Raw genomic sequence first — 144,179 nt, 5'->3', positions numbered from 1 at the left:
AATATGGGGAACAGTAATCACAGTTTGATCATGTCACGATTTTACAGTAATAAGATACGTTTAATTGTGTTTTTACTGTCCTTTTTTGGTCAACTGACTGAATAAAGTTGCCGAACTGAACTGAATACAACAACATACTTCAGGGAACTAGGGGTGAGCGCACTCCAGCCACTGTTCATTCATTATTGCACTCGCATGCAGTTGAGCCGATTTTAGGCAGGAGACAACCTAGCCATATAAGAGTACGACAGGGACAGAAACCAGGCCCGGACAACTCAATAAAAGAGTCCTTCATTAGCAAACTAGATTGCTAAACAACCATTTGCAAAGCTAATAGGTCTTGCATTGGCTGACAGCCTTTTGGCTTTGTCAGTCCCTGTTTTGTTTTGTAATGGCTTTTGTGAAATGTTATTGTTAGGGGATCTGCCAAGCCATTGCCAGTATAAAAGCATTACTTGGAAGCAAAAAAATATCTTTGGTCTCAGAAGTACACATTACCATAGTAGCCCCTGGAACTGGAACTTTGTGTGGAGGTGTTGCTTGTAAAAAGTCAGAATGCCATCACTCATAGTTAACCATTGGCTGGATTGGCCTGATCCTTTGGCCCATGCTGTATGATGTGGGTGGAAGAAATGTTGTGAATGGCAACAACAGACCAAAGAATGAAGAGGGCTGGCTGCATAATTTTAGTATATGTAGAAAGTCATTGCTAACACCAGACCTAAAATATAGCCAACGTTCGCACATTGGGCCAGTTTTGAACTTGCAAAGATACGCTGTATATGTGTTTTCCATGGTAAGGAAGCCTGCAAGCATTTGTGCTAATATCAAGGAAATCATCGATAAACCAGCCCATCATACTATAAAACAAGCCCACAAGCCTCTTGATGGTCCAGTGGATTTGGCCATTTGATTTTCCCCGGGGTGCGATCGTGAACTGCTTGGGGGCCCAATCGCACCCCCTGTGGAAAACAAACACTATTTCTTAATAAAATTATGACCCCCCTCCCCCGGGCGATCACTTGGTTTGGAAGATGGGCAGACCCCACAAAATGTGCCTGCCATTTTGTTTTCCCCTGGTCACCCTTCTTGGGGGCCTGATTACCCCCACCAGGGGAAAACAAATATTGTAGAAAGATAATCATGCCTCCCGGGCCAACCACCTCAAATTTTGACCACCATTTTGCTTTCCCCTGGGGTGAGGGGACAATCGGGCCTCCCTTAGGAGAAAACAAATATTCTTAAGGAAAATGCACCCCGGGTTGGCACATGTGCCAGAGAGTCTGACCCCCCCACCCCAAATTTTACAATTGCTGGTGTCATGTGGATTTCTGCTTGTGGACCGTGGTGCATTTGCGATCCATTGGCAGGAATTTGTTTTGAGAAAGGCATCATTGGAAAGGAGAGATGTTCTCTTTTCCTGCAATGCCTCCCTCAAATGTGGGGAAGTTCCCTAGGTGATATATTCCTTACTGGACACACATGGGAGCAGCTTACTGTCTCCTTTCTTGCCGCTCCGGTGGGTTTTTGATGTTAGCACAACTCGTGGAATACTGACATCACAGATGGGCTGGTGAAATGGTAGAGGCCAAAACAGAAGGGATTCTGCTTCAGCCCCATCTTTTGGGAGAGAAACCTTATAACACTTAATAAGTGATAAATTCAGTTTGGGAGCAGATAGAGAAATACTTCTTCCACTCACATGAATTGTAATTTTAAATCCTCTTTAGCTGTAAAATCATATTTAAAGTTACTATTCTGAAAATTCCACTTTAAGAAAGTTGGCATTTTCCTGCATCAACTAAATGCACCTTTCTGCCAGTGTCCAGGGTCACATGGCTATTAATGGCTCTCCTATGTGATGTGTATTCCTTCCAGGCAGGGGACAAAAGGACCTTTGGTGCAGGGTAGGGCATATCTTTCCTGAGCCGGATGGCCTGGGAGTTGTATTCAACCCTTTCTGCGCTTCAAGGCTGTCCTACTCCCTTTCTGACTTCTGAAGCAGTCTGCCCTGTCCCTGGCAAATGCAGCCCACACCTGGACCTGCTGCCCTCTTACCTAAGACAGTTTTGAGTTAAATCCAGGGGATGGTGGTGAACTTACCAGAACCTGTCATGGTTTGACATAGGGGGCGAACCGCCCCACACACACATACATACACACACATGCTGGCCCTGGTATAAAAGTCTCCAAAATTAGAGAGTCTCTCAGGGACCAGAAAGGACTGGGTAATAAGAACTATATCAAAATATTTCCTTTCTGTGTATTGATCTTTCAGTTGGTGACCATACGGCCTACACACTTAAATTGTTGTCACATTATATTTACCATCTTATGATTACCAATAGAACGCCACACATCAATATTATTCTTTATAACTCTCAAAGTTTTATTTATATATTTTTTTGTGAAAAGATTTTTTTTAAAATCAAGAACATATTACATTGGTACACCTTATGGATACAGCTATATTTATAAAAAGTGTGCTCTGTTACAATTTTATCCACTATCTAACAAATCCAAATTACGGTATCTACTGCAGAGTCACACCACAATTTAAGAATCCTGGTGTAATCAAATTAAATGCATTATACAAACAAGTTATACACAGTAAAAAGTCCCATTGTCGACGCGTTTCGGTGCATAGATATACATTTGTGGCACCTTCCTCAGGACAGACGTAATGTTAAAACCAATGATTTAAACTTCTTTTTGAATTTTTGATTTTGGAGTCCTTATGTTAATCTTTCAGGACTTCTTCGCTTTTCATGAAGCGTTCACATAAGTTCGTTCTCACCATCTACATTCCCTTTCAATGGCCTTTTCTTGGGGTTTCTAGATGGCCCCTTAGAGACAACGTTCTCTCTAAGGGGCCATCTAGAAACCCCAAGAAAAGGCCATTGAAAGGGAATGTAGATGGTGAGAACGAACTTATGTGAACGCTTCATGAAAAGCGAAGAAGTCCTGAAAGATTAACATAAGGACTCCAAAATCTAAAATTCAAAAAGAAGTTTAAATCATTGGTTTTAACATTACGTCTGTCCTGAGGAAGGTGCCACAAATGTATATCTACGCACCGAAACGCGTCGACAATGGGACTTTTTACTGTGTATAACTTGTTTGTATAATGCATTTAATTTGATTACACCAGGATTCTTAAATTGTGGTGTGACTCTGCAGTAGATACCGTAATTTGGATTTGTTAGATAGTGGATAAAATTGTAACAGAGCACACTTTTTATAAATATAGCTGTATCCATAAGGTGTACCAATGTAATATGTTCTTGATTTTAAAAAAAATCTTTTCACAAAAAAATATATAAATAAAACTTTGAGAGTTATAAAGAATAATATTGATGTGTGGCGTTCTATTGGTAATCATAAGATGGTAAATATAATGTGACAACAATTTAAGTGTGTAGGCCGTATGGTCACCAACTGAAAGATCAATACACAGAAAGGAAATATTTTGATATAGACCTGGTATAAAAGTGGCACACTCAGAAACTCTCATCAGAACACCCCTAGATCTGAGAAGATTCAGAAGAAGTAATGTCATGTTGTCTAAAGACGGAAGACTGGACCTGCTTGTCTTGAACCCAGCTCACCAGAAGTGACTCCAAGAGTCAGTTGATTGACCTCCTGTGTGAGTTACAGGTACACAACGTTCTTCCAGAGACCTCAAATGCAACTGTCCTGCTGACCAGCACCAACTGGACCTGCTTGGGCCCTGTTACGGACCTCTGCTGTAGTGAAATCTGACCCTCAAGACGTGCCTCCTCAGGTCCTGGCTTGTGTCATAGAGTATTTCTCCAACCTGCAAACTGTAATAACTAGACTCCAGTGAATATCCACAAGTTCTGGGCTCTTCACATTGAAAAAAAACTGCCCCTGATCTACTTGCAAACACGAGCAGACTTCACCTAGACCAACACATGACCTGCATCCAACTGCTGATGCAACCTTCCTGACTGAAGATTCCGGTAATCACCCGTACAGTGCTCTTCACTTTAGGAACAACAACCCAGCACTTTCCGCCAACATGAACCTCCAACCTGCTCCCAGCCGCATTGATGACACAAAGCTCTGACTGAAGCTCCTCAAGTGGAATTGGACTTAGTTAAAATATAAACTTTCCAACAGAATGAACCTGATCTCTGTATCTGAATCGTGCTCCATTGCGGCTGGTCTGAACTTTTGCCTTTTACCCAATCCAGTGCGACCAGATAACCGCAATTGGCGTTTTGTGCTTCTTGGCACTATTTTTTTATTTTTTTTAATTCTTTTTTATTGTAAATATAATCAAGGCACATGACAATCAGGCAGTAAATACAAGCATTATATCCAGACAATAATAGGTTCTTGGCGATCGGCATATTGATATCATATAGTTCATTCCATGTGGCAGTATTCCAGCAATTAAATTCACAGTTCCCCATCACTTCCATCATTAGAATCCCTCCCCACCTGTACCTGTGGAGGATCACAGCTATAGCCTCTGAACTTATTCCATGCCCCCAGATCCTCCCCTACTTTTGAGGACATCCCTGGTTAATAAACACTTTCTTCTCGGTTATCATAGCAGTATCCAAATCCCCACACCATGCTGTGAGTGTTGATGGCTCTACCGCTCCCCATTTCTGTGCAATATTGCGCTTCGCTACCATTATCCCTAGTGTGACCCACACTTGTGCCTGGCGAGTGAGATCATTCAGCTCCCACACATTTAGTAAGCATCTTCTGGGCTCTGGTGTTAACGATACCTCAACCGCTTGCGATATGGTCCTCATGACTTTTACCCAACATTCCATGATCTTTGGACATTGCCACACAGTGTGATAGAACGTGCCCTCTTCCCCACATCGTCTCAGGCAGTATGGGTGCAATATTGTCCCTATTTTATGGAGGGTGTGCCTAGTGTAGTTTATTCTGTGTAGAATTTTGAGCTGTACAAGTTTGAGTCTCGAGTGTATTCCCACTTCCGGCAGAGATGCCAGCGATTCCTGCGATTCGGAATCCTCAAATTCTTCCATGCCCCGAGACCACCAGTCTCTGAGTGTCACATGTGGGTCAGGTAGATTGTTTACCAATTTTCGGTAGGTAAGGGAAGTCGCCCACTTATGCATGCAGTCCGTCAGCAGCCTATCCTCTAGGGGGGTAGCCTCCGGAACCTCTGTGCCGGATGGTAGGACCGCCTGCAGCGCATGCTTTATCTGCATATATCGAAAGATTTCAGAGGGCACCATGTCATACTGCGTTTGGAGACACTCAAATGTAATCACATCCCCCTTGGCACTATTTTTACTTAAAACGTAAAAAATTCATAACTTTGTTGTTACGTATTGGATTTCTGTTGTTTTGGGGTCATTTTTTTATTGACTATATTTTTTAATAGTTTTACATTTTAATGGATGTGTTTTCACTTGGTACCTGCTTGAGTGCTGCATACATACTTTATACATTGATTCTAAGTTACGGCTGGATGCTTTTGTGCCACGCTACCAGAGGGTTAAGCTTAGGGTTATTTAGTGAGTTTTTGTATTTCATACTGACAAGGATTGTGTTTATTATTTGAGTGGGGCTCTCACTCCAACTACCCCATTTATTTACATATCCACAGCCAGTCAGACCCCAATCAAAGTGGGTCTATTTTGACATTATCATGTCACTGCCTGTTTCACAAGTGTGCTGGGGTTACAAACAACATTTGGGGTGCACTTCAAAGGAAGGAAAAATAATGCCAAAACAAAGTGTGTGTATCCACTGTCTGGTTGCTGAAAGCTCACATTTCTTATATCCGACATCTGTCTCTGAGGTTGTGGTGGGAACATGGGCTGCCTAAAACAAGATTTTAGTGTTAGATATGGGAGGACACTGTGAATACCATAGTATACTCCCCACACAAACACACACACACACAACCCTCAGAGCCCAAGTTTAATGTGACCGAATACTTTGGTCAACTTGAAAATACCCAAAGTGGGTAGGGTTAGCCTAGGGAACTTTTACCCTATTGATTAGGGCATCGCCGAAGGTCCACCCACTAGTTAGTGCAAATCATAAATGTGGCACCTCCAGGCACCCACTTCAGAACACTCTTGATCAGAAGAGGACTGAACCTCCTGTCTGAGACCTAAGAAGAGCTTTGAAGACTGGTTGGTCTCTTGTACCCAGGAAAAAGAAGTGGACTCCAAGTGGCATATGTTTGACCTTCTGTTAAAGCTACAGTCTCTCAACAAGCTACAAGAGGACTTTTCCTGCAACTTCTGCCTAATGAGTAGCAACACACTACTCACTTGTTTTGTGCTCACTCTTGTGCATGCAATATTTGTAGGTTATGCTCATGTCATCATATATATGGTGGATGTGAAATACTGGATCAGACAAATCAGTCATATGGCAATGCAGTTTTTATGTATGTCTTTTGGAGTACCTATTTATATTATTTGTATGTCTTCTGGGTATTCCTGACTTTTTTAACACTTAGATTTCCTGACTAAGGGTCTCATTTGATTGTGCTTGCACATACACAGAGACATAGTAAATTGGTTAATTGGTAAATTGCTTATTAAATGAATAGCTACATATGAATAGAGTAGGGTTCTCTTCACAGGTTCTGGAGAAATGCCGTTGACCCATCCGGGCAGTAAGGTGTGAGACATGTTGATCACTAATTCTCCCAATGAATAACTTGTGTTCAATTGATCAAAGCCAGTTTTTAATCTTGCTACAGTTAAAGTCCTAAAAATCAAACTTGTTTTTGAAGGCAATTTTAGAATCACACACACTACTCTTTATTGGCATCTTCACTCTCATCTTTAAAAGACAGGGCATGAAATGAAATCCATTAAAGAGCCCCCCGCTCCCCTTCTTGAGGGCCCATTGGGTAATTTAGGCAACTCTCAAATGCTTTTTAAGTGATTAATTTATGTGTGTTGTTGTCTACAAAGGGAAAAAATACCAGATTTACTGGCACGGACATAAAAAGCTGGCTAGTAAAATAACAACCTGGTGGCTATCCTACGCACACTTCCCTGGCAAATATGTTTTAGTTTGTGATGTTTATATACTGTCTCTGCTGTGCTTGGCCCAAAAGTAATACAACTATGCCACCTTAGATAGGGAATGGCTCATTCTCCAAACCAGCAGAGACACCATGATGGAACAGAAATGACACCAACATTCTTGTATGAAAGGTGTCAGTACAGTTTCCAACATTGGATAGGATTCTGTATACTCCAGGTTTTTGAGTAGAGTATAGTGTATCCCAATCTTGTATGCTTCTTGTGCCAAGTGAGGTAATTCATTCTTAGAGAGCTGCGAGTGTGGTCAACAGAAGAGTAAATGTGGTGAGACTACATGTCAACCCTGACAATTATCAGAATAGGAGTAAGAAATCAGGTGATACTTACCCATGAGACCCATTAGAGATTTCGTGCAGATAATGAATTTGCATGGTCATGGGAGAATCTTGCGGAACCCCATAGGAGACATCAAAGAAGGGGGAAGGTAAAAGTTCCTTTGTGACCCTTTGACTCCGCTTGCCTGGAAATTAGGAAAACCAAATGTGAATATTTCCTTAATTCCCACAACCTCTTCGAGAAGGCAACCAGTAGAATGGGCTTCGTTATTCATTATATTCAGACACACAGAGGTCCTGAAGGACTAAAAGCCACACCTCTGCTTCATTAATACTTTCCAGGAGGTTGTCTAATACTTTCATTAGGGCAGTCTCTGTGTCACACAAAGTGTGAAAGCCACAGCATATTTTTCTAGGACTGGATTCAATGCAACACTTCTGCGTGCAGCAGAACTGACGCATCACCTCATGGCGGACTCAAAAATCAACGCATACCTGTGTTTTGCTGCACCTCGCTCCTCTGCGGCTGTTTTTGTTGGTGAATTTTGACACATCCTAAGGTACTTTGTGAAAAATTCCCACATCCATAGTTTTCTATGGTTAGAATTGCTAAAACCGTTTAAACGTGATAATTTGTCAAGTGTATGTTGGATTTTTTGTCGTTTTGTTTTTGTTTGGTTTAGATAAAATTATTTTATTTTTCTAAACTGGTGTGGTGTTCATTTGTAGTGGTTTTACTGTGTTACTGTGTAAGTTATGTACAAAGGTTTTAACATTGCCTCTGAGATAAACTGTGCCGGTCGTGCCAAGCTAACAAGGGAGTGAGCAGGGATTATCTAGTTGTATAACTCCATTATCCTGACTAGAAGGAGGGGCCCCTACTTGGATAGGATGCATACCTGTCCCAACTAGAGACCCCCATTTCTAACACATACATAGATAATATTGGTATGGTACAACCTTTATATAGCTAGACATTTCTGAAATCTGTTGTGTGTAAGACCCTCAAGTTAAGAAATATTGCATTTTGTAGAAAATGTTTTCCTCAGCAATAAACAATGTGTGTATTTCCAGTCTTGTCTTCTGTATAGGTTTGCTTCACTGAACCTCCCCCTTTCCACGAGTTTTGTTCAGCTATACTACGCCTGGATAATCTCTCCAGAGGGTCAATATTTTGAAATGCTCGGGCAACCCCTGTTGGGTCGAACTGGACTTTTTATGCAGGAGACGGCTCACTACATCTATTAAGAACAGGGCAACCACATTCTCAATGAAGAAGAATTAATAAATGTAGCAACACCGTGTAGGAATGGGATCACACTAGACCGATATATATCATCAGTTCGTAGATTTTTTTTTCTTTCAATCTTTTTATTATGGTTTTACTTTACAGATTCCCATGTGGGACATCAGACAGATCACAGGTCAATCATCACATATGTAATTGTTACACATCAGCTACAGTTATAGCACATCATTATCATTCAGGTTCTGTACCTCCAAGTATGGTCACTCATCATCTCTCATGTATTTGTTACTAGGTCGTCTCGTTACATGATGCTGTGTCTTGCTGTGTCTGGTCCCTTGGGATATATGATGGTGAGGACTGGTGTAACTTCCTCCCCTCTATCTGTGTATGATTACCCTTTACTTTGTGTCCAATCATTAGTACTCTGTGAATAAGTCGGCTTCCGAACCGCCGCCTGGAACTTAACTGGAAACCGTGGGAAGAAACGTCTCCCAAAAGAGAGGGGAGGGTGTACGAGGGGCCGGCGAGGACAAGTGGCTGTGGTGGGCGGCGTGTGAGCCGGTTACTGGCCTGAGGGGCGGGGTCGCGTGCAACCCGGGAGGGGGAAGGAGCGATCTGTGATGGGGTAGACGATAGTCTCAGTGGTACTAACTGCCTGTCCTATTCTATCCTCTCACCAGGAATCATCAGTTCATAGATAACGCAAAAACATATACCTCTCCACCCGGTCACATATTAGTAGATCTACCCAGGCGCCTTAGTTTAAATGACCCAAACTGGACAATTACTCGTATCATTTTAAGGTTTGAGAAATGGTTCAAGGCTTGGCATGGAAGGGCCAACCATTTTTAAAATAAAGAGGTGTTCACAAATACAACTGCCAAAAGTTGTGGAACCTGTTTTCTTTTACAGCAATAATCAAAACAGGTGTCAAAATTTCCACAAATCAGTGGACTCTGTTTAATTCCTCCAATATCCTCAAACGATGACCCGAAACACTTATATTGGACACATATTTCTCTGAAAAGGGCATGATAGTGACTGATCTCATCTTCTACACCAACAGAAAAGCCCAGTGTCGAATGGCCTTCACCTGCATGCTGCGTTCCAAACAGACCAAAACTCTGCATGGCTTTCGTTTAACCACGCTTCCATCCCTGGCCCTTATGACTGAGCTAACCATCTCCCTTTACAATAATGGTAATGTCCTTATTCAAGCCTCGGACCTGAACTGCAAGCGATTTAACTATGCCTTCTTGAGGATCAAGAACACACTAACTCCAACACTTCCTCTTGCAGTCAGAATGTGCCACTCCCTTGCTCTGATCCCGAGGTGATTGAAGGCCCCTCCTCCCCATTTCCCGCACTCCTTTCTGTTACCATGCACCCCACAGCACTACCCAAGGTAAGAGAGGTTATTTCTACTCCCCATACCACAAACCCGGAAAACCCACGTCTGCCTCATGCAGGTAAAGGTTTAACTGACCTGAGTACCACCCATCTTGTTGCTGTCTGCACCACTGTTCCTCCCTTACATTGACTCCCTCCTATCCTCAATCCCCTATGTCACACACTACTTGCTCCAATAACGGGAGTGATGATCACCCCACCAATCCTAACAGTCAGGTAGGATTGGATACCCTTCCCTTAGGCCCTGAATCTTCCAATTGCAGGGCCCGGAACCTAGTTGATGTTTCCTATACGCTGGCCAATAACAGACACACACCCACACTCTCACTACGGGCTTCACCACCCTCCACTCCTCCAAATTCCACACTGCCTTGCCCTATTCCCACTCCAGGCTCTGATTCCTGTCTCAAGTATGGCTCTATCTCCCTCTGTAACTGAGCCAACGGTCCTGCGTGACCCTCTACTACCCCTCTCACAGCTGAACCTGTCCTACGTGATTTCAGATCTCATCATTGAGCATAACCTGGACCTTCTGATTATCACTGAAACCTAGCTCAACGATTCCTCCTCCCCAATTCTTGACATCTTAATCCCCCCTGACTACTCCATAATCAGAAGTGATCGACTTAGTAAAACAGGAGGGGGCATTGCTTGCATTCCACAGTAAAACAATCATCATGTGCTGTTTTATCTTCCTGTGAACAGCTAATCACTGAAATCTGGAACAAAGGCAAGAAGATTTGTGTGCTGCACTCTAGTCTTCATAGAGCAAATCATGAAGTTCATTAGCTCGAGCTCTAATCAACTTTGTCACATATTCCTTGGAGACTTCAACCTTAATTGGAATGACACAAATGATTCCATTGTCTGTTCCTTTAAAACTTTCCTCTCTGACCTCAACATCTCACAGCTCTGTAAATGCCCTACTCACAATAAAGGCGCCACTCTCGACCTCATCATTACCAAAGACAACATCATAAAAATAGGAGACATTCTACCCTGTGACTGGTCTGATCATTTTCAAATTCCCTGCCTCATCTTAGACAAGGGTTTGGGTCGTCAGGGTCAACCCCTTAAAGCGAGAGCAAACAACTGATTCGCAATGAGAGACCTCAACATCAACATGATAACTTCAATCACCAAAAATAAACTGCATCCCCCCCTAATTTGACCAACCTTGACGATCTTTCTGAGCATTACATTAACACTGTGTCTAATATTCTTGACTCTATTGCTCCGTAACAGCTCAAAAGGATTCCAGTCAAACGTTCTACACCATGGTTTAATGGTTCCCTAAATGATGAACGGCGCAATCTTAGACTCTCTGAGAGATTGTGGAGAAATTCGCCTTCCACCACAAATCTCTCTCAATTGAGAAAAGTGAAAAGCGCCTACAACAAGCACATTCGCGGGGCAAAAACCAAACACTTCAGAATTCAACTGGATGGAGCCAAAAATAGACCAAAAAAACTCTTCGAAATCATTAAAGAACAATCTAACCAGTCTTCTAACCAGAACTCTACTCCGTTATCCCTGCTCCCTAGTAGTGAGGAGTTTACAGCTCACTTCTCTGAAAAAAACAAGGAAAATAGAGTTAGAGTTATTACCTGCCACCCATAACTTTGTTATCTAGGAAACCTCCCGCAGGATCAGGGTATGTGGCAGAATCCACAACAATATACTCGCCTTTAGGCGGCTCTCCCAAAAACAACACCTCTTGGAGCAGTTTTCTCCTACCAGACAGCACTGAGTTACTTCACAACATGGCATCCATCAAACCCTCCAACCATTTTGGAGATCCTTTACCCGCCAAGCTCGATAATGATTTAATCTCAGCCTTTCTCCCTCTTTGGTCCAGGATCATTCATGAATCTCTCTTACAGGGAAAGATTCCAGACTGCCTAAAAGTTGGGCAAGTTACTCCCATTCCTAAGAAGCCCAACGCAGACCTATCAGATCCAAACAACTTTCAACCTATTACCAACAGTATGACACTAGCTAAATTGCTGGAAAAAATTTGTTCATTCGCAACTCTGCAAACACAATGAGAAATATCAACTCCTGGACCCTCACCAGTCTGGATTCAGATCAGGGCACAGTACTGAAACAGCACTAACGCACATTGTTGATGACTCTGTGAAAGCCCTTGACCAAAATGTCCCTTGTCTCCTGATCCTTCTTGACCGGTCATCGTCCTTCGATACCATCAAACATGAAAACCTGATTGATCTTCTGCAACATAGGATGGGATTCTCGGGCCCTGTCCTAAACTGGTTTGCCTCCTGCCTGGGCAACCGCACACAAAGGATCAAAATCAATCATGCCCTCACTTCCAGTACCCCTGTCTTGATTGGATTCCTGCGCTCTGGCCCACTCTCTTCAACCTCTTTATGGAGCCTCTTGCAGTCATTCTGAACCTGCGAACATTCAATACCACATGTATGTGGATGTCACGCAATTGTACCTGAAAATCTCCTCGCAAGAGGACATAAAAACATTAAATGCTGCACTTACCCAAACTCAACAATGCTTAGCTCAGAACCATCTCCTACTAAATACTCTCAAAACTAAATTTCTTTTGATTGCCCCACCTAATCACTCGGCTCCTACCCATGATTGGAATAAACACCTAACTGCTCTGAACTGCACACCTCATGTGGTAGACTTAGCCAAATCTTTAGGTATCACCCTGGATAAACACTTAAACATACAAGCACACATCAGTGCTACTACTAGAGGAGCCACTTTACAACTCAACACATTGAAGAAAATCAAACCTTTCCTCCTCCCCGAAGACCTCAGGCCTTGGGTGCATTCCCTGATCATCCCTAGATTAGAATATGGGCTGGTGACCCTCGCGGGACTTCCCAAAGATAGCTTGGCTCCACTCAAAGCTACCTTGAATGCATCGACTAGAATTATAACGGGCTTGAGAAAATATGATCACATTTTCCCTAACCTGCTGCAACTAAACTGGTTATCTATTGAAGTTAGAATCTGACTCAAGATAGCTGGTCTGACTCATAAGGTCTTACACTACAATACCCCGTACAACCTAGCAAATAAACTTGAGCTATCGGGCTCCAGCCGTAACCTCAGAAGTACGTCCACCCATGAACATTAACTCCCTATTCCTGTGATCATGCTCTTGTGTTTGTTAATAACCTAAATCTTGAAGTATTACACTGATGCCTTATTGTATTTTTGTTTTGTGATCTAGCCCTCGATGGCTTCTTAACTGCATTAACTGTTGATCTAGCTCTTGTTTTTTTTTTGGGTTAAAATTCCGTGATTCACATTGCACCTATTGATTCTCTCTTTTTTATGATGTTTTACTCTGCGTGCTCCAAGGCACCGCTGATACCCCCTACTCTGTAACTTTGAATGTTTCCCCACAGGTTGTAACTTCACTTACTTTTATTATGTTTTGTAAACTTGCTGGTGCCATCTTTGTACAGCGCTCTGATACCCCTGTGGGTCTTGTTCGCGCTTTATAAAACTTTGCAAATAAAAATAAATAAATAAATGAATTCAATATTCCCATACTTTTCTGCTCTGTCCCACAGGTGTGGTTTAGTACATCTTGCTCACTGGGAATGTCGGCCTCAATCGTTTGTATCATTTCACATAATTGTGCATTTGTAAGACTGAATGATGATCTATCAAGTATGCTAAGGTCTACTGGGGCTCATAGGCACTTGCCAGATAACTAAACTTCCACCAACCCTTTAAAAGCGTGGGGACTTCAAACATTATACCCATATAATGTCAAGCTCCCTTGACCCTGTTGTCAGGCAGGTCGCTCCCCACGCAGGTCGCTCCCCACGCCAAGCAGCTCCACCTGACTGTGCCTGTGTTTCTGGTCCCAGCTGCTGCTGTAAGTTCGAGGCTTGCTTGTCTGTATTTGTTTTTTCTCCGTTTTTCACAACTGTATCACTGTGCTTGTATTACTGTGATTGTTTCTCCCCTCGTTTGTATTTTTTCTGCCTGCTTCCCCCTTGCTCTAATTTCCCCCTGCCTGTTGTGCCCATTCTGCCTCTCTCCGTTGCCGGTCCCGCTTTCCCCACTGCTGCCTCCCCTGCGGCCCCGCCCCCCGCTCGCTCATTCGCCGTCCCCCTCCCAGCTGCTCCTCCCTCCCACCTCCCATTCTTATGGCGGCCGCTGCACGGCAGTGAGAGCGACCCTTGACCCTGTTGTCAGGCAAGGCGCTCCCCACGCCGCGTAGCTCCACCTGACTGTGCCCGTGTCTCTGGTCCCAACTGCTGCTATAAGTTCGAGGCTTGCTTGTCTGTATTAGTTTTTTTTTCCCGTTTTTCACAACTGCATCACTGTGCTTGTATTACTGTGATTGTTTCTCCCCTCGTTTGTATTTTTTCTGCCTGCTTCCCCTTGCTCTAATTTCCCCCTGCCTATTGTGCCCATTCTGCCTCTGTCCCTCCCCGGTCCTGCTTTCCCCGCCGCTGCCTCCTCTGCGGCCCCGCCCCCTGCTCGCTCATTCGCCGCCCCTTCCCAGCTGATCCTCCCTCCCACCTCCCCTTCTAATGGCGGCCAAAGGCGCGCCTAAGGCAAGCCCATCTGCGCCCGTCCACGCCTGGACCGCGACCAGCGCCAGAACCCCTGGCCCTCGCGAACGCCACAACGCCCGACTGCGCTACGATGCCAACACCCTCCACGCACTCAACCCCGGACGAGAATACACTTGCTACCGGGCCACCCTGAAGCGCACTCAAGGACCCTTCACCTGCCGGAACTGCAGCTTCACCAGCATCCGCCCCACCAAACCTCCGCCCAGGAAAGAACCCAACTACCTCGGATGCATCCTCCTCAACACCCGCTCCGCCCGCAAACACACCATTGAACTCTGGGACCTTCTCGACTCAACCTCCCCAGATGTCGCCTTCCTGACGGAGACCTGGCCGAACCCCGCCTTAGCCCCCGACATCACCATAGCCATCCCGGAAGGCTACAAGATCACCCGCAGGGATCGCACCAACGGAGTAGGAGGAGTAATCGCCATCGTCCAAAAGAACACCCTCAAAGTCTCGACCAGCACCGACGACACCCTCAGCACTGCCGATCACCTGCACTCCCAGATCCACACTGATCCCAACACCACCCTCAGAGGAACCCTGGTCTACAGACCCCCCGGACCCTGACCACAGTTCTGCGACTCCATCGCCGACCTCACCAGCACACACGTCCTCGCCTACATGGACTACATCCTCTTCGGGGACCTGAACTTCCACCTCGAGAACAACAACTACACCAACTCCACCACCCTGTTCGACAACCTCGGACTCAAACAGATCATCACAACTCCCACCCTGGCCGCCGGCCCCACGCTTGACCCCATCTTCTCCGCAAGCTCCCACATCTCCTTCAACCACACCACCAAACTCCACTGGACTGACCATCAATGCATCCACTTCACCTTTAGGAAGCCTACCACGCACCACCGCACCCAACAGATGCCTCGCCGGTGCTGGAGCAAAGTCACCAAAGACCAGCTAACCACCACCCTAGCCCAGTGCCCCCCCGACCCCGACATTCAGACCTCACCGACCCCGACACCGCCGCCATCAAATTCACACAATGGATCAACAACTGCGCTAACACCCTCGCCCCGCTCAAGAAACCCTCTAACAGCCACACCAGCAAGAAAGCCACCTGGTTCACCGAAGACCTCAAGGCCTCCAAACGAACATGCCGAAAACTGGAGAAGAACTGGCTCCGTAAACTAACACCGGACAGCTCGCAGCCAACAAGAACACCACCTGCAGACACCATCACCTCATCAGATCCGCCAAAAGGGCCTCATTCAAAGACCGCCTAGATAACAACGCACACAACAGCAAAGAACTCTTCAACATCGTGAAGGAACTCTCCAACCCCAGTTCCAACACCAACGACATCCCACCTTCTCAAGACCTGTGCGACTCGCTGGCCACCTTCTTCCACCGCAAGATTGCTGACATCCACGACAGCTTCAACATCACGACCGCCCCAACCACTACTGAGACCTCCCCCATCAACCGCCTTCTCGCCTGGACCACCACCAATGACGAAGACACCAGCAAGATCATGAACACCATCCACTCCGGATCACCGATAGACCCATGCCCACACCACATCTTCAACAAAGCCAGCACAGCCATTGCACCCCATCTCAGGAAAGTCATCAACATCTCCTTCGATACAGCAACCTTCCTGGAGAGTTGGAAGCCCGCCGAGATCAACGCCTTACTCAAGAAACCCAAAGCGGACCCCAAGGACCTCAAGAACTTCCGGCCCAACTCCCTGCTCCCGTTCCCGGCAAAGGTCACCGAGAAAACAGTCAACAAACAACTGACCCGCTACCTCGAGGAGAACTTATTTACAACAAGGGGTGGTGAGGGACAGAGTCTCTGAATTAAGCAGAATACTCTCACCCAGTCAAGAGATCAGGGCTAGATCCAACACCGTTTTTTAGCTCACTGCCCCATCCCAGTTTCAGAACCTGGCTGTATGCAAATTAGTCTGTTCCTGTCCCAGTGCATGATGGGAACAGGGCAAACCAAACTACAAAAGCCAATTCTTACACTGGGAAGGAAACAAGCTTCCGGGGACCGGTTTCTGGCATTACAGCCGTCATCGGCCCGGCTTGCTTGAATCCTGATGGTGCAATGAGCAAGGGACTCATGTCTGAGTATACCCTTCCACGCTTAGGGTGGACAAAATTATTTACAACAAGGGGTGGTGAGGGACAGAGTCTCTGAATTAAGCAGAATACTCTCACCCAGTCAAGAGATCAGGGCTAGATCCCCCACATCCAAAGAACGACTTCCGGTGGCAGATCCTTCTCCCACCTCGCCGCCAAGACCTGGAACACCCTCCCCACCCACCTACGGTAGACCCAGGACCTGCTGACCTTCAGAAGACTCCTCAAGACCTGGCTCTTCGAGCAGTAGCAGCACCCCCTCACCCCCAGCGCCTTAAGACCCTTGCGGGTAAGTGGTGCGCTTTACAAATGCTATGATTGATTGATTGATGGAGCTCAGAAGTGTCCATATTCTGTTGCACCAAGTGCATAGGCGTTCATCAGATATTGACTATCTCCCATAATTGATGATCACTCGTTCATTTCGTGTTTTAGTAGATACACTGGTGCCTTTGTTAGGTTGTGCCACGAAAAATGTATATAAATAAGGGTTATGATACTGTACCAAAACTGATTATGAAAGCATTGGCTCCTCTACATTCACAAACCCTTTCATTAATTCAAACATTCATTATTGGAAGCGTAGTGCAATGCAGTTGCTATATTGAAATCAACCCTTTATGTGACTAGGCCAGAAACACCAATCAAATACACTGTTGATCAGTTTTACAATATGTGTACTTTACAATAAGGAACATTCATTTAAATCAGAAATGGTGCCACAGTCGCCCCCTTTGTACACTAACATTCTTGTTAAGTCTGAGCCACAGATAGCACCTGGGTTTCATTAATCACTGAGGAATATGTATTTTCGGACTAGACAGACGGAAGTATGGCATACGGCGTGAACATGTTGCTTGAAGATGCGCAAACAGATTAAGACAGCTAGGCCCACAAATGCTAGGTATGTGTCTACTGTAGCGTAAGCTGAATGGAGGCAGTTTGCTGCACGGACTTTTTTGACAACGTTGTTTATTAATACAAAATAATACCGACAAGAAATTGGGTAAATCGAGGCAATATTTTGTAAACACCTCTATTCCTCATTTCCCTACTTTGGATAACAGCTGGGGCTTTTATGGTAGCAACGTAGCTTCCACATCATGAGTTTGGACATTCCCAAATAACCTGTCCTCCATCTTAGATTTTTAACTTTGACTTTACAATGTCAAAACATGTTGGAAATACTGACTGTATTAATGTATTTGCTGAGCAAGTTTTAACCAATGCTGCAGAAAAGTTATATCAAATGGGACGTGTGTCCTTATTGCCAAAAGGTCAAAGAAAGCTAGTGTTTATGAAAAAGGTTGGGTAGTGAGACACTATGGAGCACATGTATCGAGCCAATTCGCAGAATCTGGCCCTTTGCGACCTTGCTATCACAAGACCCTCCACCACCAGAACTAACTTCCACAGATGTATGATGAACGTCGCTGACTAGATGAAGGACAACGGTCTCAAGCTCAACTCGGCAAGATGGAAGCCCTCATCTTTGGGAACAACATTGCACCATGGAATGACACTTGGTGGGTCGCTGAATTCGGCCCTTCCCCTGCCCTGATAGACCACGCTTGCAACCTCGGAAACATCTTGGATAGCACATTATCTATGCAGAAACAGGTAAACACAGTCGCAACTGCCTGATTCCACACCCTACGCAGGCTCTGTAAGATCTTTGGGTGGCTTCTAATTAACACCGGAAGAAATGTCACTCAAGCCCTCGTCACCAGCAGGCTGGACTGCGGTAACACGCTACGTAGGAATCACTGAACACCTCCTCAAGAGACTTCAGACAATACAATACGCAGCACAAGACTCATCTCTGAGCTCCCCAGACGGACTCACATTACCTCGCAACTCAAATAGCTACACTGGCTCCCGATCCAGAAGAGATGCCAGTTCAAGATGCTGACCCACACATACAAGCCCTGCACAGCGAAGGACCACCATACATCAACAAACGTATAACCTTCCACCAACCAACTAGACACCTGCAATCCACCTTTTTTTCCCCTTGCAGACACTCCCCTGGTCGGCCGATCCAACAGCAGAGGACGCTTCTTCTCTCATCTGGCGGCCAAACCCTGAAACGACCTTCCCCTGCACCTCAGGAACACCACATTGTTCCGGAATTCAGAAAAGGACTCAAGACATGGTTGTTTGAATGAACAGAGCACCGCAAAGCAGCTAGCAACTCCATCGCCTTGAGACCCTCATGGGTGATTTGCTGTGCTTTATAAATCCTGATTGATCAATTGATTGAGAGTACGAGCCTTCCTCTGATGCCGGTTCCTGTTTAAGCGATATATATTGGAGAAAATCATGACAGAATAATGCTTCACAACGCATGTGTTCCCTATTTTTCTTCACGTTCATCACCCACTTGTTTTAATCCTGAACCTTGATGATGGATTTTGTTTGGATTCATCTCCTGAACTGTTTGGCTGGGCTTTTCTTCTTTCCGATGTCAGTGGGAGTTTTGGTGCCTGGCTTATTTACTGCAACATAAATCTTTATTTGTCAGTCAACCATTATCAGCTTTTAAGGAGGTTTTTTACCTTTGTATTTTTTTCTCTTAACTAGGACCCTCTTAAGGAGACACCTAGGGCTTTAAGTGGGATGAACAAACTGGGATCTCTTAAACAGGCGTGGTCAATGTAATTAAGGGCATGGCTTAAAAACACTCAAGCTAAAAATCTGTGCTTAGCCTAGGGTGCCACCCGCCTGACATCCAGATATATAATACAAGTAACATCATACCTACAACAAGTCAGGACTTTTGACTTTGTCAGTTGTTGTTAGTTGCGTAAGATAAATAAGCAGCTACTATGGCTTGTATATAATATTGAAAAAGCTTCCACTTAAAGCCCTGGTGACACCCCGACTATGTTGCTGCTCCTGAGTTTCAAAAAGAGAAGGGAAATCCAAAGAGAAAATGACTCTCCTTAAAGGATTTCCCTTCCCCTACAACGCTTACCTGGCATGACGTTATGCCGTAACTTGTCCACTAGTGAGAAGTGAGCAGTGTGAGCATGTGCACATCGATGTGCCTGCAGTCTGGGAAAAAAAGGACCACCTGTGCCAGGGCACGAAATAAAGCCAGCTAGAGACCTGTTACGAGGCCCCCTTTAAAAAACTGCCGGTGCTCAGCACCGGTGAGACCCGGCCCACTTAAAGCCCTGGAATCAACTCAAATGTTTTGTGTTTGTTACACTGTGAAGGGTGACACCGTGACTACTAAAAGGACTTGCCCTTTCCTCAGGTAATAAAGACAGACAGTGAAGAGATCATCACCACTTCCAGTTCTTGACAAAAATGCAGCTCGCTCAAGTGAACAAATATTGGGCGATGTCAAGAAAAAAACATCTTCAGGGTATTGAGACACCTGAATCTCCTCCAAACTTTAAATACTACTACGAAATAGTCTGAAAGATGAGCATTTCCCAATATTCTTCATTACGTCAGAGAACAAAAAGGAGCTTTTTTGGATCTTGGTCATGAATTCATACAAGTTCTAATTGGAGCTATTGGTTTTGCTCAGTAAATTTGACCCTGGTTGGAGCTGATGAGATGAAGGAGATAGACCGCCCAGGCTCGTCATCACTGTGGTTTGCAGGGCTAAACTAGACTTTTGTCAATACCATGTTTATGCTTCCTGCCCCGATGTGTTTCTGTTCAGGTTTGGATTGCGACAGAGAATATGCCCAGTCACCAAAATAAAAGCAGCACCCATTAGCAAATAAGATAGCTAAATAAAATGTGGTTTACAAAGTGGGTCCGTTAGGAACTTTCAACGGCACTCTGTATAAGTATTTTGCAAAGTATGGAAGATTGCATTGATTTGAGCTTGCAGCAGGCAATGTTTGTTTTAATGTCAGTGAGATCAACAGTAACAACCGCCCTGTAAACCGTTCAACAGGCCCACAAGGAGCCAAAACACGGGCCCACGCACTGTGCGGTCAGTCCAGCCGTATGGCACTTCCTAAAAGGCGTTCGGTTACCTGATTTAGACTCGAGAAAAATGAGGTCTGTATATAGCATCGTAGAGCCCTGGGGGGTACAGGTGCTGCCAACGTAGATGTTTTGGGTCAAATGTTAACCTTTGAAGTGTAGCAAAATGCGTCAGTCAAGAGGCAGCCAGCCACAACTGGAGAAATGAGAGCAATAAATAAGTAATGGTTTCAGCAGGACTGCATAGACTAGTACAAGAGAAGCCACTAATTCTCGCCACCTCATTCTCAGCCGCGAGATTTTCCCTTCCCTCACTAATAGCACGCAATGAGGGGCGGGGCTTCCGTCTCAGTGCACGCGCTCCTGCGACACGTTGACGCACGCGCCTCCTAGGTGAACTCTCCACTCATTCTAGGCCCTCTGTCGAGCGCTAAAAAGATAATGTTACAACCACTTTATCACGGCGCGGAAGAGCAATCTCTTCACCTACTAAATAATTCATCGTGCGTGTTTGTTTACATAAAGATATTATTTTTCAACATTTAAACAATATCAGAATGAAATATTCATGCACGCAAAGCGATGAAATATATAATATTAAAATACACTCATGCTTGGAGTCCGGGATAGTTCGGATGCACTATTTTATTAGAAATATTATCATATTATATTGTTGTGTTTGTGATGATGAACCTGGAAAAACACTTTCACACAAAAACCTGCATGACAATACAGAAATAAATTGAGATTTACAGTTACATAAAGAAAAAACACAGCAAGACGTAATAAAATTACATCACCCGATAGTAAAGTCTTTCGTGATGTTTTAAAAAAATGTATTCGTATGAGGCTGCATTTAACAGTGATGGCTCCTCCACTAGGGCGGAGGAGCGTCGCACCACGGCTTTCTTGCTCGCACTGCTAGAAAGCAGAAGGGTTTGGTTGGGGTGGGTTTCTGCTCTAGTGCAGGGGAGGAGTGGTTTGCCCACTGCTGAGTGGGCTGACTGTTTGGTCGGCCCTCTGGGGCCGCCTAAACCTGTCATGCGCACTCTATAGTTCTCCATGCAGGCTGCAATGCAGCGTACATGGAGAACATGGCCTCCCCGTAAGACCCTTCCTGGGCGGCAGGCCGACTAATCACAATGCTCCACTAGAGCATTGTGATTGGCTTAGGAAAGGGTAGGGATGCTGCCTGCTTCCTGAAGACAAGGGGCCCAGCCGGCGAAAAGGTAAGTTCAAATATATTATTTTATTATTAATTAAATTAAAACACCCCGAGCATAACTCCCCCCACACGACAACCCCTCACCCCCACCCGTGATACATGCCAGCAGCGACTGGCTCATAAGGCTAGAATTTAAGAATACTAAGGGCCTGATTAAGATTACGGTGAACCCTCCACCGGCGGGCTGCCGGTGGCGGGTTCACCGCCATCGTAAGGCCATTCCCCGCCTGTCAGATAAGTATGGCGGGCCGTGTGCGGGGGAACTGCCATGGAAAGGCTGGCAGGGATGGACTTTGGGGGCCCTTTGCAGGCCCCCCCTGTGCAGGGGCACTTTCATTTTGCACTTGGGGGGGCACCAATAGTGCCCCCATACATTTCCCTGCACCATGTGCCTGCCACCTAGTGCAGGGAAAAGCAAAACCAGCATTTTCAACATTGCGACGGGTGCTGCAGCCAGCAGCACCCACTGCAATGTTAAAACTGCCTTTTGCAGGCGCCGTGGTGGCGGCTGTATTGTAATTTGATGTGCAGGACCGCTGCCATATAGGCGGGCGTCCCAATCTCCGGGACGATGGCAGACAGACTTAAGTCCGTCCACCCTCGTAATCACCCCCTAAGATACACCCACCAGCTACACGTTCAACAATTTTATTTTCTTGAGGGGTTGCCATGCATGGGTCTAGGCATTGTTTTAAATAGTTTTTCAATACTGTTAAAGTCCGTCTTTTGTGTGAGGGGTGGCGTTCAGTGGTGCTGGAACGACATTCAGCAGGGGATACAGGCCAGTGAGTCATTTCCCTGTCCAGCTGCCTCTACTAACCTTAACATCATTAGGGTATGAAAATCAGTGAAGTTACTGAATGAGTAAGTCTAGAAAAAGCCAAGCCGCACTGCAGGAGAATAGTGGCCTGCTTGTTGCCACCCCATCACCATTACCTCCCGTCCCTCTCTAGCCTTCCTTCTTAACATATGAACCTGGTGACAGAGGCATTTTCCTTTGGGCGCAGGACTGGGTTCTGGGGCTGACTGCACCTTACATTTAGGGGGTGGAAAATGTCCAAGCAGATCTGTTGAACAGGGACATTCCCTAGTCCAAGGATATCTCCCTGCTTTCCAGTTTGTTCTGCCAGTTGGTGGTTCAAGGTGGTGGACCTGTTTGCGGGTCCAGGGAATGCCCAGGTTGGGCAATTTTGTTCTCTGGGTGAGTGTCCACGGGCTTTGGGGATAGACGGCTTGACATGTCCTTGGCCTCAGGGCCTGCACTATGCTTTTCCTCCGTTCCAGCTGGTCCGGGCTTTTCTGGTTCAATCCAGAGGGAGTGGGCGCAGGTGGTGTTGATGGAGCCCAGGTGGCCTTGTGCGAATTGGTTTCCTCTCCTACACTCTGGCCACCAAGTTTATTAGTTAAGCTGGGAGGCGAGGGGATAGTACTAAGAGTAATGCCATTATCAGTAAGTAATTGACGCTTTTTCAAATAAGTAGGAGGCATTCTTGGTGCAGTTTAAAAATTATTTTACCAAAATTGTATATACCACGTAGGTTGGAATTTTTATTTATAGAGAGAAATTTAAAGGGGAGAAGACGCTGGGAATTCAATGGAAATGAATACTGGCAATCCAATTTAAAAACGTACTGTTTAAGGATCAGATCTTCATCGCTTATCTAAGCGTACAGATTAAATTTAGAATCAACACACTGTGTGTCGAGGTGCATGCCTGCACATTTACTCAGAGCACTGCTCCTGATATGTAAATTTACCAAAACCTCTCATAAAATTGCAGACTCCCCGGACTTACCGGGATCAGACTTCCAAAAACAGACTCTAGCAAGAGGTAAATTCTCTATAATACTTAATATATAGTCCTGTTAATATACATTCAGAGATTCTGCTAATCTCTTGATACTACACAAACCTTACTCTGGTAATAACCAAAATAAAATAAGACCTCCAGAAGAAGAGCACCTACAACAGACACTTGCTCCATATTCTGGATCAGAATACAATCCTACCCAAATAGTAATGAAATTATCTAATATTTCCCACTTTGCACAGCGCAGGAGATGCCGCTCTTGATAGCAAATGATTTAACCCTCAGTTGCTCCTGATGAAAACCCAAAAATTCCACTAAGATCTGCTCTACTCATGATAATGGACAATCAAATTGACCCAGTGCTCTGTTTTAGTTAATACCCAAAATAATCCTGAGCCCTACTCTTGATGAAGGGCAGGCTACTCGTGCATATTCACTTGCTAATGATCAAAGTCACGAGCTCTGTTTATGACAACATATTGACTAATTCTGTACTTGGCTTGATTGACAGCACTATTAAATTAAATTGCTGCTCTGTGCTTTTTAGTCTACGATCTGATCACTGTGTGATCGTTTGGGCTCATGTTTCAGGTTATTCTCCAGCAAGTTTTTTTATTTTAGTTTATTGTGAATTTTTGTAAAGCTCCACATGCAGATGAGAATAGCACCAGAGTTCTTTGTTGAAGAGGCAAGCGTGCAAGGGAGGGAATCATACAGGTTCACTCACTGCTGAGACCGAGTAGGTGATGACTCACATGAAACCTTGATAGGGCACAGTCATCCGAGAAAATTAGTCATTGGCATATTTCATTTAGGTGCCTGAATGTCTAGGAATGAGGTCCACTAAAGAGAACTACAAATACCGGTGAGGTTGAGTTGGGGAGAACTTGTGTGGAGTCGTAATAGACTGTTTGGAAATATGAGTGCGGAGTACTTTGTGGGACCTGAGGAACACCACCTCCCCTTCTCAAAAGCCCAGGAAGTACATTTCAAAGAGCTGAATGGTGGGTGTGAAATACTATACCACTAAGGGGCATATTACCAAGGGTGGCGATAGGTAATTATCGCCAGTTTAGCGGCCGTTTTCGGCCGCTAAGCGGCAGTAATTCTATCGCTCTATTAGCAAGCGGTCGCTAACTGATGTTAGCGACAGCTTTTAGGCGATAGCGAGCGGTTTGGGGCCCGCTTTGCATGTCAGCGATATTTATCGCTAATAACATGCAAAGTGGGCGTACCCAACCTGTTAGCGACTGAAAGCAGTCGCTAACGTCGCTATCGCCTATTAGCAAGGCAGGCGTAGCAATGGAAATATTCCCGCTATCGCCAAAAACTAACGCCTGCTCAGACTAGTTCTTAGCCATGTTATCCAATGGGAGGTGGATAACATGGCTAAGAGCATTTTGTCGCTAATGCGTGAATATCGCTGTATTCTCAGCAATATTCACGCATTTCGCCGCTATCGCTGGATATTTTAGCACAATGGAGAAAAACTTTGCTAATAGCATGTTTTCTCCGCTAACGTATCCAGCGATAGGCAGCGATAAAAAAAATCGTTGCTAAGCCTATTTAGCGATAATTATCGCTACTTGTTGGATACCACTCTACACAATACCTCTCTAGAATGTAGGCACTGTCAGGCATCCATTCCCCTTATAAATGAACCTGTGGAAAGTTATAATCAAAAACAAATTAAACAAAAAACCATAATAGCCCTCATTAACGTTCGCTCTCTGGCAAAACACAGGCAAGAAATAGCTGACCTACTTCTAGATAGGAACATTGATATAATGTTCCTGACTGAGACCTGGATGGATAAATCATCAGATCCAGATCTTGTGATAGCCGTCCCTAATGGATTCAGCGCTTATAGACAGGATAGACAAGGCAAAAGAGGAGGTGGGATAGCCATAATTGCCAGAGATACGTATAATATCCGGACCTCACCTATACCCACAGTAACATGTGAGGCGTTACAATTTGATATTTACCTGTCCCCCTCATACAATTTTAGAGGCATGCTATTGTATAGACGACCGGGAGTCCGTTCTGGATTCCTTACTGAGGTTGTCACCATTTTGGAATCCTTAGCAACAGAGAAGTCTATAACAGTGTTGGGAGACTTTAACTTCCATCTAGACAGTAATGAGGATAAAGACACCTTGACCCTTCTGTCAGAGATGGAGGTTTTCGGGCTCTCACAACTGGTGAATGGATCCACCCATGCTGCAGGGCATACTCTGGATGGTATCTTCACCAGTTTGGAAGATCTGCAAATTATCGACGTCCTCCCTATGACCTGGACCGATCATTACTTGGTCTTAGGTACAATAATGTCTAAGGAAACACTTATTTCAAGAGTATCCACCTTTAGACGTGAACCTTTTAAAGTCTGGAAAGACATTAACATTCCGAACCTCAAGGTATCACTGGACAATTCTAAACCAACGCTGTCTACTGACCCAGAAATGGCAACAAAGCAATATCACGATTGGCTGGATCATGCCACTAATCACTTAGTACCGGTCAAACTCATATACAGAAACAGGAACCCCCCCCCCTCAGCGCCTTGGTATTCTGAGGAACTAAGAAACCATAAACAGCTCTGTAGAAACAGAGAAAGGCACTGGAGGAAAAACTACGATGATGAAAGCAAAAATAATTATAAGGAGCTCTTAACCCAATACAAATCTTTGATCATGGAGGCCAAAAAAAAGTACTTTAGTGAGCAAATTGAGAGTGCAAAAAACTCCAACAAACGGCTTTATGAGATAACCAAGCAGTTGGCAGGAAATACCCCTGACCTTAACCCCCCAACTTCACAAATTTTTTGTGATTCTTTAGCATCTTTCTTTTTCACTAAAGTGAATGATATTTATTCCGCATTCACCTCTTCTACTACTGATAGCACTAACAAAATAAATATGCCACTTATTAGTAACACACTCCCACAGTTTGTAGAAATCTCAGAGACTCAAGTTAAAGACATTATTAGCTCAATTAAATCAGGTTCAGCACTGGACCCATGCCCCTTGAAAACCCTACGCCCAATTATGGACACTTTGATTCCAGTTATAACTCGAATCTGTAACCTGATGTTCAGTACTGGAACTTACCCGACCCCATTAAAAAAAACCCTACTGAAACCCCTGCTGAAAAAATCTGGCCTAGACAAATCAGAGCTAAAAAATTATAGACCGATCGCCAACCTCCCTTTTCTGGCCAAAGTGGCAGAAAAGGCCATGAATATCCAACTGGCAGATTTTCTCGAGCAATACCATCTTCTCGATGAAACCCAATTTGGGTTTCGAAAGTTTCACGGAACGGAAACAGCTCTAATCAAGGCTGCGGATGACATTAGAGTCATCCGAGACCAAGGAGGCTCAGCACTGTTGGTGCTCTTAGACCTATCGGCAGCTTTCAACACGGTCGACCATCAGATCTTGGTCGACCGTGTTGAAAAGAGGGGCGTGCAGGGCCTAGCCAAAGATCTACTGGCATCATTCTTGATAGATAGATCACAAGTAGTGACGCTGGGACCGTTCGAATCAGCAGAGTTATCCTTGCCATGTGGGGTACCTCAAGGTTCATCCCTAAGTCCGACACTATTCAACATCTATGTGTCGGACCTTGCTAAAACCATCAAAGCCCATGGGATGAACCTTACCTCATATGCGGATGACACTCAGCTGATTCTAACCATCAAGAATGATGGAGAAACAGTAGCGGAGAGTTTTAAAACAGGTATGCTAGCCATCGGACAATGGATGTCGGCAAACTGTTTAAAACTGAACTCCGAAAAAACAGAGGTGGTAACTTTTGGACATCTTAGCCCCAACTGGTCCCCTGTTTGGTGGCCATCATCCTTTGGAGTTCCGCCTAAACCAACTTCCAAGGTGAGGAATTTAGGGGTTATTTTTGATAGAAAACTGAACTTCATGGCGCACGCTAATCAGACGGCTGCCACGGCCTTCTACAAACTACGACTGGTAAAAAAGATCCTCCCTTTCCTTCCAAAGAATGTAGGTAAGACTCTGGTAAGCGCGCTAGTCCTGTCTGCGCTAGATTACTGCAATGGCTTGTTAGCCAATGCCCAAATTAGGGTCATCAAGAAAATGCAGACAGTGCAGAACGCAGCTGCCAGACTTCTCTCGGGAACTCCCAGATTCAAACCCATAGCCAAAACCCTAAGAAGCTATCACTGGCTCACCATCAGGAATAGAGTCAAATTTAAGACCCTGTGCATAGTTTATAAATCGCTGCACCAACAAGCTCCTCAATTTCTGAGAGACCATCTCACCCTATACAAGCCTTCTCGACCTCTCCGTTCAGCCAAATTGAACGATTTGGTGGTACCCCGCACTAAATTGGTCACTTGGGGAGACCGACGTTTTCTGGTTACTGCTCCAAAATTATGGAATACACTCCCCCAATCCATCAGATCTAGCCCAAACTTGCTGTCATTCAGAAGGCAACTGAAAACCTGGTTGTTCAACCTATAATAATATGAAGCCTAGTATAGGAGAAGTCTGCAATAGTAACAGCGCCGAGACGCCTCCGGGCATTCGTTCGCGCTTTATTAAATGTCAAAAATAAAATAAAATAAATAAATATGCCCCGAAATGCTTTATATATTTCTGACAACAAAGATTTCTAACTGCTGACCCTTGGCGCTAGCATGCCTAGCCTCCACTTCATTTGCTGCCCTTCCTGCTCATTTTCAGTCTGTGTTGTAGGCACGGCAGACTCCTCTGGCACCTCTCAAAGGAGAGCTCTGAAAAGTGGCGGTAGTGAAGCTCATGTAGTTCATAGCAGCCTGTGCCAGGAAGAATGTATAGGCCAGCGGCAGAACCCCTATACTGGGAACAAGGGATGGAAGAGTGAGCCTATAGGTACAAATCACAATGAGTAATGAGAAATTAATGTTAACCTGCTTGCAATACAATTATTGACTTATAGCTTGTGTGTTTGAGCTATCTGCTGAAGAATATAAGCTTAAAAAAGTTTCTCAAATTTTCCCTAACAAATATCAGACTAGGTCTAATCATTTTTTTATTTGGGGCACCTCAAGGTCTGTTGAGTGTGATAAACTCTCTATTTGTAACACAATAGTAGAGTGCCTGCATTAGCTACATCTAGAATTGAAGGAACAGAAGGGCTTTGCTAACAAGCAGTGAAAACCAGATAATATTTTAAATGGCATGCATAATGGTTCATTGACTTCATGCACCTGCTGAGCAGCCCCCACAATAGTCTAAACACTGAGAAAATACCAGTAGCTCACCTGAATGTTTATTAAAGTATTATGACAGAATAGAATAGATCTACTTGGTAAAATTGGCAAAAACCTGATAGGAACCTTTCATTTGATTATAAGCAGCTAGTATATTGTATGGCATGTACCCGGGCCTGTAAGTTAAATGCTACAAGTGGGCTGCAGAACTCATTGTGTGACTCACTAAAGTAGCCTATAAAACATGTCTCAGGACTGCCACTGCAGCCTGTAGTCCAGTTTTAACCATTTCAACCTGGCAAAACAACCCTTTTGCCAGGCCTAACCCTTCCTTTTTAATACTTATAATTCACCCGTAAGGTAGGACCTAAAGGTTTATGCGACCGGGTGCATGGTATTTAAAAAACGATATATGTATACATACGTTTTATCCTGGCAGTGAATAGCTCCCGAATTCATTTTTCACTTTAGTAAGACTATCTCACCCATATCCTAACTCTGTGTTACCTTACTACACTTAATAAGTGATAACTTCAGTTTGGAAACAGATACATAAATACTTCTTCCACTCATTTGAATTGTAATTTTAAATTCCTTTTAATTGTAAAACAATTCCCTTTAATTGTAAAACAATTCTGAAACTGTCAATTTTAGAAAGCTGGCATTTTTTTGCCTAAACCACACGTGCCTTTTTGCCAGTGTCCAGGGTCACATACCTGTAATGGCTCTCCTGTGGTGTGATATGCATTCCCTCCAGACAGGAAACAAATTGGGTGTGGGGAAGGTTGTTCATCTCCTGAGCAAGGTAGCCTAGAGTGTTGTACTCAGCCCTTCTTGAGCTTCAAAAAGTAGCCTGAGGGCTGTGCCCACCCCCTTCCTGACTTCTGAAGCTGCCTGCTCTGTCACTGGAAAAGGCAGATGATACCTTGTTGTCCTAGACAGTTTGGAACCAAACCCAGGGGAAGGGGCAGAACAACCCAGAACCAGTTCAAAATTAGACAAAGAGCGTGAACCCCACACACAGTCTGGCACTTAGTATAAAAGTGGCACCCTCAGAACCTCTCATTAGAATACTCCTGGATCTGTTGAAGATGCAGAAGGAGGACTAAACTGCTGTCTGAAGAAGGATGACTGAACTTGCTTGCCTTGAACCTAGGATCTCAGAAAGGATTACAAGTGTCAGTTGGCTGACCTCCTGTTTGAGCTAAATGGGCCCTATAAGCTTCCAGAGGCCGCCCCTGCTGTGTTCACCAGCACCAACTGGATCAGCCTGAGCCCTGCTCCTGGCCTCTGCTGGAGTAAATCCTGACCCTCAAGAGGTGCCTACAAGGCCCTGGACCCTCGGCTGGTGTCAGAGTGTACTCCACCACCCTGCAATCTGCAAGGATGGGACTCCAGGTGACAATCCAGTAGTTTTGGGGCCCTTCTGACGATGAATGACCACCTGTGTTTCCCACCAATGTGAAGATCCAACATGACCTACTCTTTGCATCAGCAATGACCGATAGTATCTCCTGCTAACACGAAGCTCTGACAGTGACCTACTTTTCGTGCCGACAATGGTCTGTTTGAGGCACCCGCCAATGCGAAGCTCCAGATGAGGCTCCTTATGTGAAACTGAACTGTGTGAGAAGGTAAACTCTCCACCTGGATGAACCTGGTCCCTGTAGCTGACCCATGCTCCATCGCAGTCGGGCCTAAAATTGTGCCTTTTACTCGGTCCAGGGTAATCAGATAACCATGAGTGGCACTTTGTTCTTCCTGGTGCTATTTTTACCTGAAACTTACAAAATTCATAATTCTGGTTCTACTTATTGAATGTTTGTTGACATTTAATTTATTAAAATATACTTTATATTTGCTAAATTGATTTGGTATTTTTCTTTTGTTGTGTTTTATTGTATTAACTGGTTCATTGCTGCATACATACTTAACTAGCATAAACGTGATTCCAGTGGGTCACTGGGACCATCCCTTTGGGAACACTCTTTCTCCTCTTGTGGCATCAGAGGATTTCACACAATTTAGTCCATAGTTTTAATTGATTTGTTTATAGATTTTTTCAAAAACAAGAAGATTCATTTGAAAGTTTCAAATTTATTTGCATGATTTCATTCTTAGTTATTCATCAATAAGGCATCATCATTATAAATTGAATCCAATGCATTTCGGGCTAACTTCGAGCCCTTCATCAGGGAATAACACTGTTAAGAAAAAGTAAATACTACTTATTTGTGAGTGTAAATCATGCGAACATCTTCCACAAAGTAACACAATCTACTCGCAATAAACAAAACATGTATGTCTGTTTGCCATATCAAATATCATATTAAGGCTGTCAAGGTGCAGAGATAAGGATAAAAATACATGAATGCACTTAATGAAAATAAAAATGCAAATAAAAATGCATAGAACCATAAATTCGCTGAAACAACTTACATGCCTGTCTTTGTTTGTTTCTACGTTGAAACGCTAAACATAAGTGAAAATAGAAGAATTAGTCTTTGCTATCTTTGGGTTAAACCGTCAAATAATAGGCTGCGATAAACTATCTATATTGTACTCACTGACCTGCGGTCTTACGGTCACGGATCTGAAGAACCGCAACGCGGGTCCCTTCAATTTCGGAACGCCTACGGCAGCGGTGTTGCCGTTCTGTTTAAATTCTTGTTACCGATTGCGATCACGTGATCGACAGTAACTGAGGAAAGACTAGTACCAGACCGGCTAGGTTGAGTATGTTCTGAGATATCAGGTGCTAACTAATATATATGGTTATGAAGAGGAATGTAAACAATGATAAACATAGAAAACATAATATTTTGAAAATAATAAATAATAAAAATTGACGAAAAGATAATAGTAGCCTTGAACCTTGACTGAGAGAAAAATGTGTGACTTAGTGCGATGAGCTATACCGTGATCACATAGTATATTCTGGTAGATATATATATAACAGTGTAAATGTTCACAGTTGTACCAAGTAGCAGTGCTGGAGCATGTTCACAGGTAACATGAAAATTCTATCCTTTCGTTAAGTCCGTTCGGTTTCTGAGTACATAATCTGTGTATCCAAGAATTTTCTCTTTGTAGTAAGTATCTGGTATTGTCTCTGCCTTCTATCTTTTTGATACTTTCCAAGATTAGAAACTTTAATTGTGCAATGTTGTGTTTTTCTTCTATAAAATGCATTGCTACTGTAGATTTCACGTTCTTAAGATGGATGTTGGACTTATGCTCTGTGATTCTGACTTTGATACGTCTTTCAGTCTTTCCAATGTATAATTTACCACAAGGGCATTTCAGTGCATATATTACATTGGATGTATCACAAGTTGCATTTACTCTGAGCTTGATTTCCTGACCCTTCATAGGGTGATTGATTTTGTTGCCCCTCACAATGTTGTTACAATGTCCACAGTTGTGGCATGGTTTGGTGCCTTTGAAATTTTCAGTTATTGCCGTTTGTGGTTGAATCATTTCTCCTATGTTCTTGGTTCTGGTAAAGGCAAATAAGGGGGGTTCTTTGAAACAATTATTAAAGTCGGGTTCCAAAGTCAGCATTCGCCAATGTTTGAGCATTGTTTTTTTTGAATTTGCTACTAGATGTTGAAAATTTAGATATAGCAACTATCCTAGTTTGCTCTTTTCTCTTGCTTGGTTGTAGTAATGTTCTTCTGTTAATTTGTGCAAGCTTATGTTTTGATTCCTCCATGATGTGTGACGGGTACCCTCTTTGTCTGAACTTGTTTTCTGTTTCCATTAATCTTTTTTCCATTGTGGTTGGTTCTGATGAGATTCTTTTTATTCTAGCCATTTGGGAAAAAGGTAAAAATCTCTTGAGGTTATGTTCATGAAAACTGCTGTAATGCAGCATGTTGTTCCTGTCTGTACTTTTGACATAGAGGTCAGTTTCAAGTCCTTTGTTCGTGCGATTTACTCTAACATCCAAGAATGTGATGGTTGTGTTTGATATTTCCCACGTTAGTTGGATTCTCTCATCGATTTGATTAAATTCTGTCAAGGCTTTGTGTAGTTCTTCTTTAGAGCTTGACCAAATTATGAAGATGTCATCGGTATATCGGATGAACAGTTTTAAGTTTTCTCGCCATGTGGTTTTGGAAAGTATGTGTTTTTCTTCATAATACTTCATAAAGAGATTAGCGTATACCGGCGCTGCCGAATTGCCCATGGCAGTGCCAACCAGTTGTAAATACCATTTGTCATTGTGTTTAAAATAACTTTGATATAAGGAAAAAAGCATGAGTTCCATTAAAAATGATTGAAAAGCAACATCCAGGTCAGTGTTAACTAAGGCTTTTTCTATAGCCTCAATACCCAAAGAGTGGGGTATGCTAGTATATAGTGAATGTACATCAGCTGTACATAATGTTAGTTGTTCCTCCGGTTCAATCACCCTATGAAGGGTCAGGAAATCAAGCTCAGAGTAAATGCAACTTGCGATACATCCAATGTAATATATGCACTGAAATGCCCTTGTGGTAAATTATACATTGGAAAGACTGAAAGACGTATCAAAGTCAGAATCACAGAGCATAAGTCCAACATCCGTCTTAAGAACGTGAAATCTACAGTAGCAATGCATTTTATAGAAGAAAAACACAACATTGCACAATTAAAGTTTCTAATCTTGGAAAGTATCAAAAAGATAGAAGGCAGAGACAATACCAGATACTTACTACAAAGAGAAAATTCTTGGATACACAGATTATGTACTCAGAAACCAAACGGACTTAACGAAAGGATAGAATTTTCATGTTACCTGTGAACATGCTCCAGCACTGCTACTTGGTACAACTGTGAACATTTACACTGTTATATATATATCTACCAGAATATACTACGTGATCACAGTATAGCTCATCGCACTAAGTCACACATTTTTCTCTCAGTCAAGGTTCGAGGCTACTATTATCTTTTCGTCAATTTTTATTACTTATTATTTTCAAAATATTATGTTTTCTATGTTTATCATTGTTTACATTCCTCTTCATAACCATATATATTAGTTAGCACCTGATATCTCAGAACATACTCAACCTAGCCGGTCTGGTACTAGTCTTTCCTCAGTTACTGTCGATCACGTGATCGCAATCGGTAACAAGAATTTAAACAGAACGGCAACACCGCTGCCGTAGGCGTTCCGAAATTGAAGGGACCCGCGTCGCGGTTCTTCAGATCCGTGACCGTAAGACCGCAGGTCAGTGAGTACAATATAGATAGTTTATCGCAGCCTATTATTTGACGGTTTAACCCAAAGATAGCAAAGACTAATTCTTCTATTTTCACTTATGTTTAGCGTTTCAACGAAGAAACAAACAAAGACAGGCATGTAAGTTGTTTCAGCGAATTTATGGTTCTATGCATTTTTATTTGCATTTTTATTTTCATTAAGTGCATTCATGTATTTTTATCCTTATCTCTGCACCTTGACAGCCTTAATATGATATTTGATATGGCAAACAGACATACATGTTTTGTTCATTTCGAGTAGATTGTGTTACTTTGTGGAAGATGTTCGCATGATTTACACTCACAAATAAGTAGTATTTACTTTTTCTTAACAGTGTTATTCCCTGATGAAGGGCTCGAAGTTAGCCCGAAATGCATTGGATTCAATTTATAATGATGATGCCTTATTGATGAATAACTAAGAATGAAATCATGCAAATAAATTTGAAACTTTCAAATTAATCTTCTTGTTTTTGAAAAAATCTATAAACAAATCAATTAAAACTATGGACTAAATTGTGTGAAATCCTCTGATGCCACAAGAGGAGAAAGAGTGTTCCCAAAGGGATGGTCCCAGTGACCCACTGGAATCACGTTTATGCTAGTTACTAAGAGGCGTTTTTAGGGGTAACAACGCTACCTGCGGTGAACCTAAGTTAAGACAAACCTACATATTCAAACAGCTGTGCATCCACCCAAAATACTTTGTTCGCATACATACTTAACACATTGCCTCTAAGTTTAGCCTGCTTTGTGCCAAGCTACCAGAGGGTTACACACAGGTTGATTTACTGACCTTTGTGGCTCACCCTGACAAGGATTGTGTTGTTTATTATTTGAGTGGGGCTCTAACCCCTCTCAACTAATAACCATCTTTCTTATGATATCACACCTAACATATGGAATTGATTCACACAATGTTTGAAAATTTGAATGTGCATTAGTATGTAGATTTTTAGATTGACAAAAATCAGAAAGAAAATTCTGGAGCAATCTTGGAAAGCTGCAACAGTCACAGCTTTCCAGGAGCTCTCACAATCATAATCAGTCACACATCCGTAATTAAACAGAGAAAATAAAATAAAATGCTTACTAAAAGGGCATGTGCACTTGCTTACCTTTTTTCTCTCCATGTGAAAAGTAGTATTCCCTTTAGAAATTCCTTCCCCAACACCCCTCCTCCACCCCTCCCTCTGCCCTCCGCACCCCCACCACCACCACTTTTAGAAGTGCTATCATCCTATTCCAACCCTAGAAGGAAATGTATTTATTTCAAAGGTTTTATATAGCGCTACTGGACCCAAGAGTATCAGAGCGCTTTACAAGGATGGTGAACATAATGAGATACATTTAACAATTAAGCGAAAAAGAGTTACAGTATGACAATGCATTCAACAGGGCTAAGGGGGCAAAGAAACAGCGAGATAACATTAAGTGGAAAGTGAATATTATAAGTTAGGATAGAGAGGGGGTGAAGAGAGGGGGAGTGAGAAAAAATGAATGGATTGAGAGGGGGTGGGAAGAGGAGCGGACAAGGGAAGAGAGAGGAGTGGACATGTTCAGAGTCAGTAACATTAGATACCCCAGTATTTGTTGAGAAGGAGTACTTTGAGTTCCTTTTTGAAGAGAGGGTAAGAGGGGTTGCAGCGAAGATCCTTAGGGAGAGAGTTCCAAATTGTAGGAGCGTTACCAGAGAACGCACAGGATTGGGTCTTGACATTTGAGTCTGGGTGGGATCAAGACAAGGGAGTTTGTGCTCCTCAGGGACCTGGAGCAACCTGCTCTGTGTAGTTTTGTTGTAAGGTAAGAAGGGGTGTTTTGGTGAAGAGCTTTGTGAGTGATGCAGGCAATCTTGTAGGTGGATCTCGAATGTACTCCGTGGTCATTTATATTACAGGTCAGTAAACAGCTATATGAGTTAAAATTCATGTTTTTTTAATGTAAAATGTGAAGGTGAGATTGGAAATCAACAGCCATTGGCAGGTGCAATTTAAACGTACATGTAAAGACGGCTTTGTGAAGAGAGTCACTCTTCAAAGTATGTGTAAAGCTCTGAAAGAATCACATCTTTATTTACATAACCCCTTGCCTTCAGTAAAACGCGGAGCAGCTTTCAAATTCTGCTTCGTGCATCATTGATGTCGTGCGTGGTTTTACCGTAGGGTAGTGGGGGCAGGGATGTTTGTGAAAGCCCCTTCTGTGTATGGGGAGGAGGGCACTTGTTGTACCCCTTCCGACAGGGCACCTTCAAGGGGTGCACTACCTGCACGACACTCGGCCGTGGCATGTGGCACTTAGTGCATCGCTTTACAATAGGCAGGTACTGACTACCTGCACTTCTTTCGTTTGAAAGGGAGAGAGCCTGCACTTCTCAGTGCGAGTTGAATACTCTTGATTGGAGAGTACCACCACTTCTCAGTAGCAAACAGGTACTCTGCAACAGTGAGTACCTACACTTCTATAATTCCATTTTAACCACTGAGCATCGTCCGGGGAGAAGCCCCTTTACCCATCACCTGCATGCAGGGCTTTAAGTGGGGTGAAAAAACTGGGGGTGTCCCAAAAGGGCGTGGCCAATGTAATTAAGGGTGTGGCTTAAAAACCTTACGCTGGGGGGCGTGGCTTACCAGGCGATGTGAACAGACGTGCTCTGGTGGGGCTCCCGCTGTCACCTGCCTTTCAGTGCCATTTAAGCGTAGGTAGGGGGCCCTGAAATCGCCCCCGGGGCTCACTGAGGATGTCGGAGTAACAGGAGCCAGCGTTGAGTGAAAACTCCCTCGGGAGACGGCAGGCGCACGAAGGTCGGCAGAGTCGGGTGGAGAACCTGGAGTAGCGACCCGCCATCTTGGAAACCTCTGCCGAGGCGGGTCCCGCTCTCGGCGATCAGACCGCAAGCCCTAGGGCGGGAGTGAAGAGTGTGGATCCCGGGGCGCCTTGAGAGGTTCTGGCTGTCGGGTGCTTGCGGACACACCCTAGCCCCCAGAGAGTCGTCGGTGAGACGGTGGAGCCCGGTCGCGGGCTGGAGAAGGAGGGCCCGCCTTTTTCTGAGCCTGGACAGCGGTGGCACGAGACCAGCGGCGGAGGATCAGACGCCTGGGCCCTCTTATAGTGAGTGCGGCGACCCTCCCTGCGACGCAGTATGGCACGGGAGCGACCCCGGAGTGCGAGGCGGGGAGTTACTTGTGGCGCAACCGGAGGAACGACTGTTGCGGTGCCCGAATACCCTGAAACAGACGCAACCCGCCATTTCGAGGGACGCAGGCAAGGGACTCGCGTGGCGAGGGGCCCCTATGGACTGTGCTCTCTGAGGCGTGGAGTGGAAGGTGCGTGGTGCCTGAGTAGTCGCCCCCCCGCCGGTGGGACTTCTTGTGGCCTGCGACGCGGCGGGACCTGGAGGGGCTGAAGGTGCGGCCTACCGGAGCTTTCTTTGGGCGGAGAGGGCCTGGCCTGGCCCTGGGATATAGAAGGCCATCGGCGAGCTGTAGGGCTGAAACTAGACCGCGCAAACGACAACGCGGCCCTCAACGGGACTGGGCCTGACTGGACCTGTGATCTGAGGCGGCGGACACTTGCTGTGGGCGAGGACCGGCTCATTGGCGAGTCACTGAAGGTGGGCACAGTCTTGAGGCAGCTCCAGACGCTAAGGTGAGCGGCACTGGTCCAGCGAGCAGGGCAGCAGTGGAAGGCGCAGCCCGCCATTATCTGTATGACTGTGGGGTCAGCCTTGGGAGGCCTGGCACTGTGCGCAATGGTCCTTTGGGCGGGGGGGGTGTAGACTGCCTTTCACCCTCAATTTGGTCCCCCTGCGCTCTGGACAGTGTGGTGCTTGGCGGGGCATAGGGGCTTGCTGTTGGGGCCTGGAAAGATTAGCAGGACGAGTCCGCTACTCCCGCCATTGACAATTTGCGCACCACTAGTGGTGTTTGGCGTACCGACCTGGGGAAATAGCGGCAAGATCCTCAGTTTGGACGTAGGAGTGCAATAACTGTCGCCTGGGTGCCTATGAAGGAGACATTGTTGGTGAAGCCCTAGGCTGTGTGGTGACCAGCTGGGCCTCTCATTTGGCCCTGCCCCCATTGTGTCGATATCACTTTACGTTGACTTATGCCCCACGGGTGGGGGGTGACCTGTCTGGGCGCTATATAGTAGAGGAGCTTAGGAGTGTTTGTAGGCCCTTGCTTTGTTCTCTGACTAGCCCCCGTGACCTGGCTCACTCCTCAAGATATTGCGGGGTTCATCCGTGCCTTCTGGCTGGGAGGGTGTAACACTGGCAATGACGCGGTCCAACAAAGGAAACAAAGCCGACCCGACTGCGGCCCCCAAGGATAACACTGTCATAGCCATGTGGGGAAAAGCGGGGACGCCTGCTGCTGGCGAAGGCTCATCTCAGACTGCTGGAGACTCCCCGCCCGTTACTCAGGCATTTTTTGTCCACCTTTATGTCGGAGCTGAAAATGGAGATAGGGTCTCTGTGGTCTGAGGTACACACGTGTGTGAAGGAACTACGGAAGGAGGTGACGGACCTTGGAGACCGAGTAGACGGGCTGGAAAGGACGATGGACACGCGCACGGAAGATCAGGAACATCTATAGCAGCGCCTGGCGCCCCTCGAAGTGCAGAACATTGAGCTCCAAGTAAAGCAGGAGGACTTGGAGAACAGAAGCCGTTGCAACAACCTCCGCATCCGGGGGATTCCGCTTGGAGAAGAAGGGGAGGACATCATGGGCTACGTGGCGCAGCTTCTACACGAGATCTGCGGGGACGAGAACGCTTCCCCTCCGGCTCTGGAACGGGCACAGCCCAGTCCATTTCTTCACCGAAAAGAAGGCAATCTGGAAAATTGCGCAAGACATTCCGGACCTGCGATACAAGGGGCACAAGATCCAGATCTTCCAAGATTTGTCGCCCAACACTTTGAAGAGGAGGCGAGCGTTTCGACCTGTGACCGAAAAACTGCGCAGTATGGGCATCGTCTACCAATGGGGCCATCCGTTTGAGCTCATATTTCAGTGGGAATCCAAGCGCAGAATCATACGGTCCTACACGGAAGCGGCGCAGCTCATCCGCCTACCAACGACACCACCGGCGAGTCCGTCTCAGCCTCATAGACAGAAAAGGACACCGGCTGGGCCATCTTGGACCACAGTGCATCGACACCATCGTGTCTCCCCCAACGTTGAGCGCTCACCCTCCCAGGCCAAACAGGACATCATAGCCCACATCCGGTCCCTTGAGGGAGATAAAGAAGAGCCGGACGGGCGCTCCCCAACACCATGAATTGCGGGACGTGTACTTCTTTCCTCCTAGAAGGGAGGTTTCACACCTAAGCCCACATGAACCTGTGGGTGGAGACGCATTGCGGCTCCTCACACACTACCCTGGCTCCCGGTGTGCGTGTTGAGGGGATGGCGGGAGCTCCTCAGTTGTCAGACCTTTAAGACCGCCACAACCCCCTTCGGTCAGCCCCTAAGGGAGTGACATCACAGAGTGCGTCCAAACCTGCGGGTGCAGGATGCCCTATAATGGGGACAGTGTAATAAGGCCCTGTTGGCCGCGATTGTTATGCAAAACTGGGTGGCCCTTTTGGCCGCTCATTATCTCTCTATTCCTTTCCTTCCTCTCTTGCTTCTTGCTATTCTTCTTTCCCTTTTCCTTCTCTTCTCAAGGGGGTGCGGAGAGGGGACGCTGGACAATGATTCGGTATGGGAGTGTGCGAGTGCGGGACTATAGTGTGTGTGGAGTGGGCGGGATGACTGTTGAGGGAGCGTGGATGGCTTATGACAAAAACCTAGCATGGCTGTGAACACACCTAGCCCTTTAAAGGTCCTGACACTCAACGTGAAGGGCCTTAACTCGCCCAACAAGCGTAAGCAGGTATGGCACTATCTCACTCGTCAGTACCCAGACATCATATTCCTGCAAGCGACACACCTTCTGCAAGCTGACACAGCGCGCATGGCACACCCTAGGTACCCTCTTCAGTTCTGGGCTGCAACAGACACGAAGACAGCAGGAATGGCGATATTGTGCAGGGCTGGTATCAGGCGAGGAGGCAACAGGCCCTTTCGAGGAGGTGATGGGCGCTTCCTCAGAGTGGGTGTGGAGGTGGGGCGCCGCCGCTTCACGCTGTGTAATATATATGCCCCTAACCAGGCACAGGACCGCTACCTTCGAGACCTTTTGAGGGAACAAGTGCCGCAGGGCGGGCCCTCGCTCATCATAGGGGGGGACCTTAACCTGGTCTGGAGCCCTGAGATGGATCGGAGTGAGGGTTCCTTCAGTGGTGCGGGGGCAATGTCTTCGGCGCTGCGCAAGCAGATTACGGACTTAGGGCTGTTTGATGCGTGGCGTTACTTCTCCCCAGACAAGAGGGAGTACTCATTCTACTCACATGCACACCGATCCTATTCTCGCATCGATTATGTGTTTATATCTCACGACCTCACCCGCGATTCCCTAGGGGTCAAACTGTCCGATATCTCGCTCTCCGACCACGCCCATGTTGAGTTACTCCTGCTGGACCCGGCCGCTTGTCCTGCCCGGGAACGAAGGTGGTGTCTACCGCCAAGTATCCTTCGGGCTGCGGCGGATGTTGAGGACATCAGGGGGGCAATTGTTTCCTACTTCAAGTGTAATGACCTGCCTGAGATGCCCTTCCCAGTGGTCTGAGACGCCTTCAAGGCTACGATACGGGGACATATCTCATCCCTCTCGATCACGAGGTCACGAGAGGCACGAGCGCTGGAGGACAAACTAACGGGAGATCTAAAGAAGGCGGAGATACAGGACCAGGGCGGTTCTACCCTGCGGTCGAGACGGCAGTTAGCTAATCTTAGAGGCCAGCTCAGGATGTTGCGCACAAATAGGGCGGAGAACTCCCTCTTGGCATTAAAACAGAGATATTTTGAGGGCGGGGAGAAGGTGGGGAGGCTACTGGCGAGGAGACTGAGAGCCCGAGCCGCTAAAGCGCATATAGCGAACGTTCAACTGCCGAATGGGACCAGGGTCGCGGCGGCGAAGGATAAATGTCAGGCTTTCAGGGACTATTACGCGGCACTGTATACGGAAGAGAAACCGCCTCCAGAGCTGGTGGAGGAAGTACTGGGGCAGTATGGGGGGCGACACTACACCCCCACTATGAGAAGTTCCTGGAGGAGTCGATCATGCAAGAGGAGATAGCTTCAGCCATCCGAGAGCTACCCCTGGGGAAAACTACGGGGCCTGATGGGCTCCCTCTATCCTTCTATCGCATGTTCCAGGCTCTCCGGTTGTATAACTCCTTTACTGATGAGCAGGGGCCATCCCCTGACATGGGACTTGCGGAAATCGCCTTAATCCTGAAACCTGGGAAAGATTCTACAATGTGCGCGTCATACCGTCCGATTGCTTTACTAAACACCGACTTTAAAATGTACACCAAGTTGCTAGCGAGGCGATTGGACCCCCATATGCCGGGCCTGATAGACCCTGACCAGGTGGGCTTCATCCGCAACCGACATGGGGCTGACAACGTGCGCAGGGTAGCACACCTTGTGGGGAAGGCCCATCACTGGCAGATCCCAGCCTGTCTTCTCTTGCTAGATGCGGAAAAGGCTTTTGACCGGGTGAACTGGTCCTTCCTCAGGGCGGTACTACACAAGATAGGGCTCGGCCAGAAGATGGTTACTAGGATCATGGCACCGTACCTTGCACCACGGGCCAGGATTCGTGTGAACGGGCAGCTCACGGAGCCGTTTAACATCGGCAGGGCTGCCCGCTTTCGCCCCTATTATTTGCCTTGGCAATAGAGCCACTAGCGGATATGATTTGTCGGGCTCCTGACATCCATCGCATCCCTCTAGGCGGCCAAAACAACAAAGTAGCGCTCTCCGCGGATGACCTCATCCTTACACTTACTAAGCACCGAGAGTCCTTGCCGGCAGTGCACTCAGCGCTGTGCCTCTTCGAACGTGTTTCTGGCCTGAAAATCAACCACTGCAGGTCCTGGGCGCTCAACCTTACCATCCCGAAGACAGAAATCTCCCATCTGGAACAGATAGCCTCCTATAGATGGACAGCACAGCATACCCGCTATCTTGGCTTACAGTTGACTCCCTCGCTGGATGGTTGGACGCAAGCCAACTGGAGGGAGTGCCGACGATCGGTCCTTGAAGATCTGCAGCGGTGGAAGCTGCTTGTGCTGTCATGGCTGGGCAGAATCAATGCGATTAAGATGTCCATTCTACCCAAAATCTTGTATTTATTTCAGTGTCTCCCCACCCCCATACCGCTGCATAACATAATAAGTTTGCAGAGAGACTTAACCAATTTCATCTGGGGGGAGGAGGCCTCGCTTCTCCCAAGCCCTTCTCTTGGCACCGCGAGATCGGGGGGTCTGGCCTGCCCTAATCTGGTGGAGTACTATTGGGCTGCGCACCTTCGTTTTATAACAGAATGGGCCTTAACTGAGAGCGAGAAGGGGTGGCTGCATATGGACAGAGCCGTGAATGGACGCACCATCTGGGATGTGGCGTGGAAACCTAAGGCGGGGCGGTCCCCTAGTGCATACTTGGCGGTGCCCACGAAAACGGTGCTGGAGATCTGGGACAGGATAGCGGTACGCAGGGGCGTCACGACCTTTCCCTCACCGCACACCCCACTTGAGGGGAACCCGAGCTTCCCCCCGGCCTATCGTACCAGAGCTTTCCATAAGTGGCCTAAGGGCAACTGTAGAGTACTTACGGATCGATTTGATGGGGGCTCTCTTAAGACCTTCTCCCACTGCAGGGAGGAATTCCGAATACCACCCGAGGCTGGGATGCAATATGCTCAACTGAGGCATTGGGTACTGGCAGATGAAACATACCAGGCGGCTACACGCGCTTTCACCCCGTTTGAGCGGCTAGCTCGCTCCTTTACTGAAGTGAGGGGCCTGATCTCAAAAATTTATCAGATTCTGCAGCATCCTCTCACGCCGCTCTCTCATCCGTACCAGCAACGCTGGCAATCTATCTCGGGCACAGACATCGCCCCGGCACAGTGGCTCAGTTTGTGGCGCGACATACCCAAAGTATATCATAGCATATCACAAGAGAATGCATATAAAATGATGACTCACTGGTACTACACGCCACAGCGTTTGCACAAAATGTTCCCGGCCTCTTCCCCTGAGTGCTGGAGGTGTTGGTCAGCGACTGGAGATTTTCTGCACATATGGTGGACCTGCTCTACACTAACCCTCTTCTGGAAGGAGGTCTTGAGCCACATCAGAGGGGTTCTGGGGTTTCCTCTACCTGAAGCCACTAGCACGATACTACTGGGTGTCAAACCGGCAGCCCTGAAGGCCCTAACCCGAAGCGACTGGGCATTGGCGCTTCAAATGCTGGGAGCAGCTAGGCAGCTCATTGCTTTATATTGGAAAAAGACGGAAGCGCCGCCCATTGCTGCATGGTTTGTGCGACTCTGGCATGTCATAACAATGGAACTTCTCACAGCTAGACTGCAGGCTCGCGACACATGCTTTAAGGCGGTGTGGCAACCGCTAGTGAAATATTTATGTACAGTAGAACATGCGGGACACATGCCCCCTAAGCTCCGGGCGCTGCGACTAGTGGAGGACGCTGTGGCCCCCCTGAGCCGGACAGGCTGCTATCATAGAAGCCCCAGGGCGTGAGGCCTAGAACGCTCTAGGCGCTACGGGCAGTCCAACTGTCCGGCGCGACGCTCTTCCCCCCCGCCCTCTCCGATGCCCCCTGGGCCCCTTCTCTTTCCTAGTCTTATCCCTTTACTTATTCCTGCTGTCTTCTATCATCTGCTGTCATCTTTTCTGATATTCTGGTGAAGTTCGGACCTCCTTGGTCTCATAGTTTTAACCGTTCTGGGTTACTGGTTACATTTGGTCCTAGGGACCGGGCTATCTTAGGCAGTGACTGTCCGGTGTACACTGGGTAATATGTGACGCGGCCGGCCCTGCTGGGTTGTAGGCGGAACGCTGTGTACAATGTTGTTAAACTTATTATTATTATTATTCTGAGTTTTGTATAGCGCCTGGTTACCAAATAGGCATCCCAGCGCTCACCAGATAATAACACTACCAAAGAATAATGCAGGGGTTAAGCAGAAAACAGAAAAGTCTTTAAAAGTTTGCGGAACCGAAGAAGACTAGCTTCTGAATGTAGTTGTAGGGGCAGTGAGTTCCACAAGGTGGCCACATTTATCGAAAACCTTCTGCCACCCGTTCTAGCCCTCTTCACCCTCCCGACCTGGAGAAGATGTTGATGGTCGGAGCGAAGAGAGCGAAGAGCCTTGTAAGGCTGGACCATCTCCCCCAAAATAGGTGGGCCTACCCCATGCAGAACTTTATGGGCAATACAGAGTGATTTGAATTTCACCCTGTCCCTAACAGGGAGCCAGTGCAGAGCCCTCAACGCCGGGCGAGCAGACTGACGCCTGGGGAGACCCGTCAAGAGCCTGGCGGCCGCATTCTGCACTTGCTGCCGTTTGTTCAGGGTAGATTCAGGTGCACCCAGGAATAACGCATTGCTGAAATCCAGCCGCGAGATGATCAATCCCTGGATGAGAAGCCTCCTAGTGGACGCTGGAAGCAAAGGTAAAATCTTCCGGGCTGAACGGAGCAGGCCAAAACACACGCCAGCAGTCTTTTTAGCATGAGTTTTAAACGAGAGGCCCTGCTCCAGCCACACTCCCAAACTCTTGATCTCCTGCTTGGGGGTGGGTACAGGTCCCAGACAGTCAGGCCAGCTGCTGGGGGACAGAGATGGAGAAGAGTTCCCCAGCAGCATGAGTTCCGTCTTGGAGCCGTTTAGCTTTAGTGCTGAACTGCACATCCATGTGTAGATCTTCTCCAGACACGAGTGCAGCCGGTCGGGATGATGCGCCGACTGGGGAAGGCCAACCACCAGCTGGGTATCATCAGCATAACTGATGATTTTAATACCCAGCGACAGTACCACACTCTCCAGGGGGGCCATATAAATGTTGAATAAGGTAGGGTTCAATGAAGAGCCCTGTGGCACACCACACTGGAGAGGGATTGAAGATGATTTTTCATGGCCTTCCCACACCTCAAATGTACGACCTTCCAAGAAGGAAGCAAACCATTTGAGAGCCACACCAGTGACCCCCACCCCCGACAGCCGCTGGAGAAGCACCTGATGGTCCACGGTGTCAAAAGCAGCACTGAGGTCCAGGAGGATCACTGCCACTGATCCCCCCGAATCCAAAATGCTCCTTGCATTCTCCACGACCGCCAGCAGGGCAGTGTCAGTCCCCTGACCGGGACGAAAACCCGTTTGGGAATCGCCCAGGAGGGAGTTAACTTCCAAGAAGTCCGACAGGCGACTGTTCACCAGCTTCTCAGCCACCTTACTAATACCTGGCAGCAAGGAGATCGGCCTGAAGTTGGCGAGGTCGGCGGGATCCAGGTTAGGCTTTTTCAAAAGAGCCTTGACCACCGCCCCTTTCCAACTGGGGGGGACTACCCCTTGAGTGAGGGACAAGTTTATAAGGTCCGTCACTGGGCCGCCAATGGTAGAAGCCACCTGTTTAAGATATTTAATAGGTGCTGGGTCTTTCGGGGAGCCACTCTTCATGGACCTCAAGACCGAAAGAGCTTCCTCCATAGTAACCGGACCGAGAGAGGCCAGTTCCACTGATCGCATCCTAAGTTGGAAACTGGAGTTATCATCCAAGGAAGAAGCCTCACCTTGCCGGGGAAGGGAAGCCAGTATGTTGTCAATTTTAGTTTTAAAAAAGGAAGCCAATTCTGTGCATTTTTTGCGTGGGTCCTCAAGAATGACCTGAGGTTCGGGGATGTTCAGTAGTTCCTTAATGACCCTGAACGACTCTTTAGAAGAGTTGGCCGCAGAGCCTATTCTCTCTTCAAAGAATCCCGATTTTGCCACCCGAATAGCCGATTTATACCTGCTCAGAGCCGCACGATATTCTTTCCGGCTCGTTTCACTCCAGTCTCTCCTCCAGGACCGCTCTAGCCTCTTGCATCCCTTCCTCAGGGTTCTCAATTCAGGCGAATACCAGGGTGCCGAACCCACTCTCTTCCCCCTCGTGAGTTGTTTCTTTTTTGGTAGGAGGGTATCCAGTGAGTCCGAAAGCCAGATGTAAAAATTCGCATCAGCGATTATCGGGTTAACTCCCTGAGGGGGTTGCGTAGCCTCCAGGTGTGCCGCCCAGGTATCAACTGGGAGCCTCGACCAGGCTCTTTCCAAGATGTGAACCCTTGGGGCCACCGCCGCTGGACTATCAAATTGCCACACTGCGGACACCAAAAAATGGTCTGTCCAAGGCAGGGCCAGAGCAGGAGATGAATTAAGATAGTCCAGATTTGAGAGTATAGGATCAAGCAAGTGGCACTTCTCATGGGTCGCACCCGAATTAACCAAATTGATTCCAAAAGATTTGAGATCATCGAGTAGATCTACTCCCACGGCATTAGTGGGGTCCTCAAGATGGATATTAAAATCCCCAAGAAGAACAAAGTTGGCAATTGAGGAAGCAAGAAGTGCGGTAGTTTCTAGGAGAGAGTTAGGGAAATTACCCAAGGGTCCAGGAGGGCGATAAATCAACAGGCCTGCCAGGGACACTGTAGGTGAAAGACGAAGGGAAAACTGACAGCTCTCACAATCAGTCACCCCTCCGTTCTGAATCTTACAAGCAATCGTGTCTCTGAAAAGGACAGCAATTCCTCCTCCCCTCCCTATAGGTCTGTCAAGGTGGGATATAAGAAAACCTGGAGGGAGTGCTCTGACCATATCAGGACCGGAGCTGGTTGAGAGCCAGGTCTCGGTAAGAAACAACACATCAAGCTCGTGATCCAAGATGAGTGAATTAATTTCAATGGCGTGACTCGGCAAGGACCGGCAATTCAGTAAAGCCATGGAAAGAGCGGATTTCACAGCCACTGAGTTCTGGCTGTGAGAACTGTCAATGTTATTTATTGCATTTTGCCTTGACGCAGCCGGCCCTGAAGGGGTTGTAGGCTTAACGCTGTGTACCAGTCACTCTCCTGCATACTCCCTGTTTCGGGGGTGAAAAAAAAAAAAATCTTGGAAACAAAAACCTTAAGCTAAAATTCTGTGCTTAGCATAGTGTTCCGCCCTACTTGTATTTTGTTGTTTCTGTCATTGAATTCAGATATATGATACAGGTAACATCATACCTACAACAAGTCAGGACTATGGGCTTTGTCAATGGTTGTTAGTTGCATAAGATAAATAGGCAGCAACTATGGCTTGTATATAATATTTAAAAAGTTTCCACTTAAAGCCCTGATGACACGACAATGTTGCTGCTCCTGAGTTTCAAACCGAGAAGGGAAATCCAGAGAGAAAATGACTCTCTTTAAAGGATTTTCCTTCCCCTACAACGCTCACCTGGCATGATGTCATGCCATAACGTCTCCACTAGTGAGAAGTGAGCAGTGTGAGCACACGCACATGATGTGCCTGCATTCACTGCAGTCCGGAAAAAAATGGACTGCCTGTGCCAGGGCACAAAACAGAGCCCGATAGAGACCCGTTTCGAGGCCTCCTTTAAAAAACTGTGAGACCGGGCCCACTTAAAGCCCTGCCTGCATCTATAGTAGGGCACAAGCTCGCAAGCACAGGGGATCCTTAATTTTAACGGAGGTACGCCCTTTACAATGGGGAACAGATATTTTACAGTGCCAGGGCACAAAATGTAAACCTGCACAATACATACCACCGTAGAGATTGTGCAAGCATACAAGGCCTCTCCTTGAGTATGAGAATGCCCCAGGAGCTGATGTGGTAAGGAGCCGCTGTGCTCACGGACAGACTTTTACTGTATCACAAATGGTGAAGCAGACTTTTTATTTTAAGGACTTCTTTCTTGTGAGATTGGAATATGACATCCTTATACGGTATAAGCCTTGAAAAAGACTTCATAGATGAAACATGTGTCAGCTGCCAGATGTGTTCGCAAGAGTGTTGGCAACAGTTACAAGTGACGGAAATAAATATAGCAAAACTAACAGATATATGGACTTTTTTAACACAGTTATTTTTATAGACTACTAAGGTTTAGAGTGCTCCAGTTTCACATGTATGAATATGTCTGAATTGGATTTGTCCAATCTGTTTGACACCTGAACGGTGGAAGTTATGGTACACTGTTTCGAGCACCTTCAACAGGTTATTTTAGTTGTACAGTTCCAAGGTTTAGAACAGGTGTACCCGTAGTACATGTAGATGTGCGATACTTGACATCACTGCCACCATTAAAATATTTGGATTGCTGAATTACATGCCTGACTAGGTGCGGATTAGTGTGCCAACTCGGCCCTCCACTGTGCAGGCCAGACCTTTGGGTCCAACTCCTTCTCCATATTTTTCTGATGGCGATGCCCAGTTTGCCTGTGGAGGAGAGCAAGTGACCCCCCCTCTCCCACCCACCATCTGGAGCTGGGGTGTACGACCCTCCGTAACCAGAACCAGGGGAGGCGAAGCCGGACCCGTTAGGGGTGCGGGCCAAACGCTGTCCGGAAGCCAGCTCGAAAGGGGGGGACCAGGATTGGTCGCCCCAGGGCCAGACTGAACCCTCCAATTTGGGGGAGAGCTGATTAGGCGAGGGGGGGATAAATAGGGGCCTACAGGCCCAATCAAATGCAAACCACCCCCGCAGTTAGAACAACGAAGGTCGATGGAAGGAGCAGCAGGAAGAAGCAACACGCCGTCGACAATGAGGTTTCGGCGTACCTGAACAACGCGCCGCCGACAACGAGGTTTCGGCGTACCTGAGTTTTCCAGGTTGGAACATCGAGGCAGCCCTGCATTGAGCAGACCCCCCAGGATATAGCGGCATGGATAGGCAAATTTAGCGGCACAAAAATGAAAATTTAGCGGCACAAAAATGGAAATTTAGCGGCATTTAGCGGCATTTTATTTTGTGGTTTTTGCAACACCAAACACAGATATCTTACTGTTTGAGTTATTTGACAACATGGAGCTATGTACATTTTGTTTATTTACAATTCAGCCCATTTGTTTTAATTAAAAGGCATGTTAATCTTGGGCAAGTACGGTAAGTTCTTCCGAGCACTCCAAATCAAGACCAGTATTGTGCTGCTGGTTGTAGTGTACACAGAGCAGATACAGCACAGACAGCAGCAGTGCAAGCTTCCCTCACACACAGAGCAGATACAGCACAGACAGCAGCAGTGCAAGCTTCTCTCACACACAGAGCAGATACAGCACAGACAGCAGCAGTGCAAGCTTCCCTCACACACAGAGCAGATACAGCACAGACAGCAGCAGTGCAAGCTTCCCTCACACACAGAGCAGATACAGCACAGACAGCAGCAGTGCAAGCTTCCCTCACACACAGAGCAGATACAGCACAGACAGCAGCAGTGCAAGCTTCCCTCACACACAGAGCAGATACAGCACAGACAGCAGCAGTGCAAGCTTCCCTCACACACAGAGCAGATACAGCACAGACAGCAGCAGTGCAAGCTTCCCTCACACACAGAGCAGATATAGCACAGACAGCATCAGTGCAAGCATCCCTTGCATAACCGGTACAGCACAGGCAGCAGCAGGGTGCGCGCGCACACACACACACACACACACACACACACACTCCCCCACCCCAACACCATCCCCTGCATAGAGAACAGTTACAACAAATAATGGAATGACATACATCACATTTTGTGATCGGGCCATGATGGTGTTCTTCTGGCAGTGTGCACAGAAGAGCTCAGCCAATAAAGATAAACTTTAAAAAATCCGCAAACATTTTCCCAGGTGCATACAAAATTTCCCACACGTAAAATTAGAGAAATATTCTTGGTATCTTTCCTAGCATGGCAGGGATTGCAAATGCTCAGAGCTTTCCCTGGCAAGAAAATCCCTTTGCAACCCTTATACCCACTGTGACTCATAGCGCGGACTTTACCCGAAGGTGTCAGAGCGCTTCACAAAAGGAACATAAATGGAACACAAATTGTGAGCAACCAAAAATACATGAGGTAGTAAAGGTAATAATGACAATTGTGAGCAAACTGAATACATGAGGTAGTAAAAATGTTGAGCAACCAAAAACACATGAGGTAGTAAACTAAAAGGTAATAGTAACAATTGTGAGCACACAGAATACATGAGGTAGTGAGAATTGTGAGCAGCCAAAAATACATGAGGTAGTAAAAAGTGCACAGGAAGAAAAAAGTGACAAATGTGCAGTTACAAGAACACAGTATCATTTGAGGCGTAATACTGCAAAAGGTGCTAGACACTCAGGCACACGAACAAGCGTTATGTAGGCAAAGTGGCACTTGAGCAAGTATCAAAGATAAAAACATGTGCGAGCGCTTGTGGCACTGTTACTCCCTGCGCCTCCCTGCACTGCCCCCTCCCACCCGGCCAGCGCTCTCACAGAAACATGCAGCCCGGGGCCGGTCGGCCACATCTCCGCAGCCCGGGGCCGGTCGGCCACATCTCCGCAGCCCGGGGCCGGTCGGCCACATCTCCGCAGCCCGGGGCCGGTCGGCCACATCTCCGCTGCCCCCCTCCCACCAGGGCAGCGCTCTCCCCTATGTGTGCGGCGGGGCCCCACCAGCGGACTGACTGGACTTACCTGTCTTCTGTTTGCCGGCCGGCTTTCCTCCTGCTCCGAGCCCCGGTCCTGCTGAGAGTCTTCGTGTCGTCGCTGCAGCTTCGTGCTCTCTCCTCCCCCTCTTGGTGTGGTGCTGGTCTTCTCCCTTCGCCCGGCCGCCGTCTTCTCCTTCTCTCGCCGCAAATGACTCGCCGCAAATGACGGAAACGGGGGCGACGGGCGGAAACGGCAAATTTCGCGGGCTTTAGGGCAAATATCGCGGCATTTGCGGAGATCGCGCGATTTCGCGATTTTTTTGCAAATCGCGAAATCGCGATAAGCTGGAGGGTCTGATTGAGGAACTGCAAAGGAAGAACGCCAACCAGCCATTGGGGCCCCCTCTCGGCTGGCAACAGCATCAGCGGAGGATCCAGGGAGCGGTATCCGGCAAGGCGGGAAGCAGGAGAAAGGAGCGGCGGCCCACCTCTTGCCGGAGCATCGGGGCAGACGGCTGGAGGGAGCAGCAAGAGGAGGACGGTGGTAATTGGCGGGAGCAGCTGCAGGGTTATCTTAAAACCACGGCGCATGAGCACGCAAATGGCAAGGGGGACGCTAGACAGCCTCTACATAATGAGGAGGCAGGACCGGAGGTCACAAATAAGGAAGGGACAGCGGCCCCCGGGGTTTGGGGCACCAGCAGGGCTGGGGAGGGCCTGGACCAGAGCGGGAAGCCAGCCAGCGAGTATCTGTGCCCTTCCTCGAGCGACCCCCCCCCCACAACAACAAAAATGTTAGAGCTGTCCAATATCATCCCACTGAAAGTTAAGGAGAGAATATGGAGAAAGGAGTCCATAGACCTTTTTAGGTCTCGCCCTGGAATTCGCATCCGAAGGATGCGTCCAGGGCTGGAGACTTATAGCGAGCTGACACGGGGGAATGACGGACAAAAAACTGTCACGCGCTTCTCCCCGGCTGGATTCAGCTGCTTGCACGCGCACCAACACTCACGCATGCGCACATACACATCCATACACAGGCACACACACCCCCGTCGCCGCCGCACCTACACACAGAGACCCCCCATCTATGGCCCAGGAAGCGGCGAAGCGCCAGCGTGGCTCTCCCCGGAGCAGCGGGAGAGCCGCTCATTTAATATGCGGCGCAGCCCATAATGCCTTGCAGGCACAGGCATACACACAGACACACACACAGACAGACGCGCAGACACACGCACACACACACGCACACACACACACACAGTCACGCACACACACACACACACCGCCCCCCACTATGCCCCACTTACCGCATCAGCGGCCTCAGCTGCCACCGGTCCTCTGGCCATCCACTCCGTGGGCGCGGGCTTCTCGTAAAGACGGAAGTCCCGCCCCACGACAGCCGTGAGCGTGCACATCCCAAAACCGGAAGTTCGGGAGTGTGCACGCTCACGGCTTCTTGTTGTTCTGTTTTAGCCAAACAACTCCGCCATGTCACCATGTCCATTGGCGCTGCGTTCTCTCAGACGGGATTGTGGCGGAGCGCAGAGACTAGTATTGTGTGTGTTTTGTTGTATTAAAATCCCGAGGCATTTTAAATTCTTGGAAGGGAATGGTCTGTACCGGTAGCAAACCAGTTCTGACCGCCACTGTAACAACCTCTTGGGAAATAATGGATTTTTTTATGGCCCTTTTATTCGTGTAATGTGACTTTGTTGCTGAATTCATTAGCCTTGGACCACGGGGTTTGTACGTTCTGTCTAGTGTGGAAATTGATTCGAATAGCTAACTAAGGTAACATTCCTCCCATGTAGGCATACGCCATACTTGTTCCTCTAATAGTGCAGCTGCTCACCTCCCAGCCCCCCACTCCCCCCACCCCCACCCCCCGTGTGCTTTTCTAACACTGTGGTGTGCAACATGCACTTTGTGATTTCAGTTTTTGTGCTAAAAAAAACGTGAGTCTTAGGTGGTGAAGAGCGCATCATCTGTATCTCCAGGGATTTGGTTGAGTCTGTGCCAGTAACCACGTGCGCAAGCAGGTCAGAGTAAGGCATTTCTGTCAATGTTTCCATCGGCTTTGCTTTCACCTTGCCCCCTCTGCTGCCCAGGTGAGTGAGATCTGGCTGATTTAATTGAACACCTGCCTTTTTCACTCAGTGCTGAAATGAGTCCCGCAATGGAGTTTTGCAACGGCACACCACAAGTCCATGAATTTGTGTTGTTTTAGAAATTATTTTAATGCCCAATTACAATTTTGATTGCGTCGAAAAATGTTCCTTTCAAAGCCGTCTTATTTTTTTAATCGAAATTGACTGGGATTGCTTCGGTGTTTGCTAAATTATCAACTAAAAACAATGGATCAGTTTTAGTATTTTGCCTCTTGGAAACTGTCATGAATTTTCCCATTTACGGATGTTCACTTAAATTATAACTGGCATAGTGTTATTTTTATTGGTATGTTTAATTTAAAAGTTAAGTGTAATGGTTCGAGAAAGCAGTCGTTTTAATCTGACCCGCAAGTGAAGTGGCCATCCCAAACTAACCGATAATACAGGGGTGCATTCCCAGCCCAAATAATAATGCTAATAACTCGAGTTTCCTGCAGGGCTCCATACAACCCTTCTGTCGTCTCCAAGAGCTGTGAACAGCGGGTGCAGGTTTATGGCTGGCTTGCCTGGATGCTCGCCTGTCCTTGCTTGCTCATAATATAGTATCAGTTTCCATACATTTTTGTATATGACTGACCACTTGCGGGTTGCAGGGTGTGATAATCTTTGCTGTGTTTACATCTGGGCCGAGCCTTCGTGCAAACGGTGGGTGGGACAGTCGCTGCATGGTGGCTTGTGGCCTGTTTGCACATAATACTCCTAGTGGTGGAAAAGAGAGTGGGAGGGGCTCAGAAGAGTTATCTTTCATATTTAATATAGCTTTGACAGAGACTGAACGCGAGCCAAGCTCTTCGGACTTCTTTCAGAAATCGGCATAAGTCGTGTGCAAATCTGAAACAATGCTCCTGTCTCACTTTGATGTGAGCATTTATCTGTGCCCTGCTGTCGGCTAGCACACTCTGATCTTGGGCACTTCTTGTCCGAGTTCTCCGTTGGATTAACTTCTCATTTCCTTCCAATTTGTGACCTTTGTTCAGATGGATTATAGCAGGAAAGATGTGTGTCCCGTGTTTGTAATTGTGAACTCTCATTGCTGCTGCTGCTCTCACAAGGACTATGCCAAGGAGGTGAGTAGCTATCACAGAGACTGTGTTGGGTTTTCTGAGTCGGAATTTTTGATAGCAGATTATTTCAAAAATAAAATGGTGACTTGGTTGAAACTCGGCTAGCTTCTTCGGAAACGCAGAGTGATAAAATCCAACTCTCTGGCATCCGAGTAACACAAGTCCTACTCCATTGAAAGTGTTAATACAAACATGACCGTCGCAGATCCTAGACAGTCGGAGCGGTTTTTACCTCGTCATTGTTCATGTAGCACATTTGGTGCTTGCGATGTTTATGCTTACTTTTCACAACTTAAAAAAATCTGCGTGGCGAGACAAACTCCAGTTCTCCAAAACTTGAATGTCAAGTCCTTTTGCTTCTTTTTAGGTCTCGCCCTGGAATGAGCATCCAAAGGATGCATCCAGGGTCGGAGACGTATAGTTAGCTGTCTCGAGGGAAGGAAGGACGAGAAGGTGTACGAGCTTTGCTTGGATTTCTCTGCCTGCACGCGCACCGCCACTCACGCATGCGCACATACACAGCCACACCGCCACTCACGCATGCGCACATACACATCCATACACAGGCACACACACCCCCGTCGCACCTACACGCATACACAGAAACCCCTCCACACACACCAGCCCCTCTCCTCCCGGCTCCACTCACCGGTGTCTGGCAGGCGCTCCCCGGGTCTCCAGGCTCCTTCCCTTCCTCCGCAGCTGCAGGCTCTCCCCACATCACGCGGGACTCTCTCTCCACATGGGAGCCCCGCCTCCTCAGTGCGCCCGCTTCGCCCCGCGGGTCTTCACCCGGTCCCCCATCTCGGGACCGGGACTTTAAGGGAAACAGTATCCAGGGCTCCTTCCTGGTCACGGGAGCCCCGGGGCCGCAATGCTCACGCCACTTCCTGCTGCCGGCTCCTCGTCCTGGTTGCACGTCAGGTCCCGGGCCAGCAGCCAATCAGAGCGCGGCCCGGGAAAGACGTCACAGGTGTCCCGCAGTACCGCCCCCGGCCTGCCTGTAACGAGGATGTTTTGCGGTATGTATTTATGTATTAATCTAATTTGGCATTTTTATATAGCGCAGACTTTACCCGAAGGCGGTATTTATTTATGTATGTATTTATGCATTTTTATATAGCGCAGACTTTCAACACACAGATTAGCGATGTGAGCCACACTTAAGTGTTTTTTGCGGCCCTAAGTCGCAACGCGTTTTTTATGTTTGCGTTTTTAAATATCTTAATCATGTTCCTAAACTGGTATTTTAGTGTGCCCTATATAAATGCTGTAGATAAGCCAAATTAATCTGGTGGTCGCTTTTAGTTGTATTTTGTGTGCATGCTTGCATTGCTAAATCAGTTTCTTTCTCATCTTCTGTGCTTCTTGAGGGTTCCTCTCCTTTAAACCCAATTTCTTTTCAAGCTGAAGGACCAGGTATATCATAAGTGTTAAGCGTTGGTCCATCAGGACTAGATTTACTTTGAATTTGCATGAGAATCACTAGCCACGTGGGGGGGTGGGTGTGTGTAAGTGTCAGAGTGTGAGCAAAAAAAAGCATATACCATTTTAGATAGTTTCTCCAGTTGTGCCCTACTGTCACAAAACATAAGTAAATCCCAATGCTGCTGTGCCGATGTTTGGGGAAAATGTTGTGGTTGGCATATGAAAACCAGACAACGAATAATATACCTGGAATTAAGATGTCGCATGAAGACAAAGTGATCTAGGCAAACCCATTATATACACATGCAGTTCAATACACATGTATGGTTTTTAATGCGTACAAAGTAACATTTGAGGGAAATGTACTCTGCTCCTTGCAGGAGTCCTAGGCATATCCAAAAAATCCAGTAACTTCATCTTAATGCTCCCAAACATGGGCAGTAATTAAACGACAAAACTAAAACAAAATAACTGTAATTTTAGCCCAGCAGCACTGCCGCATTTTTTTTACTCAACCAAACTCCATCAAGGCAGTCTTTGCCGTTTTAAGGAAATGTTGTTTTTCCCAGATAATCATCTTTTTGAAAACTGGTTATTTAATAACACTGATATGCCTAGGACTCCTGCAACTGGAGAAACTATCTAAAATGGTATATGCTTTTTTTTGCTCACACTCTGACACTTACACCCACCCCCCCCACATGTACATGTGTACTGGATTTTTTACTTGGGTGGATGTTACCGCAAATAGTTATGTGTTCAGTTTGCATTTGAACTTAAGGTGCGTCTCAAAAATATTCTTAAAATATACACATCACCTAACTGTACGCTCTAGTGACATTCTTTGTTCGAATTACATCTTATGGCTTCTTCTGGCATATTTGAGTGGGAAAAAAACTGAACATGTATTCAGCATTTCGGAAAAAAGTGACCTACCTTGTATTGGGTTTATATGTCCCTTTTTATAAAAACAAAACGTAACTACTGCAAAAAAAAAATAGCCAATGCCATTTACAATACTAAAAGCTCAAACTTTGCCTAATGCGAGACCTATTGCATTGCAAATGCTTGTTTTCACTGCTAGAAGTACGCCAGGCAGGTTTAGACTTAGCGGCGCAACTCGCAAGAGAAAAAGAACGAGGACAGGAGGGACCGCCGGAAGCCCAGAGTAGAGAGAACAATAAAAAATTGGCTAAAAGCCTTCAGAACATTGGCATGCGTTTTCATTGTGAAATTTCCCGAAAGCGCAGCAGCACTAATGTTATACTAGCAAAAAGTACATGAGGCGCAGCAGTAATATCAGGGCGAGGCATGGATGAGATACGATGAGGGTTTCAGGGAGAAGATGCAGGTTGGGCCGATAATGGGATGGGATTGCCAGGACATGGAAGGGTTCACCATGCACATGGTGGCGGCCAGGGAGGGTGTCAGCAGCAAGGAAAACAATATTCGGCCCTAAAGTAAAGGCCGCAATGAGGGGCAGGGACACGGGTTCAAAGAGAAGAACCAAGGTAATAACAAATCAGGGCAGATATGCTGGAGGTTTGGGTAGAGACAAGTGCAAATGGGGGGCGTCATGCAGATTTCAGCACGCCTGCGGGGAATGTGGGGGGAGCACCCCTCCAACCGTTGTAAGCAGGCCCCAGGGGCAGGGGCCCACAATGAGAGAACAGGGGCAAGGGAATAAGGTACAGGCCGCCCCCCCCCCATGACAGGGGCAGCGGGGGCCGGGGCAGGTGGACCCGGGAGGGAAGGGGGGAGCTCCCTCTAATCGAGGAACCATAGGTAGCGTGGCAGAAGGAACACAAGAAAAGTAGAAAAAAAAGAGAAAATTACTAAAAGGTAGAGGGAAGGCTCACACAGTGTCCCTGGGATGCTGCACGGCAGGGGCACTGAGGGAGCCAAGGTTGGCCTACCGCCAAGGGGAAGAGTGGAAGTGATTCCCGCCGGACACTTGGGATGCCTCACGCCTAAGGTACAGAGGGAGCAAAATGCACGGACTCAGCCTCATAATAGATAGAGTAGATGCTCAAGCACGGTCCTTGGGATGCTACATGGCAGGGAACCCCTGGGGAGCAGGGAAGGCCTACAAAAGGGCAGAGCACGTGGGACGGCACTTGCAGCCAAGGCAGATCTCAGATTGGTAGCAAGTTGAAGCCTTGACCCGGTTAACAGAGGCCCAGACAGGTGGCCCCTCCCGTCCTTGGAATTTGAGGCGGCTGGGTCAGAGCAGCGACAAAAGGGACTGCAAAAAAAAGGAAGTAGATTCCCAGGAGATATTAAGAATAGGATAACCATGATTTTGCAAAACGTATAAACATGTTATGTTGAATAAACTGCTACCTTTTTTGTCACCAAAGCACTGTGTCACTGGTTTGATTTGAGGTACGTGAGGGCCACAGTTGTCAAAGCAAGGGAGGGGGGGGACAACCGAGGCCGGGACGGTGAAGCCGGATCCCTTAGGGGACCGGGCCAAACGCTGGCTGGAGGCGAGAAGCCCTTCCACCGCATATCCAAATAGCCAGCTCGAAAGGATGCGACCAGGATTGGTCGCCATGGGGCCAGCGTGAACCCCCCAATCCGGGGGAGAGCTGATTAGGTGAGGGGGGATAAATAGGGGCCTACAGGCCCAATCAAACTCAAACCACCCACCTCCTTGCAGTTGGAAGAAAGGAGGCCACCGACCCACACCACAAGGAATGGGACTTCGCAGCCGCAAAGGCAGAGGTGAGTTGGAAGGAACACAAGAAAGGTAGAAAAGAAAAGAGAAAATGACTAAAAGGTAGAGGGAAGCTCACACAGTGTCCTTGGGATGCCGCACGGCAGGGGCACTGAGGGAGCCAAGGGCGGCCTACCGCCAAGGGGAAGAGTAGAATTGATGTTCCGCAGGACCCTTGGGATGCCTCACGGCTGGGGTACCAAGGGAGCAAAATAGAAGCACTCAGCCTCATAATAGATAGAGTAGATGCTCAAGTAAGGTCCTTGGGATGCCGGACGGCAGGGACCCCCGGGGTGTAGGGAAGGCCTACGAAAGGACAAAGCAAGCGGGACGTCACTTAAAGCCCAGGCAGATCTAAGATCAGTAGCAAGTTGAAGCATTGACCCGGATAACAGAGGCCCAGACAGATGGCCCCTCCCGTCCCCGGAACTTGAGGAGGCTGGGTATGCGCAGCAGCAAAAAGGACTGCAAAGAAAAGGAAGTAGATTCCCAAGAGAGATTAAGACTAGGATAACCATGATTTTGCAAAAAGTATAAATAAGTTATGTTGAAAAAATTGTGACCTTTTTTGGCACCAAAGCACTGTGTCACTTGTTTGATTTGAGGGACGTGAGGGCCGCAGTTGTCAAAGCAAGGGAGAGGGAGCAACTCGCCTCCTGGAAGGGGTTTAATAGGCGCACAATTAGTGCTTAAACTGAGGGCTTCTTTAACCACAGCTGCAATATGGCAAATGGGATCCCTCATTTCCATGGGACCATGCCTCATTTAACTGAGGGGCGTTCCTTCACATTATGCACGCACAATACTGTGCTAGTGCAATGGATATGACAGAAGGTACGTGCAAGCATCTGCGGCCCTATATGTGTTACAGAAGGGCTCCAGAAGAGGCCCATTGCTCTTCTGAGGCACCATAATCGACATACGGCGTTTCAGTTTGACAGTGGTGTTTTTAATCTGCACCCTGCACTTTAGGGTCTCTGTTGACTTCAGGTCGTCTGCAAGTCATCCATTTAAAACTGGCCATGGATAATTTAAAAGGGCACGGTTGTTAAAAACCTGTACTTTACCACCTCAGATGAGTCAGCCAGTATTCCACCTGACTACCTTTTTCAAATTATTGTCCTGCCACATTATGGTGAGCAAAATATTGATAAATTAGGCATATATGCAGGTAAGTATAGGTATACTTACTTTAACTCCACATCCACACACCTTTCAAATATATTGCTTAAAAAAAATATATATATATATATTACACACACACACATATTTAAGGTACATAGATGTAGAGTTGAGAATAGTAACTTGATATTTAGCACTTACTTTCTCGAGATTTTATTACTCAATATTTTTCCCACGATATTATGGCAGGACAAAATTTTGACATACAACCGCAATTCCGCAAATAACTACAAAAATCGTTATTAATCTCGTTCATGAAAATAAAGATGATTAAAGGCCGGCTTTCATCTCCAGCACGCTCAGAAATATTCAAGGCAAATCAACTAATACACAAGATATTATTTCCTTTGGGTTGAACCTTCTTCAGATTTCTTATTTTTGCTTCCTAATTAGGGTATGTAAAGCATGGCCGGTTTGTTTTGCTGGTTTTACTGGAAGATATGAATGCAATGTTATGAAGTAAACAATTTACTGCACCAGCCTCAGCAGAAAAGAGCAACACGCGCTCAATGCACAAACACTGCGATGCAGCACAGTCTGTAATATTCTGGGACAATTTTATTTTAGTTTCAGTCCTTTGCAGATAAGTATTTTCTGTTGTTCGACATTGTGAGGAGGTGGACACAGAATCCATTAGTAAGTCAGTTATTTTCACACCACAAAAATATTTGTCACTGGATCTTTACAAATCCTGTAATTTTGCACCTTAAGATTCAATTTGATTTATTGTCTCAAGGGCACGGTTTTGTCTTGAAACGAATGCATGGCTTGTGGCCAAGGATATATAGGTAAGTATAGGCTTTCCTTATTTAACTCCACATCCACCTGAGTGGTGTTAAGAATAATACATTTATCCTCTTCTCTCTCCTTTATTCTCTATCCTTTCCCTTTTCATTCATTCTTATTCTCTTAGCAGGACAGTGAATAAGGGGACAGCCAAACATATATACCATGTAACTGTATCCTCAACAACCACAGCCAGTTTGGGCTGCTGCCCTGTAACGATAAAGCGATGTTGACTGTATGTGTAAAAAATCAATAAAAAATACTTTGAAAAAAAAAAAGCAAATGGTAGTCCGACATAAAAGCACCGGTGCTACTGTCTCGACTAAAGGGTCTGTCCTACCCTGACCACAGCCTCCTGCCTCTCCGCAGTTCTTTGCTTCCATTAGTATGATCTTCACACTGATGAAATGTGCTTAGTCAAAACTGAAGATTATAGACAAATGTGCATTGGTTATACAGGCTATCTGAGAAGTTTTGTTGCAAGACATCAACTATTCACAAGGATCTTTCTTTCCCAATGGCCTCAATTACTCCTGAAAACTCTGCATATTAACAACAAATCTGCCATCTCGAGGACTGTGCTGCTCTAAAGGCATGGAAGTATTTTCATGATGGCCTGCAGCCAATATGAATGTTTAACACCACCATTCCCAATATCCATATTTTTCTCTGCATTCAGTTCTCCAGCATCTAAGACGCTAAGTGCCATCAGATGCAATCAGTATGTTATCACATGGGCGGTGTAGGGGGTAGAATTGCCAGGACTGGAGTTCTCAATTTCAGTCGGTAACACCTCCCAGACAATTTCGAGTTATTCCCCCAGAATGGGGAATACCATGTGAGCCCAGTATAAATAGGAAACATCTGCAGACAGATCTCAATTCCATAAGGAATAACAAACGTTTTCTGCTTTGAGGAAGTAGTAAAGGCATCAGGTAGATGCTTCGGATCGTAGGTGGAGGGAAGGAAGGATGTCCTTGGCAGGAGAGGCTGGTGCTGGCATACATGAGCCTTCCATGCTCCCATGTTGTCGGAGGGTAACGGGCAGGAGCAATGCTGCGCTTGTGCCACCAACCCATGCCCGACCTCCACTTTTTTCACCCGCTGGCTTCTCAATCTGGTAAAATCGGACCCAGCGTTCAAAGGCTTTCACCATAAATACTTGTCGTCTGCAGAAGGCTCACAAAAAATGCAATCAAAGCATAGCTTATTAGCCGTCCTTTTGATTGGATGAGAGGTGTCCTTTCACTACTCACATTCAGGGAACGAATGCTTTCTTTTTCAGTTAGCTTTGCATGACAGTGCATGTATGTTCATGCTCTCACGCTCATGTGGTGCTCCCCCCTCAAATACTAACCCTTTGCACCGTCAGTGGTGCTCCCCACCCCTCCCAGCTTTTCCGTAAAGCACAACAAAAGGTATATGTTTGCCAGGGTATGACAAAAGAGCAGACTTTAAGGGATGTTTTTTTCTCTTATTTTCACATAGTGTATGATAGCGCAGGCCTTGGCACACCAAGGGGGAGAGACCAGCTTCTGCACCCACTCAGCTGGCATTGAGGCAGAAGGTGTACTTAGCATGACTGAAAAGGATATATCTTTTCTCCTTGGATGTCCATCAAATTTCTCCCTCAACTATTGCAGAGGAGCAAACGGCTAAACGTTTGTTCAATTCTCAGTCCTGTTGAAGGTAAATTAGGCCTTCATAAGTGTTTCCTTTAAATTAGGATATTTACTTCTTTTTAAATTCTGTTCCGAGTTTCTAGATTGTTAGATTCTAGAGTGACAAGTACTGGAAAAATAAAACATACCATTGATAAAGATTGAAAATATTGAATTCAATGATTAGTTTTGAGAAACCTTTAAATTTGTGTTTTCTCTTCCTGAAGTATTTCAAAATGTTTTTTCTTGTATTTTTTTTAAACATTGCTTTGCAAACATGTGTTGGCAAAGCCAATAGCTTAGCACTCGCTTTTAAAGGTGAGCACTATTGACTTTGCCAATAATTGTTTAAACTGTAGGCTTCTCCACTGTTACCTACCTCAAAAAATAGGCCATGATAATCTGGGAAAAAACGTACTGCAGTCCAATGACAGGGGAAGCTGTATCACAAAAACTATATTTGAGTCTGCTAAAAATTGCATAAGAGCATCGAGTATCGAGCTTATTGCTTCAACTTGTTTTCATTGAACAATTGAAACAAAAAATATTAAACCCCAAATTATATACACCATAGGCTGGATCACAAAATATTTTTCAGTGGTGATAATTCATGTCCCTGGTGGTAAACTGAGGTGGGGCTTGCTTCCCAGCAACTTTTACCAATGTGCTATAAAAACAGGATTCGGAATGTGTTAATGTGTGACTAGAAGGTTTGTGCATATATTGAATGTGACATTTGTTGTGGTGGTGATTTGTTCTGTTGTATTTTGTGCTGTTGTGTTTTTGTGCTGCCTTATTGCAATGTGATTTTGTGTTGTACTGTGATTCTTGTATTGTGTTCTGACTGTTTTTTGTGATGAGGCCTGTCATGTTACACGTGCTTTGTTATGTTGCTTTGTATGTTATTTATTGCATTGTTTTCAGCTCTTTAAATATCTCAGCAAATGTAGCTACAAAGCAAAGTTATTCTGACAAGCAACCATTCATCACCGTCTCAGCTGATAAAATAGTATTGTTTCAGCTCTTCAAATACTTAAGACACTAGTCAGCACAACACTATGACAGAGACTGAGCATGAACTTAGCACTCCCAATGGTCATTTTATTTGATACGGCCACCAATGTATGTATTTATCTAAGTGTATGTATCTGTGTACCTATGTGCTTGGCTGCTTTAGGGAGGTGTGACCAGTGCCACCGCACCGGGGCTCAGTTATAGGGTGCACCATTTGCATGAGGGGATGCGGCCGGAGAGATCTTTGCAGGCCCAGCATTGTTCACGAAGTAGTTGGGTTCAGGCCCTGGCAGGAGTGATACGTTGGGTCTTTCACTTAGCCAAGGGTAAATCGGCTACTTTAAGATTTCTGATTAATAAGGAATTACTGGGTCCCATGAAAGAATATTCTTTACTTATAAAGAATTTCAGAAGGGCGGTTACTTTATTAGATTTGGAGGAATCAACTCTTTTTTCATTATCTCCACATCAGCTAAAGCTGTCATTAAAACGGGCTACTTGGGAGTTAAGTTTTAGGAGGGATAGAGATGTCCTCATTACAAAGAAAGGTGTTACTGAGGTTGTTAGTTCTTACTCATTTAAACATATACAACCTTATGCATCCTGGACTCTCCCTCACGGCTTACGCCGTTTCTGGTTCCTCTTGAGACATGATCTTCTCCCCTTAAATAAATTACTAGCTAGATGGCATGGTTGTTCCGACAAATGTAATTTATGTAGCAATGACAACTCAATTCAGGATATTGCTCATATCCTTTTTATATGCCCTGCCCTAATGGTCCATCGTCGAAAGTGGGTGAGACCAATATGTTTACAGTTAAGCATTTCCACTGCTAAATCTTTACTGGATGCCATCTTCAACCCTCCAAATGAAATGTTCTGTTTCAGAATTTTTAACTTTTTTTTAATGTTTTTTAGAATTATACTAATAGATATGATTCTCACTTTCTGGTCTTTGTATAAATGGAATGTATTTTGTTGATTTTATGTTTTTGTAAATTTCCGTTGTTAATTATGTTTTGTTTATATGTGGATCTCAACTGAGTTCCAAATCATATTGAAATAAATTAAATTAATTATCTGTGTACCTATGTGCTTGGCTGCTTTAGGGAGGTGTGACCAGTGCCACCGCACCGGGGCTCAGTTATAGGGTGCACCATTTGCATGAGGGGATGCGGCCGAAGAGATCTTTGCAGGCCCAGCATTGTTCAGGGGATAATAACAACAGCACGATCACATTGGTGATTAATGCACTTGAGGGACAGATCTGTGATTTACCTAGTCACAGTTTTGTCTCATGATAAATTAGCATTGAGGTTTAATGTTCCTGCTGCAAAGCACAATGTGTAACCGATAGATCACAGATTTGTATTGTATGTGGATGGGTGTGAGTGTTTGATTGGTTCAGATGCTCCGTCCATCACCACCCCCTTTTGTACCGCTTTGGCCGCCATAAGTGTGGCAGGGTATGCTCAGACGTGAGTCCCTTGCTCACTTTGCCACTGGATTCAAGCAAGCCGGGCTGAAGACGGCTGCAATGCCAGAAACCGGTCCTCGGAAGCTTGTTTTCGATCCAGGGAAGGCATGGCTTGGCAGTTCGGGCTGGACTGTTCCCATGAGGCACAGGGTCAGACTGATTTGCATATAGCCATGTCTGAACTGGGGTGGCAGAGTGGGCTAAAGAACGGTGATGGATCAAACCCAGATCTTTTGACTGGGTGTGAGTGTTTGATTGGTTCAGATGCTCCATCCATCACCACCCCCTTTTGTACCGCTTTGGCCGCCATAAGTGTGGCAGGGTATGCTCAGACGTGAGTTCCTTGCTCACTTTGCCACTGGATTCAAGCAAGCCAGGCTGAAGACGGCTGCAATGCCAGAAACCGGTCCTAGAAAGCTTGTTTCCGGTCCAGGGAAGGCATGGCTTGGCAGTTCGGGCTGGACTGTTCCCATGAGGCACAGGGTCAGACTGATTTGCATATAGCCATGTCTGAACTGGGGTGGCAGAGTGGGCTAAAGAACGGTGATGGATCAAACCCAGATCTTTTGACTGGGTGTGAGTGTTTGATTGGTTCAGATGCTCCGTCCATCACCACCCCTTTTGTACCGCTTTGGCCGCCATAAGTGTGGCAGGGTATGCTCAGACGTGAGTCCCTTGCTCACTTTGCCACTGGATTCAAGCAAGCCGAGCTGAAGACGGCTGCAATGCCAGAAACCGGTCCTCGGAAGCTTGTTTCCGGTCCAGGGAAGGCATGGCTTGGCAGTTCGGGCTGGACTGTTCCCATGAGGCACAGGGTCAGGCTGATTTGCATATAGCCATGTCTGAACTGGGGTGGCAGAGTGGGCTAAAGAACGGTGATGGATCAAACCCAAATCTTTTGACTGGGTGTGAGTGTTTGATTGGTTCAGATGCTCCATCCATCACCACCCCCTTTTGTACCGCTTTGGCCGCCATAAGTGTGGCAGGGTATGCTCAGACGTGAGTTCCTTGCTCACTTTGCCACTGGATTCAAGCAAGCCAGGCTGAAGACGGCTGCAATGCCAGAAACCGGTCCTAGAAAGCTTGTTTCCGGTCCAGGGAAGGCATGGCTTGGCAGTTCGGGCTGGACTGTTCCCATGAGGCACAGGGTCAGACTGATTTGCATATAGCCATGTCTGAACTGGGGTGGCAGAGTGGGCTAAAGAACGGTGATGGATCAAACCCAGATCTTTTGACTGGGTGTGAGTGTTTGATTGGTTCAGATGCTCCGTCCATCACCACCCCTTTTGTACCGCTTTGGCCGCCATAAGTGTGGCAGGGTATGCTCAGACGTGAGTCCCTTGCTCACTTTGCCACTGGATTCAAGCAAGCCGAGCTGAAGACGGCTGCAATGCCAGAAACCGGTCCTCGGAAGCTTGTTTCCGGTCCAGGGAAGGCATGGCTTGGCAGTTCGGGCTGGACTGTTCCCATGAGGCACAGGGTCAGACTGATTTGCATATAGCCATGTCTGAACTGGGGTGGCAGAGTGGGCTAAAGAACGGTGATGGATCAAACCCAGATCTTTTGACTGGGTGTGAGTGTTTGATTGGTTCAGATGCTCCGTCCATCACCACCCCCTTTTGTACCGCTTTGGCCGCCATAAGTGTGGCAGAGTATGCTCAGACGTGAGTCCCTTGCTCACTTTGCCACTGGATTCAAGCAAGCCAGGGCTGAAGACGGCTGCAATGCCAGAAACCGGTCCTCGGAAGCTTGTTTCAGGTCCAGGGAAGGCATGGCTTGGCAGTTCGGGCTGGACTGTTCCCATGAGGCACAGGGTCAGACTGATTTGCATATAGCCATGTCTGAACTGGGGTGGCAGAGTGGGCTAAAGAACGGTGATGGATCAAACCCAGATCTTTTGACTGGGTGTGAGTGTTTGATTGTTTCAGATGCTGAGTCCATCACCACCCCCTTTTGTACCGCTTTGGCCGCCATAAGTGTGGCAGGGTATGCTCAGACGTGAGTCCCTTGCTCACTTTGCCACTGTATTCAAGCAAGCGGGGCTGAAGACGGCTGCAATGCCAGAAACCGGTCCTAGAAAGCTTGTTTCCGGTCCAGGGAAGGCATGGCTTGGCAGTTCGGGCTGAACTGTTCCCATGAGGCACAGGGTCAGACTGATTTGCATATAGCCATGTCTGAACTGGGGTGGCAGAGTGGGCTAAAGAACGGTGATGGATCAAACCCAGATCTTTTGACTGGGTGTGAGTGTTTGATTGGTTCAGATTCTCCGTCCATCACCACCCCCTTTTGTACCGCTTTGGCCGCCATAAGTGTGGCAGGGTATGCTCAGACGTGAGTACCTTGCTCACTTTGCCACTGGATTCAAGCAAGCTGGGCTGAAGACGGCTGCAATGCCAGAAACCGGTCCTCGGAAGCTTGTTTCCGGTCCAGGGAAGGCATGGCTTGGCAGTTCGGGCTGGACTGTTCCCATGAGGCACAGGGTCAGACTGATTTGCATATAGCCATGTCTGAACTGGGGTGGCAGAGTGGGCTAAAGAACGGTGATGGATCAAACCCAGATCTTTTGACTGGGTGTGAGTGTTTGATTGGTTCAGATGCTCCGTCCATCACCACCCCCTTTTGTACCGCTTTGGCCGCCATAAGTGTGGCAGGGTATGCTCAGACGTGAGTCCCTTGCTCACTTTGCCACTGGATTCAAGCAAGCCAGGGCTGAAGACGGCTGCAATGCCAGAAACCGGTCCTCGGAAGCTTGTTTCCGGTCCAGGGAAGGCATGGCTTGGCAGTTTGGGCTGGACTGTTCCCATGAGGCACAGGGTCAGACTGATTTGCATATAGCCATGTCTGAACTGGGGTGGCAGAGTGGGCTAAAGAAGGGTGATGGATCAAACCCAGATCTTTTGACTGGGTGTGAGTGTTTGATTGTTTCAGATGCTCCGTCCATCACCACCCCCTTTTGTACCGCTTTGGCCGCCATAAGTGTGGCAGGGTATGCTCAGACATGAGTCCCTTGCTCACTTTGCCACTGGATTCAAGCAAGCCGGGCTGAAGACGGCTGCAATGCCAGAAAACGGTCCTCGGAAGCTTGTTTCCGGTCCAGGGAAGGCATGGCTTGGCAGTTCGGCCTGGACTGTTCCCATGAGGCACAGGGTCAGACTGATTTGCATATAGCCATGTCTGAACTGGGGTGGCAGAGTGGGCTAAAGAACGGTGATGGATTAAACCCAGATCTTTTGACTGGGTGTGAGTGTTTGATTGGTTCGGATGCTCCGTCCATCACCACCCTCTTTTGTACCGCTTTTGGCCGCCATAAGTGTGGCAGGGTATGCTCAGACGTGAGTCCCTTGCTCACTTTGCCACTGGATTCCAGCAAGCCAGGACTGAAGACGGCTGCAATGCCAGAAACCGGTCCTCGGAAGCTTGTTTCTGGTCCAGGGAAGGCATGGCTTGGCAGTTCGGGCTCGACTGTTCCCATGAGGCACAGGGTCAGACTGATTTGCATATAGCCATGTCTGAACTGGGGTGGCAGAGTGGGCTAAAGAACGGTGATGGATCAAACCCAGATCTTTTGACTGGGTGTGAGTGTTTGATTGGTTCAGATGCTCCGTCCATCACCACCCCCTTTTGTACCGCTTTGGCCGCCATAAGTGTGGCAGGGTATGCTCAGACGTGAGTCCCTTGCTCACTTTGCCACTGGATTCAAGCAAGCCGGGCTGAAGACGGCTGCAATGCCAGAAACCGGTCCTCGGAAGCTTGTTTCCGGTCCAGGGAAGGCATGGCTTGGCAGTTCGGGCTGGACTGTTCCCATGAGGCACAGGGTCAGACTGATTTGCATATAGCCATGTCTGAACTGGGGTGGCAGAGTGGGCTAAAGAACGGTGATGGATCAAACCCAGATCTTTTGACTGGGTGTGAGTGTTTGATTGGTTCAGATGCTCCGTCCATCACCACCCCCTTTTGTACCGCTTTGGCCGCCATAAGTGTGGCAGGGTATGCTCAGACGTGAGTCCCTTGCTCACTTTGCCACTGGATTCAAGCAAGCCAGGGCTGAAGACGGCTGCAATGCCAGAAACCGGTCCTCGGAAGCTTGTTTCCGGTCCAGGGAAGGCATGGCTTGGCAGTTTGGGCTGGACTGTTCCCATGAGGCACAGGGTCAGACTGATTTGCATATAGCCATGTCTGAACTGGGGTGGCAGAGTGGGCTAAAGAAGGGTGATGGATCAAACCCAGATCTTTTGACTGGGTGTGAGTGTTTGATTGTTTCAGATGCTCCGTCCATCACCACCCCCTTTTGTACCGCTTTGGCCGCCATAAGTGTGGCAGGGTATGCTCAGACATGAGTCCCTTGCTCACTTTGCCACTGGATTCAAGCAAGCCGGGCTGAAGACGGCTGCAATGCCAGAAAACGGTCCTCGGAAGCTTGTTTCCGGTCCAGGGAAGGCATGGCTTGGCAGTTCGGCCTGGACTGTTCCCATGAGGCACAGGGTCAGACTGATTTGCATATAGCCATGTCTGAACTGGGGTGGCAGAGTGGGCTAAAGAACGGTGATGGATTAAACCCAGATCTTTTGACTGGGTGTGAGTGTTTGATTGGTTCGGATGCTCCGTCCATCACCACCCTCTTTTGTACCGCTTTTGGCCGCCATAAGTGTGGCAGGGTATGCTCAGACGTGAGTCCCTTGCTCACTTTGCCACTGGATTCCAGCAAGCCAGGACTGAAGACGGCTGCAATGCCAGAAACCGGTCCTCGGAAGCTTGTTTCTGGTCCAGGGAAGGCATGGCTTGGCAGTTCGGGCTCGACTGTTCCCATGAGGCACAGGGTCAGACTGATTTGCATATAGCCATGTCTGAACTGGGGTGGCAGAGTGGGCTAAAGAACGGTGATGGATCAAACCCAGATCTTTTGACTGGGTGTGAGTGTTTGATTGGTTCAGATGCTCCGTCCATCACCACCCCCTTTTGTACCGCTTTGGCCGCCATAAGTGTGGCAGGGTATGCTCAGACGTGAGTCCCTTGCTCACTTTGCCACTGGATTCAAGCAAGCCGGGCTGAAGACGGCTGCAATGCCAGAAACCGATCCTCGGAAGCTTGTTTCCGGTCCAGGGAAGGCATGGCTTGGCAGTTCGGGCTGGACTGTTCCCATGAGGCACAGGGTCAGACTGATTTGCATATAGCCATGTCTGAACTGGGGTGGCAGAGTGGGCTAAAGAACGGTGATGGATCAAACCCTGATCTTTTGACTGGGTGTGAGTGTTTGATTGGTTCAGATGCTCCGTCCATCACCACCCCCTTTTGTACCGCTTAGAAAGTGAAAGCGTGCATTGCGTATTGAAAGTTGTGAGGAAGAGTGTTTTTCTGATTAGCATCATCTGTACCGGGACTCCATTGTTTTTTCATTGCCATCTTGTGTCAAACACTTCCACACGACCCACCTGGTCTGTTCTGCTGATGCCCGAGGAAAATCTAAACTGACACGACAAAAACCATCTTGCAGCCTGCATTTCTGCCCAGGAACTGTCGCACACCCAACCCCCTGTTCTTTGCAGTTCAACAGAAAGCCATGAGATACCCACGCCCTGTGTAAACAAACTTGTTTTCCATCTCGTGCTCCCAGCCTGGTAAACATCCTTGACACCTTGATCAGGTTATCTAGACAATGGTCTGACTGTTGGGCCCTGATCAGGGTGATTAAACAATGACTTGAAGGACCGGGCTTTGATCAAGGCAATTGAACAAAGACCTGAAAAACTGAGCCTTGATCAAAGCCGAGTGAACAATGATCTGTGTACCAAGCCTTGACCAGGTCACTAACTACAAACATCTTCTGGATCTGGTTATCAACTGTAAACACTGCCCTGATTAAACAAAGGTCTGACAGCCAAAAGACTGGGATGAAAAATGTATAAAAGGCTTGTAAGCTACAGAGTGAAGTAGTAGCCTCTTGGATTTTGTCTCTGACTAGCTTGGGACTCTGTTCCATAGCCCGGGCTATTGAAATAAATCTGGGTTCCTACAGCAAACGAAGGCTCCTGTTTCTCCTTTTACTAAGTATGGAAGGTATGGAAGATTTGGGCGGTTCCCCCGCTGCCGAGACCCAGTAAGTGGGTTATCGTGGTTCTTCAAATGGCGCCTGAACAGGGACTCAACGAGCACGAAGGTCAGGCCCGGTGGATGTGAGGAGGTGCACGGAGAGACTCCGACGGAGGTGCCCTACCTGAGGGATTCTTGTATTCCGGTAGACCCAACGACTCGCCCGCTGTCCCTCCACACCCGGTCTGGGCCACATGACCGTGTTCTCGCTGGAGTCCCCTAGCAAATAATTTCTGGAGCAGGACACAGCCCTACGTCTGCAGAAGAGAACTACCCCTGTATGGTAAGGGTGGAATGATCATCCACCAAGTCTGTCTGATTCTGTTATTGACTTTCACAAAAGCCAAGTTGTTATTGACTTTTGCCAAAGCCAAGCAAGCGAGGTGAAGTTTTAAAAACCCGCTAGTGTCTGTTCTGTATGATTCTGCTGTTATTGACTTTTGCAAAAGCCAAGCAAGCGAGGTGAGTTTTAAAAAACCCGCTGGTGTCTGTTATCTGTTTTTAAGCATGCCAGTCAGTAGTAAGTTCAAGAGATTATGTTGTTGTATGTGTACGCAGGACTCCCAGCTGGAGGCGGCCTGTCCGCTTCCTCAAGAAGGGACCCCATGCCATACGATGTATGTTAAACATGGCCCTTCTACCATAATGTTTTCCTCATTCTGGGTAAAATATACAAAAAAAGTAACGCGGAATTACAGTGGCCACTTTATGGCTCCTTTAATTCCCAAGTTCTCGCCAACTTAGAGGAACAATTAATGAAAAGAAAAACGCGCTCGTCTATGTTTGAATCTGTCCGATTTTGGAGGAAAGAAATAGAGCAGAGAGCTAGAAAACAGAAGGCTCAAGAAAGAAAACAGGAACGTATGTCAATGGCCGACCTCGCCAGAGAAAATTTACAAAATCAAATGACAAAATCAGTAGAAATAGCCGATAGGGAGCATGGGGCATGGTACAAAAATGTTATGCAGCTCGTGAGGAGAAAGGAAAGGGCCATATGGAAGGGGGAGAAGAAGGTGATTCTTTGCTTGATGCCATGCTAGAAAGCCCTCCTGCATATGCCCCAATGTACCCTGCCCTGACGCCTCACACCCCACATGTCTCCCCGCCACGACCCACTCTTGCCCCCACTGCCCCTCCTACTGTTCTCCCTGTCACACTGACCCTCCCGACTTTTCCTACGACACCAACCATACACGTTAACCCTGTCCTCGCTGCGGGAATGACAACAAGTCTCCATCCGCCCAACCCCTGCGGCCTTACCCCTACCACCCTTTTCCTACTTCCCCGTGGTCTACAGTTAAGCAGGATTTATATAAAATTGTTGAATTCCCCCGACTGGCCTCCATGCGCTCTGCAGTCAGCTTTTTGTCCCTTACAGAAAATGACCTACAGAGGCAACAGTGTGAATGTTGGATAAATAACGGGAATATTTATACCTTTAAAGAAATATGGTCCACCTTTTCTCAGTGGACGATTATGGAACAAACCACCTGGGCTGAATATATGTGTACTTTGGTCATGCAAAGATTTGAGAATGCGCTTAAACAAGTACCCACCGGATTAATGGCCCTTAGGTCACAAATAAAAAGAGGCAATGTTCAGGGAGAGGGGATGTTTGGCGCTATGTCTGCTGTAATGGCTTACCGTGATATGACAGCTTTTCTCAACACCCCTCTGGAAACAGCTATGCCAATGAGAGAGGCGCCCCCTGTCTTTGTTAACGCACTTACAGATGCCCAAAATAATGGCCGAGGTACTGTTGAAGCACACTGGTGCAGGCTTTGGGTTCATGTTCCTCGGAAAAGGTCAGAAGTAATGCAGTTAAAAGGACAATTACCAGATCCCCGGTAGAATCCGGCTTCCTTTTACAGAGAATTAGGTCAGATTATACCTGCAGGTACTCTCGTTCTTGAGGATATAGATTTACTTTTTGGTACGGTTGTCCCCACTGAAATTTGGGACAAGATTCGACATACTGACCATGAAGTGGCATTGGGAGGTAAATGGGCTGACTTAGAGGCTATGGAAGAAGCAAGGGTAGGAGGGACTAAACCAGAAGCTGCCATCCTGACTTGCCCGGTAAAATAATGACGTTTATGAAAACACTTTTACCGGAAACTGTCATTAACTGGGATAAAATAAACGCCTGTCGGCAGCGAAAAGATGAGAATGTGGCTGACTTCTTTACCCATTTTGAGATAGAATACAAGGGACACAGTGGTTTGGATCCCTGGACCCCTGGTTCGGGCCCAGTATTTGTCGATAAGTTTGTCAGCAACTTGCTTCCTGAGATCTCTGCCAGGCTTAAGAAAGTTGAAAGTACGTGGTCTGCCCAAACTATGACTAGTATCTTGGCTATGGCACAATATCACGAGAATAGGGAGAATGAAGATAGAGACAGGGAAAGTAGGAAGGTTAAGGATCTTAAGACTAAGGCACTTCTGCAGCAGGCTTACCCTCCCCGAGGTCCCGATGCCCCCGGGAATTTTAGACCTCAACTCCAACCCCTTCCGAGGGCTCGCCAGTCTACCCCTTCCAGTCCTCAACGCACAGGAGCCCTCGAAACAGATCAGTGTGCAAGGGGTACGGCCATTGGATAGATGAGTGTCTCGTGTTAGCTGAAAACATCGGAACAGGGAGGACTCGTCATCGCGCTCCAAGGGAAGCGCGGCCGACTAGGGACCATGGCCTGCCCCATCCACAGGATAAAGAACGTAGGCCCAGGGATGCGCTCCCGTCCGGCCGCGCCCAGCCAACAGGTTTGATGGGTACGAAGCAACACACACTTATTACAATGATGATTATGACGAAGTTGATGAGACAGGATCCTACCAATCATAGGACAACCAGGAAAGGGGTATTACCAGACAGCAAATTCCAGTGGATCAAAGGGGCACGTATGTTCAAATGTCAGTTGTGGGGAACGATAAGATTTTTCTTTTGGATACTGGGGCCACCAGGTCTTCTATTGCATGTCTGTCAGTCCCGGAGGCACCCCTTTCTGGCAATATGAATGTCTCCGTGGGTTTTGCAGGAACACCTGTGACCAGCCCTGTCTCTGAACCCCTCCCTCTCGATATTGGCCCTGCACATGTTGACGCTCCCTTGGTCCTTACTACAGGTTGCAGTGAAAACTTGTTAGGCATGGATTTACTGAAAGCTCTGTATGAGACCATATCATGTAAACCCCAAGGTGTAGCCCTTAACAAAATAACAATCTCCCAATATCCTGTTGTCCCCGACATTACAGCCCTCTTAACGATGGTCCCTTCTGACGCCACGCACTTCTCTGTCTGCTTTTTTCAGCATTCTTATACATACTGACAGCAGACATTTTTTTGGTTTCTCCCTTGGTGGGCGGAGCTCTAGATTCTGCCATGCCCCTCAAGGTTTCACCGAGAGCCCAGTATCTATAGTCAAGCCCTAAAAAGTCAACTAGATTCCTTGGAACTCCTTGATAATTCCACACTATTACAATATGTAGATGACCTCCTCATTGCTGCAAATTCTGCCCCAGCATGTAAAGAAGCTACTCTCTGTTTGTTACACCACCTTGCCCTCCATAATCACAAAGTCTCTTTGAAAAAGCTTCAATTTTGTCAAGAGAAGGTGACCTATTTAGGTTATCTCCTCTCGAAGGAGGGAAGGCAGCTCACCGCTGATCGTGTAGCCATTATCAATGCTATGACGGCCCCACAAACACAAAAGCAGGTGCGAGCCTTCATAGGCCTAACCTCATACTGTAGACAGTGGATTTCCAATTTTTCTGCCATGGTCAAACCTCTTCTTGCCCTCACCACTGAGGAGATATCAGACAGTTCCTTTCCATGGACTACAGAGCATGCTCAGGCCTTCCAAGATTTGAAGAGGGCCCAGTGTACAGCTCCAGTCCTCGGTACTCCTGACTATAGCAAACAATTTATTTTTTTTGTAAATGAGACAGACGGCTGTGCATGCACTGTCTTGACCCAGATGTTTGGAGGTCACCAACGGCCATGTGCCTATTTTTCAGCCACCTTAGATTCTGTTGCAAGGGCTCTCCCAGGATGCCTACAGGTGACCGCTGCGGCCGCCCTCATGGTCCGTCAGAGTACGGGAATCGTCATGAACTCCCCCCTGACTCTGATTGTCCCCCATTCTGTAAATACCCTCCTTAATAACACCAAGACACAGTACCTCACTAGCGCACGACTCACAGGATATGAACTGACACTCTTTGCCAGCCACATCAACGTCAAAAGATGCACTGTACTGAACCCCGCCACATTACTCCCACTGGATACTCAGGATGCCCGCTTAGACCCACATGACTGCATATTAAGGACAGAGGGGGAGACAAAGGGACGGGTTGACTTACAGGATACCCCGATAGCAGAACCAGAAGGTACACTGTATGTGGACGGATCATGTCTCAGAGGCCAGCTGGTAACACCTCAGCCGCCTACGCCCACACGACATTGGGGCAAGTAGTAGAAACAGCTCAGATTCCACAGTGCTCTACTCAGGCAGCAGAATTAGTGGCCATCACTAGAGCCTGTGAGATAAGCAAGGGAATAACAGTAAATATCTATACTGACAGTCAGTAGGCCTTTGGGGTGGCCCACAACTTCAGGAGATTGTGGAAAGAAAGGAATTTCCTTACTTCTTATGGGACCACGATCCAACATGGCCCCCTAATTCACAGACTGTTAGACTCCCTGACACTCCCCAGAAAGGTGGCCATTATAAAATGTAAGGCCCATAAGAAAGTGACGGATGATGTTGGGAAAGGCAATGCCCTGGCTGACCAGACGGCCAGACAAACAACTCTTAGGAAAAGAGAAGGAATGTATGTAGGAGGTCCCGTTAGGTGGGTGACAGATGAGGGCATGGTTGAAAACACAGTACAAAGCGTGATTGATATTCATTCCCATGTTACTCCTGAGGAACTAAGGGTGTGGAAGGAGCAATTAGCAAAGGAGGGAATTGATGGTTGCTGGGTCCGTACGACTATGGAAAGACAATGGATGTTACCTGACAGTCACGTGCCACCAGTAGTTACGATGGCCCATGGTCCTGCTCACATTAGTGCAAAAGGGATATGCAAGCTGTTGGAACCTACGTGGTACATCTCTAAGATACCAGCATAAGCTGAGAAGCTGGTTAAAACATGCATGATTTGCCTAATGTATAACCCAGGAAAAGGCACAGTTACTCCTAAAGGAGGATTCTCTCCTCCTACCTTCCCTTTTGAAGTCCTCCAAATGGATTACATCCAGATGAACAGATGTAACAATCTATAATATGTCCTGGTGGTGGTCTGTACCTTCAGCCGATGGGTGGAGGCCTACCCCGTCAAAGACTGCACCACTATCACTACCGCCAAAGTGCTATTAAAAGAAAACCTCCCACGATTCGGTTTGCCCCGCTTGGTCTGGAGTGACAACGGGACCAACTTTACAGCCCAAATTATGGAATATGTCTGTACAGCATTGGGTATAAAACAAAAATTTCATGCAGATAACCACCCCCAGTCAGCAGGTCTAGTAGAGGTGTACAATGGCATCCTAAAAACTAAAATGGCCAAAATAGTAGCCGAGACAGGTGTCACTTGGGTTGATGCTCTGCCCCTGTCCCTACTGTCTACAAGAACAACGGCACACACCCGGATAGGGCTATCCGCCCACGAGATCGTGTTCGGGAGCCCTGTCAATGTCTGGGGTGTCCCACGGCCTAAGAAACTGTCTGATGTTGAATACACTGTATTAACTGATTATCTGTATAGTCTAACTAATACATGTTGTACTCTTTATCACCAGGTGCACGAGGCCATACCTGACAAAAGCGAGGGCCCAGGACACGTTCTCCAACCTGGAGAATATGTCCTGATCCGGAACTTTCAACGGACTAAGAGTCTCGAGCCCCGCTGGACTCAGCCCCGTCATTTGTTACTGGCCACCCGCACCGCTTTGAAAGTAGAAGGTCGGAAGAATTGGGTAATTTCGTCTCACTGCCGGCGTGTGCCTCTGCCCCTCCCCTATGATCAGTGGGTGAGGGAAGGACAAGGAGACTCAGAAACAGAAACAGTTCCGACATTTGTCCCATTCAGCGATGCCAGACTGCATTCTACATCTACAGAAGCAGAGAGTGACAACATACTGAAAGGAAGCGTGGAACCTTCCCCTAACTCTGCTCAACACCAAAAATAATTGTTTCCCGACCATACTGTTCCTACTTCCGACCGATATAACTTGCCCCCCCCCCCCCCGAGGGAAGGCTTGCCCTTGACTACGCTAAGTGCCGATAGGATGTAGGGCTGTGATCTTCCCAGATGAGAGTAATGCTGGTGTGTCAGACTAAGGTATGCCATTGGGCTCCTTGGCACCTGCGCCCAGTGAAGCAACCACCAATCACAGACAGCCGCTAGAGGTCCCTGGCTTAGCACAATGGCAGCCATCCAAAACGCCAGAATCCAGAAACAAGATGTCAGTCTCCGACATAGTAAATGCTTCATAGCCACTGTGGTGACGCTATTTGTCTCCCTCATCCTGTCTATCCTTGGTTGGCTATTACTAATCTACCATCCCGTTACCTCACTGTAACGGGGTGTATAGGAGGGACCCTGTGTATGACAGCTCTTCACAGCCTAGGGCTCCCACAACCCCTCGGGACTCCGCACATAGCAGGGAAGGGGTTGACGCTGTGTTGCCTTCACCCCCTACTGTCTCTCTCTCCTCCTCGCAGGACATGGACTGGGATCCTTCGAATACGGCTGAGGAGGACTGGCCCTTTAATTCCTGGACGCTGCAAGGCAGGGAGGAGCCAGCTGACTACGCGTTTCCGACAAAAGGTCGGGCCCCGGACACACAGGGGTGCTTGTACACCTGGAGGTCGGAGGAGACGAGGTCGGAGGAGCGGAACGAGCGGAGCAGTAAGCTGGAGAATACGGAGAGCGAGACAGAGGAAGGAGGAGGCGGGAGAAGACGAAGAGCGGAAGGAACAACACGGGAGACGGAAGGCGACGGAGGACGGCGGACACCATCAGAGGCCGGGGGAGTACAAGTGGAGAAACCACAGAGGGAAGCTGAGTCGGCGCCAGCTGAGGACGGCAGAAAGCCAGGAGGCCACCGTTCCTGTGAGCCGCCCAGCCACTCACCCAGGGGAGGTGCGTGGCTCCTTCAGCTGCGTGATCGCTTGCGGGGCTGGGTTAGTGGTAAAAGTACATTAGGTACCGAAGCGGGGGAGACCTAAGTCCCGGTATACCTATTCCCGTGCACTACCCCTCCTACCACGTCGGACACTGTAAATTGTTGAGCAGCGGTGCATACTCCCTCACACCCTCCCCTTTTTTTTTTGATGCGCACGAGTGCACAGTACTTACACTCGGTTCCTGTTTCTTTTCCATCTCCACCACCTGGGAGGTGTCAGAGCCAGCCGCGACGGACTCCGAAGAAGAGCCTCCCCCCAGAACCCCTGAAGGACACAGGAAGAAGGAGAAGACCCATAGACGTAGGAGGAGCCGCAGCAGATCGCCACGAAGGCCCCCCTCCAGTCGAAAAAGCTGTACTGACCATTTACTTTCTAAAATAAACCCACAAGTAACCAGAACAAAGTTGTTGCCTCTTCCTGCCGCGCCCCCACTCGAGCCCCTTTTTACAGTGGTGGAGAATGCGGGCAGAGTAACTCTCGATACAGAGATGGAGACTATCGTACAGCAGCTAATAAAGGGGCAGGAAAAGCTAGAGTGGGTGGCGGAACAACAGCTTACCTCAGCCCATGTGGACAGAGAAATCTTAAAGAAAGCCCTAGCCGCTAGAGAGGAGCCCTCGGTGCAATGGGTTGAGCCGACCACCTCCACTGGGGTACGTGAAGACCGCCCAATCCCTCATGGCTCCTCCGCAATCTCCCTACAAAAATACCAGCAAGGGGACGATCCGGACGCCTTTATGCTCAATTTCGAGCGAGCTGCCAGGGCCTGTGGGTGGCCCATCGGTAAGTGGCCTTTTTTCTTGGCGCCCCTCTTGTCAGGAGAGGCACAGGCGGCTTACCAAGTTGCCAACCCGAACGGTGACACTCCTTATCACGATGTGAAAAAGATTATACTGGATCATTTAGGGCTTGACAACGAGGCTTATCGGCTACGCTTTCGGAGAGAGGAGCGCCGGGGGAGAACCCCAAGACTCTGTTCGTTCGACTTAAAATGGCGGCCGATAAATGGTTGACCCCGAATACCAGCACAAAGAATGAGATCATGGAAAAGATATACCTTGAGCAATACCTGGAGGCCCTTCCGTTCGCCACTCAGAGGTGGCTTAGACAGCACCACAACCTGACCATCCAGGAAGCAGTAGACATGGCAACAACGTATTCAAGGGCACAGCCACGCTCCATAGGCTGGGAGGCCGACCGGGCCCACAAGCCTCCAGTAAAACCTGAACGGCGGCCACCCCGACCACTGGAAACCGCCCCTAGAGCCAAACCATGGAAACCTGAGAACCCCATCTCCTCGGGACCTCAATGTTTTGACTGCGGCAACTGGGGGCATATAGCCAGGTTCTGCCCCACGAAGAAGACAGGAGAAGAGCCGATGGAGGTGGGATACCTGCCTCGCACCGTTCTATATTCGGCGGAAATGGGAAACGCCTATAGAGTAAGTGTACAGGTGAATGGGTCCTCCCTTCAGGCCCTTCTGGACTCGGGCTGCAGGCAGTCCGTTATACAGTCATCCCATGTGTCCCTGTCCCAATACCTCCCGAATATGGTTGTCAATATACGATGTGTTCACGGAGATGTAAGAGCGTATCCACTTGCCCAGGTACCCATACAACCCCTGAAAGGTCCAAAACAAGACATACGGGTGGGGGTGCTCTCCTCCCTTCCAGAGGATCTGATTATAGGGACTGACAATCCCCGATTCTTACAATGGTTCAAACAAAGTATAGGACACCCGGTGCCAGGAGGGGAAACCACCAAATCGGCTCTGCTTTCCCCAGACCCATGGGTGTTGGACAGAAGTTTCAAATTTGCCCAGAGTAACGACTCCTCGTTGTTCAACGCCTGGGAACAGGCCCACCAGGGTCCCCTCCCATCTAGGGACGGCTATCCCCGCTTTCTCATCCGCAATGAGCTACTGTATAGGCAGGGAGGAAAAGACGACCCGGTACAGTTGCTAGTTCGGCTCTCCTTCAGAGAACAAGTACTGTTCTTTGCACACAGCCATTTGGTTGCAGGACACACAGGGGCTGAAAAGACGATCCAGAACATTCTACGGTTCTTTTATTGGCCAGGAATTTATCGCGATGCCAACAAGTACTGCCAGGAGTGTCACGTGTGCCAGACAAAGAACATGTCTCGTCCTCCAGCGGTGCCCCTGCAACCCCTACCTATCATCGGAAAGCCATTCGAAAGAGTCGGAATGGACATCATAGGACCTCTCCCCAAAACAAGGAAAGGATTCCAATATGTCCTAGTGGTGGTGGACTACGCCACTAGATTCCCGGAAGCATTCCCTCTATCAGCCACTACCACCAAACAGGTCGCAGATAAAATGATAGAACTCTTCAGCAGAGTGGGGTTCCCGAAAGAAATCCTAACAGACCAGGGAACCCCCTTTGTATCACGACTTATGAAAGAGGTGTGCCGATGTCTGGATGTCCATCAAATACGTACCTCCGTCTACCATCCCCAGACGGACGGGTTGGTAGAACGCTACAACCGTACCCTGAAGACCACCCTGAAGAAAATGATGGAGGTCAGCAGTAACGAGTGGGACCAGATCCTTCCCTTAGCCCTATACGTCATACGAGGACAGAGACAAAGTAGCCTGGGCGTGTCATCTTTCGAACTGTTGTACGGGCAACAGCCGCGGTCCTTGATGGAGATGACTAAAGAAGCCTGGGAAAGCGAGACAACAGACGAGACCTCCTCTACCCTGGACTATGCCCATAACCTCAAAACCCGCCTCAGCAAGTTAAGAGACCTGGCATACATGCATTTAGAAACAAGTCAAAAACGGCAGAAAACCGCCTACGACAAAGGGAAGAAGTGGAGACATTTGAAGAGGGGTGACTGGGCTCTGGTATTGCTGCCCTCCTCCACCCAGAAATTCCGCGCCTCCTGGGTTGGACCCTATGAAGTGGTCGGGACTATCGGCCAAACCACATACACCCTACAAACCGGATCCCAAAAGACGCAGGCATATCACATAAACCTCTTAAAAAAATGGCTGGGTCCACCCCCGACGAACGTTCAAATGGCGACACCTTCGAAGGACAACCATACCACCCGACACCAATTGGTCATCAACGACGACCTTACCCACGACCAGACCAACGAATTACACCAAGTCCTTGAACAACATGAGGCGTCTTTCTCGGACCAACCTGGTAGGACCACGATGGCGGAGCACTGCATAAACACCCCTCCAGGAAGAATCATACAGATCAGAGCATACAGAGTGCCGGAAGCCAGAAGAATAGCAATAAAAAACGAGGTACAGGACATGCTAGACCTCGGGGTGATCCGACAATCCAAAAGCCAATGGTCGAGCCCTATCGTTATGGTCCCCAAACCCGATGGGAGTCGGCGTTTTTGCATGGACTTTCGCGCACTCAACGAGATATCCGAATTCGACGCATACCCAATACCTCGAGTCGACGAAATGATAGAACGTCTGGGCGAGGCAAAGTACATCACAACCCTCGACCTGACCAAGGGATATTGGCAGGTGCCCTTGAGAGAAGAGGACTGTAAGAAGACTGCCTTCAGCACTCATGAAGGACACTATGAGTTCACGGTCCTCCCGTTCGGGTTGCACGGGGCGCCTGCAACATTCCAACGGCTCATGAACACCGTGTTGGCACCGGTTTTGTCCATGGCGTCGGCATATCTGGATGATATTGTCATCCACAGCAAAACCTGGGAGGAGCATCTCCAGCACCTGCATCAAGTCCTGCGGGTACTACATCAAGCCGGACTACGAGTAAACGCGAAAAAATCAAGGGTAGCATTCCAAAAGGTCAAATATCTGGGATACCTCCTAGGCCATGGCATGATAGAGCCCCAGATAGAGAAGGTGAGAGCTATTGCTGACACACCCTTTCCATCCACCCGAAAAGAGATGAGGGCTTTTTTAGGACTGGTGGGGTATTACCGGAGGTTTATCCCTGCCTTTGCCGAGATTGCAGCCCCCCTTACGGACTCATTACGTTCGCAAGGGAAGTCCAATGCCCCTATCCCACGAAATGAACGCATGACCAACGCCTTCCGTCATTTGAAACGGATCATCACCTCAGCACCGGTGTTGACTTCCCCGGATTTCACAACACCCTTCATACTGCATACCGACGCCTCGGACTATGGTATCGGTGCAGTGCTCTCACAGAAGGGGGCAGATGGGCACGAACACCCGGTGGTATACGTGAGTCGCAAGCTATTTCCCAGGGAGCTGAAATACGCTACCATAGAGAAGGAGTGTTTGGCAGTACGCTGGGCCGTGGCAAAGCTAGCATATTACCTGGAGGGACACCCATTTGACCTGTACACTGATCACGCCCCCCTACTCTGGATGGCGCGTAACAAATCAAACAATGCCCGGGTGATGCGGTGGTTCCTGGCCCTGCAGCCGTACCGGTTCACAGTGCATCATAGGAAGGGCTCGGAGAACGTGAGTGCGGACTTCCTCTCCCGTCACCCGCTCCCCGATCGGGAGCGTCCTAGGGGGGAGGTGTGTAACGGGGTGTATAGGAGGGACCCTGTGTATGACAGCTCTTCACAGCCTAGGGCTCCCACAACCCCTCGGGACTCCGCACATAGCAGGGAAGGGGTTGACGCTGTGTTGCCTTCACCCCCTACTGTCTCTCTCTCCTCCTCGCAGGACATGGACTGGGATCCTTCGAATACGGCTGAGGAGGACTGGCCCTTTAATTCCTGGACGCTGCAAGGCAGGGAGGAGCCAGCTGACTACGCGTTTCCGACAAAAGGTCGGGCCCCGGACACACAGGGGTGCTTGTACACCTGGAGGTCGGAGGAGACGAGGTCGGAGGAGCGGAACGAGCGGAGCAGTAAGCGGGAGAATACGGAGAGCGAGACAGAGGAAGGAGGAGGCGGGAGAAGACGAAGAGCGGAAGGAACAACACGGGAGACGGAAGGCGACGGAGGACGGCGGACACCATCAGAGGCCGGGGGAGTACAAGTGGAGAAACCTCAGAGGGAAGCTGAGTCGGCGCCAGCTGAGGACGGCAGAAAGCCAGGAGGCCACCGTTCCTGTGAGCCGCCCAGCCACTCACCCAGGGGAGGTGCGTGGCTCCTTCAGCTGCGTGATCGCTTGCGGGGCTGGGTTAGTGGTAAAAGTACATTAGGTACCGAAGCGGGGGAGACCTAAGTCCCAGTATACTTATTCCCGTGCACTACCCCTCCTACCACGTCGGACACTGTAAATTGTTGAGTACCGGTGCATACTCCCTCACACCCTCCCCTTTTTTTTTTGATGCGCACGAGTGCACAGTACTTACACTCGGTTCCTGTTTCTTTTCCATCTCCACCACCTGGGAGGTGTCAGAGCCAGCCGCGACGGACTCCGAAGAAGAGCCTCCCCCCAGAACCCCTGAAGGACACAGGAAGAAGGAGAAGACCCATAGACGTAGGAGGAGCCGCAGCAGATCGCCACGAAGGCCCCCCTCCAGTCGAAAAAGCTGTACTGACCATTTACTTTCTAAAATAAACCCACAAGTAACCAGAACAAAGTTGTTGCCTCTTCCTGCCGCGCCCCCACTCGAGCCCCTTTTTACACTCACCAACTTCTACACCGACTCCTGCAGAACACCAGTATTACACGCTACCGGCCCACGAATTACCCCGCCATGCAGAATTCTTCAACAACACCTTCATCCAAATGTTGCATCATCATCAGCTGATCATGAACACTTCCAACTGCTGGGTTTGTGGACTGATGCCGCATTCCATGATACACCCTGTTCCATTCTTTCCTTACCCCTTCTCCATCACTGGGTCTTGTCTTGCATGGTGGATGCTGATGCAGGAGGCCTACACTGTCAACGGTACTGCCAATTCTATCCTTGGGACATTTCGGGATGACTTCTGGCGGAACAGATCTGGCAATGCCAATGCTCCTTTTTGCCCGACCAGCTTGCCCACATTGCTATTACCACCAGATGAACTCAGTGAAATGGTAGTATTCAACTCAACCAGTCGACGAACATTTTACAGATTCCACACAAGAAGGATACTGCCTGATGAACGAGACACTGTGAATGTCATAAATGTGCAAGGCCGTGTCTGCATCCATGGCCTAGGGACTAAGAAAGTTGGTACCAGTAAGTGTGATATCACAAAAGCTTTGAACTCTACATCTCCTCCGAAGCTGGTGGCATCCCCCAACACCTATTTCATCTGTGGCACTGCCGCCTACACTTGGCTCCCCCGTAACTGGTCTGGTACCTGCTATCTGGCCTTCCTCCTTCCACAAACATACTCTACCCATGGAGTTTACCACCAGTCAATGAAGGGCGCCCTGCGCCGCTCACGTAGAGGCATCGTATCAGCCAAGGATACAGCGGGCCAGGAAGCCGGGAACTTCTTTAAAGGTTTCCTTCCATTCTGGGGCCCCATGGCAAACAGTCGGGCTGTATGAGGACTGACCAGGGTCCTTGAGGCCACCATCACAGTAACAGCTGGTGCCCTCTCCAATATCACTGCAGAGCTACAGGCGGACCGCCTTATGACGCTCCAAAACCGCATGGTCCTCGACGTCATCCTTGCTGATCGTGGTGGTGTATGTAAATTGATCGGCTCCAGCTGCTGGGTGTACATCCCAGACAACGCACGTACAGTGTACGATGCCGACATCTGCATCGCCTTTCTTCCGAAATTCATTTGGATGAAGGCAGCTGGTCCCTCACCAGCTGGATCTGGGGTCTCCTTTCCCAGTGGGGTTGGAGGGTCCTCATCTTCCTTGCCTTGGAAGTAGCTGTCCTGGTCTTCTGCTGTTTGTGCTTTCAGTGCCTGCCAGTGCTCTGTACAATGTGTGTCCAGACGATCAAGCCTCCACCCTCTAACATTCACAACACCAATATGATGATGATGATGCTCCAACAAGAAACTGATGGTCTTATGAACATTGACATTTCTTAAAAGTATTTGCCACTCAATGGCAAAAGGAGGGTCTGAGGAAAAGTGTTTTTCTGATTAGCAGCATCTGTACCGGGACTCCGTTGTTTTTTCATTGCCATCTTGTGTCAAACACTTCCACACGACCCACCTGGTCATTTCTGCTGATGCCTGAGGAAAATATAAACTTTCACGACAAAAACCATCTTGCAGCCTGCATTTCTGCCCAGGAACTTTCGCACACCCAACCCCCGTTCTTTGCAGTTCAACAGAAAGCCATGAGACACCCACACCCTGTGTAAACAAGCTTGTTTTCCATCTCCTGCTCCCAGCCTGGTAAACATCCTTGACACCGTGATCAGGTTATCTAGACAATAGTCTGACTGTTGGGCCCTGATCAGGGTGATTAAACAATGACTTGAAGGACCGGGCTTTGATCAAGGCAATTGAACAAAGACCTGAAGGACCGGGCTTTGATCAAGGCAATTGAACAAAGACCTGAAAAACTGAGCCTTGATCAAGGCCGAGTGAACAATGATCTGTGTACCAAGCCTTGACCAGGCCACTAACTACAAACATCGTCTGGATCTGGTTATCAACTGTAAACACTGCCCTGATTAAACAATGGTCTGACAGCCAAAAGACTGGGATGAAAAATGTATAAAAGGCTTGTAAGCTACAGAGTGAAGTAGCAGCCTCCTGGGTTTTGTCTCTGACTAGCTTGGGACTCTGTTCCATAGCACGGGCTATTGAAATAAATCTGGGTTCCTCCTGCAGATGAAGGCTCCTGTGTCTCTTTTTACTAAGTATGGAAAGTATGGAAGATTTGGGCGGTTCCCCCGCCGCCGAAACCCAGTAAGTGGGTTATCGCGGTTCTTCAGTTGCAGGAAAGTATGAACTCCCTATGATATCATGTGACACCACTTATGCACATCACTTAACCCATGCACATCACCTCACGTCACTCGCATTATGTAGAAACACTCCTCAATTTATTTCACTTTACTTGTAACCCTGTAGGTAATCACATCTCATCTCTTCACTCACACATCATCATATCCGCCCCAGTGATGTGACTGCAGCCCCTGCTTCCTCCTCGATGCCTCGAGGAGCAGGTGTGACTCAGACTCAGCCCTCCCCAGCCTGGAGCCTCGGCATCTGTGAGAGACAGCAGCGGCAGCCCTGGGGAGTGAGGTGAGACTGTCGGTCAGGTGGGAATGTGGGAGAATGGTGTAACAGCGCTGTAAAGCTGAAGATTGCAGCTTTGAAATCTGTAGGCATGACATCGAGGTGGAGCTTTGTGTGATCTTGGGCAAATGGGGAGTTACGTTTCCCCCTCAGCTCCTTTTTAATTTAAAGAAGCAATAAACAGACGGTGGTGCGTGAGGGTGTGTAGACGTGAGAGGGCAGACCTCGGAGGAAATGCCGTCATGGGAGGGGGAAGTTGTGTATCCCACATAGTGGAGACGTCATGTTTACAGCGTTGTCAGAAAAGGCAATCTGTTTTCTGACGATGCCCTCCAAAACAGGCAAAGGTGGTAGGTGGCAAAAAACACCTCGAGGCGACGATCCTGGTTGTTACACTTGCTTGTATCTCCCCCAGGTGTAGCCGTCTGTGCTGGAGGCTTGGAGAGAACAACGCAGCTGTTCACGGAGCTGGAAGCAGGCAGCGCATCCCTGCAATAGACCCGGGGCTTCTCCTGCAGCACACCACCCCGATCACGGGTTTTGACCCTCAGAGGGGGAATCACATGCAGCCGCATGCAGGGGCGCAGTCCGGTGCAGAGGAATAATAAACATATGTGCGCATGGCGGCCCATGAAGTGGGAGCCATGGCATAAAAAAAAAGCAAAGTAGTCCCTACACAAAACAGATACAGCCCGACAGCGCAAACAAACTGTAGTTGGTCGGTGCTGCCTGCGATGAAAAGGAAGTGACGTCTCGGACCGCCAGCCAATTATGAGCCAGAAAAAGAGAGGCAGGCCGGACAGACCGAATCGCAAGCAGCAGGCGGGATGACTCTCGCTATGCTGTTTACTTTAGGTCTTGCGAGCTACCAAGGCTCGACCTAAAAACTAAAGGCAAAAAAAGAGGGACTAAGTAGAGATGAGGGGCACCACTGGAGGCTGGTAATGAGGGAACCGTGAAGAAGGTCATTGTAGTCTCTTTTTTAAGGGCGGGGGGGTGGAGATTTTAATAAATCGTGAACTCTACCCGAAGGTATCAGAGCACTTTGCATGAGCACAAGTTGTGTTACAGATGGACACAGTTATTTTTGTTAGGCACAGAGAGATTAAGTGATTTACCAAGAATCACAAGATGTTGAGCGTCCCTGCCAAGACTTGAACCCGGTTCCCCAGCTTCTAGCTCAACCACACCCTACGGGCACCGCCAGCCCCACACCCTAGCACTATAGCGCTAAGCTGTGTGCGTGGCGCTCGGCAGATGAAATCAGCACAAGAGAAAGGGGAGGAAAGAGCCATATCTCTGAAGATATGGCGCTCTCCTGCTCCCTACCTGTCGCGCAATGCAGCGCAGCCTTGCAGGGGGCTGCACTACGTCGCACTGATCTTTTTTAAATCTTCCCCTTTATGTGATACTAGCAGCCCGTCCCGACGTTGTCCGGGTATGAATTGCTGCCGGCCAGTAGTATATTGTTTTGTAGGATTTCGTTTTGATAGCATTTCTTATCTGTGACAGGCCTGTGAAACGCTCCGATTCACACTGCACAGCTGATGCACTTAAGAGTGCACGTTCAGTAGAGTGTGAACTCGAGTTTCCCTACTTTATTTTTCTTTGCAATATTATATAGCGCAAACTCGACAACATGGCATGAGCACAATTTACATTACAGAAGAACACATTCATTTGTGGTAGGCACGGGGAGACAAAGCGATTTGCCTGGAATCACAGGATGTTGAGCTGATGCCGAGATTCGAACGTAGCTCCCCAGCTCTAAAGTTCGCAATTCTAGAACTTGTGGCGGGAGGTGTGTCTAAAAGTGTATGTCAGTGCTGGCCATCAATGAGAGAGACCTGTGCATTTTTCAAATGGGTGGTGAAAAAATATGAGTATGTTGCTGGAGATGTGGGCCGCCGTGCCACCAATGTACTTACCGTAGGAGGGTAAACACCCATTATTCCGCAACTTTCTTTCCGCATACCATCACTCCGCATACTTTCATTACGAAAGTACCATGACTCCGCAATGCCATTATAACGCATGGCATTACATTTTATATGCTTGTACCACGCATACATTTACAACGAAATTCGTTGTAAATGCATGAATGGTAAAAGCATGTTTTAAAAAAAAAAATGTGGATAAGGTAAGTATGGGTATAGGGGTATATGTTTTGGGGTACTGAGGTATATGTTTTGGGGTGTTTGGGTATTTTAAGGATTCAGATATAGTTTTGGGTTATGGGGTACAGGGGTAGTTTTAGGGTTTAGGGATAGGTATGGGTTTTGGGGTACAGGGGTATTTTTAGGGTTGAGGGCTAGGTTTGGGTTTTGGGGTATAGGGGTATTTTTAGGGTTCAGGGGTAGGTTTGGGTTTTGGGGTACAGGGGTATTTTAAGGGTTCAGGGCTAGGTTTGGGTTTTGGGGTACAGGGGTATTTTTAGGGTTCAGGGCTAGGTTTAGGTTTTGGGGTACAGGGGTATTTTACGGTTCAGGGGTAGGTTTGGGTTTTGGGGTACAAGGTTATTTTTAGGGTTCAGGGCTAGGTTTGGGTTTTGGGGTACAGGGGTATTTTTAAGGTTCAGGGCTTGGTTTTGGGTTTAGGGTACATGGGTATTTTTAGGGTTCAGGGGTAGGTTTGGGTTTTGAGGTACAGGGGTATTTACAGGGTTCAGGGCTAGGTTTGGGTTTTGGGGTACAGGGGTATTTTTAGGGTTTAGGTATAGGTTTGGGTGTTGGGGTACAGGGTATATTTATAGGGTTAAGATGGGTTAGTGTTTAAGGGTGTTGGGGTATTTTAAGGAGTAAGGGTGGGTTACGATTATGGGGTACAGGGGTATTTAAAGGGAGCAGGGTGGGATTAGCACACAATATTGTTATTGTTATTGTTAACTGGAGTTTATATAGCGCCAAATCACAGTCAGGTCTCTAGGCGCTCATGACAGATGACACTAACAACAACTGAGTAAATGAACAGAAAGTACGTATGTGACAGCATTATTTAAATAGGGCCGAAAGCTTCCCTGAACAGGAGTGTTTTCAACGACTTCCTAAAGTGCAGAAGATTTGCTTCTCTACGGAGAGACTTCGGTAGTTTGTTCCACATCTGTGGGACCAGAACAGAGAAAGATCTCCCCCCCTTGGTTGACAGTTTGAATCGAGGACAGGACAACAATTGGGAGTTAGAGGACCTAAGCGTTCGTTTGGGATTATAGAGCCCGAGACGTTCTTTAATATAGGCAGGCGCTTGCCCATAGATTGCCTTATGGGCAGTACATAGACAATATGAGACATGGCATGAAGGACGGAACGTACCACACGCCCCCAGCGTTTGTCACGCCCCCAGCACACGCCCACACCACAACGCAGACACGCCCACAAGGGACTACTTTGCTGGCACGGTTCTTTTACCTTTTAAATGTATATGGTGGGTGTCTGCATAGCCTATGTCCTTCTGCTGCAACTGCCCTTTCCAACGCTGTATTGGGTGTTGTGATTGGTGCTGTGGTTCCTGAGATTACCAGCCTCAAAGGATTGGGCTCTCTCTTTATTATATTAGTACTAGCAGCCCGTCCCGACGTTGTCCTGGTATGAATTGCTGCCGGCCAGTAGTATATTGTTTTGTAGGATTTCGTTTTGATAGCATTTCTTATCTGTGATAGGCCTGTGAAACGCTCCGATTCACAGTGCACTGCTGATGCACTTAAGAGTGCGTGTTCAGTAGTGTGTGAACTCGAGTTTCCCTACTTTATTTTTCCTAGCAATATTATATAGCGCGAACTCACAACATGGCATGAGCACAATTTACATTACAGAAGAACACACTCATTTGTGGTAGGCACGGGGAGACAAAGCGATTTGCCTGGAATCACAGGATGTTGAGCTGATGCTGAGATTTGAACGTAGCTCCCCAGCTCTAAAGTTCGCAATTCTAGAACTTGTTGCAGGAGGTGTGTCTAAAAGTGTATGTCGGTGCTGGCCATCAATGAGAGAGACCTGTGAATTTTTCAAATGGGTGATGAAAAAATATGAGTATGTTGCTGGAGATGTGGGCTGCCGTGCCACCAATGTACTTACCGGGGGAGGGTAAACACCCATTATTCCGCAACTTTTTTTCCGCATACCATCACTCCGCATACTTTCATTACGAAAGTACCATGACTCCGCAATGCCATTATAACGCATGGCATTACATTTTATATGCTTTTACCACGCATACATTTACAACGAAATTCATCGTAAATGCATGAACGGTAAAAGCATGTTTTTTAAAATGTTTGGATCAGGTAAGTATGGGTATAGGGGTATTTGTTTTGGGGTACTGAGGTATATGTTTTGGGATGTTTGGGTATTTTAAGGGTTCAGATATAGTTTTGGGTTATGGGGTACAGGGGTAGTTTTAGGGTTTAGGGATAGGTATGGGTTTTGGGGTACAGGGGTATTTTTAGGGTTCAGGGCTAGGTTTGGGGTTTAGGGGTATTTTTAGGGTTCAGGGGTAGGTTTGGGTTTTGGGGTACAGGGGTAATTTAAGGGTTCAGGGCTAGGTTTGGGTTTTGAGGTACAGGGGTATTTTTAGGGTTCAGGGCTAGGTTTGGGTTTTGGGGTACAGGGGTATTTTAGGGTTAGGTTTGGGTTTTGGGGTACAGGGTTTTTTTAGGGTTCAGGGCTAGGTTTGGGTTTTGGGGTACAGGGGTATTTTTAGGGTTCAGGGGTAGGTTTGGGTGTTGGGGTACAGGGGTATTTTAAGGGTTCAGGGCTAGGTTTGGGTTTTGGGGTACAGGGGTATTTTAGGGTTCAGGGGTGGTTTGGGGGTACAGTGGTATTTTTAGGGTTCAGGGGTAGGTTTTGGTTTTGAGGTACAGGGGTATTTATAGGGTTCAGGGCTAGGTTTGGGTTTTGAGGTACAGGGTTATTTTTAGGGTTTAGGGATAGGTTTGGGTTTTGGGGTACAGGGGTATTTTTAGGGTTGAGGGATAGGTTTGGGTGTTGGGGTACAGGGTATATTTATAGGGTTAAGATGGGTTAGTGTTTAAGGGTGTTGGGGTATTTTAAGGAGTAAGGGTGGGTTATGATTATGGGGTACAGGGGTATTTAAAGGGAGCACGGTGGGGTTAGCACACAATATTGTTATTGTTATTGTTAACTGGAGTTTATATAGCGCCAAATCACCGTCAGGTCTCTAGGCGCTCATGACAGATGACACTAACAACAACTGAGTAAATGAACAGAAAGTACGTATGTGACAGCATTATTTAAATAGGGCCGAAAGCTTCCCTGAACAGGAGTATTTTCAACGACTTCCTAAAATGCAGAAGATTTACTTCTCTACGGAGAGACTCCGGTAGTTTGTTCCACATCTGTGGGACCAGAACAGAGAAAGATCTCCCCCCCTTGGTTGCCAGTTTGAATCGAGGACAGGACAACAATTGGGAGTTAGAGGACCTAAGCATTCGTTTGGGATTATAGACCCCGAGACGTTATTTAATTTAGGCAGGCGCTTGCCCATAGATTGCCTTATGGGCAGTACATAGACAATATGAGACATGGCATGAAGGGCGGAACGTACCACACGCCCCCAGCGTTTGTCACGCCCCCAGCACACGCCCACACCACAACGCAGACACGCCCACAAGGGACTACTTTGCTGGCACGGTTCTTTTACCTTTTAAATGTATATGGTGGGTGTCTGCACAGCCTATGTCCTTCTGCTGCAACTGCCCTTTCCAACGCTGTATTGGGTGTTGTGATTGGTGCTGTGGTTCCTGAGATTACCCGCCTCAAAGGATTGGGCTCTCTCTTTATTATATTAGTACTAGCAGCCCGTCCCGACGTTGTCCAGGTATGAATTGCTGCCGGCCAGTAGTATATTGTTTTGTAGGATTTCGTTTTGATAGCATTTCTTATCTGTGACAGGCCTGTGAAACGCTCCGATTCACAGTGCACTGCTGATGCACTTAAGAGTGCGTGTTCAGTAGTGTGTGAACTCGAGTTTCCCTACTTTATTTTTCCTTGCAATACTATATAGCGCGAACTCACAACATGGCATGAGCACAATTTACATTACAGAAGAACACACTCATTTGTGGTAGGCACGGGGAGACAAAGCGATTTGCCTGGAATCACAGGATGTTGACCTGATGCTGAGATTTGAACGTAGCTCCCCAGCTCTAAAGTTCGCAATTCTAGAACTTGTGGCGGGAGGTGTGTCTAAAAGTGTATGTCGGTGCTGGCCATCAATGAGAGAGACCTGTGAATTTTTCAAATGGGTGGTGAAAAAATATGAGTATGTTGCTGGAGATGTGGGCTGCCGTGCCACCAATGTACTTACCGGGGGAGGGTAAACACCCATTATTCCGCAACTTTCTTTCCGCATACCATCACTCCGCATACTTTCATTACGAAAGTACCATGACTCCGCAATGCCATTATAACGCATGGCATTACATTTTATATGCTTTTACCACGCATACATTTACAACGAAATTCATTGTAAATGCATGAATGGTAAAAGCATGTTTTTTTAAATGTTTGGATAAGGTAAGTATGGGTATAGGGGTATTTGTTTTGGGGTACTGAGGTATATGTTTTGGGATGTTTGGGTATTTTAAGGGTTCAGATATAGGTTTGGGTTATGGAGTACAGGGGTAGTTTTAGGGTTTAGGGATAGGTATGGGTTTTGGGGTACAGGGGTATTTTTAGGGTTCAGGGCTAGGTTTGGGTTTTGGGGTTTAGGGGTATTTTTAGGGTTCAGGGGTAGGTTTGGGTTTTGGGGTACATGGGTAATTTAAGGGTTCAGGGCTAGGTTTGGGTTTTGAGGTACAGGGGTATTTTTAGGGTTCAGGGCTAGGTTTGGGGTACAGGGGTATTTAAGGGTTAGGTTTGGGTTTTGGGGTACAGGTTTTTTTAGGGTTCAGGGCTAGGTTTGGGTTTTGGGGTACAGGGGTATTTTTAGGGTTCAGGGGTAGGTTTGGGTGTTGGGGTACATGGGTATTTTAAGGGTTCAGGGCTAGGTTTGGGTTTTGGGGTACAGGGGTATTTTAGGGTTCAGGGGTGGTTTGGGGGTACAGTGGTATTTTTAGGGTTCAAGGCTAGGTTTGGGTTTTGGGGTACAGGGGTATTTTTACTGTTATGGGGTAGGTTTGGGTTTTGAGGTACAGGGGTATTTATAGGGTTCAGGGTTAGGTTTGGGGGAACAGGGGTATTTTTAGGGTTTAGGGATAGGTTTGGGTTTTGGGGTACAGGGGTATTTTAGGGATCAGGGGTGGTTTTGGGGTACAGTGGTATTTTTAGGGTTCAGGGCTAGGTTTGGGTTTTGGGGTACAGGGGTATTTTTAGGGTTCAGGGCTAGGTTTGGGTTTTGGGGTACAGGGGTATTTTAGGGTTCAGGGGTGGTTTTGGGGTACAGTGGCATTTTTAGGGTTCAGGGCTAGGTTTGGGTTTTGGGGTACAGGGGTATTGTTAGTGTTCAGGGGTAGGTTTGGGTTTTGATGTACAGGGGTATTTATAGGTTTATGGGCTAGGTTTGGGTTTTGGGGTACAGGGGTATTTTTAGGGTTTAGGGATAGGTTTGGGTTTTGGGGTACAGGATATATTTATAGGGTTAAGATGGGTTAGTGTTTAAGGGTGTTGGGGTATTTTAAGGAGTAAGGGTGGGTTTAGCACATGATATGAGACATGGCATGAAGGGCGGAACGTACCACACGCCCCCATCGTTTGTCACCCCCCCAGCACACGCCCACAGAACAACGCAGACACGCCCACAAGGGACTACTTTGCTGGCACAGTTCTTTTACCTTTTAAATGTATTTGGTGGGCGTCTGCATAGCCTATGTCCTGCTGCTGCAACTGCCCTTTCCAACGCTGTATTGAGTGTTGTGATTGGTGCTGTGGTTCCTGAGATTACCCGCCTCAAAGGTTTGGGCTCTCTCTTTATTATATTAGTATAGATAGATGACTCCAATTATACTCGGAGTGAGCTACAACTTTGTGTTCAAACATTTGTAATTGTTGTAACTGTTCTGTGTCCAATGTATCATGATGTATAAGCACAGTGATACTTCTGACACAGTACTTTCCCAACTTCATCCTTGTATTTGTAGTCTTTTAGCAATACTTATATATTCTGAAAACACACTTAATTTTTTGATGAGAATAACCCAACAAAGTTTCCAAGTGATACAGCCACGGGCTCAGTAATAGCAATTAACTAGATCTTGATAGCAGAACAGATTTCCTCAGAGGATTAGGCTTAACTGTACAGTATGTTTTAAAAAACTGACCCACGGGCAGCAGGTTGTCAATGTCAAGCAGCCGCTGAGACAATCTTGTTGAGCTCACTGTAAGATTAACTTGTAAGAATGCTACATGCTTATGTAGTGGAACATGTTGAGCTACTGGGAGGCAGGTGCGTCCGAGTAAAGGAAGGGTGAGAGCTTCATGAGAATAAAACTGCATAGAAATCGTACAGAAGGTTTAATGGATTAAAATGTTGCTACAGTTCAGAAAGGTACTGTGTAACTGATAAGCTACGGCAATGCTCTTTCTGGTGAATAATTTATCAAACCGCAGATTCATCACCTTAGAATGCACCCTAGGTGTCAGACTGGATCTGGAAAGCTTTTACCAGCAATGCTTCTGTGAACCCCAAGGTGACGCTGTGCATCTTTGCGTGGACTGTATACTGCCCGGAGGTGATGGAGTGCAGCCACATATAAGCGCCACCTCTGAGCGCTGATGTCAGTTTCTTGCTTGTCTCTTTCTGTACCCTCAGGCAAGGAACACGCAAAATTAGTAGTACCAATGTGCAGATTTGTAATTCAGGACCTTTTTGGAAAGGAAAAGAAGCCACTCCACAGAGCGAAGAGTTGGGAGGGCAGTGAGGAATCTGCAGTTAGATAGAGTATCCACCTGAAAGAGAATCACCATAGGTAAGTAACTTGTTCTTCTGATGGATACTTTTTTTTTTTCTTCAAAGTATTTTATTAATTTTACAAGCAAAGACATTGGCATTTCTGTTACAGAGTTAGCCAAACGTAGTTTGTAGAGCAGTGTTTACAGGCACTTTGATACTTTTAACCTCCGATTCCGCATCTTAGAATAGATACCAAAGCAGTACCTCTCCAGATTGAGGGTCTATGGAATGGCTCCATGCCAAAGAGACTTGCGGGACTGAGCAGGCGAAATGTGCTTTCCGGCGGACAAGGTTATCAAGGTAGTAGTGCTTCATGAACACATGCACTGACACCCACATTGCAGCCTGGCAGATGTCAAGGGCAGGCACTCCGAGTGCCAATGCAGTGGTCATAGCTTTAGCCATGGTGGAATGGTCCCTCAGACCGTTTGTTGGTTGCACCTTTGCCAGTGTGTAGCATATCTTAATGCAAAGGATCATCCACCTCAATAAAGTTCTTTTCCCTTTTCCTTACCATGGAGAACCTCACAAAAAGCTGACCTTCCACAGGATATTCCTTGGGTCAAGCCAATGAAGCCTTTTCTCTTTTGAAGGATGAGGAGGGATGAAAACGCAGATAGGGTGATGGATTCCTTAATGTAGAAAGGCGTCATGACTTTAGGCAAGATGGCTGCACATGTCCCCAGCACCACTTTGTCCGGAAAAAAGGGTGATGTAGGGCAGTTGCTAGTGCGATGAGCTGAAGTGATTGTACTGAGGAACACAGTTTTTAGAGGTAAAAGATACAATAAGCATCTGTACATTGACTCAAAGGGTGTAACCATGAGAAATGTCAAGACCAAGGACCCACTGTGGTACCGCAAATGATTTGGGAGGGAACATGTGGGTCAAACTTTAATAAACGACATCACAGGTGATTTATACAAGGACATTTGTTCCAGCAAACGTAAAAAGGCCAAAACAATAGAAAAATAGCGTGTTACTGTGCCATATGCAAGGCCTGCTGGGCCAAAAAATAAAATTATCAATAGAACATGTGACAGATTGCTTGCTCATTTCGAAGCATTATTTTCACAGAGGGGCAAAGACCCGAACTTAGATCAATGACCAAAACTTCGACCTTGTTTCACGTAAGGAATTCCCTCTATGCCTATTACACTCATTGCCGTCACTATTCTTTTTGGATACAAGTGACACGCACAGTGGTTTCACCTGCATTATGTGATGACCTCTTCAAGTACTAAGTGGTGTTTAGCTTCACGTTTAGAAGAAATTAGTGACTTTAGTGCCCATGGCAATACATTGGGTTAGATATGACAGAATGTACGTCAGTACACTGCGATCAAAATGATCGCGGTACTTTACGATGCAGCCATTACAACGCAAGTCGTTACTATGACTTGCGTTGGAGGGCGCTGGATTGTGGATTAGTTTAATTTTCTATTCCAACTCCAGCCCACGTAACAGTAGGGAAGGTGTTGGAATAAAAAAACTAACTATTCATTTACCAAGAGCGCCCTCCAGCGCAAGTCGTAGTAATGACTTGCGTTGTAATGGCAGCGTGGTAAAGGACGCACGGTGTAAACACCGCGTTGTAAAGGATGTTTACCGATATGACATTGTTAGACCTGTCTGCTTCTGAGAGTCCCCACACGCTATGATTTATTTTGTTCCCCCGTGCCTCCTAAAATTTGTCGCTTTTTCTTTGTCTACCAGGACCTTTTTGTGTGTTGTCCCATGGGGCTAGATGCTCTTTGATGCCCAGTTGCTCACCAAGTTCCTGGCACCTATGTACAAGGCGCCTGACGGAACCGGTGGCATAACCAACTGGGGTTGTCAACCCTAAAATGGTGGACACCATTGTCCCCTATGAGAGTGACTCCCATTGGAGCCCCTCTGACCTCTGAAGGTTTTGGCGCACTTTGTGTAACCTGCAAACCTGACAGGAATCCCCTCAGGAAGTACAAGTACACAAAATGGTTGCCTTAGGAAGCCCAGTACGGTGGCTCCTAATGACCAAAAAGATACCTTGAAAGGGCCATGTCATTGACATAGCCAGGGAAGGTTCTAGAACCTTCTGGCTCGTGCTGGCATCCTAGGGCACTGGCTATAAAAGGCCCAGTCCCTGGTGGCCATGTTGGAGAAGAATGATCAAAGAACACCAGAAGAAGAGGACTTGACCCCAGATTGACACCTGCCCTGTTAACCCCCTGAGGCAGCTGATAGTTCAGGCAGAAGAGCAGCAGAGGTTGCTGGCGTGGACCCTGACTGGCGTTCCAGTCAGAAGCGTGAGCAGTGTCCTCTAGCCTTCAGCGCCTGGTCAGCGAGTGCCCAATTGCCCCTCAGAGACTTTGGCCATAGTTAGAGCCTCCCTGCCCCCCCAGTGGTGAGATCGCAACCGCAACTCTTAAAGTGCCACCTTCAACTTAAGTGCCTCCTGGCGGGCGTTCGGACGTCTCCGAACCCACCGCCGTCGACGCGCTGTTTGTGGATAGAAGGTGAGGTGCTGCGCTGGGGCGGGGAAAGGCTGGCCTTCATTGGGGCGAGATTACTGTCTCTGCCCTGCCCGAGTGACTTGGGAGCTGGTGTGTGGGCGGGAACCCCCCCGTGAGTGAGCTCGGAGGGAGGATCGCGGAGCCCCTGGAGCCCCCCTTCGCCCTTGGGAGAAGTGCCATACTGACTGGAGCGCTTACCGGCGCCGCCGAAGTGAGGTGGGCCGTCTCTACCCCTGAAGTTGCCGCGTTGTTGTGGAACTGTGATGCGGTCTCATTTTGAACTGTGCGCGCAGGTGTTTTGGCCCCTCCGGCAGCCCGTTCGACGATCCCAAGACTCATGAACTGGAGCTGCCTTCGGAAACCCCGCCTGCGCTGACAGAAGCGCACAGACTCCTCCGGCAGCAGTAGCATTGAACTGGCTGACCGCGGAGTGTAATTGCCGTAGTCATTTTATGCCTTTATCTTCCAGATATACGCGCAATGAGTTGTGAGTGCAACTAAGGGATTATCACGCGTATCTTGTGCCCAGAGAGCCCGAACCCGTGAACACTTCAAAAACTGTAAGAGCACGCATTCCGCATTGAATGACAAACGTAATGTGTTTACCCTGAAAGTGATTAATTGGTGGCAGCGATACCAGAATGACCCTGTGATATTTATGTGAAACGATCAGTATCTAACCTGCTAGGAAACTGTCCAGTCATTGCTGATATTTATTCCAGTCATTGCTGATATTTATTCCAGTCATTGCTGATATTTATTCCAGTCATTGCTGATATTTATTCCAGTCATTGCTGATATTTATTCTAATGTATTGAATCCTGATATTTATCCAGTATATTTATTTATTAGAGTCCAACTATTTATTCCTGAGAAACCAGTACACAGCTAATCAAACCCATGTAAGAAATGTGAATGTGATTACCTAAGTGAACTTCCTTTAAACCCAGAGAACTTTTACATAAACGAAACGTATTTTTCTATAACAGTGTTGTGGTGTCCTTCTTTTTGTGTGGTGTGCAGGGAGTTATTATTGGGTCAGAGCCGGCTTAACACTACAGCCTTCACTTGCCTTGTCACTTGAGCCAAGCTACCCCCTTTGTGCTGGGCTTGCCCATCGCAGGTCCAACATAAAATTGGTGCTCAGCGGGTGGGATTGCGAGCCGTGCTTGTTTTGAACCCCATAATAATTCAGTGTGCACCACAGGTACACACCCGGAGTTTTCTCCTAGCGGCCCTCAAATTCAACGTTTTGCTTTTTCCAAATTCTTTCCTGGAGGTGGGTGGAAGTGACCCTCAAAGTTCTTATCCTGGTCACCTACTTCGGGGTGGTGGTCCACACTTTTCACTGACAAGATGGAATTCGAAATGTCAGAGCTGGAGACCTATACTGTGGCCCAGATCAAGGATTTCTGTCAGGAGAGGGGAGTGTTTGTCAGGCGAGGGGCCAAAAGAGAGGAGCTCCGTACTAGTCTGCGAGCATGGGTGGAAGCACACACGGAGGGAACGGTGGAGGAGGAGGAATCGGACAGAGGTACTGTCATTGATAGGACTGCGGAATGTCCCCCGGGGGTGGGTGAGATGTCAATCAGCCCCAAGGCAACCTCACGGGAGGGCAGCAGTGTGTCATCGAGAGGGTTGTCAGAAACCGAGTTAGCTGACAGGAGAGAGGAAAGACTGTTAAGGTGGGAAATAGCAAAAATGGAGTTGGAAGAAAGGAGGGAGGGGAGGAGGTTGGAACATGAGTCCAAGCTGGAGATGGAAAGGAAAAGGATGGAACACGAGTTCAAGCTACGAGAACTCGAATTCCAGGCCCCTAACATCACTCCGAAGGGTGTCGAGTCAAAGGAATTTGCCAGGGAGCCCAGGCCCCATTTACCCAAGGACGTAGTCGCCAGTTATACCGCTGGAGACGACATAGCCAAGTGGCTGGCAGCCTATGAGGTCTCCTCAAGAGCCTATGGGATCCATGAGAAGCATTGGGGTGGTGGATTATACCGGTACATGCCTCCGACAGGTAGGGATGCCCTATTGGCCCTAGACCGGGAGGAACAGGTTAATTACCCCGCCATGAAGGTGGCGCTCATCAGGAAGTTTGGGTTGACCCCCGAGAAATACCGGCAAAGGTTTAGGGGCAGCCACAAGCTGAGCTCACAAAATTGGGTTGACTTCCTGGATTTTGCCAAGAAAGCCCTGGAAGGGTGGGTCCAAGGTAGTGAGGTTGAGGACTATCAAGGGTTGTATGACTTAATCCTCAAGGAGCATCTACTCGAGAAATGTCTTCCCGAGCTGAGGCAACACCTGGTAGACAGCAAACTTACTTGCCCCCGTAAGCTTGCTGAGGAGGCGGACATTTGGGCGAGTACCCGAGTGTCCACGAAGGGGACTGGAGGAGATTCTCAGAAGTCCGGACAGGGCGCTCCCCAGAGGAAAGAGGGGGGAGATAATAAGAAAGAGTTCTCCAAAGGTCCCCAAAATAACTTTAAGGGGAAAAACCCCTTTTCCAACTCTAAGGCTAACCCGCAGGAGAACCCTAACCCTGGCCAGAGTCAGCAGCCAAGGGTTGTCCATTGCTTTGAGTGCGGTGGTATTGGACATTACAAAGGAGACCCGAAATGCCCAAAGAGACCACCCCCTCCCACTGGAGGAAAGGCCCCGGGAGTCGCTAGTGTTGCGCTCGGGGAGGAGATGTCCTTAAGTAAGGGAAAGGAGTGGGCGGGAGTCACCTTAGTGTCCCTGGGTGATCGGGAGATGGTTCCAAAGATCCAGGTGCCCGCGAATACTACCAAGTATGGTCAGTGGATCACCATCAATGGCCATAGAGGGGAAGCTCTGAGAGATACAGGAGCCAGTATGACTATGGTAAGGAGTCATCTGGTGTCCTCGGAGCAGGTGATGCCAGGCGTACTTCATCCAGCCGCAATGGCTGACGGCAGAATGGGTCACTATCCTGTGGCCGAGGTTCCCTTTGAGTGGGGAGGGGTTGCAGGTCCACTTCGAGTCGCCGTAAGCCCCGCCGTGCCAGTCGATTGTTTGCTGGGCAATGATATGGAGCACAATGCTTGGAAGGAGGTGGAATACCGGGCTCATTCTGAGATGCTGGGTACACCTGATTGGGCCTGTGTGAGTACCAGGTCGGCGACTGCTCGAGAGGAGAAGTCGCAGGGGTCGGAGTCTGGAACAATGGCCCGCCCCGTAGCTGCTGATGAGGGAGCATGTCGAGGACAGGAGGAGCCTGCCTCGACGTCCGTGCCCCGTGAGGCGGATAGGCCACCTGCGGAGGTGGACCCGGAGTCCACGGAGGAGGACATGGTTCCGTTGGAGAACTTACCTATCCCCGCTGATTGGCGAGTGGAGGGAGGTCCGTCCAGGGAGGAACTGAGCAAGGGACAAAGGGAATGTCCCTCCCTCGAGGGTCTGAGGCAACAGGCTGAAGCCCAAGCAGCGGGTAACGAGTCTGGGAACTATCATGTTTACTGGGAGGATGGCCTTCTCTACAGTGAACCCAGAGCGCCAGTGCACGGATTGTCACGGGCCCTGGTAGTCCCACAGTGTTACCGAGCCTTCCTGTTAGAGTTGGCTCATGAGATTCCCTTGGCAGGACACTTGGGTCAGGACAAGACCTTTGCCAGGCTTGTCCCCCACTTTTATTGGCCTCGAATGAGGGTGGCGTCCGACGCATACTGTCGGTCGTGTGTGTCATGCCAAGCCAGTGGGAAAACAGGGATGAAGCTGAAAGCTCCCCTGGAACCACTTCCCGTCGTTGGCACCCCCTTTGAAAGGGTGGGCATCGACATTGCTGGGCCCCTAGATCCACCAACAACCTCCGGTCACAGGTTTATCCTGGTACTGGTGGATCATGCCACAAGGTATCCAGAGGCAATTCCTCTGAGAACCATCACTGCACCGGTGGTGGCAAAGGCCCTGATGGGGATCTTTACCCGAGTGGGTTTCCCCAAGGAAGTTGTGTCTGATAGGGGGACCAACTTCATGTCAGCATACATGCGGGCAATGTGGAAGGAGTGTGGAGTGACCTACCGGTTCACCACTCCTTATCACCCACAGGCCAATGGCCTTGTGGAAAGATTCAACAAGACGTTGAAGGGTATGATCAGAAGTCTACCTGAAAGCCTGCGGAGGAAATGGGACGTCCTCCTACCCTGTTTACTTTTTTCTTACAGGGAAGTGCCGCAGAAGGGAGTGGGCTTCAGCCCCTTCGAGCTTTTGTATGGGCACCCTGTACGTGGACCTCTCAGCCTGGTGAGGGACTCCTGGGAAAAGTCTCCCCGGAAAGTTCCCCAGGATGTGGTGAGCTACATACTGGCCTTCCGGAGCCAAATGGCTAAGTTGTGGAAGCAAGCTTCTGACAACTTGGAAGCCAGCCAGGCAGTGATGAAAGCGTGGTACGACCACAACGCTCACCCAGTGGAGCTGGAGCCTGGACAGAAGGTGTGGGTGATGGAGCCGGGAGAGCTGAGCGCTCTTCAGGACCGTTGGACAGGCCCCTATGAGGTATTGGAAAAGATGGGCAAGTCTACCTACCAGGTGGACGTCAAGACCCCACGGCATCCCCATAGGGTGCTGCATGCCAATCGCCTCAAGCCCCACTATGAGAGGCCCGAAGTCATGTTAATCATGGTGACTGATGGATCGGAGGAAGAGGACACTGAGCCTCTCCCCGACCTGTTTGCGTCTCAAGAGAAGGATGGGTCAGTGGTGGGAGTGAAACTCTCACCATCCCTAACTCTGGAGCAGCAGGAGGAATGTCGCCAGGTCTTGGGGTCATTCTCTCCTCTGTTCTCCCTTGTCCCGGGTAAGACCCATCTGTGTGTTCATGACGTGGACACCGGTGACAGCCCACCTGTGAAGTCTAAGTCTTACCGGCTGTCGGACAAGGTGAAGGCCAGCATCTGAAGCGAAGTAGCTAAGATGCTGGAGCTCGGAGTCATTGAACCTTCGAATAGCCCTTGGTCTAGCCCGGTGGTTTTATTTCCCAAAGCTGCACCACCTGGCACCATGCCAGAATTGCGATTCTGCATGGACTATCGAGGACTCAATTCGGTCACGAAGACCGATGCTCATCCGATCCCTCGGGCGGATGAACTAATTGACCGGTTGGGAGCTGCCCAATATCTGAGTACCATTGACCTCACAGCAGGGTACTGGCAGATTCCCATGACTGATGGAGCAAAGGAAAGGTCAGCCTTCTCCACACCTGATGGACACTACCAGTTCTGTGAGATGCCCTTTGGGCTCAAGAACGCTCCTGCAACATTCCAGCGACTGGTGAACATGATCCTCACTGGGAAGGAATCCTTCTCTGCTGCTTACCTGGACGACATTGCCGTCTTCAGTAGCAGGTGGGAGGATCACTTGCAGCACCTGCAAGATGTTCTCCAGGCCCTGGAACAAGCTGGTCTGACGATCAAGGCCAGCAAGTGTCAGATTGGGCAGGGGTCGGTGGTGTACTTAGGTCACTTGGTGGGCCGGGGAACGGTGCAACCCCTTCAGGCAAAGATTGAGGCAATCGTGGCCTGGGAACCCCCCAAGACCCAGACTGAGGTCCGAGCCTTCCTGGGCCTCACAGGTTACTACAGACGGTTCGTGAAGGGGTATGGCACTATCGTGGCTCCCCTTACTGAACTCACGGCCAAGAAGCAACCCAGGAGAGTCATCTGGACCGAGGCTTGCCAACGAGCCTTCGACACCCTGAAACAAGCATTGTGCAACGCTCCAATTTTGAAGGCTCCAGATTTCTCAAAGGAATTCATTGTCCAGACAGACGCATCCGACATTGGCATTGGGGCGGTGCTATCGCAACTCAATGAAGAGGGTCTGGATCAACCCGTGGTCTTCCTGTCACGGAGACTACTTCCCCGGGAACAGAGATGGAGTACCATTGAGCGGGAAGCCTTAGCGGTGGTCTGGGCACTGAAGAAGCTGCGACCATACCTGTTTGGTTCGCACTTCCTGGTTCAGACAGACCACCGACCCCTTCGTTGGCTCATGCAGATGAAGGGGGAAAACCCAAAACTGTTGAGGTGGTCTATCTCCCTACAGGGAATGGACTTTCGGGTGGAACATCGGCCCGGAGCTGACCACACCAATGCAGACGGTCTCTCCAGGTATTTCCGCCTTAGTGTTGAGAACTCCCAAGGGGTTGGGTAGCTCTCCCCACTTTCAGCTGGGGGGGACGCATGTTAGACCTGTCTGCTTCTGAGAGTCCCCTCACACTATGATTTATTTTGTTCCCCCGTGCCTCCTAAAATTTGTCGCTTTTTCTTTGTCTACCAGGACCTTTTTGTGTGTTGTCCCATGGGGCTAGATGCTCTTTGATGCCCAGTTGCTCACCAAGTTCCTAGCACCTATGTATAAGGCGCCTGACGGAACCGGTGGCATAACCAACTGGGGTTGTCAACCCTAAAATGGTGGACACCATTGTCCCCTATGAGAGTGACTCCCATTGGAGCCCCTCTGACCTCTGACCCTTTGAAGGTTTTGGCGCACTTTGTGTAACCTGCAAACCTGACAGGAATCCCCTCAGGAGTTACAAGTACACAAAATGGCTGCCTTAGGAAGCCCAGTACGGTGGCTCCTAATGACCAAAAAGATACCTTGAAAGGGCCATGTCATTGACATAGCCAGGGAAGGTTCTAGAACCTTCTGGCTCGTGCTGGCATCCTAGGGCACTGGCTATAAAAGGCCCAGTCCCTGGCGGCCATGTTGGAGAAGAATGATCAAAGAACACCAGAAGAAGAGGACTTGACCCCAGATTGACACCTGCCCTGTTAACCCCCTGAGGCAGCTGATAGTTCAGGCAGAAGAGCAGCAGAGGTTGCTGGCGTGGACCCTGACTGGCGTTCCAGTCAGAAGCGTGAGCAGTGTCCTCTAGCCTTCAGCGCCTGGTCAGCGAGTGCCCAATTGCCCCTCAGAGACTTTGGCCATAGTTAGAGCCTCCCCGCCCCCCCAGTGGTGAGATCGCAACCGCAACTCTTAAAGTGCCACCTTCAACTTAAGTGCCTCCTGGCGGGCGTTCGGACGTCTCCGAACCCACCGCCGTCGACGCGCTGTTTGTGGATAGAAGGTGAGGTGCTGCGCTGGGGCGGGGAAAGGCTGGCCTTCATTGGGGCGAGATTACTGTCTCTGCCCTGCCCGAGTGACTTGGGAGCTGGTGTGTGGGCGGGAACCCCCCCGTGAGTGAGCTCGGAGGGAGGATCGCGGAGCCCCTGGAACCCCCCTTCGTCCTTGGGAGAAGTGCCATACTGACTGGAGCGCTTACCGGCGCCGCCGAAGTGAGGTGGGCCGTCTCTACCCCTGAAGTTGCCGCGTTGTTGTGGAACTGTGATGCGGTCTCATTTTGAACTGTGCGCGCAGGTGTTTTGGCCCCTCCGGCAGCCCGTTCGACGGTCCCAAGACTCGTGAACTGGAGCCGCCTTCGGAAACCCCGCCTGCGCTGACAGAAGCGCACAGACTCCTCCGGCAGCAGTAGCATTGAACCGGCTGACCGCGGAGTGTAATTGCCGTAGTCATTTTATGCCTTTATCTTCCAGATATACGCGCAATGAGTTGTGAGTGCAACTAAGGGATTATCACGCGTATCTTGTGCCCAGAGAGCCCGAACCCGTGAACACTTCAAAAACTGTAAGAGCACGCATTCCGCATTGAATGACAAACGTAATGTGTTTACCCTGAAAGTGATTAATTGGTGGCCGCGATACCAGAATGACCCTGTGATATTTATGTGAAACGATCAGTATCTAACCTGCTAGGAAACTGTCCAGTCATTGCTGATATTTATTCAAGTCATTGCTGATATTTATTCCAGTCATTGCTGATATTTATTCCAGTCATTGCTGATATTTATTCCAGTCATTGCTGATATTTATTCCAGTCATTGCTGATATTTATTCCAGTCATTGCTGATATTTATTCTAATGTATTGAATCCTGATATTTATCCAGTATATTTATTTATTAGAGTCCAACTATTTATTCCTGAGAAACCAGTACACAGCTAATCAAACCCATGTAAGAAATGTGAATGTGATTACCTAAGTGAACTTCCTTTAAACCCAGAGAACTTTTACATAAACGAAACGTATTTTTCTATAACAGTGGTGTGGTGTCCTTCTTTTTGTGTGGTGTGGAGGGAGTTATTATTGGGTCAGAGCCGGCTTAACACTACAGCCTTCACTTGCCTTGTCACTTGAGCCAAGCTACCCCCTTTGTGCTGGGCTTGCCCATCGCAGGTCCAACAGACATGTATTGTGAACAGTGACCACTACAAACTTGTTGGTGGAGGTGGGACAATATAAGTGTTATGCACAAGTCGCTTAATTTTAAAGCTAAGCAATTCGGCAGAAGAAAAAATGATCCAAATTCGCTGAGAGATTGACAAGCATTCTTTGAATAAAATAGCTGAACCCTTGCTACAAGTTACTACTAGTAATTTTGACCCGTCCTCTTTGACAATGAAGGTAATTTTTTTATATAAAATATTTTGCATTAAATTGACCTTAATACGTAAGCACACAGATGTTTAGATTTACATAGTTCATATAGGCCTGAATTTAAATGCCTACCATAGCTTACCACCTTGCTTTAAGACACATGAATATTTTATTCGAAGTTGAAACTGGCATTCCAATTAACAAATGCAATATTCTAATGTGATTCACATTATTTGAATGTATTGATTTGTTGAACGGCCTCAGTTTTGAATTTCGATTCATCATATAGCGCTTTATGGGACCTGAAATGTGCTTAAAGAAAAGCACTAACAATAGCTACCAGCAATTGAAGATAAACTTCTGCAAAGAACTGTAATGCTGCTTAACATAATGATATCAGGTCACCAGCCTTCTGCAACAGAGTATTACTAACATGCTCCAAATGAGGAGCTTATTCTCTCGGATATCTAACTTTTCTTTTTTTACTTCTTTCACTAACAGACCCTATTTACATATCCTACAATAATTAACAAATCAGATTGAAGGGAAGAGGCTTTTCACAGCTCTCATGTATGTTTTTAGACAACAGAAAGCACAATGGTCCTGGTGTACATGCAGCTATTGCAAACTTTCCTGTTCACCCACCTCCAATGTGTGAGGGAGCCATGAGTTTGTCATGGTTGGTCAATTACTGATCTATGGGAATTCACAATTTCTGCCAAATTCTAAAGAAGGACTAAGGGGCATATTATCAAGACAGGTGATACAATTATCGTCGCTTTAGCGGCACTACAAAGGACATAAGAATAATTTATGGTGCTTACTCTCCACATCCTAAAGCATTGGATTTGGAAACATGCTTATATCACCCATGCTACACAAGAATGCTTATACAACAACACAAAGAGAATGCAGTCACCCATGGGCCATTTAGGTGCTGTGTTTATTACAAAGGTCTTCCAAGTATACATTTCCTTTTACATATGAAATGTTAAAATATTCAGGGTTATTTTTCATATCAAGTGAAATTATCACCAACATATCGGAATTGAAAAAAATACCTGCGTAACTAAAATAAATATCTCAGAGGTGCAAATTCTAGAGTACTCTAGCAGAAGAAATGCATTTTGTAATAAAGCTGTCTTGTGGTAGCTTGGAAAAAAGACTGGAGGCAGCCAGGTACACCTATTAAGTTAGATGTACCCAGAATACACAGGTACATATGTAGAGAACCATGCCATGAGCTAGATGTAAACAGATTAGTCCCCAGGTAGTATAAGGACCCCAGCGAAATACCACATATATAGTGTGGACACAAGACGGGAGGATCTCACCAAGAGTCTGGTTTAAAATAGGACTGGGCGTAATTCAAATTAGGCCTGCTTGGCTGGTGGCGTGGTTCACTAGATTGTCACAGCCATACTTGAATAAAATGTCACTGATGACGTTTTTGCCTACACAAAGCCAACAAGTAAACTGGTGGACATCTTGAAACCAGGCAACCTTTGCAAGTGGAGCTCCACCATGCCCCGACAGGCCATTCTGGCACCATTGGACTGTTGGGACCTGGCCTTCCAAGCAAAAGCCATGGCTTTGCTGTAAACATAGTTTACAACGCGGTGTTTACACCACATGACCTTTACCACGCTGCCATTACAACGCAAGTCATTACTACGACTTGCGCTGGATGGCGCTCTTGGTTAAGGAATATTGTGATTTTCTATTCCAACACCTTCGATACTGTTACGTGGGCTGGAGTTGGAATAAAAAATCATAATAATCTTCAATCCGCGCCCTCCAATGCAAGTCGTTGTAACGACTTGCGTTGTAAAATCCGCGATGTAAAGTACCGCGATCAAAATGATCGCATTATACTATCATAAATTCTGGCTTCGCCCATCTCTAATGGGGTATTACGGGAGAAATTCAGCTGGCAGGAGCCCCAGACTACTCCTCAGTAGAACGCTATCCATCCCCTGTTAGAAAAGGTAGCCATGCCTGGTTTCCTGGCCTTCGGGGACCAGGCATCCCAGGTGAAAGCCAAGGCTTCGCCTGCCTTTCATGGCAGATTATGGGACCAGTTCAGCTCACAGGAGCTCCAGTCTCCTCCTCAGTTCTAAACCACCCTGCCCTGGTTAGGGAAGGGGGCCCTGCCCAATTCTTGCAGCCATAGGCCACTGGGACTTGGCCTCCCACACAAAATTCCTGGCTTCGTCCACCACCACAGGAAATTACAGGAGCTGCTTAGTCTGCAGGAGCTCCAGAGTCCTCCTCGGTCAGACACCACCATGCTCCGTGTAGGAAAGGTGACCCTCATGGAGCTTGGAGGCCTGGTTTGCAGGGATCATGGTCTCCCAAGTGAAAGCCATGGCTTCGCCCACCTCTCACTCTGGATTACTGGTACTGTTCATCCCAAATGAACCCCATGTTCCCCTTCAATCCGATGCCCCCCTGCCCCAAGTAGGGAAGGTGACCTTCCTCAGTGTTTGGATCTCTAACCTGCAAGCAAAAATCATGGCTTCACCTTCCTCTCTTCTGGAATTACTGGAACTGTTCAACCTGCATGAGCCCACAGACTACTCCTTTGTACAACTACACTCATTCCTGGGACCTGTCCAGTGGCTGGGCCTTCACAGTAGTCCTGTAACAGCTCCACACCCCGGGGGGACACAAAAGATAATTCCGGCCAACCTGGTACCCAGAGTGACCAAGCAGCAGCCAACAAACATCCAAATGCTCAGGAGACTCCCTCTGGCTTCTTGCCTCCAGGCAATTCTGCTGGTATCTGCTTCGACCAGTTTGTCATCCTGCTGACCTGTGAGCATCACACCCTGTCTCTTCCTTCTGCCTGGTGACAGAGGGACCGCATGGGGGCACGGTCACCCACAGACAGAGACAAAAAAGCTTAGCTCAGAAAATTACTTTCAACACATCACACTGAGGTAGCTGCTCTACTACATATGAAACCCTGAACCAGAATATGGACATCTACGAATTACATTTTAGCTTTTTGATCGATGAATCAAGATGGCTCAGGTGGGTAACTTACATCGCCATAGAACACTAGTGCCTGGCATAGGCCTCACCACCCAACTGAACACAGTCAGGCCCAGTCAACATTCACGCCAGGAGTAGGGGTTCCTGTCCTGGTGAAACCTGAGAGGGGCAGTTGCAAGGGGAGGTCAGTATCTTTCTGTCCCATGGACACTGCAAATCTGCTGCCAGAGCGGAGAGCCACCTGCAACTACAAGCCTTCTGAGCCAACACAGAGCTGGTTGCAGTGCACCGCCATGAAGGAGCTGTGCCTTGAGGGGGTCGAGTGAGCCCAGCTGGCAGTCCTTGAGAGGAGATTCACCCTCCTGAGTGGCCAAGTTTCTCGTCATCTTCAATCTTCCAGGCAAACTGCATGGACCCCACCCGTTTACCTCTTGACAGTTTGATGACCTCTTGAACTCTCTCTTCAAAGTCCTTTTCAACTTTTGCTTAAGATATTTGTTGGCCTTCAGTCTCACACCTGTATTTAGCCTTAGATGGAGTTTACCACTCTCTTTGGGCTGCATTCCCAAGCTACCTGACTCCAAGGAGACCCAATTTGGTGATGCAGAGGGCTGCTACAAGCCTAATGTCTGTGGGGTGAGCCTCTATCAGAAGCACTTAAGCCCCCTGATCGATGCTGGGGAGAGAGTCTTCTGTTCCCATGTTACATTCTTATATTTAGTGTGCAGCGTCATCTGATGTGAGGTTGTTGTCAGATAATGAAGGGAGGGGGAGCTGGACCGATTCCCTATGCTACAGAAGAGGGTGGTCTTCTTTTGCTCAGGGTGGGGCATAACAGTACAACCTTACCCTGATCAGAGACCGAAGCCCACAGGGGTCATCATGGAAACTAGCACCCACTGGCAGGCAGGTGTCCTTCCCAGCCCCAGCCATGGCAATACTTCATTGATTTGAGAGCCCAGTGATCTACAGCCAAGAGTCTTTGGAAACGTTAACAACGTTCACACACCTGCAGATGCAGAAGAAGTGGAAGGGAGGCAGCACTAGCCATCCACCACCCAGCAGTGATACATCCCGACACATCGTCAGGTTTGTCCTCTGGAAGTCAGCCTCTATGATTTAAAAGTGTTTTCACAGCAGGTGGGCAAACAAGTGGCTGCCCGGGCAGTGGAGGCAGGGCGCTTCACCATCATTCCTCCTAGATGGTGCTACACAAGTCTTGAAACTCCAGCCTGGCCACACGGGACCTGGCCACTTTGTACCTGAGGGAGGGTTGTTCCACCTGCACATCATCCACACCCCGAGCAAGCAAGGTTTATACCCCTGCATGTTGAGAGTCCCTAGCTTAGGCAGTAGTCATGTCGCCTGGCAGGAAACTCCCCTTGCCGTGATGAGAGGCACTGAGAGGAGAAGAGTCAGTATCCTTCACACAGTCAAAGCGACTCACTGCTTCCCACTAGTGAACACTTGTAGAAGTTTGAGCAGCCATAGGCTGCTTCTCCTCCCACTCCTAAAAACAGTTCACACTTGCTTCAAGGGGCACAGCATCTCCATCAATAGGAGTCCGGTTTCCCTTCTGGCCCCATCTCCTTCTCATCCTGGCTGACCTGCCACCCAAAATAGGCCACTCCTCAGTCACTCAAAACCCGGGTGGGCTGGGATTGGGCGTGGGAGGGCCTTGGCGGCATGGCCTTAGAGTGTCTTAGCCCAGGGAGGCACATCAGTACGGTCCCCCTTAAGTACATGCTGGGTAAGCATAAGTTTTATCTCAGGAGGGTTGTCTCTCGCATTGTGCCCTTCCCAGAGGAGCCAAGGGGTTGCCTGCCTTGGTCCTTCACATATTGTTTGGGCATACTATGTGGAGAAGCCTGCCCCCATGTCCAGTCCTCGACGAAAGCGCCAAGTGGTCACACACTGCTCTGGGGCATGTGAGGGGAGGCCTGAACCATGTGACTTGGGTTCTATCCTGCAGGTGGCAAAGGGTTCGGGCTGGCACCATCAGTCACTCGGGCTGCTCCGCCATCAATGATCCTTCAACAAGTTACCTACAGAAACCTCGTTACAACTTTTATAGCCTCTAGATAGTGAAATTTGATTGTTTCCTGCCACTCTGCAAGGGCTGTTGCCAACCCCAGCAAGGCCAATCCCAGCACTTTATTAAACCATCCAATCAGTAGTAGTAGCTATGGCAGATTATAAAAACCTGCACTTACTGGGAATTTCTCGTTCACAGGAAATAATTACAATGCCTATCACATATAGGGTTCAGCTTGTTCCTCACAACTGTTGGTGAAGTATAGACACACGCTAATCCTTTCATTATCACATGCTCGTAGTCACAGACATCTAAGGGCATCACAGACCTGTTATTGCTTGCTCTCATGTAGCTGAACGTCACTTGTTTGTCTAGTAAGTGAAACGCCGACTGCTGTGGGTCGCGTAACTAGTTAGCATTGAGGAGTCTCGTTCGTTATCGGAATTAACCAGAAAAGTCGCTCCACCAACTAAGAGCAGCCATGCACCACCACCCACAGACTTGAGAAAGAGCTATCAATCTGTCAGTCCTATCAGTGTCCGAGCCAGGTGAGGTTTCCCGTGTTGATTCAAATTAAGCCGTGGGCTTCACTCCTAGTTGTGTCCTTCCGTCAATTTCTTTAAGTTTTAGCTTTGCAACCATAAACCCCACGGAACACAAAATTTTGGTTCCTGAAAGCTACTTGGTGGGTTGTGCGAATAATGCTGCCAGATTGCTAGGTGTCTGGGAGGAAAACACTTAAGCCAAAAATCAAGACATCCCAAAATGTATCTTTATCACATCTCTCACATTTCACTAGACTGTGTTAAACCTCAATTTTATGGGGCAATGTGTCCGTCCCTGGGTTAAGGCACCTCCCAAAACATCAAAATCAATAAAATACAATGTCATTAGATAATTCTAATGTATGATTAATTTGGGCTCACTCAATAACTGAGTTCTAGATCACTGAAAAGTTAATGGGATTTATTACAAAATTCAAAAATGAAGCGGTAGAGTCAATGTCATGAAGGCTCTCAAATGCAGAGTTAAACAGAGTATGTAAAAATCTGAAAATATTTTAAGTCTCATTGGACAGCAAAATCAGAAAAGAATTGGCAGCATTACCGGAAGTTCTGGCTTACCCCCAAAATCGAGGGTTCTTTTACACAATTCTTGCATAGAAAATAAGAACTTTTACAGAATCATCGTGGTGTGAGCAAATGTTTAATTTCTTCAGCATCAGAGCACAAGAAAAATAAAGGTCACATTACCGTAACACCTAGGCACTAACATATTTCATGAATAATTATTCAGCACCCTCTATGCTAATGTCATCCAGAGATATTCAGGCTGAATATGATACATCAACAATAAATTCTTATATAAATAAATAAGTCTCAGTGAACCAGCGGAAGGGAAATGGAACATTCTACAAGTTACTACTGAACTGGGAAGGTTCATCAGGAGCAAAACAATAACAAAAGTGGAAAATAACTAATACATTACAGCTTGACTGTGCTCTGAGGAGCTTGTGGGGAGAGGAATGGTGCGGAAGGGGGAGCACTGAATGAGTGGCAGAGAAGTCTTCTATCTTAGTTAAAATGGTGTTTTGCACAGAAATGTGGCCTAGAAAACATATATCCAGGAAACAGATTGTTATACTTAATAGGAAATTAATTTCAAACATAATCACAATAAATCAATCTGTACATGTGGAATCCTGTGTGTAAATGCCTACTGCACATTGTTAATGATGCATAAAATTAGGAACCCATAAAACTCTTTTACAAATGTAGTCGTTTATGGTCGGAATTATGGCAGTATCTTATTATCTTCAAAACCCTGGCTTTAGTTCTTGATTAACAAAAACATTCATGACAAATGTTTTCTCCTTTCTTCTTTTTGCGCCGGTTCAAGGATTTCACCTCTAATGGCCATTCCTCTTCATAAAGACCCCGATACTGAAAACTAACAAAATACAACCAGTGGTCCATTCCATTTTTTCTAGCTGAAGTATTCAAGTGACCGGCCTGCATTGAAGACTCTACGTTTTACAAAGCAAACACTTTGGACCCCCAGGACACTCAGTCAAGAGCATTGAGGGGCTGCTGAGAGGAGGGGCTGAGACAGGCGGCAGACTGCCAGCTTGATCCCAAGAACAATCACAATCAACTTTAATATGTGCTATTGGAGCTTGAATTACCGCAGCTACTGGTACCATACTTGCCCTCCAATGGAGGTTACAGGATTTAAAGTGTACTAATTCCAATTACAGTGATTTAAAAGAATCCGGTATTGATTTTTTTTGTCACTACCTCCCAAAATTGGGATTGGGTAATTTGTGCGCCTGCTGCCTTCATTGGACATGGTCGTAATTTCCCAGGCTCCCCTCTCTGAATCAAATGCTTATTCCCTGTCACCCATGGTCTCTATGGCAGGAGCATAAAGCCCCATCAAAAGTTGATAGGGAAGACATCCGAACATCTTGTTGCCATTATAGGGACATGCTAAATGCAGGCATCTTCAGAGGTCAGTGCTTGACAGCATGTATTAGCTCTAGATTTACAGCAGTTATCCAAGTAACAGATGGAGTGATCAAAGGAACCATAACTGCACTCTACTGGCCATCAGTTCTTACACATGCCTAGCTTTGAGACAAGCATATGCTACTGGCAGGACAAACCAGGTATCCACATCTGCTGGATGGGCGAAGAAGGAGCCGCATGCCCTTCCTGGACTGACCTCCACGCCCCACAGGAGCCTGCTGCGGGAGCCCCTGCTTGCCTCCTGAAGGTTGGGGGAACAGGGCAATCACATGGGCACCAGCCGTCCAAGCCTGCTCCGCAACAACGAAAAGGAGAGGTGGGTCAATGAACAGCCTGAGCAAGATACACAAGTACTGGCATGGGCACATCGGACACCCCACAGAGCAGTCATTCCTAGCCGTTGCAGAAAGTTGCTGGATGGGGAAGGGCAACGGACAGGCGTCCCGGGCCCTGACTGCCAGGAGGAATGCAGGATTAGCACCAGCTGATCACATTCACTCTGATAAGTTCACTGAAGGGGTACAAGCTGTCAGGCTGCTTGGCCTTTGCTCTCCAGGGTGGCCTCTACAAAAGGCAGACCCTCGAGTCGAATAGTCCAGAAATAGTGGAAGCTCTTTGCTTGAAACCACAGTAGAGGCTGGCCAAGCAGTCCATCCCTAAACTGACCACGGGTGCACAATCACTTAGAGTGAAGAGCTGGCTAAACCAGCCGGGAGCAGGCCACCCTGCATGGGGACGTCAGCGTTGCATCTCTACTTGCTCTCTGTGAAGACAGGATCAGAGGAAAGGTCTATCGGACAATGTTGGAAGGCATCCATTGACCAGACCCCTAGGGCCCTGAGGAAGGAAGACCTGGTCATTTGCAGCACCCAGGGAGAACAGATAACAAGGGCATCCCCAGCACCTTGTCCTTATTGATCTGGAGAATGGCTACGTGCCTTTCTTATAATCCATGCACACCGAGTGGAAGAGGGGGACATTCACGAAAATGAGTCCGAGCCTTGGCTGGGCTCGAAGAGTCAAATAAGCCCTCATCGGGATTTCTCGGGCAGCCCAGCCATCCAGGTACACCATTTATTCCTATAGTATGTGTGCCTGGATGGCCATACTAAGAGCGGCCAGATAGCTAGGCCTGAAGGACGGGCATCTGGTCATGTCTTATGAATCAGTTTACACTCACTCCTCGGTTCTCCAGGCACGGGCCCGGGCCCGGTGTCAGGCACGGGTCTTTTGGGATGCCTAACAGAGCACTGACCTGGAGCACGGTTACAGCTTTTTTTCCCAGCCAAGCAGGGGAACCCTGACTGGGCATGCAGGACCCCATTCCGAGCTCTAAGTGACATGGAGGGTCTGGGAAGGGAACCAATCTTCCACCCCAGTGCCAATCGGAGCGCTGACCAGGCACAGTCAGAGCTTCTTAACCTGGGTAGGCATGGGAGGCCTTCCTTGGCCTGTGAGACTCCATCTCCAGCACTTTTCAGCATAGCAGTCTGGACAACAGAGCCCATGGCTGGGGGCTTCCACCCCTGGGATAGCTAAATCATCTTAACTCTGACAGGCAGGGGAGACCATCCTGTGTCTGTTGGACCTCATCCCAGGCACTTTGCTTTATGGTGGGCCAAGGAAGGAAACCCAGGGTTAGGCGCTTCTATTACCGGGCTTGATGGAGCTCTAACCCAGGGCTCAGTCATAGCTTCTAGACTCGGACAAGTAGTGGAGACATTCCTGGTCCTGCAGGACCCTGATTCACACACTTTGGGACACAGCGGTCTAGAAAATGGAGGTCAGGGCCCTAGACTTCCACCCTCGAGCCTGCCGGAGTGGTGACCCAGGAGCCAGTCTGTGCTTCTTAAACCAAGCAGACAGTGATGGTCTTCCCTGGCATGCAGAACCTCATAATAAACTCACAAAAGATATGTTCTCATGACAAAAAGTGTTGTGGTGATAGTTGCTAAAAAGCAGCTACCTGTGACCAGGGTCTCTATAAAGTGGGGGTTAATGGAAGACCTTTTCTTTAAGGACGAGAACCCTCACTCACCCAAAGGTGACATGCTGCATCATAGGGCTCCCTCCTCACACCGGGGCCACAAGGTCCCAGGTGTGGGCTACAACTCTCCACAAAAAATTATTTTATGATGAGGAGTTTTCAGCAGGGGAGACCAAAGAAGTTGGTGAATGCGGGGCAGAGTGCAAATGAAATAAGGAAATGTTAAAATCGTATTAAGGGACCTAATAACGTTATTCAGTGGTACCCTCATACAGGATTAAAAGCAGAGAGGACTAGGGGTTAAGAGCAAATATACCCTGCTAGAGGTCAACATGTTTCTGCCCCAACTTGACTCCAGCCGGAGTTCATAGGCATTCCTAAGGACCAACATAAAAAGCAAGTCACTCTGCTCAGAAAGAAATGAAAACAAAACACAGATGGTTAAACTGGCCGTCAAGGTTTGTAGCTGTTATATAAGGCGAGTGGTGAATACAACGTCTCATCTGGAAAAACAAATAAAGTAAAATTCATAAGCCAATTATTATCAGTCCACCTTTAGAGCACAATATTAACTAAGCCCCCAACAGAGCACAATATATAAATATCGAAAACAAAGGAACCATGGTTACCTGGTGGAGGGATTTAAATTGCCTCACTTCAGCCATCAGGTACCCCACATCAGGCTTGGCTACTGAAGACAAAATATAGAAAATACATGGCAGTGGCATGGAACAGATGGGCTATTTGGGTCTCACCTGGTAGATATCGTGTGAGGTAGAAGGGCGTCACAGGTGTTAGAAGTGGGACATGCATCTGGGGTATGGGCGTCTGGCAAGGTATGTTGAATGTGATAAGATGGGCGGTGACTTTATTGTTATACACCGCTCTCAATGTTCTTAGACCTCACAAGATATCTACTAGGTGACACCCAGGTGGCCCAACTACCACTAGCCGCTGGGCCTGGATAGGTCACACCCTTCACAAGCCTGCATCAAATACTACAATGCAAGCCCTGACCTGGAACTCTCAGGGGAAAAGGAAAAGAGTAAGGCAATGAAACATCTGGCATCAGATAAAAAAACAAGCCCAAGACAGAGCATGCTGGATAGTCCTGGTTTATGGACTATACCCCAGGAGGGGTAATAGGCATAAGTAAGCAAGTAAGCAATGACAAAGACATATGCAGACATGACGAACTAGAACAAAGGACATTTATTTATTTATTTTGAGTTTTATATAGCGCAAACTTGACCCGAGGGCATATACATTGTTTACAGGAAGTATGATACAAGTGAGGTGCATAAAGTAATACGATATATAACAGGGGCGAGATATACGAGGAGGGAATAGAGGTCAGAATCTGTAGTATTTCTGCGGTCGGGATGTGTGACTGGGCAGGTCAATTTAATTTAGGTGGGTGAGTTTAGGTATTTGTTGAGAAGAGGTAGCTTTAGATTTTTCCTGGGGTGTAAGCAGGATTAGTTATCACGAAGTTCCCTTGGAAGGGCGTTCCAAATTTTGGGAGAGTTCCCAGGGAAGGATCGAGTGAGAGATTTGGTTGTCTTGAATTTGGGTGGAATCAGGAGAACAGTGTTTGAGCTCCGTAGAGATCTCTTTTGGCTCGCTTTTGCGAGTTTGTTGGCGAGGTAGGTTGGTTTTCCAGAGTAGAGGGCTTTGTGGGTTATGGAAGCTGTTTTGAATGTACTTCCTGCTTCAAATGGTAGCCTGTTGAGTTTCTTGAGTGTGGGAGTGATGTGGTCATTTCGTTCTCTCCACTGGGAAATCTAGCCGCTGCGTTGAGTGTGGACTTAACTGGCAGAAGGTGGATTTTTGGGGTACCAGTGATTGTTGCGTTGCCGTATTCCAGCTTGGAGAGGACAAGGGATTGTATTATGGTCTCCCGGGGGATAATGGGTTTGATTTTGTATGTGTTTTAGTGTGTAGAAAGCACTTTTTGCTGAGGCTTTATATGGTCTTTTATGTTCAGGCTTTTGTCAAGAGTAATCCCGAGAGATTTAACAGATTTAGATAATTTACCGTTTAGTGCAGTTAGGTTGTTGAGCCAGTTGTGGATAGGGAAAGTATTTCTTTTTGGCTGGATAAGGAGTTCAGTTTTATTGGGGTTAAGTTTTAGGTGGTTGTTGGTGAGCCAGGTTTGTATCAAGGAGAGGGTGTTGTTAAGGTGTTGTCTGTCTTTAGGTGACGCGATTTTGATGTAGATTTGGGAGTCATCTGCATTAAAATTATAAGCAATCATGGCTTGTTTCAGGATCCTTGGAAGAGGTTCCATGTAGAGGTTGAACAGGGCACAGGATAGGATTGAGCCTTAGTGGGCTCCTTGTATCACTAATGATGCTGTAGATGTAGAATTATTTAGTTTGACTAGGGGAGATCTTTGATTCAGGTATGATGCAAACCATTGGAGGACAGTACCACTGATGCCAGCACGTTGTGAGAAGGTGTTTAGAAGAATGTTGTGGTTAACATTATCAAAGGCCGAGGAGAGGCCCAGGCAGATAGGAGGAAGGCATCACCATCATCAAGGGATCTGTGTAGGTCATCATCGATGTTCAGGATTAAAGTCTCTGTACTGCAGCCTTTCCTAAATACAGATTGGTATGTGTCATGTAAATTGAATTTATCAATGTGGACAATTCAATTTGAAAACTCTAGTGATTAATACAGCTCTAAAACCGATACCCCCAGGTTATATTTTCACCTACTTCCATGATCCAAAAATATGATGGAACCATCTATCCTCCTGTTCGGACCCTTAACACTCCAAAAAATGCTTGCCATCGTCAAGTCCTGCAACTGGCCAAAAGTGAAAAATATCTGCATCATCCATTCACAACTATGACACCTTGTATCCTTCCTACGTACCAATTAATGCAGGATTTACAATAAAAGCAGTGAATCAGCTAAAAGTACATCATGTCAATGTTTGCTGTATTAAGATAGTCATGACTATCTACTGATGCTACTTTCTACTACTACTTTCTATCTACTGATCCTACTGATGCTTCTTTCAATACTTGTGTCAAACTCAATGCCAATCATATGTGATCACCACCTGTATGTGGCTTAAGTAGATAAGCTGACATTCTTTCCGAAGAGGGGACCGACCCAAACTCATCAAACCATCAGATTTTTCTACCATTATTTTCATGCAGAACAATTTTTCAGCAGTTAGCTGGATTTTCGATACTTGCGCTTTTCCATTCCTGATTTTGTGGTCTCAACACAGACAGATTCAGCTGTCAATCCCAGCCCAAATCTTCCCCACCACGTCTCCTCCTTCCCACCCTTTTCCTATTGCCCTTATGTGGTGCAACAGGCACCAGATGAAGGAGCTTGGTGAGACCCTGGATGTTGTGCTGCAGCACTTCCCTGTGCATTATTGTGCCCCAGTTATCGGACAGGATTATACCAGCTGGGTCTGGTAGCTTTATGGACTAATGCAACCATTGTAGGGGCCTGTGCTTAACCTCATGGTCACGCTTTCATCCTTCTCAGGTTGATAAAATAAGTACCCTTGAGTTGGGTAACAATAAACATATGTTATTCAGTGCCAAGATGCCTATAGGTCAGCGTGCGCTCTACAAATACACGTTATGTTACATGATACTACATATAGTGGGCTCTGAGTTGGCCCTGTGCTCATGATTAGATGTATTTCTTGTCTATCTCTGTCCCTGCTCTTTAGTGGATGTTTTTTCTCCATATTCTTTGCGTTTGTCCCACCGCTAAACAAAACTTCTTTACCTGTGCTTTTGATTAGATGAGGTGGATCCTTCCACTGCTCATATCATGGAGCTACTTTCCTTATTTCAACTTTTTTTTTAATTAAGTTTCACCTGCACTGTGAAGATAAGATCTCTTACCATGGAAAAGGCAGACAGTATGCTGGAATGCTTGCTTTTTATTACTTAGTTGTGTAAAGCAGATGCCTTAGTCTAAGAACGTTTGTGGCATTTCCTGTTCATGTTTCAATAGTGCAGCAGGTGTAGTGGCACCGGGACTAAAAGCTCCAGCCACCCCACTAAACACCAACTATTGCTATATTTTATTCCTAAATAGGCAACCACAAGTGTAGTTACCTTGTAGACAACAAGTTCATGATATGAATGGTGAAGCAGGTGCAGTAGTTGTCAGAACTCCTCTAAATACATAACATTGCTATGTTTGACTACTAAACAGGCAGTCACGATTGCAGTTACCTTGCATTTAAAAGGGACTTGATTTGAATGGTGCAGCATATGCAGTGTCTCTGGGGCCAAAAGCTCTAGGGACCACACTAAACCCAGATTATTGCTAAATTTTTACTACCAAACAAGACAGTCACAGGTGCATTTATCTAGCAGGCAATAGGGTCATGATTTGAAGTGTGCAGCAGGTGCAGTAGCACCAGTACCAAAAGGTCTAGGCACCCCACTAAACACCAATATAGCTATATTTTACTATTAAACAGGTAATCACAAGTGTGGTTACCTTGCAGACAACAGGGTCATGATTTGAATGGTGCAGCAGGTGCAGTGGCACCAGGACCAAAAGTTGTCATAACTTCTCTAAACACCAAATATCGCTATATTTTACTACTAAACAGGCAGTCACAAATTCAGTTACCATGCAGTCATAGGGGCATGATTTCAATGGTGCAGCAGGTGCAGTGGCACAAGTTGTCAGAACTCCTCTAAACAAATAATATTGCTATTACATGAAATTAATTCTATTTTCCTCTTTCATTTCATTTTCCAAAATGTTGCTATTACATACGCACACTATACCACTGCGAAAAGTACAATATATTGCCTTTTTGTACATAAACAAGTCATAACACGTTAACAGACTTTCTGTAACTTACATTGTATAACTACTCAGCAAGCTACAACCTACTACAAGAAACAGCTAATTATCATCCACATAGGTGAAACCTAATGTATTTACCAATGCTTGTTTGGAAATAAGTTCCCAGCTGCTTCCTATACTAAAAGCACGCTCACACTCTTTCCCTGCTCCTCTGCCATCCTTCCTCTGAGTACTCCCCCCGCCAGTGTGCCAGATGCCGGGTTTGATGATGCCCTAGATGTTATCCTGCACCCCCACCAAATCTTCCCCACCACGTCTCCTCCCTCTCACCCTTTTCCCCTTGCTCCTGTGTGGTGCGAAAGGCACCAGATGAAGGGCTTGGTGACACCTTGGATGTTGTGCTGCTGCACTGTGTATTATTGTGTCCCAAATAACCCCTCTTCTCTCATTACCTGCCCCCGCCCTCCTGCTCCATGATGTCTGTGGCTATTAGCTGTCCCATTGCCAGATGGTTTTATAATGCATCCCCATTGGCAAAGCTAATAGCTGTGGCTGACCATCTTAAAACCATAGATATATGACTTTGCCAATGCTGGTGCATTTTAACAGCACCCGGCACCTGCAAACCCAATAGCTGGGATCATACAGCATTAGCAAAGCTAAAACAATTGGCTTTGCCGGTGCTTATTATTTGCCTCAGTGTCATACTTGTCTGCAAAACCATTAATAATCATGATTTGATAACAATTACTTTTGGCAGAAACACATCTCTATTTACACTATTCAGTGCATGTCTACATGTGATCATGGAAAGCAATGTCAGAGGTTACATTTGTACCCGCATCATTATTTAGAATATTCCAAAAACGTCACAACCTGATTCCACAGCATGCAAACTGCCATTTATTTATTTTTTGCAGGAAATAGTTTTTCTGTTCTTAAATTATTATTTTTTCTATCTTCGCCAATGTGTAAAATGAGTCATTTTAATTTCTGAGTTATGAGTGCATTTTGTCACAAACTGGATCACTTCAGTCAAATTCCATAATCTGGTGTAAAATAGCCAATTGTAGCCCTACTTTGACGCCCTGCCCCTCTACTGTCCCGAGAAGATAAGTGGAAACCAAGAATAACGAATAGACTCCTTTACAGATTCCCTTTACTCTTTTGTGCAGGAGAATCCATGTGACGCACCTATCTTTGCTCATTATTAAATTGCACATTATCCATATGAGGTGCTTCGTTCAGACATTTAGAAAGGGCGGGGGGGGGGGGAGGCTGACGGCTGGCGATAGATCTCTGTCCACCCCTCCACTTATTGATCACATGTGCATTGAGTGGGCAGACTCGCAAAGATCCATAATTATCACCAATGATTGACAGCCAGAGCAGGTATGACAATGGGCAGCGGCCATCACATCAAATGCAAGCAATCAATGCTGCGTGAACTAACAAAAGCTCCGAGGTCAGAATTGATTTTTAAAATGGCTGCCACTGCCTTAGCGCGACAGTTTGGCTTTGTTAGCATGGTTAAACAATCTGCCTTCATCTATATTAACAAAGAGTCTACATACACATTTCCCTCTTTGTAACGCAGTATGCAGCTAGAACAACTGATGGGAAAAATACAAAGTGCTAGTGCTTACATAGCATTTGCGTCCTAACTAACCCTACAGCTATGAAAATGCAGAAATAACGCACATGCATAGAAAGAGCACAGAAAGAGCATATCGACTGGCAACATAGGTTTCAAATAAATTCTGTCAATCATTCGACTTGCTAGACTGCATAAACTGAAAACCACAAAAAGTGTTCATTCTAATTGTATTGTATTGTATTGTAATTGTATTTATATAGCGCTTACTACGCCTAACAAGGCGTCAAATCGCTTTTCTGCGAGTAGCACACTATTCTGGAACCTAAAACGTATTAGTGGCGGATTAGCATAGTGACATTTGAGTTCTTTGAGTGGTGGACATGTGGCTGTGAGCAGGATAATAGGGGAATTGGGGATAGAAGAGAGAAGAGTAAAGAAAGTGTTCATTGGGAGATCATAGTAGTGAGGTGAGGTTTGGGATAAATATAAGAACAGATGGAGGGAAGAATATCTAGAAATGGATTAGGAAGGCATAGTACTAAAATGAGTTTTGGAATGAGTCAAAGGAGGGATAGGTGAGGGAAGAATTTAGAAAGGGTTTTTTGGGACCTCATAGTATTAAAAGAAGGAAGAGGTGTGGCGCCGGGATGAGTCCGAGTGGAGGTAGGGGATATATTTAGAGAGGTGTAGGGTGAAATATAGGGTAGTGCATCAGAGAGAGTCAACATTTTTGTATTTGTTTTTTTTACAGTAAGAGTAAAGTAATAAATACATAGAAACGTAAGTACATATTTATATCAAGAAATACACATATCCAGATACATACATATAATCAAATTACATGTTTATATACACAGGGATATGCTATACATTTGTGTTTGAGTATGGTGGGTAAGTAGGAAAGAGCCAGTTCTTGAGTCGTCTTCTGAAAATAAGATAGCTACTTTCACCTTAAAGCAGAGGTCTTCAAACTGGGGGGCGGGCCCCCCTAGGGGGGCCTCGAGTGATCTCAGGGGGGGCGCCAGGCTGTGCCCAAAAAAAGCATTATGCTCACAGCAGTGCTTTTTTATAAGCATCATGGAAGAAAACGAGCAGCTGTAGCCTCTCTATAATGTGCCATCACTAACAGCTTTTGTCATTTATATCAGGCTATGAGAAGGTGTCAGAAGGGAAGGGACTCTAAATATTCTTCTACACCCCCACCCCCATTTCGATTAATCACACTGTAGGTATTTTTACACATAGGAAGGCCTGCCTGACCACAATAGTATGTTTGGCAATCATGTATTTGGTTGCATTTTTAAAACACTAAGAGGATTTAACTGGAATGTTTAAATATGTCTCCTGTTTAAATAAATTGAGACATATTTAAACAGTGCCAATTTTAATGGAATTATTGTGAAAAATTCAGAGGCAGGGGGGGCCGATCAATTAGATTTTTTCTCTGGGGGGGCGCGGCGTTAAAAAGTTTGAAGACCACTGCCTTAAAGGGATCAATTCAAGAGGTTGAGGGGTATGTTAAGGGAGAAATAATTCTATGTCAGGACCGGAGGCTCCGATTATGCTTTCTCATTTCTTTATTAGAAATGCTCAACAGCCAATTAGAAAACAGTAGGAAAAAACAATACTACAATACCCATGAGTACTTAGGGTATCACATGACAGACCATAGAGTAACCAGTATAAAACGCCCTACAGAGAATACTAAGTCCTCTTTCTTTGCTGCTCCGCAGCCAGTTAAGTACATTTCATTCGTTATTGCTTTGCTGACTGTTTTGTTGATACTGTTTATGCCTTGTGCGCTTACTTGTATTGGTGCCAGTGTTCGCGTTTTGCTAGCGCATTGCCGCTGGGTGTTCTGAGGCAGTCCGGCACTTCCTTCGGTGCTTTAGTGCTCCTTGCATTCCTTCGGCTTTTCTCTTCCGTATACGTTGCGGGGAGTGTGTGCTCACCTCCCCGGTTCGGGCGCTTTGCGCCCGTGCCTCTTTTCAGTTGGTGGAGCGGGAGTTTGGGGGCAGAGGGGCAAGCGCGCGGTGCGCGTGTGCTTCTCTTTAGAGTGTATGCAGGCGGCCGTTACCGCGAATGCGCGGTGACCATTTTGATTGTTTATCTCCGTTCTGGCACGGAGCTCTAACGTCGGAGCAGCGTTTTTCCTCAGCTCATGCCTGCAATTTTGGTCCCCAGTTATGCCCAAACGTTAAAAAAATTACATTTTTGGGCTTTATAATCTTCGTAGGCTTTCCCTAGAGTGGCCCTTTATTGGCAAGCCCTCCCTCCACTTTTTATTTATTTCTTCAGTCAGGTTCAGCCTGTCTTCTGTTGGCTTGCTTTGGGGTTGGCCACTCCCCCTGATATTTGCCTTTGGCAATTTCATTTATTCTTCCTCTGTGGGCATTGATTGTAACACTTTTTGTAATTATGGAAGATTATTACGAGGAGGATGATTACTATTATGATGATGACGCCTCTGGCTCCATGGAGCAGGACTTAGTTGAGGCTTTGGACCAGGGCGTTCAACATTCTGTCAATAAAGCGCTTGTTCGCGCAATTGCTCCCTTGAAGCGCCATCTCTATAACTATGCACTACAACAGGGCTGGTTGCCTTCCTCTTCAGGCCGTGCTTCTTCGTCTAAATCTCCCAGCAATCCCCATAAATCTGACTTTCAGAAATTGGCAAAGACTTTGTCCAGTGAGCGTTCTGCTGGTAAATCCTCCAAGGAGGCTTTGGCCTCGCAAGCTCAGCAGACGGATACTGATGAGACACATTCAACTTTGCCTTCAGATCAGGATGGTCCTCCACCTTCGAAGAAAGCTCGTAAGGAGCATTTTGTTGATGCGCCAACGCATCCTCAACTTCTCACATTCGGGCCATCGGATATCGTTCATCCTAACTCTTCCTCTTTGCTTCTGTCCCCAGCCGTGGCTGAATATGTTCAGGCACATATTCGTCAGCCATTTGAGAAGGATGTTAGAGCTCGCCTTCGGTCAGAGTGTCCACGTCCTGACTTGGCAGACAAATTGTCTGACACTCCAGAGGTAGACCCTACTATGGTGACGTATCTTAAAAAGTATGCTAAGGACCCAAAAAAGGGCATTGACAGGGCATAGCATTCCTGCCAAGATAAATTGTTGGATCTGCTGGGTCCTCTTACGAAAATCTTGGTCCTGGGTTTTCAGGCCAAGGAATCATCATCTGTTGTGGATCTAGACGAGTTGATTGAATGGTCACAGAGGGCTATTTGTCAACTAGGGAATGCCAATTGCGCAAATGTCCTGCGACCGTCGCCACTCCATTCTCCTTAAATTGGATCCCAAACTAGCGGAACTGTTCTCGTCCGAAGCCGGCCCATTAGCTCAGGGCTTGTTGTTTGGCCAGCCATTTCTGAAAGAATTGATGAAATTTGTTGCGACGTTTGGTGGGCTGGATAAGGCTCAAGCGTCCCTTCGGAGAGCCTTTTGCCCGGTTTTTGCAAGGGCCGGACGATATAGGGGACGATCGTTCAGCCGCGGATCCAACCAGAATACCCAACGTGGATTCCAGTCCCAACGTGGTGGAGGACAAGACTCCGGCTACAATAACAGAGCCTACTCTACCCCTCTCGTAAAGGCAGAGGTTAATACAAAAAAGGACGCTATGGTGGTACCCAAGGAGGACATCATGATTCCAACACTTCCGGTGAGATTGATCCCAGCTTCGGAGGTTGTTTTAGGGGGCAGGATTCCATTTTTTCTACCAAATTGGCGTCTGATCTCCAGCGATGCATGGGTGTTAGAGACTGTCCAGGGTTACAGGATAGAGTTCTACAATTCCCAACATCAGCCCCATCCGCCTACTCCCCTGGTATTTTCCCATCAAGAACAAGAGTTCATTTCAGCGGAAATCGATTCCCTTCTGCAAAAAGGGGCCATTCTTCGAACTTCCCGCCATCCTCAGGGTTTCGCAAGCACAGTTTTCCTGGTCCAGAAAAAAGGGGGCGGGTCCCAGTTGGTACTCAATCTCAAAGATTTCAACGGGGGGTGGTTTATCGCCACTTCAACATGGAAGGCATCCATATTTTGAGGGATCTTCTTTGGGAAGGGGACTGGATGGACCATCTCGATCTGAAGGATGCTTACTTATCGATCCCCATTTACGGTCCTCATCGTCGGTTCCTGCAATTCCAATGGCAGGGGAGTTGGTTCAAGTAAAAGGTTCTCCAGTTCGGCCTCTCGTCGGCACCTTGGTACTTCACGAAGCTTCTGAGGCCCGTCGTAGAATATCTGCGAGCCCGGGGTGTTTGTCTAATTATCTATCTGGACGACATTCTAATCATGGCAGATTGCCCTCGAACGTTGATTACACACTTGGAATGGTCCATCACGCTTTTGCAATCTCTGGATTTTCTGGTAAATCCTCATAAATCGGTCTTCCTTCCCTCTCAATCGATAGAATTTCTGGGTTTTAAGGTCAAGTCCCTCACTTGCCAGCTCCTCTTGTCCAATTGGAAGATCCGTTCCATCAAGAGGGAGTTGAATTTAGTTTTATCCAAACAGAGTGTGTCGTTGAGGTCTATAGCTCGGATTGTCGGTCTGTTAGCTTCTTCGATTCAGGCAATTTTCCCAGGCTCTCTTCATTACCGGGCACTTCAGCGTCTAAAGATCCGTCATCTCCAGAAAGGCCTTCGCTGTTCAGATCTGGTCCCTCTTTCAGAGGAAGCGAGGTGGGAGATACTATGGTGGTTGGAGCACATGGAATCCTGGAATGGGCGAGCCCTGTTCGGAGCATCCCCGCAGGTGGTGATAGAGTCCGATGCCAGTCTGTGGGGCTGGGGAGCCCGTTGCGGTCCGTTGTCGATGGGAGGTTGGTGGTCTCAGGAGGAGTTGTCTCTCCATATAAATTGCCTGGAACTACTAGCGGGGTCTTTTGCGATCCGTTGTCTATCTCCACGCCAGACCAACTGTTGCATACTCCTCCGCATGGACAATGTTTCGGCGGTTCAGTATGTCAACAAGTTGGGGGGGACAAAGTCCAGGATTCTGGCAGAAATCGCCAAGGATTTTTGGCACTTTTGTCTTCAGAGGAAGATCACAGTTATTGCAGAGTATCTTCCCGGTTGCAACAATCTGATTGTGGACTGGAACTCGCGACATCTTCGGGATGTCAGCGATTGGAGGCTTCACCCTCGAGTGTTCTGCTCTCTCTCCCGTGTTTGGGGTCGGTGCCAGATCGATCTGTTTAAATCCCCCTCAACACTCAGCTTCCCGTGTTTTTCAGCTGGCGTCCAGATCCGGCAGCCCTGGCCAAGGATGCATTTCTGCAAACCTGGCCATCGATCCTGTGTTACGCCTTTCCCCCGTTTATGATGATTCCCAGGGTCCTGGCTCGCACAAAGCATTAACAGTCGGAGCTGATTCTGACCACTCCTCTGTGGAGGGCTCAAGCTTGGTTCCCAGTTCTCCAGGAAATGAGTTGTGCAGTGCCGCTCCTTCTTCCCCAACGGTGGAATATCTTGCTGGACCCTCTCGACAATCCGCATCCCCTGATCGGGTCAGGCCATCTTCTCCTAGTTGCATGGCGAATTTCGGGAATCGCTGACAAGTCCCAGGCCTTTCGCGAGACGCTACCAGATTTATCAGTGAGGCTTGGTCCCCCAACACACACAAACGTTATGCAGGGGCTTGGAAACTATGGTGTGGTTGGTGTGCTTCAAGGGAGTGGATCCCGCTTCGGCAGATGTCTCTCTGATCGTTAATTTTCTGGCTTCTATCGCCTCGTCCGGTCTTGCTTATCGAACGGTTAATAATTTCCGTTCGGCCATTTCCGCAGGTCATATCACTATTGATGGCAAGCCTGCTGGAGAACATCCTTTGATTTCTAAATTGCTTAAAGGTATTCGGTTGGTAAAGCCACTGTGTCCAACATATGTTGCATTATGGGATGTTTCCATTGTTTTGCGATTATTGGAGGCCTGGCCGTCCCATTCTTCTTTATCTCGCAAGCAACTTTCAGCGAAATTGACTATGCTATTGTGTCTTGTTTCCTGCAAACGCATTTCTAATGTCGTGCACTGGACCTGGCAGGTCAAAGTTTCACACCTGAGGGTGTTACTTTTGCTATCTCGAGACGCACTAAGTGTAATACGTCTTCAGTTACCTATCCATCTTTTCTCAATAATCCGAAACTTTGCGTGGTTCAATGTGTTATTGATTATGAGGTAAGTACTGCTCCTTTTCGTCAAGATATGCAGGGTCAGTTGTTGATTGCTCTACAGAAACCTTTTCGTCCTGTGACCCCAGCTACGTTGGCCCATTGGGTCAGATGGCTCATGAATGAGGCTGGTATTGATGTTTCCATATTTGGTGCACATTCAGCACGTGGGGCTATGGCTTCTAAAGCTTTTTCTATGGGAGTAACTTTAATTGACATCATGAAGGCCGCTGATTGGTCGTCTGATTCTATGTTTAAAACTTTTTATTATAAGCCAATTGCAAATATTGCTTCTGTTGTGGTGGGTCAGGTTTAAACAAGCATAATCGGAGCCTCCGGTCCTGACATACAATTCAAAATGTGCGAACATACGTGACACGAATTTTCAATTTAATTAAGGACACGGAGGCGAGGATTATCCCACCCATATTTCTGCATTTCGCAAGTGTTGACTTTGTTGATTATTGCAAATTGCATATTGTACTTTGTTTATCACTGTTCCTTGTTTCCCCTCCCCCTGTTTATTGATATTTTATCTACACTGAAAGAATGTGTGTTACGGCTCTATATCTTTTTTCAGGTTCTGATCCTAAATAAAGGCTTTTGTCCCGCCCGGTTTGACGTACCTGACGGTTATCTTCGGTTTCCAGTTTGTCTACGGCTGCAAGCATCCGGCCTTTCATCTCAGTGGATTTCTGTTTGCCGCTGGTTTATTCCTTCTATGACCTTCATATTGGACTGACCATTTTTCCTTTGAACTGTTTTTAGTCGCCAAAGAAAGAGGATATGGTATTCTCAGTAGGGCGTTTTATACTGGTTACTCTATGGTCTGTCATGTGATACCCTAACTACTCATGGGTATTGTAGTATTGTTTTTTCCTAGTGTTTTCTAATTGGCTGCTGAGCATTTCTAATAAAGAAATGAGAAAACATTATCCTCGCCTCCTTGTCCTTAATAGAATTGAAAATTCTTGGCACGTATGTTCGCAAATTTTGAATTGTAGCAGCTAAACCATGCATATGAAAGGTAGGGCATGGTGTTGGTTATAAAATTCAGTGAATCTGCAGTTGTATGAAACTGGACTCAGGATAAATTACTTTTTTTAGGACTATGTAAGCCTCTCATGGAGAATGCAGTTATTTTTAACTATCCCAGCTCTAGTGTGTTTGCTCGAGTTGAACAGTAAGCGATTGTCTCAAGAAGAGGAAGAGGTAGAAGAGGTGGAAGAGGTGTGGCGCAGCGGCCAGGGCGACTGACGCCGCGGCCAGGGCAACTGACGCCAGAAGCTGGGGATCACGGTTCAATCCCCAGCAGCAGCGTCTGCCCAGCACCATGTGACTCTGGGCAATAGCTTTCTTAATGTTCCCGACATCCCCCAGCCCCGGGAAACCTACGGGTAGCTGTGCGCTTTACAAATACAGGATTAATTAACAAGGCCAAAAAGACAACTTGCTAACTTTTGTATATATATAGCAAGGTACATGACTCACAATTGTAGAAAGGAGAAATAGGTTGCATGTTATCCCAAAAAGTTATTTGCTAAAATCCAAAGTAGGAATTAACCATTTTAGTTTTTGTACCAACACTGACTTTGTGATTAGTAATGACATGACCAACATATGAGTCTAGTATTAGGACTGTTGTCAACTTGGGGGTTAACTTGTTTTTTATTGTTGTAGATTGAGTAAACACTCCTGGTTTGTTCCGTCATTCTTTTTAGGTCTCGCCTGAGGCATTGCATGCGCTGTCGCTTGTGAGGCATTCCAATTACATACAGGAGGCTTTGACCCTGCTCATTACTCACCATTGGTTGGTTTCATCATCACTCATTACCTTGCTTCTCATTGAGAAGTGTGTGCTGGCTTCACTCCCTCTTCGTGTGTTTGTCCCACCCCTGGAACATGGCCAAAGTACTGCTTCCTTCGCCAGTATGTGTCCTTCTACTGGTAGCATTGTAGGTAATTGTTTTCTTTTCACTTCTACCCTTCCTCCAGCCACCATCCTGCGTTATTGCTCGCCCATCCCCGTTGTTACTTGTCACATCCTTTTCTTGCATTCTTGCTTACCGTCCCCCCACCAAAAAAAAACAAAGTGGTATGATGCAGCAAGCACTGACCACGTCATAGCGTTTTCTTTCTTCCTAACTTTCAGACATACTGCAAAGCAGCTGTACTGCTTTATAATATGGCTAAGAGGCATTCACAAAGCCAATAGATCTTGCCTAGATGAGATCTATTACCTTTGCCAATTATTTACTTTTAACTTCCTATAGAGCCAGCACAAATCCCATGTCCCACACGCTGCCGAGCAGGACCCCAAAAGCAGGGCTCGGACATGGCGTATGCTGGGTTGGATTACTGACCGTCCACTTGTAATCTCCCTCTGCCTTCCAACAGGATCTGGAGACCATGTGGTGGATTTCCTCGCATGGTGAGTACTAATAACGCCCTTTTTCAGTAACATTATGCATCATCATGCATGCCGGTTGAAACGGAGCTTTGAGTCTCTTGACAGCATCTCAGTGAACGTTGATAGTTACAAATATGCATGGCGGTTTCACACTTGGCTGATCTGCGCGCCACGCTTTCGTCCCTTGCCAGTGCTTAATTTGAGCAGGTGGTTTCCGGCTCTTGGCACCAGTACTTAATTACCAACACCTGTGCTTATGACAGCTGCCACATGGAGGCCCTGTTTGTGTAATTTAAAGATAAGCATAACAACCATTTTTATTGGGGAACATCCTTTACGACGCAACTATTACCCGCACTACCATTACAACGCGGGGATTACAACGAAAGTCGTTACAACGACTTTCGCTGGAGGGCGCTGTTGGATAGGGAATAGTTTAATTTTCTATCCAACACCTTCCCTACTATCCACGGGGACTGGAGTTGGAATAGAAAATTAAACTATTCCACTATCCAGCGCCCCCCAACACAAGTCGTTGTAACGACTTGCATTGTAATCCCCGCGTTGTAATGGCATGCGGGGTAAAAGCATGCACTGTACTGACATACAACAATTTTTATTAGTTCAATATACATTCAAATCAGCTAATACCTGCCCCCAAGCCATTCTTAGAGCTAGGGGGACCTCGAATAGTCTGAATTGTCACAGTTGTAGGAGTGTGAAGGTTAGTAAGTTGTGTTGGTCCTGCCATTGGCATCGCTGACAGGGGCGATGGGTATTGCAAGCCAGAGTAGCCTTCTGACAAGGGCCCTGGCACTTTTTTCTTTTTTTTTTTTTACAAATTAAGCACTGATTCAACAACTTTCCTTTGCACTCCCGTAATCTGTCGCTTGCAACGTGCACCCGTAGAAAAGAATTAGGCTACTGCATTTGGAGCTTTGGGGACAGCATGCTCTAGTCCAGGACTTGCGTTGAATACCGCATTACATTCTGGGAGTTGTGGTCCTGGATTACCTCAAAAGAACCGATAGGAAAAGCATTACAGAACACAGTCATGCTACTGAAGAAACATCTGCACTTGGATATGGTCCCTAGTGATATGGAGTCACCTGATAATGCACAGTGGCGTAATAAAGGCCCCCACATACCCCTGTGGTGCTGGGGGTCTCCGAGCTCCAGGGGTCCCCCTTAGCAAAGTACCTGGTCTGAACTCTCCTGAATGAGTGTGGGGGGGTTCTTTGCAGGGGGTCCCTCTCAAGTTTCGTTACACCACTGTTGAAGTAATTATCTCTTGACCTGGGGATATTACACTATCGTTCTTCTCTATGGCGCCTGTGTACTTGCCCCCAGCCTCTCCGACCTTTATTTGTCTGTGTTTCACCCCGACTCGTTCCCCCTCTGTGCTGCTTAATGCTTCTCCTCACACGGTGTTGCCTCCTGCCCCCAACACACGAATAAACAAAAATCAGGGCTATGACACGACCAGCACTGGCTGAATCATAGCATTTTCCCCCACGTCCTCGGTTGTCAGTGTTGCCCCGCCTACACACCCTTCTTCCCTCTTTAATGCCTCCCGTCCCTCCAGCAATAAAAACAAGCACTGGCAAAGGCAACTGGTTTCGCCTTTGCGATATCTATTGGCTTTGTCAATGCTTGTATTAATATCGTTTGGAGTATTTAGTAGAACAGTGCATTGAAATGAACAGTGCATTTTGAGATTTCAATGTGTTTTTTTTCTAGTACAGGGGGTGGTTACATCAAGAGAGAGAGGTAGGAGGAGGTTTAAAAGCAGGGCGGAGTTGTTAAAAACAATGGAAGCAGGCAGGGGGTGGTGGTTTAACACATCTAATGCATGTCAGGCAGACCTGCGGACCTTGGAAATGGGGAACCAGGTTCAAGATTCACCGTCCGCTCAACAACCTGTGATCCTGGGCATATCACTTAATCTCCCGGCGTGTAATAGAATAAAACCTTTTTTTTAAATGAAAGTGTCAATGTAATGTATATGGTACTCATGTAAAGTACCCCAATCTCTTCAGGGACCCAAGTGAGGACGCAGGAGGTGGCTGAAGCTTTTCTTACAGCTGTAAATAATACGTGCCACTGTTACTCAATCTATGCTACTTAGTTTACCAATCTCCAGAAGATGGAAGGCTGAGCATGCCCTGCTGGGATTGGGATTTGTGACCTCAACTTGACCCTATTAGTCAGCAGCGAAGTTCAGCTCACTGAGGCACCCAATGTGTTTTGAAAGAGGGATGCCCTGCATGCAGTAGTCATCCAGAGATAGTGCCAGGCTTACAGGTCTCTCTCTACCTCACCCAAAAGGCCTTCATGTGCTGAAACATTGCACACAAAAGTGGTCCCCGGCTCCTGATATTACCGGACCAGCAGCATCGCTTCTGTACCATCACATAATACATACAAACTTTCACAAGCATTGATCAGACAAAAACAGAGAGCTGACAGCACCCAGTCAAGGAAATTCATTTACAAAAGACTCCTTCCACAGGGCTTTAAGTGGGCGGGGTCTCACTGGTGCTGAGCACTGGCAGTTTTCTAAAAGATGCCTCGAAACGGGTCTCTATCGGGCTCTGTTTTGTGCCCTGGCACAGGCATCCATTTTTTTCCGGACTGCAGTGACAGCAGGCACATCGGTGTGCGCTGCTCACACTGCTCACTTCTCACTAGTGGAGAAGTTACGGCATGGAGTCATGCCAGGTGTGCCTTGTAGGGGAAGGGAAATCCTTTAAAGACAGTCATTTTCTCTCTGGATTTCCCTTCTCTTTTTGAAACTCGGGAGCAGCAACATTGTCGTGGTGTCACCAGGGGTTTAAGTGGAAGCTTTTTCAATATTATATATAAGCCATAGTTGCTGCTTATTTGTCTTATGCAACTATTTACAACTGAAAAAGCCAATAGTCCTGACTTGTTGGTATGATGTGACTTGTTGTATCATATATCTGGATACAATGACAGAAACAGCGAAATACAAATCGGGCGGCACACTATGCTAAGCACAGATTTTTAGCTTAGGTGTTTAAGCCACGCCCTTAATTACATTGGCCAGGCCCCTTGAAGAGACCCCCCCATTTTTTTCATCCCACTGAAAGCCCTGCCTTCCCCCTTCACAGAAGTGTTAACAATAAACATTTAATTAATGAAGGCAGCTCCTCGTGCGTGTCCACACAGGGTGAGAAAGCTCTAAACTGAGCACAAGCTTCCCTTCAAAGACATTTCCCGCACGGCCACATTATAACAAAACAAAAAAAATCTGAAACAAAACAAACACGCTTGTGCAGCTTTGCAATCACAATGTGCATACAAATGCATAGTTAATGTGTATGGGGAAGCGCAGGAAATGTATATTTCTGTCTTTCAATGGATGTTTTCAGATAAAAATATACACTGGCGCTAGTCCCGTTTATATTCCAGGAAGTTTAGCATTATGAAATGGGAGAGGTGGGAGCTTACCATAAAAGGAAGATTATTTTGGAAGTGTGCTCTATTATCCGTGGCAGTGAGGCAAATAAATTAAAGCAAACATCCAGTGAGTGCAGTTAAAAAAGTTCTGCAACTGACTTTTGTGAGAAGTTGGCCTGATATATGATGCTCACTAGTTCTAGTGATCACCTTGTATCAGTCCAAACAACCCTTATGGTGATTGGTTGTAAGTCAACCTTATAGACCAGCTATTCTAATGGTAGCATGGACAAAGCAGTCTTAGGCTAAACTCTTTTGGCAAGTGAAGCCAGCTGTTTTACCACAATATAACCCCTTGAATACCAGATGAAAGGACACCACACAGGTTGTTATGAAAATAAACAATATATTTATTAATAACAAACACCTCTGAACTCTTTATGAGATCAGAGGGATAAGCACATGACAATCTCTTAGGAAAAATACGATAGGTTGCACAAAATTACAATGGTACCCTAGGGGCACGGCAAACCATATACTAAGTAAATGGAATGTGAGAGTCGATAGAAGAAATGGAGCTGTCCAGAGGCTGCAGGACCGCTGGGACTACGCTATCCTAACCTTAGGTAAGTAATAGGATGCCCACGGGACGCGGGTGCAGAGTGTGAACTCACACGCGGGATGCGTAACAACGTCTATGGACAGTACAGTTCAAGTAAAAGGTAAGTACGGACAATCCTGACTAGGTAGGACTGAAACGACTGTGAATCTGGACACTAGGAGAGTCAAGCTACCCTTGAGCACCGAAATGCTCTCGTTACCTCACCCACGGGCTGCGGGTGCATAGGTGCGAAGTCGTGTCGGGTTTCTGCGTTGAAGTCAATGGAGCCTGAAAGAAAAGGTGCTGCAGGCGACCAGGAGGAAGATGTCCGGTGTGATCCAAGGGTGGATCAGAGATGCTGAAGACCTGAAAGCAGAGGGGACAATGTTCAAAGTCACTAGCCAGTGACTGGAATGGAACCAGATGTCGTCGTCGCGATCAAGTTAAGAGTGGACGCATAACTCTGCAGCCTTGTGGACCAGGTGGTGTCTTGGATGACCAGGATGGAGGCACAAGCTGTCCCACGCAGGCTCTCGCTGTCCACGGTGTTGGTTCCGGATTCGGCGTCAACAGGCCTTGGCAAAGGCAACCCACGCGGTGAGTGAAAAAGGCGTCTGGTGCGGACTAGGAGAGTCCGAGGTGCCCCTCTTTTGGAAGGGAGCAAGGGCCAGTCTGGAGCAACCAGACCAGCAGTGAAGATTTCAAGGTTCGTCGTCCAGGAGGCCACTAGCCAGCCGGCAAGTGACCAGACAACGCGTCGAGCAGCAAACAAGCAGAAGGGCCCCACGCAGATCTCGTGGATGCTGGAGGGCTGATCTTCGGTGCAGGGGCTGCTCGGGGCTGGGGCTTCTCAATCCCCAAAGCACTTGGTCGAGTTTACCTCGGGAGTTGTGCTGGAAGCGAAGTGCAGTTTCTTTCAAGATGGCCGGTCCCATGTGTCTCGTCGCACCCACGGATCTCAGCTGTGCTGCAGATGTGAGTTGAGGTCGGATAGGTCTGGGAATCCGGGTCTCGTCGGGCTCTGAAGTCTGGATCCTCGAGGGAAGACGACAAAGTGAAGCCGCTGGACGCTTGATGGTGCCTGCAGTTGCAGGGTGGGCACTCCTTGCCCCCAAGGGAGATTTCTTCAGTCTTCTGTGGAGCAGAACGTCGAAGTCCAGAGTTTCTTCTTGTAGAGTAGTTCAGGATTAATCTAATTTGGAATGGGACCAGCTCCTACCTTTATCCTGCTAAAGGGGGCTGCACTACTGACTAGGTCCCTCTCCTGGGTGGGACCAGGAACGGGGGTGGTTACACCCCCTATCCTTTGTCCGGTTTCGCGCCAGAGCTGGGGCAGGGATGCCCCAGCAACTGGTTTGAACCGGTGTATGCACAGGGCACCTTGTGTGCCCCAGGCATGTCTCATTCCTTTCAGGCCTATCCTACCCAATACACAAAATCCTGTCTGGGGTGGTGCTAGCACCTCCCAAGGCAGGAAACCCTTTGTCCAAGCCTCCCTCGCTGGAAGGACTCCCAGCAGCAGGAGGTCAGACTTGTGTCTGTGGTGGCAGCATCCATTTTGTGATGCCAAGGCTCGAGTTAACTTTAACCGGGGTTCACAGTTACATACATGTCGTGTCCCTCTAGAAGGGTGGAATGCTACCCCCGTCACCAGAATTGGCGAGGGGGTAGTATTCCAATTCGTATGACACCGTACTCGACATGTTTTGATAATGTTATACCAGAGTTAGCATTTAACCGCGAGGTTGATAATGCACTTAAGAGTATATGGTATAGCGTTATCATGGAACAGTTATTAGGACTTGGTTCCGCAAGCTGCAGACGGGCTCAGCTCATGCCAGAGCACCATCTCACATAATTCCAAGCATTCTGCCTTCAGGATTGCTAAGGCCTGCCATAGGAGTGACTGATAGGAATATATGTGTCTATTTTAGGGTTAGATATAGGTATACTATATCTATAGCAAAGGGTGATTACACCACCTTGCCCCAGCTGTCTTGCAGCCAGTTGTGTCAGTTTTAGGTGGCCAGCCAGGGGTGGCATACTACATGCTTCAGCCCCTGGTAGGCCCTGGGTACACCTATGCCCTGGATACCTAAGGTATACTGTACAGGGACTGATAAGGTGGCCCAGTACCAATTGGTAAATGCACCTAAAGTACATGGTTGTCAATTTAGAGAGAGAACAGCTAGGCTGTGGGTCTGATTAGCAGGCCCACAGCCAGGGAAAGTCGTAAACCAGTGAAGCAAAAAGCAAAAATCTGGGGTGACCATAGGATTGCAGACCCCACTCTCCTACATAACCCCACCCCCAAACTTAGGGACATTAAACTAACCTTGACCAGGTGAGTCTTCCTGTTCTAAGTGGAAATACCTGGAGAGACCATCTGCATTGCCATGGTCAGTCCCTGGTCTGTGCTCCACTGTAAAGTCCATCCCCTGTAGGGAAATGGACCACCTAAGAAGTTTGGGGTTTTCACCCTTCATTTGATTTAGCCATAAGAGGGGCTTATGGTCGGTCTGAATCTTGAAGTGAGTTCCAAACAAGTATGGCCTCAACTTCTTCAGGGCCCAAACCACAGCAAAGGCCTCCCTCTCAATAGCTGACCAACGTTTCTCTCTAGGGGTCAGCCTTCTGCTTATAAAAGCAATGGGCTGGTCATGACCATCAATATTCAGTTGAGATAGAACAGCTCCCAGACCCAACTCAGATGCATCTGTTTGGACAATGAAGGTTTTGGAGTAGTCAGGACTCTTGAGAATAGGTGCAGTACACATGGCCTGCTTTAGGTCATCGAATGCCTTCTGACAGCTAACTGTCCACTGAACTTTCTTTGGCATTTTCTTGCTTGTCAAGTCATTAAGTGGTGTCACAATGGACCCATAATTTTTGACAAACTTCCTATAGTAACCAGACACGCCCAAGAAAGCTCTGACCTGTGTCTGGGTGGTTGGAGGAGCCCAGTCCTTTATGGCCTGTATCTTGCTCTCCAAGGGTTGAACCTGGCCTCCACCCACAAGGTGGCCAGGTACACAACCTGACTCTGCCCTATCTGGCACTTGGTGGCCTTGATAGTGAGGCCTGCCTTTTGCAGGGCCTCCAAAACTTTCCTCGGGTGGATCAGGTGATCCTCCCAGGTGGAGCTAAAGACAGCAATATCATCTAGATATGCTGCACAAAAGTCATCCAACCCAGTGAAAACTTGGTTCACCAACCTTTGAAAAGTGGCAGGTGCATTTTTCAAACCAAAGGGCATCACCACAAATTGGTAATGACCTCCTGGGGTAGAAAATGCTGTTTTGGCCTTGGCATCCTCAGCTAACCTGATCTGCCAATAACCAGCTGTTAGGTCAAATGTACTCAAGAAAGTTTCAGAAGCCAACTTGTCTATAAGTTCATCTGCCCTAGGCATTGGATGGGCATCTGTCTTAGTGACAGCATTGAGACCCCTGTAGTCTACACAAAACCTCATCTCTCTCTTACCATCCTGGGTGTGAGGTTTTGGCACTAGAACTACAGGACTAGCCCAAGGGCTCTCTGAGGGTTCAATGACTCCCAATTCCAACATCTTTTGTACTTCTTTCTTTATGTAGTCCCTGACGTGGTCAGGTTGCCTGTAGATTTGACTCTTGACAGGCAGACTGTCACCAGTGTCCACCTCATGGGTGCACCAGTTTGTCTGACTGGGGGTCAGTGAGAACATTTGTCTAAAGGATTGACAAACCTGTTTACAATCCTTTTGTTGATGCTCAGAGAGGCTGTCAGAAAAGACTACACCATCTGCTGACCCATCATCAGGGTTCTGAGTGAGCAGGTCTGGGAGAGGGTCACCCTCTTCCTCCTGCCCCTCATCTGTGGCCATGAGCAAGCCCATGTCCTCCCTGTAGACAAATGCCTTGAGCCTGTTTACATGAAGCACCCTGTGGGGGCTCCTGGGAGTTCCCATGTACACCAGGTAGGTGACCTCTCCCTTTTGCTCAATAATGGTATGGGGTCCAGACCATCTGTCTTGGAGAGCTGCTGGGGCCACTGGCTCCAGCACCCACACCTTCTGTCCTGCATGATACACAGTTAGTACAGCCTTTTGGTCATGCCAAGCTTTTTGAAGTTCTTGGCTGGCCTCAAGGTTTTTGGATGCCTTCTCCATGTACTCTGCCATCCTGGAGCGGAGACCAAGTACATAGTCCACTATGTCAAGCTTAGGCTTTTTGAGAGGTAACTTCCATCCTTCCTTTACAAGACATAGGGGTCCTCTTACAGGATGCCCAAACAGAAGCTCAAAAGGACTGTAGCCTGTCCATCCTACCCAAACTCCTTTATTTGTTCCAGTGTCTACCTACACCCATCCGCTTACATAATATTCGGAATTTGCAGAAGGAATTAACCAACTTCATCTGGGGGGGAAAGAGGCCACGCTTCTCCCAAGCACTCCTTATGGCACCAAGAGACCGTGGAGGGCTGGTGTGTCCTAATTTGGTGGACTATTATTGGGCTGCCCATTTGCGCTTCGTGGTTGAGTGGGGCACCAGAGAAAGTGAAAAGGGGTGGCTTCACATGGATAGGGCTGTAACCGGCCATACCATCTGGGACCTGGCGTGGAACCATAAAGCAGGGCGTTCCCCGAGCGCCTATTTGGCGGTGCCCACGAAGACAGTATTGGAAATATGGGACAGAATAGCGGTACGTAGAGGTCTCACGACTTTTCCTTCCCCGCACACCCCTATTGAGGGCAACCCCTGGTTTCCGCCGGCTTTCCGTACTAGAGCCTTTCGTAGATGGTCTCAGGGCGATTGCAGGGTCCTTACAGACCTCTTCGATGGAGGCACCCTTAAGTCTTTTGCCCACTGCAGGGAGGAATTTCGACTCCCGCCTGAGGCCGAGATGCAATATCTCCAGCTGCGACACTGGGTCCTGACAGATGCAACGTACCCGGGGCCACCCGAGACTTTACCCCGTTCGAGCGCCTAGCCCGTTCTTGTGTCGGAACGAAGGGCTTGATCTCCAAGATATACCAGATACTGCAACATCCTCAGGTGCCGCCTTCGCAGACCTATCAGCAGCGTGGCACGCGATGTTAGGGGCCGATATTACACCGATGCAGTTGCTTCGTCTGTGGCGGGATATCCCTAAAGTATACCGTAGTATACCGCAACAAGAAAACGCATATAAAATGATGACCCAGTGGTATTACACGCCCCAGCGCTTACATAAAATGTTCCCAACCTTCTCTCCCGACTGCTGGAGATGTCGAGCTGCGCCTGGGGATTTCCTACACATTTGGTGGACCTGCCCCGTGATCACTGTCTTCTGGAAGGAGGTCCTGAGTCACATTAAAGGGGTCCTGGGGTTTCCTCTGCCTGATGCCGCTAGTACATTGTTGCTGGGAATCAAGCCTGCAAATCTGTTAGCTCTGACCCGGAGTGATTGGACTATAGCGCTACAAATGCTGGGCTCTGCCAGACAACTCATTGCCCTGTACTGGAAGAAGATGGAGGCGCCCCCTATTGCTGCGTGGTTTGTGAGACTCTGGCATGTCATTACTATGAAGTTACTCTCCGCTAGACTGCAGTCCCACAATACACGCTTCAAGGCGGTATGGCAACCTCTGGTGACCTATTTGTGCAAAACCAAACATGCGCGAAACATGCCCCCTAGACTGAGGGCGCTGCATCTAGTGGATGATTCTGTGCTCCCTCCTACCTCACGCAGGCCTATGGTATGATAGCCCTGGAGTCCGTACTGCGGCACGTGGCAGATGCTCCTGTTGTTGACGGGGTCTGTGAAGGCTCCTTTCCCGCTTGTCCCTTCGCTGTTCTCTAGGTCCTTTCTCTCCCCTTTCCTGATTCTTTCTTTCCTGATTCTTTCCTTTTCTTCTCTTCTGCTATCCTTGCTGTTCTAATGCCTATTTCTAGGCACCTGGTTGTAAGTTGGACCACTTTGGTCCGGTAGTTTTATTAGTTCTGGTTCCTGGTCTACACTTGGCCCTAGGGGCAGGGTTTTATTGGCAGTGACTATTGGGCATGACGGAATGCTATTTCTATTTTCTGACGCGGCCGGCCCTATTGGGTTGTAGGCGGAGCGCTGTATATAATGTTGAGAAGGAAACAAGCTTTGTATGCATGTTATTTTACTGCATTTTCTCTGACGCTGCCGGCCCCTAGGGGGTTGTAGGCTTATCGCCGTGTATATGCCACCCTTTTTTGCGTACTCCCTTCTTCGGGGGTGAAATAAAAACAGACTTTAAATTTTTAAAAAAAAGGGCTGTAGCCAACCCCCTTCTGTGGGACCGCTCTGTAAGCAAACAGGAGGCAGGGTAAAAGGATGTCCCATCTTCGCCTAAGCTTTTCAGGTAACCCTTTTATCATCCCTTTGAGGGTCTTGTTGAATCTCTCAACAAGCCCATTGCACTGTGGGTGATAGGGTGTGGTGAATTTGTAATTTACACCACACTCCTTCCACATAGCAGTCAAGTATCCTGACATGAAGTTTGCACCTCTGTCAGAGACAACCTCCTTAGGAAACCCCACTCTAGTAAAAACTGCAAGTAGGGCCCTAGCCACAACAGGAGCTGTAGTGGTCCTAAGGGGAATAGCTTCTGGGTACCTGGTGGCATGATCCACTATCACCAGTATAAATCTGTGCCCAGATGCTGTTGGGGGGTCCATTGGTCCAACAATGTCTATCCCCACTCTTTCAAAGGGTACCCCCACCACAGGTAGTGGTATGAGGGGGGCCTTTGTTGTGCCACCTGATTTGCCACTGGCTTGACAGGTGACACATGAGCGACAAAACTCTTTAGTGTCTTCAGACATATGAGGCCAGTGAAAGTGTGGGGCAAGCCTGTCCCAAGTCTTGTTCTGGCCTAAGTGACCTGCAAGGGGAATCTCATGGGCTAAGGTGAGGAGGAAACCTCTAAGAGACAAGGGGATGACCAGCCTCCTGGTAGCACCAGGCTTGGGGTCTCTTGCCTTAGAGTATAGGAGTCCATCATCCCAATATACTTTATGGGCACCTGTAGCATTCCCTGCAGCCTCAGCAGCAGCCTGCTGTCTGAGGGGTTCAAGGGAGGAGCAGTCTAACTGTGCCTGTCTCACGTCTGCCCTGGAAGGTCCCCCTGTCCCAAGAAACTCAACCTGTTCAGGTTCAAGCTCTTCTAGGACAGTTGCTTCTGGGGTCTTTGGATCAGTCTCCTGAGAGGGCTGATCCTCAACCTGAGGCAGGGGGGAAGGCTCAGCCTTACCCCTACTGCTCTTCCTATTGGGTAGAGTCTGGTCCATTCTTCCAGGATCCAGCACTTGTTCAGCTGGGCATTTCTTGGCCTGTGACCTGGTCACAGCAAGGACATGTGAGGAGAGACCTAGCATTTCTACATGAGTCCTGTACTCCACATCTGACCACAGTGAGGATTCCAAATCATTGACCAAAAGACAATCTACTGGGAGGTCTGAACTAACTACAACCCTTTTGAGGCCAGTTACCCCTCCCCAGGAAAAATTAACAACTGCCATACTGTGATTGGTAGTGACATTGCTAGCATTGGTCACTAGGTAATCTGAACCTAGCATGATCTGGTCAGGGTCCACAAATGTTGGTGTCACCATAGTGACACTGGCACATGTGTCCCTGTAGGCCTGAGCCATTTTTCCATTAATTAAAGGCGTTTGCCTGTATTTGCCCAGAGTACTAGGACTTACAGTAGGGGCCATATCCATGTCCCCAGTACAAACAAGAACTGCCTGAGTAGGTATTCTGACTAAGTCAGAATCCACCTCAGTTCCCAGGGTTAACCCAACTATAGCCTTGGTAGGTACACTACCACTACTAACTGTACTAGGGGGTGCAGGTGTCTTAGGTACAGTAGTGGTAGGAGTTTGGCCTTTCTTGGTGCACTCACTAAACCAGTGAGTTTTACTTTTACAGTATTGGCACCATGGTTTCTTGAGACCATCATTCTTCTTCTTTTGGGGATTTTGGGACCCACCCTCCTTAGGTTGTTGGGGCCCTGTTGAAGACTTCTGGTCATTTTGCTTATTCTCATTACCCTTCTGGTCTGCTTTCTTCTGGCCACCACCCTGGTTCTGGTTCTGCTGCTTGACCCTTGTCCTGACCCATCTGTCTGCCTTCTTTCCCAGTTCTTGGGGAGAGGTCAGATCTGAGTCAATCAAGTGCTGATGCAACAACTGGTTCTGACAATTATTTAAGATTTGCTCTCTCATAATTAGATTATACAATCCTGTGTAATAAGTAACTTTACTACCCAGCAACCAGCCTTCCAAAGCCTTAGTGGCACAATCAACAAAGTCAGTCCAATCTTGAGCCTGAGTTTTCTGGGTGTCTCTGAACATCAACCTGTACTGTTCAGTTGTTAAGCCAAATCCATCAATCAGTGCAGTTTTCAAGACTTGGTAATCATTAGCATCCTCATCTCTAACAGTGAGGAGCTTATCTCTACCTTTACCTTCAAAGGAGAGCCACAATATAGCTGCCCACTGACTTTGGGGTACCTGCTGTACTTTGCAGGCTCTCTCCAAAGCAGTTATCCACTTGTGGATATCATCTCCTGTCTTATAGGAGGGCACTATTTTACTCAGGTGTCTATTATCAAAACTCCTGTCTTCATCCTTAACCCACTCAACTGTTGCTCTCTAGCAAAGGCAAGCTTCTCTTTGGCAAGGGCAAGTTCTTCCCTTTGGATCCTCAGATTAACTTCCTTCATCTTTGCTTCATGCTCTCTCCTCTGAGGGGAAGTCATTCTCCTCTGAGCAGATGCATGAGAGTGCACAGATCTATTGGAGTCCCTAGAAGGAGATCTATCTCTCCTAACCCCAAAGTTAGGCCAGCTAAGGGTCAGCACTGGGGGTCCCCCAGTTCCTTCCCTATGTAGGTCTAAATTGGCCCTTGTAAGTCTGCTGACTAAAGGTTGCCCATTGTCTGCCTCATCCTCAGATACCCCCCTTTCTTCCCTTTCTTCATTCTCTGCTTCAGGGAGGTTGGAGTCTGGATCACCAGGAGTACCTTCTAAGGGGGGCATGCTCCCATCTGGATTAGAGGGGCCTGGGTTAGAGGCCTTTCTAGCATCATATGTCTCTAAGAGACCTAACAGAAAAGGAGTGGTAGGGTTGGAACCTTGTTTCAATTTCCTGGAGGTACACAATTGTCTCATCTCCTGGAAACTGAGAGCTGCATATCTGGAAAGGACCTGTGGAGGGTCACTAACCACTAGGGGAGTCTCTGAAGTCTCTCCATGGGTAGACATGCTTTCTAGTGAGATGTAAGTGATGCACCTACCTACACTATGGGTTTTCCTACTGATCCCTTGCTAAGAGTTGTAGTCAGGGTGTGCTAGGCCCTTTCTACTACAGCAGCTGGTTCAGTAGAACTCAGAGTATTTCTAAGCTTGTTATATATACCTATAGTACCTTATGTGATCTTTCAAATGATATTTCAAGATTATACGTGGTAAAAACAACAGCAAGCTCAAATCCCAACCGCTGCACACCAATGTGAGAAGTTGGCCTGATATATGATGCTCACTAGTTCTAGTGATCACCTTGTATCAGTCCAAACAACCCTTATGGTGATTGGTTGTAAGTCAACCTTATAGACGAGCTATCCTAATGGTAGCATGGACAAAGCAGTCTTAGGCTAAACTCTTTTGGCATGTGAAGCCAGCTGTTTTACCACAATATAACCCCTTGAATACCAGATGAAAGGACACCACACAGTTGTTATGAAAATAAACAATATATTTATTAATAACAAACACCTCTGAACTCTTTATGAGATCAGAGGGCTAAGCACATGACATTGAAAAAAGAAAGAGAGAGAGCAAGGGATGATGTTCACCTGGAGGTGAACGGAGAATACTCCTATTCCCCTGGTCAAGGATTTAGTTAAACAAAAAGAGGAGTACCACCATGAGTAACACTGAAGGTTTCCTAATGGGGTGTTTTCAGATGGTGGAAAGGAAAGGATTCATCCTTTTGTAAGAAACCCCTCACTCACCAACCTAGTGGTGACATGCTTCATCATCGGGGTCCACCCTGGTGGCCTAGCGTCACCAGGGTGTGCTTCGACACCTGAACTACAGTGGAGCAGGTTGTGAATGTAGGTGCGAAAAATAG

The 144,179-nt window shown here is 47.4% G+C and overlaps 1 pseudogene; it reads right to left on the bottom strand.

Moving 5' to 3' along the window:
* Positions 1-110,501: 110,501 nt before the first annotated feature.
* Positions 110,502-113,184, bottom strand: LOC144765539 (18S ribosomal RNA; annotated as a pseudogene).
* Positions 113,185-144,179: the final 30,995 nt, after the last annotated feature.

Source organism: Lissotriton helveticus, chromosome 6 (genome assembly GCF_964261635.1).
Source record: "Lissotriton helveticus chromosome 6, aLisHel1.1, whole genome shotgun sequence".
NCBI lineage: Eukaryota > Metazoa > Chordata > Amphibia > Caudata > Salamandridae > Lissotriton > Lissotriton helveticus.
This window is presented reverse-complemented; position numbering and strand designations above follow the sequence as displayed.